This window comes from Ostrea edulis, chromosome 5 (genome assembly GCF_947568905.1).
Source record: "Ostrea edulis chromosome 5, xbOstEdul1.1, whole genome shotgun sequence".
Classification (NCBI taxonomy): Eukaryota; Metazoa; Mollusca; class Bivalvia; order Ostreida; family Ostreidae; genus Ostrea; species Ostrea edulis.
In genome coordinates, this window is record NC_079168.1 from 56,002,014 (window position 1) to 56,146,192 (window position 144,179).

General features: G+C 35.3%; 3 protein-coding genes, 6 non-coding genes and 1 pseudogene across 9 annotated transcripts; 5 read left to right on the top strand and 5 right to left on the bottom strand.

Annotated features, from left to right (window-relative positions):
* Nucleotides 1-1,620: 1,620 nt before the first annotated feature.
* LOC125650941 (kelch-like protein 14) lies at nt 1,621-14,547 on the bottom strand. The gene is made up of 5 exons (XM_048879515.2): nt 14,038-14,547; nt 11,358-11,544; nt 4,740-4,855; nt 3,152-3,310; nt 1,621-1,915 (listed from the first exon to the last, which is right to left on the bottom strand). Exons 1-5 carry the CDS (start codon nt 14,429-14,431, stop codon nt 1,692-1,694), a joined length of 1,080 nt encoding a protein of 359 aa, XP_048735472.2. The 5' UTR covers nt 14,432-14,547; the 3' UTR covers nt 1,621-1,691.
* A 21,605-nt stretch (nt 14,548-36,152) lies between these two features.
* LOC125651007 (dual specificity protein phosphatase 10-like) lies at nt 36,153-51,036 on the top strand. The gene is made up of 4 exons (XM_048879608.2): nt 36,153-46,209; nt 47,952-48,107; nt 48,219-48,404; nt 49,453-51,036. The coding sequence occupies exons 1-4, from the start codon at nt 45,618-45,620 to the stop codon at nt 49,716-49,718; spliced, it is 1,200 nt and encodes a 399-aa protein (XP_048735565.1). The 5' UTR covers nt 36,153-45,617; the 3' UTR covers nt 49,719-51,036.
* Nucleotides 51,037-75,670: 24,634 nt separating this feature from the next.
* On the bottom strand, nt 75,671-75,743 carry Trnak-uuu (transfer RNA lysine (anticodon UUU)). Its single transcript has one exon. It is a non-coding gene; the product is annotated as a tRNA-Lys (tRNA).
* A 19,302-nt stretch (nt 75,744-95,045) lies between these two features.
* Trnak-uuu (transfer RNA lysine (anticodon UUU)) lies at nt 95,046-95,118 on the bottom strand. Its single transcript has one exon. It is a non-coding gene; the product is annotated as a tRNA-Lys (tRNA).
* A 675-nt stretch (nt 95,119-95,793) lies between these two features.
* On the bottom strand, nt 95,794-97,793 carry LOC125652185 (uncharacterized). The gene is made up of 2 exons (XM_048881187.2): nt 97,623-97,793; nt 95,794-96,558 (listed from the first exon to the last, which is right to left on the bottom strand). Exons 1-2 carry the CDS (start codon nt 97,773-97,775, stop codon nt 96,091-96,093), a joined length of 621 nt encoding a protein of 206 aa, XP_048737144.2. The 5' UTR covers nt 97,776-97,793; the 3' UTR covers nt 95,794-96,090.
* Nucleotides 97,794-115,395: 17,602 nt separating this feature from the next.
* On the bottom strand, nt 115,396-115,468 carry Trnaa-agc (transfer RNA alanine (anticodon AGC)). Its single transcript has one exon. It is a non-coding gene; the product is annotated as a tRNA-Ala (tRNA).
* A 5,837-nt stretch (nt 115,469-121,305) lies between these two features.
* On the top strand, nt 121,306-121,378 carry Trnaa-agc (transfer RNA alanine (anticodon AGC)). Its single transcript has one exon. It is a non-coding gene; the product is annotated as a tRNA-Ala (tRNA).
* Nucleotides 121,379-123,316: 1,938 nt separating this feature from the next.
* Trnaa-agc (transfer RNA alanine (anticodon AGC)) lies at nt 123,317-123,389 on the top strand. Its single transcript has one exon. It is a non-coding gene; the product is annotated as a tRNA-Ala (tRNA).
* Nucleotides 123,390-123,904: 515 nt separating this feature from the next.
* LOC125651115 (uncharacterized) lies at nt 123,905-139,077 on the top strand (annotated as a pseudogene).
* On the top strand, nt 132,086-132,158 carry Trnaa-agc (transfer RNA alanine (anticodon AGC)). The gene has a single exon. It is a non-coding gene; the product is annotated as a tRNA-Ala (tRNA).
* Nucleotides 139,078-144,179: the final 5,102 nt, after the last annotated feature.

Below are 144,179 nucleotides of genomic sequence, written 5' to 3' on the forward strand. Positions count from 1 at the left end.
GTTACACAGTTAATTAGTGACCTGATACGGAAAAATACATGGTGTGAACAGAAAACTCGTATCGGGCCCGTTTTACAAAACAACTTACGACAAAGTCGCAAGTCTTAAATTGTATTACACAATTATTACTTTAAATGAATGAAGTAAAACTATCTCAGATCCCTTGTCTGCAGGTCTTATTACTATATTCTGGTCTGTCAGTACTTAGACCTCTGATAGCGTCTTCTTTGACTTGTCTAATTTATTCATCAAGCCATTTATCTCTTCCTTCCTCCGGTGTCCAATTCCTTTTCAATTTATTATTTTTGAAATTTTCATCCTTATTGAAAGAGGATTTATTCTCTGACTCTTTATAAAAAAATATATATATTCCCACATACGCATCCCACGTTACTATGTTTTTAAATCCGTTAACAACTGAGTAAAATCAATATTTTTCTTTGTGGGCACAAATTTCAAACCTTTTCCTAACAAACTTAATTGTTCAAATGTTAATTTCTTCGAAGACAGGTTGATTACTATTTTTTTTTCTTTTGGTATATTTCATTTTCTAATTCCTTGCCTTCAGGGGGTGAAATGTTCATATTGGTACATGTAGAATACAGTAGTTGTTGGCCCTCATTTTTGGACTGAGCAGAGTTACCGACACATGGCCTATCCGAAATTTTCAAGTAGTCAAAATGATTTGAAGGAAAATTTAAATACGTCGGGTGGGTATTTTTGCCATTGAGTGTGATCATTCAAACTAGTTTTAATAAAAATTTCCATATCAAAACGAAACGCTGTTGCTATCAATTCTGCCTCCGTGGCCCATGACTGAAAACTACCATCTAATAATTTTACATTGTCCAAGTGTTTTTGAAAATCGCCATTTATAATCTATATATATATATATATATATATATATATATATATATATATATATATGGAAATTCCATGGTTTCATAACTTTCATTGATTTCCAATTTCAATATGTGGCGTTTCCTACACTATATACGTACGTGACACGATGACGCACACACCCTCATTTCACCGACATATTTTCGATATACTGCTGTTATGTACCGCAAGAAGTAACTGTTTGAAGAAACATTGGCTCTTTTGATTTAATTTTAAGCATACTAAATAATAGTTTATGATATATGTATTGAAAAGGTGCAGGAGATATTTTATGAATTAGAAGGTAGAGGAACCAAATGTGTTAATTTCCAGGACACAACTTTATTTTTAAAGAAACGATAATGTTCCTAATACGTATTCCTCATTGAATTTTGCATTAAAAATACAGGGTGCAAAAGTCATCGTCTTCAAAATTCCATTAAGAAAAATATAGGCAAAATTTACAAAATCCTGCAATACGAACGTTCCCACGACTGTAACTTGTTATGATTTGAACATGAAATATGGCAAGTACATGTAGGATTATGAAATCGAAAAACTATAATCTCAATTCAAACATACATGTGTCAAATCCTGAATGGAGAAAATTATCCATTTCCTTAACTGCAATTCACAATCGACGGCCATTTTACATCTGTGCTTGTAATCCTATCATACCAAAGTTTGAACAATAAACATTTTGAAGTCATTCTCAAGGGGAGGAAAATGAATTAAACTATATTGATATTACATCTTTCGTTTATTTTGGTCTATAATCACAGAGATAAATACATGTGTTGTCTTAAATCGAATCACCACATGATCCATTTGTCAAACAGCAGAACATCATTAAAATTAATGTCTTTGTTTGTAATTGGCACCTTCAGTATCACGCAGTCGCAGTTGACATAGTTGTCACTTGGCGGAAGTGTGAACATCTCGCGAGATTTCCTTCTCTTGGTGTTGTAGCACTCTACAGAGAGCACGTCACAGTCCCGCTGGAAGCTCTTGCCACCAATCATGTATATATTATGACCTGTAACGATTGATTTGTTTTATGAATAAAACATTGTCATGTGCAAGCCTGATTCTAAAGTTTAATGCTTCTTGCTTATAAAGAAATGCACGTATATATCTACTTAGTCGTTGGTGATCGACCTGATATGTTGGAATTCCCATGGACACGAATTGTGTTCCTTTATTAGCTAATCTGTTTTGTATTCTTATGATGCAAAATTTATTCAAAAGCTTCTACATGAGAAGAAAAAATATCTTGCTTTGGTCTTAAACTCTACATTTAGATATATCCACAGCGTTTTATCTATTAACAATACTCACTTTCATTCATATATCGATTCGATACATCCCAGTAAATGTGAAATAAAAGACACAGAGTCTACCATATTTGCTTCATATTTGGATATTTTTTAAAACATGGACGTTAACGGTATATTTACAACTCAGTTTTATGACAAACGGGTTGACGATTTTTACCCATCGTCAACTTCCCATATTTATTTTATTAATATTTCATTTAAATATCACCTGCATATGATGTCTCGAAGCTGATTCATTACATGAGAGCATGATCTGCGTATGATACATTTTAAAACGGCGACAGGCTACTTACAAATAAGTTGGATATTACAGGGGTTTCAACAGTCTCTTTTAAAGTAATCATTTTCGCAAATTCCATGGTCGTTATATAACAATGATCTGATTTGTAAATACAACCTGTCTTTAGGTCGAATGTTGTCGAACGTATTTGATATCAATTGTTGGGCTTTACATTCTGATCTTGACTGTGGATTACTGCATTTAGCTGATCAAGATATAGGACTTACGGCGGATGTGCCCAGTCAACAGGGAATGCTTACTCATCCTAGGCATCATCTAGGTGACCCGAGCAAATTATGACGCAATGTTTCACTTTCTAAAGCCACTTAAAGATCCGACCACTGACTACATACATGTACTGTGTGCGAATATCAAAATATTTCTTGGAGTTTTCTTGTTTTGACCTTTTACTTTTGATGTTTCGTTTATACACGCAATTTCAAAATTTTGATATAGAGGAACACAGACCAGAACCCTTTTATACAATTAGTAGTTATGTAACGCTCATGACTATCGGTCTGTCACTGTGTAGATACGTAAGCTTTCTAACATTAGTAATGCAGAAAGCATGAATCATCAATAAATAATGAAAAGTCAGCTTCACTTTTGTAAATACCATTTGCGTCAGAGGAAATTACTAATACATGTTATTTACCCAATAAAACTGCTCCACCGTTTGCTCTTGGTTGGTTCATATTAGGATGATTCACATCCCAACATGCATCGCGCCGGAAGTCACCGCGACATTTAGTGTTGTAACTGCATATGGCCGCTTCGTCTTTTTCAGAAAATGTCTCCTGATCAAAACCCCTACCTTTTAAAGAAAAAGTAAAAGGATTACATTATTTTCATGTACTAGTTACATCTTTGATCTGTATGTTCAAAAGAAAATAGTTGATCAGAATTCAAATTTATAAAACTGGATAGGAGGCGTAGTGACGTGAGTGGCACGAAGAATTATGTAACTAATCTGTTGGGATAAACAACAGTCAGATAATGATATATATACACATGATGAAATATACACATAATTGTAATCAGATGGCCATACCCACAAAATATGCACGTATATACATGTACTACAGCATATTGACAAGGTTCTGATTAGATGTTTCTTGGAAGAGGTCATTAGTCTTTATACCGGCATCTTTTTCTTTTCATATACGTATTACGAAATCTCAAGACGAAATGGTATATTCATTGAATACAGTGGCATTACGTATTAAAAAAAATATTGGGGTACTTGGATCTATGTGTTACAACACTAATATGAATAGTAATTGAGATAGTCTATTTTATTTTTAACAGACATGTTGTATATTTTTGTAAAGAAACAGTTTCACGAAACTGTTATGAATACTATTATATCGTCATAACCAGTTTTTATGAAATTTTGATAACCATGTTTAAGGAAAATTGAAATTTTTTGAGGTTGATATATGATTCTGTTTATGTATTTCTCGCATCTTTAAAAGTGTGATGACCTATATATTTTATTTGATAATTTATTAGTTTTAACTCAAATAAATGGAAATAAATACACTTTTTAAACTTTTATCAGATAAAACTGCGAGTATGGAGTTACCTTAACCTTTTGAAGTTTCCCACTACTTACAAGTGGATGTAATGTTTTCACTTTCATGCACAATAAAAGTCAGATGGAAGGAGGGGGAGGGGAGGCTATGAAAATTGACATGACTAAACAAATGTTATGTGTGTATTTCAATTTCTGTTAGATAGTGTTTTTGATATGTCAGTTTTATATTGAAAGATATATTGATGAAAGATAGATGGCTGGAGGGAGTTGGCGCCTTATGTCCAGGGATGTGGGATGAAGAGAGTAAGTAAGATTTTATAATTTTATTTCATTTGATTTTTTTTTTAAATTTCGCCGTTAAGCAAATCATCACGTTTTCCATTGTAATTATTGACCTCACATACCCGGCAAACTAGACAGTGAAAATAATTTGTAAGGAGACCCTTCACATTATGTTGAGGGTTTCCAGCGGGTGGTTTATAATAAAAAATCATATATTGTGCAGGAGACCACGTGACACGGTGGTTCCAGATTCAGCAGTATCCATCAGCTATCAATATCCATAAATCTATTGTGATTTAACGGTTGATATTGTACCTAAACAAATATTGATTCTACTACCCTTTTCTAGTAGGTAATAGTGGCATTCAAGGGTTTTAAAATCATATTTCAATGAAAATCAACTGCTGTATTCTCCTATATTTACCTCCCATGATGTATATTTTCTTCCCCACTGGAACCATGGCGTGTTTTTCCCGTTCGTGGGGTAAAATGACACCAATGACTGGTTCCGTCCATTCGTTCATGATGGGATCGTACATCCTGTATAAAGAGAGGATTAACAACAGTGAAACCTGTTTATCCCGACAACCACGGGAGATAGATGATATGACGGAGTAGAGAGGTTGTCAGATTACACTATCAATATATAGTGTAAAGATGAGGGGGTGGGGGAATATTAGGGTTGGAATTCACAGCGAAATGGATGATACTGTAAATCCAAATGATTGTCCTGTTTGAATACAGTGAGTAGCCTTAATTTAACGATAATCGTTAGCGGGGTTTTTTCCGTCAGTACTGTTCTATAAATCCATGACCATACACTAATGGTGTAATATTTCCAAAACCATATATATTCTAATTTAAGTTTATATTGTAAAATGCGTTGTTCACAGTCTACTTCCACCATTATACCTAAGTAAGTTTACAGTGCATCAAAGACAACGAGATGTGGAATATTTGCTTCTTGTGGAGAATGCAGAATGTAGAACACAAAATATTCACATCAGTCCATTTCTGATACCGAGTTATTATGTATAGGTATAATGTTCGAGTATCTCTTCAGCCCTTAAAGGTAATGGAGCCGAGGACCCGAAATTCAATGTTTTATGGAATGGAAAGGTACGAGGATAATCTACCCCAGTTTCAATTTGAATATGATTTATTCATATTAAATAGATTTTTTAAAAATGAATTATACAGTGGCGGATCTGGAAAAATTTCAAGGGGGTGTTGGTATTCCGACCCAAGTTTGTACCTTTTCCCCCCAAAAAAGAGTGAACGGGACCCAAAAATGGCTAAAACTGACCTTTAAAAAAAAGAACGAAAAGGGGTGCAGCAATCGTAACCCTCCTCCTGTAGATCTGCCACTGTTATGAAAATACGATTAAATATCATATACATATAATATATGTAAACAGTGTAAAAATTATAATCGTAACCCTTCTCCTGTAGATCAGCCACTGTTATGAAAATACGATTCATATACATACAATATTAGTGTAGAGTTTTGTCATCTAAAACATTCTGTTGTTTGATTTTTCTAACAGTTGCCATCATCGTTCGTGGCTCAGTGGATAGAGTTTCTTACTTCCATTTCAAAGGTTAAAAGTTCCACAGTGACAGAGGGTTAATGGGGGTGGGGGGGGGGGGGGGGGGATTTACACGTGTACACGAAGGAGTGATAAATTGAACTCAACAGAACATGAAAATTATAAAGTATTTCTCCATTCCAGAGAAATAATGTATCGCTCAAACAAAATAATGACGTCACGGATGTAATTAAAATTTTAATTTTCAACACGGAATGTTCAAACTGATACCAAACACCCATCTAGAGATCTTCTTTTATCACATCCATTAGACACTCGTAACCTCACGCATTTCATCACTGTACTAAATTGTTTACCCAATTTGTTAGATACCATTGTTTTACTTTTTACTATTGAAATGTATAACATACAGGAGCCATTTGTAAGAGGTGCCGTCGCTTTATTACTACACCGTCGCGTTTGTATTGGGTGAGAGTTGTCGGACGTTTGTTGTTTTGTTCATTTAAAACTTCAAAGTTGGAATCAAAACACTGAACATCCCATCTGGTTTTTCAGTTTCTCTGAGCCACGCCTCTTTTTCCGGAACGATGATTTCTTGTGAAACAATAATCTGTTTCATGATTGTGAGTGACTCACGCCATAAAATGGAGTAAATCTGGAATCTGTAAACTGTTGGGTTTCACAGAAGCCCATTTTTCTCACACAGGAAGCTTAATATTAGTCAGCTGTTGGTGTATATTAATTAAAACTGCATAGAAGTCATGCTTTGAATGCCCATGGAGGAAATTATGTATGCCAGATTCTGTGAATTCAATAAATGTTCGGAAAAGATTGCTGTGAGCCATGACATTGTTATGTGTAAAAACACCACCAATTAGTATTTATTGCTGAAGTTGTACAGAGATTATTACATACTTTTGTGCATTAATTACTTACACATCTAAGCTATGTTTTGTATAATGTAATGCATCATTACAAAGTCATCTAATCGTAGACCAGTTTCCCTAAGATGAACAATGTATCAAAATATATGCATTGTTCGACTGAACAGAAAACTTCAGCAAATGTTTAATTCCATAGCACGTTGCTTACGTTGTGTATCTAATACACCACCCATGATGCACAAATATACTGCGTCTTAAAAACAAAATATATTTCATTTACATGCCAATATCTGATCTGACTGGTTTGGAAAAAAAAATCTTTGTTCAAAATATTCTCTATATATTGCAAAGAATACAACTTTACAGCTTGCAAAGAATGACGTATTTTTATGATAAATTCAAACATATATACATTCAAGCTTTCTTTGTTGAAAGATTCCGTTTACAGTTCATGTGTAACAGCCGATCGTGGAGTCCTCTTAATCTACACAACAAATTCATGCAAGTTTCTTACAATATTGCAGCATGAATCATTCTTGAAGGCTGGGGTAGTGACCCAGTTTAGGATCATGCCCCCAAAGAACAGCATGGTCAATAGTCTAATGCGTCCTCGCTTCAATTCCCACCGAATGGGCACAGGTCATTATAGCATCTTTTATCTCCCGGGCTTTCAAAATGCAGTTGACTCATCTTTTTCTTTCTTTATTAATTTTCAACCCTAATTTTACCGGTTTTTGCTATCGATCTTTCTAAAATGCTGATTTTAACACCTGCGTTTTATTGTGCTCGTGAATTAAAAATAAAACCCACATTTTTTCTGTGTATATATATATATATATATATATATATCATTCCGCAATTGACTGCATTCGCGGAAACGTTAGGTTCTCAGAATATAGTACTGAACTGTTCTTCACCGGGGGATTAAGGGGTAAAGTAGTGATTTGTAATAATGTCATTTATATCGATCTTTTATTGCCGTCGTTACGCACAAAAAAAGAGAGGCAAGTATTTTTTCTGTTGATGTGAGTCATATATATAGGACTGCACCATATGGGGGACCGAAACATGTTGAATATTAGATTTTAAAAAAATCAACTTAGTGAATATCATTTGGAGTTTTTGGACTCCTGATCTGCCTCTTCACAATGCCAGGGGTCGACTTCTTGTGTCCACTCTTTGTCACACCCTGATATTGTGAGGAGAATCTTCCTGTGCTTAGATTGTCATGGCCACTTAAAAACAACTAGACTGAAATATTTTACATATGTTGATATTTTTTTTAATATTACATTTGATATACATCATACGCCCTCCCAACACGATCATATATTAACCCATTCCCCTCTCAGAACCAACACAACTACCTATTCATTTATCCCTTTCCAAACTAACACGACCACATTAAGTTGACGTAAGTAATCAACACTGTCAATACTGTTACTTTAATAGAAGTACGTCGAAAATCCTTTCTAAATTCAAAATTCACTAACTAGGCTATACCACATCGCCTCTCTACTACGTATGATCGTCAGACAGGCAAATAATATGGAAGACACGTGGCGAAAATTAAGGTCACTGTGAGTCATACAGAAATTAAACATAAAAGGCAAACAAAAGCCAATAGTTTGCTGGTTATTGACCAAGGTGAAAACGGAGTTCCTCCTTCATTAATTACTAACATTTCCTAAGTAACGTATGCTTTTCATTCTTTCTGTCTAGCCGTTTGATTTCCAAGACACCGTCATCGTCTACATAGATAACTGAATCATCATATTGACTTCTTGAATTCTGAAGTACATTTCGGGGAATCTCTTTCATCATATGATTAGATCAAAACGCATTAAAAAGAAAAATAACCGAATCATAATTCATTTTTCATTATAAAAAATCGGATTTAATAATTCACGAAGTTGTATGGTTTCTATATAAGAATATGAGCAATTTCAATACGAATCTCGCATTAAAACTAATCTAAGTGCTTTACATTGAAAAACGTACCTTCGTTAACTATTGCAGAACAAGTCATTTTATCACTATGAGTTACATACATTTTTTCTACTTCCTAAAACCCTCATCTTAAATTTAGCTTTTGTTGCAAATCGTAACTCAGTTCCTAATTTTCAGAAAGTCATTTCCGTAAACTAGTATAAGATGTGTAAAAAATAAAAAAGAAGATCGGAACAGTGAAGTAAATCCGTGTAATGTACAGGGGATTTCAGATTTTCTTTCTTTCTCAGATTCCTTTCAGATCTCATCATAATTCTAATCAAAGGTGGAATTAATCTGTGTATACATACAATGTCTATTATGATAAGAAATGATTTAGTAGTTTGAATTTCCATAAATATACAAATCACTCAAGTAAACAATACGCTCGTTTTCAAATTCTGGATTCCATTTCCACAACTGACAGTATACAAGTGTTGAAACAGAGTGACCTTGGGTCAAATACGTATTTTCAAACTTAATGTGATGAATTTTTTTTTTTAGAGTTGAAAAATAAATGTTTCCGTTTGCCGTGAAATGTATGTGTTTGAGGGCGTTTATGACATATTCTTTTTAAAAGAATTGTGAAAATCATTTTGATACCAGATGCAATTACATGAATACTTCAGATGCATGGATACGATACTGAATTCTTCATGTGTATATTTACGAAATAAAATTCAATTCTGAAAATACATGAGGGTATGAATTCCGACGCTTGACGCCGGGGCACACTTCATGGAGCGCGTCAACGCTTCATGAAAAGTATGCCGGCGTAAAGCGTCGCAGTGATTTGAAAAATAAAATTTATTGTTTATATTTATTGTTGAAATTCCCAGCCGTTGAAATAGACGTACTATATTTATCAAGATTCATACGCGCATTATTCACAACAGCAGCGCATTCATGAGAAAATGGTTACCATCACAATTTTCAAAGAAATCAAAGGCAACATCTTTGAAAATGTAAATATTAAAATTTGGGAGTTTTAAATATAATCATTGATGCAAAGATCGACTGGTTCTTTTTTCGAAAGGTTACAACAATAATCCGTTATAACATTCCCTACAAGAATTAACGATGTTGTCCATTCTTGATCATAAAACATCCACATGGTTCCAGAAAATCTCGCGAAACAAATTGCATGGAGAGATATGACTCACCCCCGTCTTCAAGAAAAACGAAATAAATGAATCGCATTGTTTGCTTTCTTCGTTTTTCCAGCATCAGAATTAAAAATTTGGCAGACGACATTACGATACGCAGACGACAAGACTATTTTGTTTGCAACAATGGCACCACTCGGGCGAAAAAAGATGATTGTCATCTAACCATCTTGTTATCATCTAAAAAAAATTAAAATAACAAAAAATGAAAGACTGAGCAGTATTGAACATCATATATTGTAATATTTGATCATCATTTGTGATGAATGCGATTAGCACCATTTGCAGCATGAGTCATACTTATTGAATCTGCTATTGTACGATAATACAACCAATTAGGGATAAAACTCCTCACTTAAATAAAATTGATTGAAAAAAAGCATTGCTTTGCTGATTACTTTGATCCGACTCTAAACAGCAATCTTGTTGCTATCATACAGAATGGGAGTGGCTTTTTTGTCCCATCTCTAATAAGGTGGTATCAGATTCAATGGTCTCTTTCATTGAAAAATTAAGGATTCCCCCAGTAGATATGATATAAATTCGCTTCAATTCGCAGCTACTGTAATCAAAAAGTATTAAAAAATGGTGCGGTCTAGATCTACGTGACAAAACTTGTTATCTCAGAAAGTAATAATAATGCAACGATATCAGTGAATTATAATTGTGCTGCAGACACTTGTGACTTAGGAAAGAAAACGACAGTTTTATAACGACGTTTACAGAGAGAATATCCTGCATCTGTACGGCTATTATATTGATAGAACATCGTTTATTCCTCTAAAATCATTAGTCGATGAAATACACTGTATATGCATGTTATATTTCCCCCGGACCGCCTAATTACGGTTTTATGCATGTTTTCATTTTTCTTAAATTTTGGATTTTGGATTTCTTTTATCTGCTCTGCATTCCCAGAAGTAAATTACTAGCACTAGATTTTAATAAAGTTGACTTCATGACTCATTATCAGACTTTAAACGAACATAAACAAATCAGTCAATTGAAGACAAGGCAAAACTCGATACCGAGGGTGCTTCATCCTCTGGAACATTGATTTATTGTGTAAATGAACAACAGTCCCACACACAAAACACGTTAAGCGCTCTAAGTGTAGAGTCCTATTTCAATTGATTTATTTGTTATTTTGAAGTTTTGCTGTCGGGTTTCCTTAAAACAATATTTTTATGTCAAGGTGTATCGTTAGATATCTCACTAAAACAGATCTCGATGAGAGTGTTCTTCTTCTTTTTTCCCTCTCTTTTTTAAAGAAAAAAAATAAGTTTTTGCTGTGTCAAAACTTGTAAAGCTTATAAATCAATACAGTTTAAAATATAAATTTTGATTAGATGTGTAATTTCATTATGTCAATCAGACGAAATTGCCAAATGTTGGTTCGTGTAAGCTACTTATGAAATACATGAAATTAAACCTATATTTACAATATACCAACCAGAAGACGTTTGAACACTGATGTTTAAGGTTACTGATGCCACCGGAAACATAAAGATTCCCATTGTTTGCGCATGCGGCGTGGTCGGCACGAGGACGTGGAATGGGTTCCACCTCGATCCACTTGTCCTTAATTGGGTCATACTTCTCACAGCTGTCGGAGACTTTCCCACCATGCACCTCTCCCCCTAGAAAATCAAATAATAATTTATTAACCCAAGAGAGGATTACACACAACTATAATTCTTTGAATTCCCAATACAATGGTCAATGGTCTTCCTGTGCTGAAATATTTGACTCAGCTTTACAGTGAAAAACAAAAACAAAACAAAAAAACACTCCAACCCTATGCAACCTGAAATTACATTCCCTTGAATTATCATGAGATTACTAATCACATGTATGTATTGATTGATTGTATGTATATTGTTTAACATCCCTCTCACGAATGTTTCACTCATATTGAGACGTCACCATTGATGGTGAAGGACATTCAGGCCTATGCTCGGCGCTTACGGCCTTTGAGCAGGGAGGAATCTTTATCGTGCCACACCTGATGTGACACGGGGCCTCGGTCTCATCCAAAGGACAAGGAAGGGGTACTAATGACTTATTCTAACCCGGATCCCCACGAGATATGTCTGTACAGTAAAACATGCTTATAACGAATTCACTCTTAATGCGAAGTGATATTTATTCCCCTATTGAAGGGAATAGCGAAAAGTTTTATAGGATATAACGAATTTGGTTAAAACGAACTGTTTTTTCGCTAATCCCGTGGGGATCCGGGTTAGAATAGGTCCTCAGTACCCCCTTGCTTGTCGTAAGAGGCGACTAAATGAGACCGCAAAAACCGAAGTCCTGTTTCACAGCAGGTGTCATAAAATTACTATTTGTAAAGATATCAAAAACAAAAATATTAGAAATGTAAATATATTTCAATAAAATAAACGAATTCCACTTAGAAACCGTTTTCATTTTTCATCTATAATGATCAGAGTTATGACATATATAAAAACGGTTTCTAAGTGGGATTTTTGTATTTCATTGAATTAGAAACAAGTTGAATAATTTGTAGAAAAAATATAAGCTAAATGCCCAAGGCATAGACCATTAGAAACACACTGTCCACAAGCACCTTTGGCACCATATATATTCCCACATAGCAAAATGAAACGAAAGTAGCTTTCGCTGCAAAATCAGTTCCATAATGTTGAAAGTTTTATTAATGGAAATCAAGAGTCTGCTCGACGAACACTGAATACAACAAAAGAATGTGTAATTCTATAGCTTTGTGTCGCTGTATCTATATTATAAAGTCCAATTATTATCATTGACTATCCATTGTGTACTTAAGTATGCCTTAGGGGGGATGGTAATTAAGTAAATACGTGTTATACAGGCATTTATAAAACCTCACACTCTCGACAGGATTTAATTGTATAGACATAATAAACATGTCGTTATGGGTATTAATACACTAATCTCTTGTTGTATCTGGGGTTTCGTAATAATTTGTGGTAATATCTTTGAGTATATGAGGGTATACTCTAGGCTTAGAATAGCCACGGGTGTTTTACATGTAGCACTGTTTGATAAATTTACATGGATTGTCATTTGTTTTCCTGAAAACACAGGTCTTAATTCAATGATACATAAATACAATGTATAGTAAGCATATGTTCGTTTTAAAACTTTTAATTTTTAAGTCATCGTCATCGCAATGTTTACACGTGGGCTAACAATGTGTGTTTCAATCGTCTAGATCTCATAACTTAATTGTTGTAGCCAATATTGGACAAATTCATAACCCATAATAAGTATAGATAAAATTCACAAATTCTCTTTTTAGGGTGAACTTTTTAGATAACGGTAATTAAAATTAAAAAAATACTAGATCTAATAAATTCAGCTAATTAAAATATCCCAAACCACAAACATTCTTGAAATCATGATGCATCGACGACAGTGGGTTCTTCTGTAGAGTCTGTTATCACACGTGTGAACTTTTGGGGATTAGTGTGTTAATGTATTCCATATTTTGCTCAGTTTCGTTCCAGTACATATAATGACTAAGAACCATTATATGAAGGTAGAATCCTCAAGCTTTCTCGCAGACATTCTATGTACGTACAGAGAACGAAATCTGCTTTGAGATGGACAGACGCATTCTCAAAGTAAAAAAGAAAAGACCCCATTTTAGATGCAAGCGAAATAAAGAGACAAGACATGCGAACTTGAATTTTTAAATCCTCTCTGTTTCCGTCATAGTGTACATACTTGAATAGAATTCTAAAATCTGACAGGCTTCTGAAAGCGATATTGAAAATAGAATTCATATATCATATGAATAGTTCATGTCAATTGAATTTTTCTACATTGAAATTGAATGCGTGCAGAATATTATTCATTATTTTCATAACATTTCTATCATGAATACATCGTTTTGCTATGCCTTTGATTAATCATTTTAAATGACCTATTCTCTAGTCTATTTATTTTTGAAAGACTGGCTCTCTGGTCTATATATTTTAAACGACTTTCTCGAATCTATACTTTTATTTTCATGCAATGGAATAATGAATTATCACACACTGATTTTATATACCTGTTGATGTCCAAACTAATTTGTTGGGAAGAGTCTAATTAAATTGTAGGTAATTAAGTCTTTTCATGTATACCTGTAACGTAGATGCAGCCATTAAGGACATCGGCCGTGTGACGACATCTAGCGATGTTCATCCTAGCTCTTCCGGTCCACTTAGCACTTCCGGGATCGTAACGCCATGTTTCATCGCGATGTTCCCCTGTTTCCCAGTCCTTTCCGCCAATGATGTACAGATATCCGTCCAATTCCAATGCTTTAAAATGCACCAAGTTTCTTAATTTGCCAAATCGCATGACATTACATTTTGGAAACAGTCTATTGTTCATCCAGGGGTCGATCATAAAGTAGAAAACTTTGGAACTCCCAATGCTCTTGTTAAACATGAACACAAAATCGAAGGCCTTCATATCTATGTGAAAGTCATCCGAACCCTTTTGAAGTTTCTCCTGTAAATTAACTCCAGCCATTCTTATACTCTAAGTCCACATCAACTGAATAAAAATCTTAGCATTTTAGTCCACATGTCATAAAAGAAATTCAATAGAAAATGAATCTCAATTCCGACATTTTCACAAATACAGTCTCGTATGGTGCAAACGCATTATCCAAAAGAGTTTATTCCAGAACTTTAAAACAGCATTAATCTCTGTATAGAATTAATCTGTTCAATATGCCATTAATGAAATACATATTTCTTAAGCCTTTCGTTAATAACTGCATTTAATTTATTCATGTCTTGTAGTAGATTGCCGCAAAAATTAAATGTCTCTAATTTCTATTGAACAATAAAAGAAAAAGCATTATTAAGTGTGACTTTTAACAATTTCACCTGTACTTAACCTCTATTCATTACCAGTAACAAAGCATCAGATTGAAATTTATTGTAAAATGAGGGTCATTTTAAACGAAAGGAAAACACTTGTACATGAACATGTATGCACATTGTGTTGTCGCTCGCTGACTTGAATGCAAGTCATCAATATTTATATATTTTGTCTTCAGTAAGCTATCTCTTTTCAAACCCTAGCCACATTAAAACAACAATAGTCTTATAATAATAATGGGGATTTCTTTCAAATCACAAAATAATATTTTTTCTGTATTTAGGAATCCGAAGGAATATCTGATGTTTCTTTCCAAATCTTCGATGTGAAAAATTGTAAATTTTACAAAAATATCGTACCAAGAATATCACAAGGCGAAACCGAATTTCAATTCATTTAAAACTACCAAAGCTACAGAATGAAAATCTATGAAGAACAAATCTTAGAAAATGGAGTTTTCTCTACAAGATGGCGAGCAAGGGCTGTTAACTGTGATAAAGGTAGTGTTATACTCTCTGGATATTTAAACTGAACAATTTATTAAACTCCATATCGTCTTATGAAACATCCTTCAAAAAGGCAAACATTCTGATCCTTAACAAAGACAATTTGCAGATGTTTTTGAAATGAATGAACCGAACTCATATTCAGACTTGATGATAGAGAGTAATACTCTAAGCAAAATTGCTTAAACATTACTGGCGGTACCTGCCTTTCATATAACATCTAAATATAGGCTTAGCTGCCTTTGAAAATGATTGATTGATTAATCAAATATTGTTTAACGTCCCTCTCGTGAATCTTTCACTCATATGAAGACGACGTCATTGCTGGTGAAGGGTTGCAGAATTTAGGCCTATGCTCAGCGCTTATGGCCTTTGAGCAGGGAGGGATCTTTATCGTGCCAGACCTGTTGTGACATGGGACCTCGGTTTTTGCGGTCTCATCCGAAGGACCGCCCCATTTAGTCGCCTCTTACGACAAGCAAGGGGTACTGAGGACCTATTCTAACCGGATCCACACGGGACGTTTGACTATGACTCGCAAGTTTGTTTTGCTGATATTATACTGGTGTGCAATATGATAGTAAGTAAAGATCAAACCTAAGATGTAAACATAGGTAATGAGTGCTCCTTCGCCAAAGCTTATGGTCTTAAAAACGGAGCCTTTTTAACGTTGGCACGTTAAAGAACCCTCACAGCTTCGGTCCGGAGCTCTAAGTGTAGATATAAATTTAAGTTGTGGTACTTCACATACAGCTGGCGACGTCTCAACATGAGTGAAACATTCTCGACGGGACGTACTATAAAAAATCCATCAAATTGGAATTAATCAATATGACAACCAATGGTGTATGAAAAGGGGGTGGACGGCAGCCTCCCCTCCCCCGCCACACCTTTCGAATAATATCAGTTATATGATTTTCATTATAATTGAATTAAATAATGGCCCGTTTTATTATTATTATCGTATAGTTGTTTTTCTTGAAGTTATTCATATCTTTAAAAAAAATTTATTCCGCAACTACGACCACGAATTAGGTTTTCTTTCTACCTAACTTTAAAAAAAAATGTATCCGGATTTGCATTTCTGTCTGTGTTTTGAAAGTTTACGACATTTGTTCGGTCACCCAGTGCAAATATTACATACATGTTTTGAATGATACTAAATAGTCAATACTTTGGCCATCTCTGCAGCTTTGACAATATTTCACCGAAAGTTATGTCCCTTATCCGCCATCTTGAAATTTTGCTGGCCTTCATAATTTTCTGATCTGTAGTTTTGCTATTTTTGAAGTCATCTACTATATATAATGCTCCCGTGTGGGGTAACCCATAAACTTATATGGAAACTTAATAATTGCTATAATTGACAGTTGTAAGCTCTTACATTTGGTAGGGTAAAGCTATTTACCGATTGACCTATGACTGACCCCACAAAGGTTGATAATTTAAATTACTGTTTCATAAGAGTACACGTTATACAGGAGCATACCTGCTAGATTAAAAGTAGTTATGAATTGGTATAAAATCCAACTAATCAAGTGATTTAAAACCACCCCATCATTATTCCCTCCACATCCTCCCCAAGCAAAACAGTACCCCTCACCACCCCACCCAAAACGCTATATTTTTAAGAGAAAAAAATATTGAATACATTACGTAAGTTGATGATCGTCTCCTTTCGCATATATTTGCATGTTGTCAAAATACTACCATAATGATATAATTAATGAAATGAAGACCGTTCTTTACACATTGATTTACTCCATTTACCTGATCAAGATATTATGGAGCGCCAAATTAACATAAACTTAAATAATTGAAGATATCTTCAATTATTTAAAGATATCATCAATTCATTTGATGCGCAAAACAATTTAATTAAAGATCTCTTCAAATTATTAATGATATCTTCAATTCTGAATTATTGCGCGCATTAATTGAATTGATGATAGCATTAATTCTTCAACTGAATTGATGCTCTCTTTAATTGAATTAATGATCTCTTCAAATGAATTAATGATATCAACAATTGAATTGATGCGCGCTACAATTCAATTGAAGAGAGCAATAATTGATATAATGCGCGCATTAAATCAATTGATGAGAGCAATAATTGAATTGATGCGCGCATTAATTCATTTGATGAGAGCAATAATTGATTTAATGCGCGCATTAATTCAATTATTGCTCTCTTCAATTGAATTAATGATATCTTTAATTCATTTGAAGAGAGCAATAATTCTTTTAGAGAGAGCAACTATATATTTAAAGATATCTTAAAATCAACATATCCACAATTGAATTAATGATCTCTTTAATTGAATTGTTGCTCTCTTTAAAAGAATTGATGCACGCATTAATTCCTCATATAAAAGCATTGTAAATAATTAAAGATATCTTCAACTGAATTAAAGAGATCATCAAATTATTTATACCGAGCTCTAAATTAATTATTGCGAGCAATATTTCTACGAAATTGATGCTCTCATCAATTGAATTGAAGAGAGCAATAATTGAATTAATGCGCGCATCAAATCTATTATTGCTCTCTTCAATTCAATTGATGCTCTATAGATTTGATGCGCGCATTAATTCATTTGATGAGAGCAATTATTGATTTATTGCGCGCATTAATTCAATTAAAGAGAGCAATAATTGAATTGATGATATCTTCAAATAATTGAAGATATCTTCAATTATTTGAGTTTATGTTAATTTGGCGCTCCATAAGATATAGGGCTCATGGCGGGCGTGACCAGTCGACAGGGGATGCTTACTCCTCATTTTGGAACATGACTCCACTTTTGGTGTTGCCTGTCATATGAAACGATATTCTGAAGAAATTGAGTTATGTATGGGAGTTCATTAATCAAGGTAGGTATGATTGATTGTATCTTGTTTAACGTCTCTCTCGATAATTTTTCACTCATATGGAGACGTCCCCACGACCGACGCTTACGGCCATTGAGCAGTGAGGGTTCTTTAGCGTGCCACACCTACTGGGACAAGGGACATCCGTTTTTAAGGTCATCTCCGAGGACCCGTGACATTCATACCTGATGCCGATCGTTTGGCGATGGAACTGTCACTACCTGTTTTTATGAGTTAGGTCTGTCGCGGCCGGGATTCGAACCCCGGCCTTCCGCATGCGGGGCGAACGCTCTAACATCTACACCACCGCGGCGGTAAGGTTCATTGGAGAGGAAAAAAAAATCAAAATATACATGTATTGTTGTATATATCCATCATTTTTTAAAAATGTATATCAAACTTCCTCCTTAAAATCAGACGCTGTGCCAATCCAAAGACTGAAACAAATCAACGTAGTACTAACAAAAATATACCCATCAATGAATGTGAACTTTGAATAAATCTACACAAAATTATATTTTATTTTCATATTTGATCTACATTACATTGCTTTGATTGTGGTTTTACGCCGTTTTGGCAATATTTCAGCCATTTTACGCCGGTTAACTTATTGAAACATGTTTGGTTGTGAGTGCTCGAGTTTCCCTGACGGCCCCCAGTGAGCCTACTCTTTTTTTCGAAAATCAGGGAAACGATCTTTTGCGTGCCATTACAAACTCTATCAGTCAACATTATTCGTATGATTTCATTCACTCACGTCTCAAAAGTATGTAACTTTTATTTTCCTGTTATTAATTATAAAATGGTGTTAAATTAAAATTGTAAATAAACATTTCATTCTGAAGTTCAAAAAGGAATTCATGAAGTATCATTCAGAAATTATATAATCTATATTCCACATACTTATCGTGTTATTCAGTACAACAGATGGCATTCATGATGATACATCTGCTTCCTTTAGGGTACCCTACACCCATACATGAATATTTTAGCACAGTTTCATTTGTGGTTATTCGTATCAAAAGTGAAAAGGGATTACCATTACAGTTTTTAGACATATTTTATTACAATTAATCATAAATGATATGTACACAAGTTCATACGGCTTTTGATATTTTTAAGATAATCGTTAAACTTCAGTCTTTGATGGCTAGGGGCGGAGACATATATAAAGCATGTTATATATGTCTCTGCTAATGGTATTTATCCGTAAGCCCCTCTTCAAGATTATTCTCTAATGAAAAACCATTATTCGCTTAGCCGTGCATTATTCCTGACTGGTTCAAACTGATATGGCCATGGGCGGATCCAGGAATTAAAGTTAGGGGGGCGCAACTTCATGAGGATGTGGTTAGTCTGTGGCGCGCCTTATGGTAGAGGCCCAGAGGGCGAAGCCCCCGGAAGCTCCTGGATTTTATAGGGCTTGAAATATGTCTCCTATAGATTCATTTTTAATATTTTTTGTCATTTTCAATGAGATGAAATTGATAAAATTACACAAATTTGTATTTATTTTTTTTGAAATAGAATATAGGTTCTCCTTTCACTTCACTTGATTATTCTATCAACAATATCGTCATGTACTATTTTTTCCAGAATGTGTGCATTTTAACTTAAGTGGCAAAAGCTTCTCACCACCATCAAAGTAGTTCAATATTTTTCTTTTCGTCGTGATCGGAAATGCGCATATTGAAGTGACTGTAGAAAACTGCGATTCATGAAATAGAAAAAAAGAAAACGCATTTTTAAAATTGGCGGAAAATTATTGCTTTTTTATCATTTATTTTTTTTCCTAAACAGACAATGATTCACCTTAAATTTGAAAAAAAAAATTAGGGGGGGGGGGTCATGTACGAACCCTTTAAATCCACCACGGATGGCTATACTACAAAATCAAGCAGTTCGTCAAAAAACAAAGATTCGTCCATATCCATTAAATTAATGAGAATATTTTGTAAAACAAAAACATATATTGAGACTTCACAACCAGGAACGATAAACGGGTAACAAATTCATTCCATGTACGATTTTACAGCTTTATTTCTTATCAATGCAAATCATTATACAAATTGTTATACGCAATTTAACTTTCATTTATACCTATCTTTATGTTTAGACATCGTTTCATATAACCTAAAAAGGTTAAGTATTACAGTCAAGATGATTATGTTCTTCATCATCAGTCTGATAATCAAACTTTCATATGAATGATAACAACTAATGCATGAAACATGTGCAGACGCTTAAGCATTATGGGATAGGTACACAGGGTCAATATTACACTTTTTTCCACAATACAAAGATTGTCATCCCCCTGTTTTCAAAGGAAGGAGACATATTACTATGTCTAAACACCCTGTCTGTCTTAATATTTCATTTTAAAAGGATGTAGGATTGTTTTGATTAGTTGCATATAATGAATCTGATAACCAGCACGCAGAGTCTTCTGACCACGAATTCTCTAATAACAAGCACGCAGAGTCTTCTGACCACGAATTCTCTAATAACCAACACGCAGAGTCTTCTGACCACGAATTCTCTAATAACCAGCACGCAGTCTTCTGACCACGAATTCTCTAATAAACAGCACGCAGAGTCTTCTGACCACGAATTCTCTTACCTCTTCATCATAGTCACCAGGGGCCTTGGCAAAGTATGTGAAGGTCACAGTCTGCAAAGACTTCTTTTTGAAGATGGTGGCGCCCAGGGTAGGGCATAGAAAAGTTTCAAGATACATGTAGTACGTCACCTTTCATTGCTTATTTTGACTAATGTTCTCTTCTACAAGTGTTACCATTAGAGCTCGCTGCGCTTGCTATCAATGCATACATATTTTTTTTTTAAAAAATATTTTTTTCATGGGGCGGGAGTGTGACTACACAGGGGTTGAACTGTCTCTCTTTGGAGAAAAGAAAACGCATACAATCCTGTGAATACCGATATTTACTCTATAATTCCATATTCTCGTGATATAACAATGGGTTTGGAAGACAAACTAGTATGTTATTCTTTTCGTAAACACCAAGCTGTGACTACATCATTTATAGCTGTAAGGTAAATGCCCAGATTGAAACTGAATGTATGGCTCTCTGTAATTTCACACACAAACATTTGAAATAACTAAATCTGAGTTTCTTCAAATAAGAAATGCATGTGAAAACTGAGGACCAAGACATTTTTAAAAATACTCGTATTTGGACAAAAGTTCTTCAAATTGCCCAGTGCTCTGAAAATTGTAATTTAGTTATAACTTAAGAGTGTCATACATTTATTTGAAAATGGAAAAAATTAAATTTCCCGTCATTTTATGAATTGATACAACGCCGCAATAGATCAAGCCGATGCAATGAGTCAAGTGCTAATAACCACCCGGAAAACTGATGTTTAAAGTCTACCTACTATGCCTAGTATTTTTAAAAATCTGAAAATGTGTTCGTTGAAACTGTTGAACCTTTCAATTAAATTTCCAATTTGTAAGGGATCAAAGGTTTTGAAATATTGTAATGAAACTGAATATCGGCTTGATGAATTACATAGGAATGAATTGTTTTGATAGAAATGAAATAGAAAGATTTATGTTTTATCGCTAAATACTCCAAGTGGAAATCACATCTAAAATAGTGTGTTGCAAGTGTGCTTGCATTCCGGGGTTTTTTGCAGTCCTATACCTATAGGATATGGGGGACTGGGTGTGAGGAATTTTCAGGGTTTGTCTTTACAAACATAAAGTTTTGCATTTCCTGCAAGCTGCTATTTGCTTTAATTGACTTCAACGTGAGTGTAAAAAAAACCCTATAGAGCACTACGTATATCTTACAAAAGGCGATTAATATCAAGGAATAAAGGATTTTTGTCGTAATTACGAGATCATTATTTCGTTATTACGAGACAATGATATCGTAATTAAGAAAAATGATCGCATGATTGCCACATAAGAACTCGTAATTACCGTATTATTTCCTTTTAGAAACATTGATAATTTTCTTTAATTTGTGTCGTTCATTACATGTATCTCTTGCAGTTCAATGTTCTGGATGACATTTGCTTCTATTCGATAAAGATCAGTGGAATAAGAGATCAGGCGTTTTTCAGTTCAAGTTTGATACCGAGCCCAAACTACTCAGTACTGTGACTTACATGTGTGGTAGAGCCCAGAATTTTCTTGCAGGTTCAAAATGCATACGATTTATTTATATGGTAACATGAATTCTTTAGGTTTGTTTAATGGGAGATGAAGATTCCAAACACTGCAGAAAAAATACATATCCCGCGTTTTGCATGACCCCCTGCAATGTTTGCGACATATTACTTATAATTTTCAATATTTTCTGATATAAATACTTTCAAGTACGTATTTTAAAAAGATATAGATATTATTGTCTTGTAAGTTATTTTTAAAAACGTAACAGCTGAAAGTCACCTGACCTTGAATTGTCTTCATATTTGGTAATAATTTCCACATTTGGACAATGGTAAAGCAGGGGCGTCGGCAAAGAGGCGGCAGTGGCGGCGGTCGCCGCCCCAATAATTTTGTAACAACCAATAAATAAATAAATGTAACGGCGATATCTACTCGTTGGAGCGCCGAGTATAACGACGATCTGTGGTCAATGGAGCGACAAGTGTGAAATCTATTGTTTACCAGACGCAAAATGGGATTGATTGATTTAATATTGTTTAACGTCCCTCTCGAGAATATTTCACTCATATGGAGACGTCACCACTGCCGGTGAAGGGCTGCAAAATTTAGGCCTATGCTCGGCGCTTATGGCCTTTGAGCAGGGAGGGGACTTTATCGTGCCACACCTGCTGTGACACGGGACCTCGCTTTTGCGGTCTCATCCGAAAGACCGCCCCATTTAGTCGCCTCTTGCGACAGGCAAGGGGGTACTGAGGACCTATTCTAACCTGGATCCCCACGGGATCACAAAATGGGATGTGTACATATGTATCTATATTAGTGTATACCTGTACCTTGCGGGTGTAAACAATAAAAGGGGTTTCATTGCTGTAAGTGCGGGTTTGCTACAAATTGTTCATTGTCTGATTAATTGGTCAATCGATATTTGGAATCTTTAATGATTCTAGGTCATTCTAAGTCATTAAAATCATCGAAAAAATATTAGAATTTATGAGAATACATGTATAAATGAAAGGAAAATACTGAAAAATCAACGTATAAAACAACTTGCTGAGATTTTTTTTCAACCTTTGTCACACATATTCTTGCATTTAAATTATTAAAAAATGGAGGGATTAACAAGTATTAATAAACCTGTCTGTCTTAATTTCCTAAGCGTTGTTTCAGCAAGAAGAACCCAGAATTGCGTTTTTCAATTCCTCTTGGTATAAACGTTCCATCCGTATGGTTACATTATGACGAAGTATCAAACTATTACATTTTATCTACTCTAGGATAGATTAAAAGGAAACAAATCTTATGTATTACATGTATTGAAGTCGTCAGTTCAAATACATTAATTACACTAAACACGATATTTGCGAAAATGTTTTTTTCTCTTATTTTCACACAAAAGATCATGAACAATCTGAATATTGCGATGAAATGATTAAGAAGTCAATGATTTCAAAATGAAATTGTTATTAATATTGCTTAATCAAATGTCTAGTGTCTGCAAATTAAGAGTTTCTGTTCAAAAGTAATGAACATGCGCGTACATATTTTATGAAAAGGGTGCTATATAAATATGGTATTATTATTATCTTACAGGTGATTGGAATTTTGACTTAGTTTGTTACATGGTATTGGGGTCTGGCTTATAAGTATTATCAGGTAGTGTCTTTACGACATTGACAGAATAGGAAAAGAATATCAAGATTCAGATAGAAATCAAACATGTTAGTTAGACCCCCCCCCTTTCGAGCCAGTTCGCCTCCCCAATATCAAATACTTGCCGACGCCCCTGTAAAGGGAAATAATAGTCCAAGAAGGACAAACTCTAAACACATAAAATTAGCCATCATATAGTATAGATAAGCGTTATTTATCATACTTATTCAAATAAAAGGTGAAAATAAACAAGTAATCATATTTTCTAACAATTTCAACAATGTTGCGAAGTAGGTCGCCGTGTTTGTGGAATGCATATTCATACATGTATGTGGACAGACGGCACTAAAACCGAATCTAACTAGATTGAAACAAAATGTGTCCTAGTAGTTGCAAATGACAAGCAATGGATTTCAATAGAAGTGAAGCAAAATGCACATCGTGAATATGTAGAACAAGGCGACTCAGATCAGATATGTAGAACAAGGCGACTCAGATCAAATATGTAGAACAAGGCGACTCAGATCAGATATGTAGAACAAGGCGACTCAGATCAAATATGTAGAACAAGGCGACTCAGATCAGATATGTAGAACAAGGCGACTCAGATCAAATATGTAGAACAAGGTGACTCAGATCAACGTGAATATGTAGAACAAGGCGACTCAGATCAAATATGTAGTCGAGTGGCACTCTTTTATCTGACAAAATGTTTTCTCACTTTAAGGTACCGGTCAACCCAGAGTCGGGGAGCACTCGATACCGCCCAGAGGTTGTATTTTAAAATGGAATAAACTATACTATCATTCAATCAGGTCATCTGACCGAACTCAAAGATTGGTGTTTGTTGATGTTGTAATCGGACAAATATACTTAGCATATTTTATGTGTACATGTACAGTCACCATTTATCTGGATACTATTTCACAGTACAGATGTATTTTATTATCGATGGAGGACTGTGACGCGCATGTGAACTTTTGACTTGACATAAAACTTTACGAAATAAAGTTTTATCACAGATTGTAAATATATCAGCTTTGCCGTAGAAGCCAATCTCCCCATGCATTCATAATTTTTATACCCTATAACAGAGATTTATTTTTTTAATAAAGATTTATAGAAATATTTTTGTCTTCTTTTTTTCAAATTGGTTCAGACACAAACTACAATTAAAACTAAACGGGGTTCCCTTTCATTCTCCAGAAGGGCAAATATTGAGACATTTTTTCCCCTATCGTCCGTGGAATTCTTTTTTTCCCCTATTGTCTGTGTTATTCTTTATTCCCTATCGTCCGTGGAATTCTTTTTCCCCCTACCGTCCATGGAATTCTTTTTTCCCCTATCGTCCGTGGAATTTCCTCCACCCCTATTTTTCTCCTATCGTCTGTGGAATTCTTTTTTCCCTATCGTCCGTGGAATTCTTTTTCCCCCCTTTCGTCCGTGGAATTCTTTTTTCCCTACCGTCCGTGGAATTCTTTTTCCCCTTTCGTCCGTGGAATTCTTTTTTCCTATTGTCCGTGGAATTCTTTTTCCCTATCGTCCGTGGAATTCTTTTTTTCCCCTTTCGTGCGTGGAATTCTTTTTTCCTATCGTCCGTGGAATTCTTTTTTCCCTTTCGTCCGTGGAATTCTTTTTTCCTATTGTCCGTGGAATTCTTTTTCCCTATCGTCCGTGGAATTCTTTTTTCCCCCTTTCGTCCGTGGAATTCTTTTTTCCTATCGTCCGTGGAATTCTTTTTTCCCTTTCGTGCGTGGAATTCTCTTTTCCCTTTCGTCCGTGGAATTCTTTTTCCCTATCGTCCGTGGAATTCTTTTTTTCCCCTTTCGTCCGTGGAATTTTTTTTCCCTATCGTCCGTGGAATTCTTTTTCCCTATCGTTCGTGGAATTCTTTTTTCCCTAATTTTCCCCTATCGTCCGTGGAATTCTTTAAAAAAGTAAACACATTGAATGACCATTTACCTAAATGTAAGACCATACAGTCTTCTGCTGAACTAGGATATACAGATGTTTTCTAAAAAATTCGATTAAAGAGTCTGCAAATATTTAATATTTTAATTATTTCATTCCTTCTCTAAGCAATGATGTACATGCATGGTACTTCCTCGGTTGGCAGAATGACGATGTTGTTGATTCTATTCTCACTCTGCATCGTGTAAAATTTGTATATAGAAAACTGCGTACTAGCAGCCCCATACTTTTAGAATCTTTGTTGCAAGCCTATTCATCCAAATGGAGGAAGTTATTAGTGAAAATACATACAAGTATAATTTCGTGCATGAATTTGTTAACCCGATATTGGTTTGTTTTTTTCGTTTCTCGCATATGAAGTGAAAGAACGTGTCATCATTGTGATTCCTAGACCTGTGCGCTTAAAGCTAATGTTGCACTACAAGAATATTAGAAGACCACTTTCATTCTCAAGAGAAGCTTTTGAGAAAAATTATATTCATCATCAGGAAATTTTGTGTGTTGCTAATTCTCTGTTTTTATAGATTACATGTATTATTCATATTTAGCCATAAGCACTTCCCTTTTTATGTATAGCGTACCACGTACAAAATTACAATCCTGTCTTCCGGAATATGAATGAAATATTGTACAAGCATCGAGGCGACAAGGAAGGAAGTCTGCACTTCGCGTTGGAAACATGTGCACGTAATTCATCAAAGTTGCACATAATGTGTCTGTTTTCGACTGACTTTTCCTTGAAGTCGTTGTCATTGGCATATAATATTTAACCAAATGAAATTTATTTGACATTCAGATCTGAACATTACTCCGCATTCCCTTCTGAAGTCATTAACACTAAAACAAATTTATCATTGCTGTGCACAAGTAATGTCTTATATCATATTGAAGTCGAAAAATAAAATAAAATATGAACATCGTGCTTATCGACTCATTCATCAAAACCAAGAACACTGGAGACACATCGAATCAACGTTGTCAAGTAATAGAGGATGTCTTTTAAGTATCCACTTCAGTTCGGCACAAGGATGCCAGAATTAGATAACATTACCCTAGCATCTCTCCAGTAGCAATGACTCACTTCTACATCAGAAGAAGTACTCATTAAATGACGGATACCACCATCACGAAACATAAACCCTCACAGCGAGTCCGCTTCATGGTCCAATGAACTGACCAAGCGGTACGATTTTTATGATTCATGGTAATGATTAGACTGACCACAATGACCATAAATTCATAATGACATTTCAAGTGCTTCTTAGAAATTCACGGTCATACCAAGCATTAAGTTATAAGACCTGCTCTGATCATATTTCACGAATGTAATATTTATCATTTTACGTGTAAATGCATTAATTGGTAGATCGTATTGAATCGCGGCTCTTCATTTTCGGTGTATCTAAGTAAATGTAACACTTTCTTAATAAATAATTTTATTTTACATTCCCATCGCGAATTGTTGAAATATACCTGTAGACAGTTATCTGCACCTAGCTTGAATAAAACATGCGTGTAGATATAAAGCTCAAAGTAATAAAGAATTGAATTACATGTGTATGTCGTTTTCAAATTTTATTGATTCTCAAGCAAACATAAATGAAAATCTTTAGATATTCATTTAAATTATTTTGTTTACTAAAAAATTACATCGGGTCAAAGTGCATTTCCTACTTATTTGTTTCTTCAAATACATAATATTTTTGGTTATAATTAACTATTCACATTTTTCACCGATTGTACATAATCACCGATTTATTATCTTTACGAGAAAGGCCTTAAGGCATAATGTTTAACAAGAACAGTGAAATCTAATTTACAATAGATGATTCACAAAGAAAAACAGGATCGAAAGTATGTCAGATATGTCAAAGCAACAAACGGTGTTTATCTTGATTTTGCTACGAGTGACATAATCAAATTGATTTATATGAATTCGGGCCGATTTTTATGAAACACTTGATGTTCTCTCTCTCTCTCTCTCTCTCTCTCTCTCTCTCTCTCTCTCTCTCTCACTATCGTATAGTAAGACATTTTATGAAAAAATGAAGAGGAAAAAAAATCAGAATAAGATGTGATAAGAATTGAGGAGAACCTTTATACATACACGTATATTTTGAAATCTAATATCTATAAACGGATTGGTTTCATAGATTTGGTCGTCCACAAGGATTAATTATGCTAGGAGTATTTTTTCCCCTTTCCTTTTTATTTTTGTATCATTTATTTAAAACACCTTGCTAGTATAAAGAGCATATCAAAAATGAATGTATTGGTAATTTCTGATATATGCATGTATAATCAAATTGAATGTATTGCAGAATATGATTCGAATAAAAAAAAAATGAAACGGTGAAGCAATATTTATGAAATGCATCCATATATGTGCAATTTCATTAACTTACTATTGCAAATTCCAAACCATTTGTTCACAAAGTGTTTTGCCAAGCATTGTAAGGTCGTTAAACTTTGTCATGTCGCCACCCAAAAGAAATAAAACCGAGAGCATTACTAATGCTTTTGTATGTTAACGACATTTCACTACCATGATTCACTGCAATATATATATACTGGGTCTAAATTTTAGAAAATAATATTGAAATATTAGTTCCTTACTCATAAGATCGTGATATTCAGCCATAAGTATAAAATGTTTCTTGAATGAAATACCACTTGAATGTATCAAGCAAACTCTTCACGTCAATGATAAAATTTCGATGTTTCAATTTTTGCATTCATCATCCAAATATTCAATTCTCCCTAGTGAAATCTATATTTCATCTTCTGAATCAGGACGCCCCTGCCGAACGATCATTCATCAAAAATTATGTTGCTATCATGTATAAAACTACCTGTTCCGTACTCTTAACACATGTTGCTATCTAATCTCCACTTTTTTATTTATAAAATCGCTTTCTACATACAATTTCCCTCGCATGCAGCGATAAGACTGCTATTTTCTCCGTCAATCTGCGCGCGTCGACGTAAGCAAACGGCACGGCGCCCCAGCATGACCCGATGATAAGATATTCAAATATTGCATGTGCATTACACAGTACATTCTTATCGACTTTTAGTCTGTTGTATAGATTTTAAGAAAATTTTGTGAAAGAACTACAAAAGAATGCCGTAAAATTAATCAGTTACATAGCGCAACTTTCTTTTTGTCTTGTAAGGGCCACCTTTAAATAGAGATCTATTTCTGCTCTCTACCAAATCTGTGTAAGATAAAGCCCCCCCCCCCCCCCCCCCCCCCCCGTTATTTTAATTTCTTGAAGAACGAAGAATTCAAATATTCTCCAAATGGACTCTTGAAAATGGGCTTAATTGTAACGGAGAGAACTGAGAGACACACGTACCTAGAACATTTCGGATAAAATAAGCAAATAATAACTAGTAATCCTAATTGTTCGCGAACAATTAGAGGTCTTTCCACCTTTTCTGGATTTGTTTCTTGACCTTCAATCTTGATCCATTCTTCAGTAGGTCAAATGAGGCCAAAAAACTTTCAAGTCAATGTAAACTTGGAAAACTTTCAGGGGCCATAACTATTTAAAGGGGTTGGTGAATCTTTTCGCACTGAATAGATTGAAGAGTCTACTAAATCAGTACAAAACATTAATGATTAAGGTTTGGTATCTCCAGGGTTAACGGTTTCGAAGGACTAGTGATAACAAGTTTTATTTGTAAGATGGGCAATAATTTTTAAAGGAGCCCGGCTTAAGGGCCAAGAAAGATGTTTTAATTGGTTTTAAAAGAACATACTAATGATGCAATGAAAAATGATGTATGTTGAAAGACAAAAGAGATATAAAAAGAGCTAAATTCTCAATATTTGAAGTAACATTGACCTTTGACCTTTACCTAATATTCAGGGTCAGAGGTCAATGATCACATTGCAGTTGGTCCCATGTTTCTATGATTATCCGTTTAAAAGTTAACGATTAGCACAAACACATAAAAGGGCAATAACTCATATAAGGGGTCAGCGGATCCTTTCACACTGAATATGTTGAAGTTGTGCTTTGAGAAACCGAAGACATTGGTGAAGGTTTGGTGTCTCTATGGTCTATGGTTTCAAAGGGGTAGCGATAACAAGGTTAATACTGTAAAGGGCAGTAACTTTTAAAGGGGTCAATCTTAAGGTACAGGAATCAAATCTTTAAAATAGATTTAAAAGGACATACTAAAGATGCAATGATATGTAGTATATGTTGAAAGACAAAAGAGATATAAAAAGAGCTAAATTTCTCATATTTTGAATGACCTTGACCTTTGACCTTGACATAAATTAAAAGGTCAAAGGATGAAGATTCTAATGCAGTTGGTCCCATGTCTCTAGGATAAATGGTTTTAAATTTTTTCAATTATTTGTAAAAATCAAAAACTTTCAGGGGCAATAACTCATAAAAGGGGTCGAAGAATCATTTCGGAATGAATAGATTGAAGAGTCTCCTTGACTACTCGAAGAAATTGGTGAAGGTTTGGTATCTTTACGGTGTACGATTTCGGAGGAGTAGCGATAACAAGCTTTTATTGCAAAAGGGGCAATAACTCCTTGAGGGGTCAAAGTTCATATACGCAGGGTGAACTGCCAAAATCTTTTAAGGAGTACATTCTCATGGACTACAAATCTTTTCGATAAATCTTGAAACTCAAAATCACGGGGAGGAAAAATAATAATAATAATAATAAACAGAAGAATATCAATAGGTCTTTCCACAGAAAGGTGGAAAGACCTAACTAGTAATCCTAATTGTTCGCGAACAATTAGAGATCTTTCCACCTTTTCTGGATTTGTTTCTTGACCTTCAATCTTGATCCATTCTTCAGTAGGTCAAATGAGGCCAAAAAACTTTCAAGTCAATGTAAACTTGGAAAACTTTCAGGGGCCATAACTATTTAAAGGGGTTGGTGAATCTTTTCGCACTGAATAGATTGAAGAGTCTACTAAATCAGTACAAAACATTAATGATTAAGGTTTGGTATCTCCAGGGTTAACGGTTTCGAAGGACTAGTGATAACAAGCTTTATTTGTAAAATGGGCAATAATTTTTAAAGGAGCCCGGCTTAAGGGCCAAGAAAGATGTTTTAATCGGTTTTAAAAGAACATACTAATGATGCAATGAAAAATGATGTATGTTGAAAGACAAAAGAGATATAAAAAGAGCTAAATTCTCAATATTTGAAGTAACTTTGACCTTTGACCTTCACCTAATATTCAGGGTCAAAGGTCAATGATCACATTGCAGTTGGTCCCATGTTTCTATGATTATCCGTTTAAAAGTTAACGATTAGCACAAACACATAAAAGGGCAATAACTCATATAAGGGGTCAGCGGATCCTTTCACACTGAATATGTTGAAGTTGTGCTTTGAGAAACCGAAGACATTGGTGAAGGTTTGGTGTCTCTATGGTCTATGGTTTCAAAGGGGTAGCGATAACAAGGTTAATAATGTAAGGGGCAATAACTTTTAAAGGGGTCAGTCTTAGGGTACAGGTATCAAATCTTTAAAATGGATTTAAAAGGACATACTAAAGATTCAATTATATGTAGTATATGTTGAAAGACAAAAGAGATCTAAAAAGAGCTAAATTTCTCATATTTTGAATGACCTTGACCTTTGACCTTGACATAAATTAAAAGGTCAAAGAATGGAGATTCTAATGCAGTTGGTCCCATGTCTCTAGGATAAATGGTTTTAATTTTTTTTTAATTATTTGTAAAAATCAAAAACTTTCAGGGGCAATAACTCATAAAAGGGGTCGAAGAATATTTTCGCAATGAATACATTGAAGAGTCTCCTTGAATAGTTGAAGACATTGGTGAAGGTTTGGTGTCTCTACGGTCTATGGTTTCAGAGGAGTAGCGATAACAAGGTTAATACTGTAAGGGGCAATAACTTTTAAAGGGGTCAATCTTAGGGTACAGGAATTAAATCTTTAAAATAGATTTAAAACGACATACTAAAGATGCAATGATATGTAGTATATGTTGAAAGACAAAAGAGATATAAAAAGAGCTAAATTTCTCATATTTTGAATGACCTTGACCTTTGACCTTGACATAAATTAAAAGGTCAAAGGATGAAGATTCTAATGCAGTTGGTCCCATGTCTCTAGGATAAATGGTTTTAAATTTTTTCAATTATTTGTAAAAATTAAAAACTTTCAGGGGCAATAACTCATAAAAGGGGTCGAAGAATCTTTTTGCAATGAATAGATTGAAGAGTCTCCTTCACTAGTCGAAGACATTGGTGAAGGTTTGGTATCTTTACGGTGTACGGTTTCGGAGGAGTAGCGATAACAAGGTTAATACTCTAAGGGGCAATAACTTTTAAAAGGGTCAGTCTTAAGGTACAGAAATTAAATCTTTAAAATAGATTTAAAAGGACATACTAAAGATGCAATGATATGTAGTATATGTTGAAAGACAAAAGAGATATAAAAAGAGCTAAATTTCTCATATTTTGAATGACCTTGACCTTTGACCTTGATATAAATCAAAAGGTCAAAGGATGAAGATTCTAATGCAGTTAGTCCCATGTCTCTAGGATAAATGGTCTTAAATTTTTTCAATTATTTGTAAAAATCAAAAACTTTCAGGGGCAATAACTCATAAAAGGGGTCGAAGAATCATTTCGCAATGAATAGATTGAAGAGTCTCCTTGACTAGTCGAAGACATTAGTGAAGGTTTGGTATCTTTACGGTGTACGGTTTCGGAGGAGTAGCGATAACAAGCTTTTATTGCAAAAGGGGCAATAACTCCTTGAGGGGTCAAAGTTCATATACGCAGGGTGAACTGCCAAAATCTTTTAAGGAGTACATTCTTATGGACTATAAATCTTTTCGATAAATCTTGAAACTCAAAATCACGGGGAGGAAAAATAATAATAATAATAATAATAATAAACAGAAGAATATCAATAGGTCTTTCCACAGAAAGGTGGAAAGACCTAATAAAAGAGAAAGAAAGAAAATAGATCTCGTGCATGATAAAAAGGACCCCCCCCCCCAATTAAAAAAAACACCAACAACAACAAACAAACACAACAAAGCAATAACAAAAACCATCCTATACCTTTGAACCGGTGGTTTTTTTTTCCAGTTGAGTGTGCGAGCTAGAGCATGCGATCAACTTTTCTTTGGAGATCTCCATGTATACATTAAAGTATTTGTCCCTTTTTTTCTCAAGTGGATCCCAAAAACCAACAACCAGAATAAGCGTTACACAGAACTCGATAAAAAATCAAAATTACGTACCCCCCCCCCCCCCCACGAATAAATATTCACAGAAGCATCTTAAATTCTTAATACAGCTAATTAATTATATACACATGATTATATGTATGAGTATGATACACTTCACAATTTGTGTTTGAAATTAAGAGTTCTGGTTGAAATTAGTTTATCTAATGAACCCTTCCAATTCAAAACCTTTTCTGTGATTCATGGGTATTACATATATATGTTTGTATAGGGGATCTCTGAGAAAGTTGTAATTGAATGAGATTTTCCCGAACTATTTTCAACGCTTTTTCTAATCTTTCATTCACATAATATCAGATATAACCCTGGCTGCGCTCCAACCTGAATATAGCATCACTAAATTCGAATGGTGAATCATGCCGACAACATATAGAAAACGAAGGAGGAACTATTTCTCAGAATACAATCCTGTGTTATAATTCATTTTAATTACAGCAACGTTTCTATCTTGCAATAAATATATGTCCTTGTTTCTAAATTTATACAATTTACTATAAGTGTACTCTTTCAAAAAATGCATAATAGAATACATTCATACCAACATTCATTTAGATGCCTCACGTGCAAGGTACTAGTGTATTTGATCCGGACGTTTTGTGCTCTCAAGAGTGTAGTTGGTGTATTGCATGTGCAATTAACCTTTGTCTCCAACTTTGAGATTTGCACCAATATAATCTATACATCTGCGTAATCATATTCTGTTGTGTTCATTGTGCTAAATGTAATTTGTGTAAATGATATTTGTAGGGGTTTATTGCAATAGTAAGGACAATAGGTGAGTTACAAACGCACTACCATCACAGATCTTTACACCCCCCTTCTCAGATAATATGGAATACCGGTCGGTACTTAGTCTTAAGGTCTAAAGACGACTTCACTGAAGATCACACGCAAATGCTTAAAGTTTTAATATTTGGTATAGGCTATCGTGCATGCGTGTTTCGTTCAAATTGCAATGAGCTGAAGATACATATAGCTCAGTAATTAATATTCAGTGACGAATTTTCCCCTTAAAGTAAATTGTTTTACTTCTAAGAACAGGGAATATCCTATGAAACATACTGTAGGTACTTGTGGAGACCTTCGTCCTTGGTACATCCTTTTCCTGGTGCATATACTATGTACGTATAGAAAGTACAGCATATTTCTGACTAAGTACTCTAAATGCAAACAAAAGTGAAACGTCAATTTCTGTGATATAAATTTATACATAAGTAAATGAATAATATTGCACACGGAACTAGAAATGAAAAAATCCGATAACTCAGTTTTAAGTATGCGTTGTCGCTGTCAGGTTTTTGTTACAGAATTGTAACTCGTTTTCAGCTAACCAGTATGACTGGCATAGCTTGCGAGTGGCCGACACAAAATTGAATTTTCGTTTAAAACGGTTGCATGTAATAAATGTGTTTCTCTTGAGGTCTCATTGAAGAGTTGTTACTTTCCGGATTAATCCAAACTCCAGTATGACAGTACGATTGTGTTGAAAAAATGACTTCTCTAGAATGGCTGCCTTGGCACGTCAATGTATTTGGTTAGAATGTTGTTCTAGTAGTCTCACAAGAGTTCTGCGGTTTTTCCGAGTATGACTGTCATGCCTATGGTTGGATGCGACAAAATCAACTTAGTTGATTACAAAGACCTGCTTTAGTTCTTCAGCAGTAGTATTGTTACTACTAGTATGGCCGCTATGGCATTTGATTGACCGATACTTTTTTAAACAGTTGCATAGCAAGTCAGTGTTAATAGTAGAAGTGTAGCTGCTTTTGAACCAATCTAAATTAGACTATAACTACCATAGAGTCTGATTGACTGAAACAAAATAAAATTATTATCCAGACCTACCACATGTTAAGCTTCTATTCAATTAAAATACCATGAAGTTATTTAGTCCAGGCGAACGATTCAGGCTATAGAGTCAGGCTATAGAGAGCCTCTTAACAAATTTTCATAGACGTGCTTTAATTGTCAAAACTGTTTGTCATGAATTATGATTCATATGTATACCGTAAATGTAGTCATATTATCGAGTAAAACGTTACGTCTAAATTTGTACTTTTGACATTATATCATTTGGTTCACCATTACGCCTATACTAATTCTTCAAAAACATTAACGTTATTGCATGACAAATTCGGATTATGCGATAGATTTCGTAATCTATCAAGTTGGGAGACATTAAGCTTCTTTTTTTAAACACTTTTTCAGCATGATGACGTTGCAACGTTGCAAGCGAACACGCACGGAGAGAGAGAGAGAGAGAGAGAGAGAGAGAGAGATCTCCATTTAGGTTTGTAAACATCACGCCAACATCATTTGTATGTTATTGCTCAAAGCGTATGTAAGTTCCGCCAGAGCACGCCGCGTCGAACACTTCACAACAGTGCGGTTACTGCGGCGAACCACAAAATCGTTTTATGAATTTCATGCTTTGGTTACTTCGTGTCCCGCAGCCTCAGGCGCGACGTTTCCACGGGTGTATGATTCAGTCGGGGTGGGGTGCGTTTGATCGGCTGATGATGGTCTGATATGCATTATGTGCGTTTGAACTTGGATATGAATCTGTCGCGGATTACATAATCATCACATGTCTCGGAGAGTAGATAATTTGAATCATTTTCATAACATAAAGATGAAGAATATATATATATATATATATATATATATATATATATATATATATATATATATATATATATATATATATATATTAAAAGAAATAGAATAAACAGTACACAAAGTTAATAATTTAACTTTGTGTACTGTTTATTCTATTTCTTTTAATATTTTATACCGAACACTGTGATTTTTTAAAAACACAATTTGGAGATATATATATATATATATATATATATATATATATATATATATATCTTAAATTTCGCAATGATCGGTAAAAGTATAGTTAAAAGATTAAAAAAAAAAAAAGAAACACAAAGAGGTTCATGAAATGTTAAAGCTTCTTGTAATGAAATCTCACATTGATATTGAAAATCTATTTTCGAGATACCTAACACTGCTAAAATTCATGGAGCACCCTGCACCCCAGTAGTTAAGTTTCATACATTTATGGATACATTGTAAACTTCTTCCGAAATGACAAATGATTATAAATGAGGGGTCTCAAGGGAAGATATATCTTATTATACGTAAGAAAACAGTAGGTGATAGCTCCATGAGAGTAAAAGGTAGATCTTGTTTGATACATGTTCTATTTTTATACTTCTCACACTTGACACAAACTCTTCTCTCTGTTGATACACAGATATGTCATACTGCAATATGGAATTTCTGAAGGCGGAAGGTTGGTTTTCCATCCTGGTTATATGCTAATATTTCCAAACTGTTCTAACTTCCCGTTTGTTTTTACTTCCGTGTCATTTATCAAGGTCAATATTTGTTTCCTTATACATTTATTTTTAAAAAATTGTAATATCCAAGTAATACTATAATGAGTTAAAGTCCGAGTCAAAAAGAGATGTTGTTGTTTTCGTTGTTGTATGTTCCGGTACAGCGGTTGCATGTTCTGGTTCTGCGCATGTTCTGGTACGTCAAATTGCATATTCTGGTACATGTGTACGCCGATTCATACACATTTTGTATTTCTGATTCGTAAATTCATTCTGCCTTGAAAACATTATTATGTATGGAAGTACTTACAGGGGTGATTGAATAAGATACCCATGCCTTTTACCTTTAGAAATCGTATTGTATATTACATGCGATTTGGTCTACGTCTCTTGATTGACAGGTCTAAACAAAAGCTTTATCCATGTAACGCATCGGTATACAAAATAAAAATAATGTTGCTTATCATAGAGACTCGTCCTTCTATGATTGACCTTGAAGCAGAGGTATGTAAAGCATACAAAACATAGAAGTAACATAGATTTACTAAATATCAACCATTCAAATTAAACCTTTGGTCAGCAAACTCAAACAGCAGAATAGCATGTAGTTTGCTATTTAGTAATCCTCTGACAATGTGTTACAAGGTCAGATATTCACAAACTGTTTTGAAAATGATATCACATGATGTAAACCTTTTGAGATGATTTTGAGCTGATGATAATTTCGGATTACATCTTTGTTGTTGTGAGATTACTAGTATTAATACTATACAAATTTAGTGTTTAGGGATTACAACCAACACCAACAATGTATATTTTCATTCCTAGATAACTAACTTAGTAGATACCGAAATCAAGCCTTTAGATTTATCTAACGCTCTGCAAATTTAAGTAGCATTGTCATCATGCAGACTATAAAAGTCCAGAGTAAGCAGATCTGAAATGCACAAGACGTAAACAAATTACATCACATTAATTTGCCTAAACTAGTAAAACAAAACGAAAAATCCAGTCCCCGTGCGTCATGGTTTGTTTACAAACTTTTATGCTAAATCGATGACAAATTTTCTCGAGACGCGGCCTTGACCTTAGGTACGTGCAAGTTTTTGTTTACCTATGTCTATTTATAAAGCATGGAAACCTACAGGTGAAATATACACTGTTTTGAAGCTTCAAACTTGGGCTAAATAATTCTTTAAAAACGGAAGATTTTAAAATGAATATTTAGCATACAACTATTTTAGTTGTATTTTAAATAACAATTTGACAAAAGTTTATGTATCAAACATACAGGTAAGTAGTAAATAGTAAATACTTCAATGGCCGCTACGTGGATAGATCTGTAAGGGGATTACGGGGTTTTCAACTACCACCACCCCCCCCCCCTCTCCCGGGTTGAACATTTTAAACGAAAATGGTCATTTTGTGCCATTTGGGGTCTGCACCCCTAATATACATGTATATGGACAGAAAATTACCATCTTGGGTCGCACCCCCACTCCTAATTGAAACATTTCTAGATCCATCTCTGGTTTGTACATAAACAATGGTATTTAAGGAATGAATATATGAGTTTTCGTTGAATGGAGGCATACCACCATTTTAGATGATTTATTTTGCTCGCGTAAATACTTCAACAGATTAAGTCATCTTTTGAAAACTTTGATGTTACAGTGTATATTACAAGAACTTGGATACCTTGATTTACTATGTACAGTAAACATTTTGATAGCATAGTCAACTACAGTAAAAACCTTGATACTATACATGTAGTTACATGTAGGTACATGTATATAAGAAAACTTTGATTTACTACAGTATATATAGTAAACATTGCAATCCCCCCCTCAAATACCGGTATAATCCATTTTTAAATACCGGTATAATCCATTTTTAAAATACCGGTATGATCCATTTTAGGTCACCTAAGTAAACTCGGTGACCTATTGCAATTCGTCCGTCGTCGTCCGTCGTGCGTTAACACATTTTTAACTTCTTCTTGATAACTACCATCCCAATTCTTTTCAAATTTGGTATGAAGCATATTTGGGACAAGGTGGACATAAGTTGTAATTTTCAGGACTCGTGCACCCCTGGGGCCTTAGGATGGATCAAAAACTGCCAAAAATTGCCCAATTTTCAAAAATCTCCTTATCTACAACCACACATGTGTAAGAAAAACCAAATGCATCGTGATGTAGAGCAGGAAGGCCTCTACCAAAGAAACTCTAATTGATATTTAGAAAGAACAGGTACTCCTTTTCCAAAATTAATGAGGATCCCAGGGGTAGTGATTTTAGCAATCAGAGTCGGGCCAAAATTGTCAGTTATTAAATGTGGGGAAAATAGAACTGTTTTGACTTCTTGATAACTACTTTTTCAATTACTTTCAAATTTGATATGAAGCATCTTTGGGCCAAGCAGGACATAAATTGCACCCCTGGGGCCTTAAGGACGGAGCAAATACTGCCAAAAAATTGACCAATTTTCAAAACTCTTCTTCTCTACAACTACATATCTTTAAGAAAAACTAAATGCATAGCGATGTAGTATAGCGAAGGTTTCTACCAAAATTGTAAATTTCATGATGGTAGAGGTTCTGACTCCAGGGTGAGGCCAAACTTGGTATATATAGTGTATACATGTATGTGCAAAACATGTAAATGATATCTGCTTTAATGTTATTGATACTAAATTGAAACTAAATGGATATTTAGAAGGAGTAGGCAGTCCTTTACCGAAATTGTAAATTACATGATCCTAGGGGAAAGGGTTTGGTTTCAGGGTTGAGCCAATATTATCATAGTGATTATTGTCTTTATCATTTGAAGGACTTCTTTAATACAGTATGCATATTTAGGAAAAGGATGCACAAAAGATGGTGAATTTTGCAACCCCAGGGTTTTTACTTAAGGGTGGGTTCAAATTAGTGATATTGTTTACTGATAATGCATATATTATATTTTCATCAGTACGTGCACTTTTGAGGGTATTGGAGTTTTAAGGAGACATCTTATTGCGACAGTCGCTGAATATTAGAATTTACCTTAGATATTCAGAACAGGAATTTTTTCTAGATTTTTGGTCTTTGGGACTAGTGATAGTTTTAACTAGTACTCACTACTCAGGTGACCGATAAGACCTGTGGGCCGATATGTCCAAAATACTAAAATGTATACATGTACGTTTTATTTTGTCAGACCTCAGTATTTTCAGGAGACTTTACCGCTTGGGCCCCCGCATCATCACAAGTCGAGGTTTTGTGATTACTTACCCTTCACACAAACCCTTGACGAATGTAGCTATTTAGATTTCGGGCTCATGAATCCGCATTTCATTGGGTCCAAGTCGTACACTGGAACCAATCAAAATGCGGTTCTCATTCTAAACACGTGGTAGACGTAAACAATGATGGCTGTGAACAAAATATGGCAAGTTCTTCAATTTTTTCAACTTCTTGTCGCATATGCAATAATGATATGAACTTAAACAAATACCGCCGTTTTCTTTCTCTAGACAATTCAGATCAGCCATCTTTGTGCTCAGTCCGAATTTTTTTTTGAAAAGAGCCATTTCATTGGACAGTTTATTTTTAGCATATTACGCATTACAAAGCTTGAACCAGAAATTTAATTAGCTACATGGGGCCCCCTGTAAATTAAAAATTTACAATATGACAGTTTACTCTAATATGTTGTTTTATCAGCGATGGACCTCTTCAAGCCCAAACTGTTATGACAAGAGCGGGACTATTTAGATTTGGGCTCCTTTGTTATAAACAATTAAATTCGTACGAACAGTTTTCACCTCAAACCACAGGGACTTGCTCCCGTTAAGAAAAATTGTAAACAATACTTGTTATATTTTACAAGGGTGGACATGCGACTCTAGAATTGTAATCATTGCAACGTTAACAAAATCCATGTACACGTGTATCCAGGTAGTCAATTCCAATGAAACCAATGCCGATTTAGTAGGACTGTAATACAGACGTGTTCGAAATACTTCTATATATATACTGCATCAGCTTAATAAGCACATTGTTTATCCTTCTCTCGTTACTGACCCCTAAACAGCCTATCAATCGACTTTTAAATAATATAACATGTATCATTATATTAAATTGTTTCGGACATATCGACCATCAGATAACGTATTTTAAAATCTTACATTACACGATAGTTACTATTTAAAGGATATCTCTTCTATTTTTAAACGTTGTTTTTAAAGAACAAAAGATTAACAAGATTATCTCAGATTAAAAGATGGAAATGGATTACAAAGCTATTTTTGGTTTGAAAGACATTTTGATTAACTCTAAATCGTTTTATTACTAATCAAAGCTACAAGAAAACAAGTTACTTGTATATAGTTCAAGTGCACATTTAGACTTTTAAAAACTTTTTAAAAACCCGATATAAAGATCGACCGAATTGTTTTATGAGCAAATTGTCTCATTTTTTGGTGTGGTCATTCATGCACTTCAAGACTATGAGTACCATGTCAAGTGCACATGCTTATAAAGGTAAGCTCAGTTTGAGTTCATTTTGGTCTGTCATCCATAGACCTCTTTGATTAATATCAGGCCTTAGAATGATAAATATGTGCTTCTTTTTAAAAACAATATCTACAGTACCGGTATATGTATTTATAAAATAAGTTGTGACATTTCGGAGAGAGTATCACAGACTGTATCAGTTTCATGTAATATACATTGTACACCAATGTTCTAACTTGTCATTCAGTACCCTTATGTCATATTTCTAAGAGGACTTTACACTACAGTTTAATCCGAGATACCCCTGGCTCTGTTTCTTGCGCGATGCAGAGGCAACTGTAAGGTACTCGGTCATCTTTAAAAACATTTCAATATAAAGAACAATATCACAAAAGATACCAATCGTTTATATTGTTACGATTTGAAGATAGTGAGTGTAACCTACGGAACGGAGGTGCCAGATGACAACATTCAAACACCTCCAGTTCTTTCATCCCCTACAGATCTCTGACCAGTGACCATAGGCATTCGCACATTTTAGTAGGTCAACCCTTAGGGTATGGTATGTCTTTGGAACAAATTCAGCAAATCATTACTGGTCATATTAAGAACATGCATATGATATTTTATTATAATTAATGTGTGATGCTTCATTGTGGTTGTCTTGAGATCATTCAGGTCGGATGTAATTTTCCATAGTCATTTTTAGGAAGAACCAAGTGATAGCCCACACTTAATTCTCTTCAAAAATTTCATTGTGTAATACTAAAAACAACGGGATGACCGACTAGAAATTTCATTGTGTAATACTAAAAACAACGGGACGACCGACTAGAAATTTCATTGTGTAATACTAAAAACAACGGGATGACCGACTAGAATTTTCGTTGAGTGCATACTTTTAGACATTCATTTCATGATTCTTAAGTTTAAAGAATATTAAAGTTTGTAAATCAATGATACCAATTGAAAGATAGTGTTATGAATTGTACGGGTGGTCTAAGCAAAGTAAGGTGAACACATTTTGGAAAGACAGACACTACAGCGCTCGCCCCACGCACATTCAACGAATACGTTCTCTATAGACATGAGCATGAATCACAGGCCTAGTCTTTCCTGAAGAAGAGGTATCCAGTGAATACGAGTGAAAGGGCTAAACTGTACTTTTGATAGGGAATCCGCATAAAAATGATTCATCTATATTAAACGGTCAGAGTACATTTCAAGAAATGTGGGAAATTCATGAATAGTGTTTACACTTTGCTCAGACGTACAGCTGTATATGACAAATAAAGATGAATACAATAAGTGTTTGGGTGTTTATTTATATACTCACTGAACCGCAACGTTCTGGCCATGACTGGTCAAAGACCATTACGTAGCAATGACAAAACCATGCCCTGAACATGATTAACGCTATCTTAATTATTAATGAGCAACGACAATTGGATTCATCGATGACAACACATTTTTTTTCGCCTGTCAACAATGTTATTTCTATTGCTTGTCATTTCCCTGTCTTGAAAATACATGTACTTCTTCTACATGAATAATGTGTACTTTATAGTTTCTCCGACTGACATGGTCGATTAACACACCTGGGAAAGTTTGTGTTCTTCGTTTTGAGAATTTAGTTGTTTTAAAGATACTCATTTAATAAACATTTACCACTTATTAGAAAATTGAATTAAAAAGGCGCAACGATGTGGAATTTCATTAGACTCGATCAACTTTTCTGACCACTTGACCTCGCGCGGTTTGGTACAGTAAATTCACAAGTTACCGATCTACCAGTCAACTGGTATTCAGTTCCTGAATTTAACTGATTTTTTTCTCTCGTTTTTTTAAAATTTATTTTAAATTTTTTTTTAAACAGAAAACTATCTTTTTAATATATAGCTTATGAGTTTTATTTTCTACAAATCATCTTTGGAAAATAAATTATAACCGGTATATGCATGTTTAAATAACTCCAGCGTTCGAATGTACTCAAAATCGGTATTCAAACTGATAGTCCGCGCGTTATCGCAATCTTAACTTTAATATGACTGTAAAATAACTTAATATAATACGCGTTTTGTAGAAAAGTGTACATACGTTTCTGACTTGCTTACGATAGGTAATTACAGTGTACCACTAACTTATGATAGCAATATTTGCGTTCAAAGTTTGTACGATTCATATACCGAATATGCACATGTAATATAGGGGAGACTATTTTGAATCGATAGTACATGCATTAACATAATCTGTTTTTATCATTTTTTTTTTTTAAAAAATTACATGTGAGTGAGCAAAAAAGAGGACGACTGTAAAGTTCTTCTCAGCATGGAGATGGGATTGAGAAGATAGACATCGTCTCGAGTATTATTAAATGAATACTTGTAGTTATATTGATGTGTGTTAGTTTCATCAAATACCAAAAAGGAAAAAGAGGAAGTTTCTATTAGATCACTTTTCGGGGACACAAAAGTGGGGCTTATTCTCTTGTATATGAAACAAGTGGGTTTTCAGCCTAACTCGCTTTGTCATATTATGACATCACAATGTGCAGTTTTACTCCAAAATAATGCATCAATTATTGTGGTGATCGACTGGCGGGAACACATGATGTCATAACAAATTAATTATTCCTTCTCGTTTTGTCGAAGAAAACCAAGAATCGATGAGGTAATTTTTTGACAGAATTTTGATGGAAACGCTGCTAAATATAGAACAATGTGCTGAATTAATTGTTTTAGACATTTCGTAGCCTCGGGATGTGTTACAGATGGAAACCTCGTGCATCAACATGCAAGCATATGCATGCTGATATTTTCTGAAAGGTGAAAAAAATATATATACCATGCTTGACGCATCAATTTTATTTCAGTCTTCAAGTGATTTTAAATATTTCGTAATATGCAATAATTCTTTTGTTTGTTTTTTATGACAGAAATAAAAAGTTTTCTTATCACGTGTGCATGAGAATTCTAGTTTCAATATTTCTTTGTGACGAGATATTTTAATTATCACGAAGTCGATTTACCATATCTCGGGGAAATTTTACGTTTAATTACAGGGTCGACACAGCATTTTAATTACTAACGCTTATACCTTTTCAGTATAATAATGTTTGCATCTTTAATTCTAATCCCCCCCCCAAAAAAAATTGTCCGAGGTTATAACTCTTTCTTCATACTCCTTGGTCTACATTGTCCCTGACGAAGGTCATATGTGCGAATTGTTCTCTGTTGCGTTTATTAAAAGCAGCCAACTTATATGTATCGTTATTCATAACCGTTTTATTAAAAAATAAACGGGGTTTAATTAATAATTACTCACACACTATAAATGTCCGCAGATGAATATAAATCGCAATGTGTATTAGTAACTTAAATGATCAAATAAAACTCACCATATGTCAATCAAAGTTTGAATCAACATGCATCATCTACAGACATGGTATTTGTAAATTATTCACAATCCAATTGATTTATGTATCAGTTTATTAACTCTAAACTTGGAAATGTGAATGTCACCTATTACTTTAAAATATATATATACATGTATATATCAGAAGCATCGTCGTTGCATTGCCCAATTGTAATTTACGTGATATAAACTATTTAAGTCACAAGTTTAGGAGAGAGAGAAGATTAATCGATTTGAATTGCAAATTTGAACTGTATGTACAATCCACGTGAAGTCGCTGAATCACACGAGTCAACTCATCGCTTAGAACATAACCACTCAAATTTTCTAAACTTCAAATCTTTATAATTGAAACGTTAAAACAGGGCGTATAAATGGCATATACATGGACGTATTGTCCATGCTTCAACGTCGTTTTCTCCGTTACTGAATTGCGAAGTTCTTGAAGAAAATGAATATTGAGAGTTTAGTGGGTATTTTGTTTAAACAGCCATTTAAGGGAAAAGTCAGAATTTCGTTCTCTCCGATTGAAGAATTACTGCATGCTGTATATCTTGTCCTTGAAAACATCAGACAGATTAATACTGTTGAAAACATATACATGTAATTTATGTTCAAGTCCCCATGATTCCTTTTTCCTCAAAGTATTTCAAAATCTGTGCACATTCCTGAATGATTATCAATATTTGCTTATCAAACATTTGAAATACTACGCATCAGTTGTAAAGTATGGCAATTGACTTCAAGGATTACGAAAATTCGTTACAGATTGGATCAAATATCCTTAAAAACATTAATTATGAAGTATGGTTCTCTATAACTGTGTAGAAAACTTTCCAAGTGCACACCATTCAGTTAAAACTGAAATACCAGATGTGTTCCGAATGGCTTTTCATGAATCACCTTGGCTCATGTGACGTAGCCATGTATAAATACTCCGCTGTGTTTACATCGCGAGAATCATTACAAGCGTATACGCGATAAGGGAAACATCACTTGTTAGAGTGGAAAATTACTATTTACATACAACAACCTGTTGTGTGACTTTGCTCTTAACTAATGGATCGTAGACTTCATTAGGTATTTATTTGAAAAAAAAAAAAGTGTGAAATTTTGGATTTACTTTAATCCACCTTTACTCTGTTACCGAGACTTCAATGATTGTGGAATTGCCACCGGTGATGCCAGAATCGGGAGGAGCGGTAGATTTGCTACCCCCCTCAACTTTGACCACGGATATTCTACCGTGCCGGCGTCGGCTGGGACTGAGGTTGGACTTCGGGACAGATGACTATACTTGTGTTCCAAAGAGATGCAAACTAGAGTCCATGAATATCTCCTTTAGTGCTTTAAGCAAACTTAGTTCTACCAATAGTAATGTGAATGCTGTCTTTTCAGCAAGGACCATGCAAACTCAGGAACTCGCATCCAGGATGCACAAATCTCGCACCGTGCTTGTCCTAGATTGTCGACCATTTGTGTCTTACAACATTGCTCATATCCAAGGTGCTATCAATGTGAATTGTTCTGACAGGTTTAACAGAAGGCGACTACAGCAAGGAAAAGCCAGTATTGTGGACCTTGTGTCCTCTAAGGAGGGAAAAGACATGTTCAAGAAAAGGAGTTCAAAGGAGATAGTGATTTATGATGACCACACGAAGGATGCCCAGTCTCTCTGTCAAGATTCTTCAATGTATATGGTCTTATCGTCGCTACTACGAGAGGGCAAGGATGCTTATATCCTCAAAGGTTTGTGTCATTTCTGCAAAAATCTATCGTAACTTTGATCAAATTTCAAATAATTACACAAATTTCATAACATTCATGTACACACCTAACGAGATTAACGTCAAATCTGAGCATTCCTTTCAATATATTTTTAAACCTCTTAGGAGATTTCTTCGGTTTTCACTGGGGGAAATGAATCACACGAAACGCTATTAAAGTAGAGACGGGGTTAAGTTAAACGACAATGAGTAATGTTTAAAAACATTTTAAGTTTTGATAAAATGACGGTAAAACTTCCTTCTAAATTTTATCAACAAAAAAGTGTTCCGATTCAACAGGAAACAGTATACCGGTTTGTCTTCTGTTTACAGGACATTTTACAATAAAACTGTGTCGTGTGAATATAGCGCCATGGACATAACATTCAGGGCTAGTGACTCACAACCCTTATCCACAATAGCTACTTCTTTAGTCATCCACGCGGCTTAGCCTTGACAAAAAGGGGACCCATGTGAAATTTAAAAAACTTCAAACAAAGATTGGAATGCGAGTTGGTATGAAAGCTGTGATTGAATGACTCAAAACTTAGTCATTTGAAACGACCAACGCGAAGATATCGTTTTATCTATATATTAAAAAGACCTTTTAAACATTTTGAATTAGTCTGGTCATGTGGTTTGAAAAAAATGGGAAATAACCCAATACGGAATGGCAAGATCTTGGTGTATCATTAAAAAGAACATCACGAATTATTTAATGTTCTTTGAAATAATTTGGTAAACAAAGGAGTTGGTACATGTAATCCAAGAGGGGCTGCGGGAAAATCTACGACGATGAGTCACCCATAACACCAGTAGAGTGACAGCAGTGTTTAATTGATCCATAAAGAATTAACGATCAAGATAAACTATAGTTTAATACCCACGAGATTATTTTCTTACATAACATTACAACAAAGTTTGACCCATTTCAGATAAGACCCTAATTCCGCTATGCGTTTTAGTGCTTGCTTTGAACCTCTGGCTATGTGTGTGGAAGATGACTCATGTTGGAGAGAATTGATCGTGTGTACATACATATACATACGTTCTGGTCGATATTTAGCTCTGTTTGATGTACGTACAATAAAATACCTTCAAGTGTTTGCTCTTCACTATATAGCTAGAAATAAACATAGTAGTTAAGGGGTGATTTTCATCGAAATATCGAAAGTAAACTTGCAGCGCCACTGTTGACTTTATGCGTATGTTGGAGACGCGATAACGATTTATTACGTAAAGATAAAAACGTGCCTGCTTATGATAGGAATTAATTTATCTTTCTTCCAAGCATATGGTCTCGAGTTGTCCTTTAGTGTAAATGATGACTCATGACGTTATAAGCTCCTAATCAGAAAGGCGACAAAACCCACTAAAATTGATCAAGCATAGAAATGCAAACCCTAAATGAAACTGATGTAATTAATGCCTCAATCAGCTGTAAAATTCAACGTTGGGAGTTCACAAAATGGCAAGATGTTCGCAGTGAGCTGCTATCTTTTCAAACACCTTTTTTTCCGCAACCACAGGAATGTAGGCGCATAGAACTTCACACGTTATAATCACCATTAAACTTCTATGAATACCCCGGGGCCTCCGGTTGCTTGGATGGGGGCTTTAAGACTTTATTAATGTCAAGAAACGTAAAGATGGTACACGTACATAATCATGATATAATATATAGTAATAAATTTAATTTTAATGAATTGATTTTTTTTCCTGCAGGAGGAATTGAAGAATTCAGGAACGAACACGTGGACCTTTGTGATAGTAGTGTAAAATCTCAGGAAGCCCGACCCCTGTACAGTCCCACCACGCCCATCATTGAGCCTCAGATAGAGACCGCTACCGCCTCTCAAATTCTCCCTTTCCTCTACCTCGGTAAGATACACGGTGATCCTGCAACTTGCATCAAACGTGTCATGTTTCATGTTCTCTGCAAATATAGATATAGAATAAACTTGTTTTAATACATTTTTTTTTCGTATCCAGGCAATGAAAGAGATGCAGCCAATCTACAGCGATTACAGGATTTGAATATCACTTATGTTCTCAATACTACTTCTCATATACCCAAGTACTTTGAAAATCAGGGAATCCATTATAAAAGAATACCTGCTTCCGACAGTGGATGCCAAAATCTGAAGCAATATTTTGAAGAATCTGTTGCATTTATTGGTACGTATTAACAAATTTATATTTCAAAAAATTAAATGGGTACAAACTTGTCGGATCCGAATTGAGTATGCCTACGGGTTAAGATGAGTTTATTCAGAACTGCAGAGGTGTGACAAAACATCTGAATTTGTATTTTTAAATAGATCGAACTATTAATTATGTTTGAAATGACTCATATCTGACGCTCAATCCCGAGACCCTTTGTGTCATAAGTTGGTAAATCGCACCGTAGTTTCTTATTTTTCACGTCCGTTACCTTCTACATTTTCAATATCATTAATAAATTACCGGCGTTATTTGTCTAACAATGCCGAAAAGTTTCGCCAATTTTTATAAAATTGGGAGAATATCATTAGCATACAAAGAAAACAAAAATCAAACGTCACATGCTAATGAAGAAGAGCTTTGTCAGATTATCACCTGGCTAAGGTATTATTATCGATAGTTCGATACTGTCGGCCTATCGCGCACCTTGATTTGGAGATGAGTCACTTTGCAATATGTGGCAGGTTGTCAGCGTAATTAGGCGCTATTGAGGCGGTGTAAATCGAGTCACCACGGGAGAGGGGAAGCGTTGTCCCCTTGTGCCCGACAGATGGCTTGAAATTTTGGGCGGTCGCGGTAAACGTAGTCCCCAATATTAGAGATGGCATGAGTCACCCCAAAAATCTTAATGGATTTTCGCTTCGTTCGAAGCAATTTATGATAAAAGAAATGTTAATGAATGGGGCACAGAAAAAAAAAAAAACAGATTTAAAAAAAAGAGAGAAGTTCATGAACTTTACTAATGGCGAACTATCTTTCGCGCGAATTCTTGTGACCTTCGGCAACTCTTTAAAAGTTGATCTCAAACAAACCTGTTGCTTTAGTTATATCGAATCAATAACAGCTGTACATGTAATACCCCGCAGAGCAAAATTATGAGTCATATCCAATATCATATTATGGATAACACTTTATGCATACACTGTAAATACTATTTCCCGGGGAAAAATCGATGTATTATCATTGGATAAGAATTAACCATTGTTTTCTTTTAACTTTTTAGATGAGGCAAGACAAAATGGTGCTAATATTCTAGTCCATTGTCATGCAGGCGTTTCACGGTCTGCAACCATCACCATCGCGTACCTTCTCAAACATTCAAAACTGTCCATGATGGACATTTATCGGTTGGTGAAAGGAAAAAGGAGCATAATTTCTCCCAATTTTAACTTTATGGGTCAGTTGATGGAGTATGAACAAGCCTTAAACAGCGGAGTCTGTGAGCGCAGTGTGATACCTAACATTGTTCCGGAGGAAAATAGCGCGTGACGTAATTTTTCCACATCCGGAAACATCATCCGTTTTCTTAGAAACAAGAGTCGCTCGGAAGAGAACAGGAGACTATCTTTGGATATGATATGCTGACCAAGTACTTTCATTTGTGCAATAAGTATGGGCCAAACACAAGACAATACTCGAAGTTGAAACAAGAAACATTCCATCGTCTTTAATGAGAGTGAATGTGTCCTAATCATGAGAGCTATATAAAGAAATCCGTAATCAGAACTAAAATCTGAGAAAACGAAATGTTTGTCCAATGTTTCTCTCGTTGTCTCTAGTCATTTATTGTGTTTTTAAAATGTTATTTTGTATGTATTTAGTCACTAGGATTTTCTTTTCATATAACGTTGAGCGTGTGATTCATGCACGGCGAATCCGTAGAATGCAAAGCGAAGGGTTAATCTCTCGCCGTATACCTAAGCTAGTTGGATGAAGCCATCTGTTATTTAAATATACAATGCTAAAGGGAACAAAAGTTCATTAGAAGGAAATTATTCTTACTCTTTGGCAAGAATATTTTTAACCACGTCTGAAATATGCTGGACATGAAAAACATTCAAAATTGAAATCAAAACTCGAGTGAACACGACAATTTTTTCCATTGCGAAAATGCTACGAAAATTAACTCGATAGAAAAGAAAGGGAAATCATTGATAACTGATAATCACAAATACTTAGGACGTATGTATCATAATGATGACAAAACTACCTCAATGTATACTATAAGTTGAAGGCCAACTTTCCTTTTAGTATGCTTTCACCATAAATGCCTTGATTCATCCTATGCATCTACAACTGACAAACAACTTAAAAAGTTCTATGTTGCCGTTTATTTGTAAATATTCGTTTAAATTATTTAATCATTCCTGACGAACAGACGTTAATACAGTTTTATTAAGTTTGCCCCAAATCTAAATATACATATACTAGGACGTTCATTTTTATAATTAGATGTTAATTTTTCATCACGAAAACACTCTGACGTGAAATATATTTACATTCCATTCAAAAATGCCTTTACCTAGCTGTTGTGAATATTTACAGCACCAATTGAAAAATAAGGTTGTTATTAAATTTTGTTAAATGATAGTGCCTTTACATGACAAACTTTTTTCCCCATCGTGTATAAAGATTTTCAGTTGACTATGTTGAATTATTTTATTTTGATGTAGTGTTAATTGAAGGGAATAAGTAACTGTATATTTGTTGTCAAGTATAGTAACACACTGGGGCAAAGACTATCGAGTCGTGATTCGAAGATCAGACTGTTCTGTGAAGAAATTGAATAAAGAAAACTGAAACAAAACCTTTTTTTTCTTATTTACTCCAAAAGATTTTCTTTAAAGACGGATGGATATTGGACAAGTGTTAACGGAAACACGTGTGATGGCGGTTTGAAATCACCAGTACCAAAACAAGACGCACTGTTTCATGTCCGGACTGGGAGTGGCGTTGAGTCAACATTGCCTTCCTTTTCATATCCGCTTAAATCTAGACGATATTGTACATGATTCTAGTCTCACTCTCCCCAGACTCTCGCTTTCGAGACTTTACACGAGCGAGCTGCAAAGTCTCGAGAGCGAGAGTCTGGAGAAAGCGAGACTAACATGGTTCTTTATCTACGAAAAAGGAATCAATTACAAGGAAGTATAAAAATCAATCACTTTCAAAGGAATTGGTTCGATTGAACATCTACTAATGTTTTTGTGGGGAGAGGGGGGGGGTCTGCTTGTAATGACAACGATCTCCAAACAGCTGAATACATGTGGTAAAGAGAAGGGGGAAAATAAATAGAAGCGTGATAATGTATATATAAATAATGAGTGAGTGAATGAAGAGATGGGGAATATTTTTCTTAATAAAAGGCACATTGGCACTTCGTAGATGTTTAAGGCAGTGTTACTGGGACAATATTATAGTTGAGGGGTAAACAAATTTGGTAATTTCTTTTTATTTAAGTACCTTATAAGGCAAGAGTCATCGGAAAAATTATTCCCATCGGCTAAAGTTTGTCATAACTTTACCCACATTTTTGGGTCTTGATCTTTCCCCACAATGAGTCGACTTCTGTCTTGTGGTTTAACACAGGGGGTAGAATTTCTTACGCCTGAATGCCTGAGTCTGTTATGACATCATAACCACTAAATCGATTAGCGGTTGGACCTTTAAAATCCGGATTGTCTCAAAAATAGGATGAAAATACCGGTGTGGTATTCGAAGATTATATCGTTATTGTGTTAACAAAGACTGGTGAAAAATGCTAAATCTAAATCTCAGGGGCAGGTTAAGAGATTATCGTATACATATTGGCAAGTTATCATTGGTATTTCAATGCATCTTTAAAACTTTCCTCATGCAAAACAATACTGAGAACTTTTGGAACGAAATATTTGTTAAAACAAAGATCTCTCATCTGCCATAAATGACCTGATAATCGCATTAGTGCATAGAGGCTGATTCATCCACGTGCGGGTGCATTCTTTGTTGATGACCACAAACTCGGGATGAAGAAGAGAATTTGATTACTGACCACTGAAGCTGTATTAATATTAAAACACCAGTAATCGTGGACAGTCATATCTGATTAACTTGAAATGTTGCAATCTTTCAATAATTAAAGGGACAAATTCTATATCAAATGTTAAAATACTAAGTAGATTTATATCAATATCATGATTTGTTTTATGGGTGCTGACTACCACGTGTAAAGTGACTAAGGTCTGTAGAAGGAGAGATCAGTAGAAAAAATGTTCGTCCTTTATTAAATAACCCATAAAAACCTTTAGTGACAGTTCCAATATTAACTCATAGGTAATTTAAACATTACATATCAATTGAATCCTATCAACACAAATATTACACCGAGAGATCATTGATTACAATTATTTAAAGTAACCAACACACCGTTGATTCATAGTTCCAAACTTTTAAACTTCACGACAGCATATAACAAACACACGGTATTGGTTATTGGAAATTATTCATAGAAATCTGTGATTATTAAGCAGTATTTCTATTCTATTACTCAGATCCAACCCTTAGCATGATCATGACAATCACTCCCAACGTGACATCGCTTGAAAAGGGTCGTCATAGAAACGGGTGGGACAGTGCCCTTACATTTATTTGTCATCACGTGATTAACTTTTTAATGCCTTTCTGAAAACTATTAATCCACTCCCAAATACATTACCTTTCAAATCGTATACTGCTATCAAATGATGTAAATACATCTAAATACTAAAACTGTCTGTTGCTGCCCAGTCGAGTAAAACATGCATGAAAAGTGAAACTCTCTCTCTCTCTCTCTCTCTCTCTCTCTCTCTCTCTCTCTCTCTCTCTCTCTCCATATATATATACGTCATATAGAATAAATTTGATGAAACTCTGATGATGTGTACGTACATTATCAAACACTGCATGTAAAGATATTGAGAATGATATGCGCGTGATTTTATGCAAGGGTGGACCACTATGACCTTCAAAGATATGGGGTCATTGGAACAAACTGATAATACGAATGTTATCTTACTCCACGAGAACACATGTTCTACACTGAGATGGGCAATTACAGAGGCTCTAGCTTTGTTTGATACTAGAACATCTGATAAGTTCAAACATGTATGGGTACAGAGTACTGTAACTATGTACTGTAATTTTCTGACTACAGAGTACTGTAACTATGTACTGTAATTTTCTGACTACAGAGTACTGTAACAAATTGTCTCTCATGCACATGACGATGCATACTGAATGGATGTGTACATAATCAAATTTTAAGCTCTGTATAATTCCAAAATATACATGAATTTAATTTCAAAACCAAGAAATACTCAATAAAATTTGATATACTCATAGAAACACTGATTACATGCAAAACTGTGTGGCATGTACATATGTATTACTAGCTCTGTGTTAAAACACTACATATCTATCAAGATCCATACGCGGATTGTTCACAACTGCATCGCATTCATGAGGAAATGGCTATCATTACACACACACTATTATATATCTACACATAAAGCACCTAGTGTAGTAAAGGTAAATTATTTGATATCCTGCATGTACATGTGTTATAGTATCTAGTACACCAAAGCCAAATCATTGCATTGTTACGTTGAATGACGATGCGGGTATGAATTATAAGATATTGTATTTCCACAGGTCTATCCAGTATGTACGAAAAGTGCAGGCATTATTACAAACGTTTAATGAATTATTGATGTACTGAGTTGGGTTTGGTTGTTTCACAACGAATATGTATACCACCATGAACTACACCAGGCTTTTCATTCTAACATGTATTTGAAGACAATCGGAAAAACTGTAAGAATAGGAACATAAATTATATTGCCGTTCGAAAACACCCCCCCCCCCCCATGCAAAATCCTAATTTTTATACACGGTCCCAGATTGTACTCTTATTATCATGAATTACTCGTAATTGAATTTTCACCTTGTATTTAAACAGTCAAGAAGTTATATAAAATGAATATCAGCAATTAAATATTAAACTAAATATAAATGAATACAAATCTGATGATGGTACACACATGTATTCTTCCAAACAAAATGATGACTAACCGTCATTGATATTCAATCATGAATACAACACCCGCCATGTCAGAATAAATCTTACGATTTTCTTCTTCAAACTGAATATCGCCTAAATCTCGGTACGCAGTAGAAATAAGATTTGAAAAACAAATGTCTGACAGGTCTACATTTTATGAAAATGATATTTATAGGTTTATACATGTACAGTGTATCTGCAAGAATCTTTCCACAATTTATTTTTCTTGTTTAAATCACTTTTACTCGTGAAATGTTCCCCCTCCTCGCAAGGAAACAGGAAATGTTCCCTCTTTCTGCGTGTTGTTAGTCATTCATTCAGCTTCATTGACACACGTGTTTCTACCTTCGTCGTTTCAAACGCTTAAATGACTCACACTTAAATTCTCCTCCTCGATATTTCAAAGAAGACGTCTCTTTTAATAATTCACAAACATTTTGCTTTCGAGTTTTTGTATGTACTGTACATGAAGGAACCCTGGATAGTACATGATGTAAAATGAACTTTTTGTTTTTAATAAGTTTACCAATATTCCTACATGTATATAATATAGGATAATATCTTTGTATATACATATACACAACCTTTTGATAAACTCAATTTAAAGGTTATAATCATCCTTATCAGTAAGTGCGATGGTGTCTGTAATATGTGATGAGGAATTTTAAGTGAGGGACTGAGTATCATATAAACAGTGTCCCACTCCGTCATCATTCTTGAATATACAATCTAAAAAAAAAAAAAGAGAGAATAACTATAATTTCATAACTTTAAAATGAATATCAGTAATATGACTTCAAAAAAAAAATAAGGAAGTTTTGAAACTATAGATACCAAACGTCATCCTGCTCTACCTCTTTTAATCGCACAATGTGTTTGTCACGCCTCACCTTGTTTGTCGCCTGATATTAATTTAGTTGATGATGTCATTTGAATTAAATCGCGCAGTTGCGTTTATAATGTATGTGAACAAGCACATTCAACAAACAGAGGAATAATTGAAGGACTGATGGAAGATTAATACATTGATACTATAAGTCATGTCAGAATTTGATCTTGTTTATTAGATTATTTATGATGTAAAAGTTTCAATAAATATTTTTAAGTGACTTTGTGCAAAGGAGTGCTTCTCAGAATTGATAAAAAACAAATTTTACTCGTCGTTTATTTACTCATTTATTCCTGTAATGATATGCACAAAGTCATAATTTAGAATGTGTTTGTAAATGGATGTCAGGTCACTGTGGGTGGTAATGAATTTCCAAGAAAGTGAATAACGACACGTCTGGGTAAACCCTCCCCTACCCCCAATTTCAAAATAAAATCTGTGAGATGTTGTGTTTTCTTCTTCGTTTGAAATTGTCGATGTGTTTCATTTTGTTAGGATTTGCAGTCGATGCATTTCATTTTGTTAGGATTTGCAATACAATTCAAATCATTTACACTTTCAACAATTTTCAATTCATTATCGATGCTTATTACAACATATTAGGAATCAGGAATCAGTGATGGACGTATTGATATTATGCCTATTACGGTAAATCCCTGAGATATCCCTTGCGTGTTCACAGAACAAACACTGATCAAGCTGATTTTGCTAACGCAGGATGATTGATTGATTGATGGATTGAATATTGTTTAACGCCCCTCTCGGGAATCTTTCACTCATATGGAGACGTCACCACTGCCGGTGAAGGGCTGCAACATCAAAACTTAAAACATTAAAAAATATTATTTATTTAAAAAAAAATCAGGAGTTAGTCTGCTGTCCTCCCTAACATGTATATTTATTAAATATCCAAATCTCTTTGTGTGCATTATGCCCCAACCTCTATTTTGTGCTAATGAACATATATATGCATGTATTATTCATATATTTGTACCCTTGGAAATATTGTTTATAGAATTACAAATTCAAACTTATGTACCTCACGTGTCATTGTGAATGGTTTGAGCGAATTAATGAAATGAGCTGCAAAATTTAGGCCTATGCTCGGCACCTACGGCCTTTAATCAGTGAGGGAACTTTCTCGTGCCACACCTGCCTCGGTTTTTGCGGTCTCATCCGAAGGACCGCCCCATTTCTAAGTCGCCTCTTACGATAAGCAAGGGGTACTGAGGACCTATTCTAAACCGGAACCCCACGGGACTAGGATAATTGATGTCTGTGATATGAATTTAAAACAAAAGTCGGAAGAAGTAGATTTTAAAATTGGGGTAGAGACCAACTGTCATTGACTAGAAGGGGATGGGGGGAGGGGGGTAGAAATAAAAAATACTGCCGTTAGATTACTTCTATACAGCTAAAATATTCAGAGACAAAGAAAACGTAACGTTGAAGTTATATTAACTGAGATTACAATAACGATAGTTGTTAGAATAGGGATGGTTGTTTCAAAGATGATATTTTATTTATTAAAATAGTGATAATTGTTAGAATAGCGCTACTGATTACAACAGAGATAGTTGTTACAATAACGATAGTTGTAACAATAGAACTATTGTATTTATTACAATAGCTATATTTGTTATGATAGCAATAGTTACAGGTGAATACATTGATCATGGTAGGCAATTCTGATTTTATTTGGGGGGGGGGGGAAGCCCCACTTACTTTATTGTGTATTTTGATAAATATTCTTGGGTTGTATTTAGTTGTACATATTCGTAATGAATATAATACATTGTACTTACACCGAGAACAAATGCCTTCCTTTTACACCCAGCTATTCCCGGAAATCGACAACACTACAGAGTTTGTCAACAGTTTAATTTGTTTCTGTATCATGTAAAGCTTCCAGAGGAAATCATTCCGCTCCAGTGGTATCATTTCTATTCTGACCATGGAATGATAAAATCAGTCTCCTCAAACACGGTGCATGCATTACTCAAACTCACGAAGTCAAATTAGCTTATTGAATTCTGTCATCCGCTCATCTGTCTGCCATAAAAGGGATGACGAATTCAGTACTTCGGGGTTTTACCGGTCGTTCAACTTACTACGAGCATATTGTCCATTGTTATATAAGATGCAGTACTTGTAGCAATTACTAATAGGAACAAATGTTATGTTACATTTTAGATATTTAGTTTCCGATTCCATGACCTGACATTGCAAACTGCATATTCTCTGTTCAAGCAAACAGGATCAACATAGATCTGGATATGTGTACAATATTCCCATGTGAATTGTAGAAAAGTGTATTTGTGTTTTCTTTTATTTTTTTCTGGGTTTTTTTTTTAAAATAGGGGGTGGGGGTGGGTGGGGGTGGTAAATGATAAATTCTATACCCTTGATCCAGACTTATTGAAATCTTGTATCGTTTTCCAGTAGCCACCGTGGCCATTTCTTTCAGTAATGAAGTAATTGAAAACCGATGATTTATTCATGCTAACTAAAAAGGCCGTTTGATTCAACGTAAATTATGCCCTTTCAAGGAGCGTAGAATAACTTTTTGTTACCCTAATATGTTTCATTGAGATTTCCTGATGATATCAATTCTCGTAGGAGAGCATCACACGATCTTTCATCGAAAATGATGAGATATGAATTTAGCCAATGAAATACGACATTGAATCGATCGACCAATGAAATATTCCCTGCATGGAGTTTCTTTCCCCTGGGAGATGAAGTCGTTTTGATATGAATTTTTGTCAAATTCGTAGAAATTCATCTTGCTAAACCTACCAAAATGTTTTAGAGATTAAAACTAAACATTTTATTAATAGCATTATCCGATTCATCAACTTGGTAGAGCGGAAAAACCTAGATTTTCATACGTTTCATATGTTTAGATACGGACTATTTTCCTCACTTTTCGATTATGAGAAGATTGTAGAAAACCACAAGATTTCTCTCCACTGGATACCTCGTATGCAATTCCGAATGCGGTCAATTCAATAGGTCAATAATAGTCATCTAAATCAGCCGAAAGACAATCCCAAAGGAATTATTTAAAACACACTTTAGTGAGATCGATGTGATCAAATTGAATGCAATTTCGATATTTGATTAGATATTTCCGAATTGTGTATTCTGTTGCCTAATGATCTGACGTATATTTTTTTCACAAGTAGTACAGGTAATGGAATTACCCTGAAGTATTTTCAAAACTGAAATTTATTTCTTAATTCAACCCCTATTTCCGGACTCGTGCAAGTCCTAGCTGAGTTTGCTTGGCTCCACCCTACCATATCACTTGGATTTGACTGAGTACACTATATTGTCAGACAATTTATTGAATTAATTTAGTTACATAACTTCATTAAATACTCGATAAAACGTTATCCAGTTCATCATACAAACTATCAGAATCCCAAAACGATACCTAAAATTTGCTTCGCAATGATATTCGTGCCTGTAAATTTGGCGTTTCCCTGGGAAGTAACTGTTTGTTAGACGACCGGTTGACCTACATTATATGATCAAAGTTCATGTTTTCATAAGAGAAAGTCATAATTACATAGTACAGGTCATTCACCCCCTCGCCACGCTTTTTTTTTTTTTAATGTTTAGAATTCTATTGATGGACTATATTCGAAACATATCTCTGGAAACAAACTTTGTGGAATTTACCCATTTCTATATTAGTTGTAATTAAACATTACAAGCCATTGTTTACATTTCTGGCTTGCTTCTCTTACAAACATAGGGTCGATGGCTTCTGAGTATAAAAAGGGTTAGTCATCACCGATTCCTTGTGAACAGACAGACTGCCGTCAATTCGCACGCGTGAAGTGTTCGTGTAAGAATGTAACATTAGTTCTCATTACAAACGGCAATTATTTCGTTTTCTATCAAAACTTATTGCTGTTTTCATTAATTATGAAACACATGTCTTAGACCAAACTGCCGTGTGAACTTGTAGCTTTAATGCACTGGCTATTTCTTTCTCCATGCATGAGAGTCGAACAAAAATAGTTACATGTACTCTGAATGAAATACAAAAGACTTTTATGATATAAATTTGGATTGTTTGCTTAGATTAAGTGATTTAGATTTTGTAGATGTGCACCTCCTGTGGTGGATGAAGCAGGCATTACCAAATGATGTGAACACAGTACGGATCTTTTCTGGCGTACAGAATCATTCAAGGCTCTGAAATATCTAACTACTGATTTACTATGTAAACCGCTCTGTATTTCCAATATTCTGTTGTATTTTCACCCTTTATATGTAAGAGTTCCCAGCTATCATACTTACTCGTAATTTATTTAAGAACTAGTTCCCATTCTGTTTGTACTTTTTCTAAGTGCCTAAGCACTAGAGATTTATATACACGTGTTTGATAAATGAAAAAAGGATATGGAGATAAAAGTATTATTTAATGTTATCGACTCTTTTCAACACAGTTATAGTGTAAATCATTAACTTTGTGTGTTGTTAAGTATCCCCTAAAACAATAAAATTACAAACACATTAATATTAATACATGCAAGTTCATCAGCCTCAAATGTTGACAACATGATTCATCTTACTTTTAATAAGAATTCTATAAGTCACGTGGTCTCATTAAACTGTTCAAAAAGAGAGAAAAAAAAACACCTCAACAAACTTTTCACCACTTTATATCAATGATAGAGATGTACCGCAAAAAAGTATCAAGAGTTGGATTGATTTTTAGTCAACATATACATGTAGCCTTCTTTAAAAAGTTGACAACAAGAATATTGTGGAAGTGTGTACACTGTATACGCTCAGAACTTGAATGTCAAAGGTCAAGTGGAGTAGATCTATAGTATACCGTGGGGGAGGACGAAGGGGCTGAAAAAGAACTTATATATACACGATAAAGATCAAAGATTATAAACAAAAAACCTTTATATATAAGCATTTCAAAATCATACTATTTGTGGATTGAGTCAATATTTTCACTAATTTTTGAATTTTGATTTTATGTTAGAATTTGGGTAAAGGACCTTTTGCAGAAACGAGCTTAACTTTGTCGTCAGTGAAAACTTAAACATATACACAGTGAAATTTATGGTCCCTGTCCCAGGAGTTGTGTGATTTCAAGCCGGGATCAAACTCCCCTGCGGACAGTATCACTGTAACACGATCGCTCAGCCAGTATACGTGTATTTACATTAATTATTGATGAAATTGAATTTAAAAAAAAAACCACATTCTTGATTTCTTAAGGGGGATAACAATTGAATAATGCATGAATATTCTAGTTACAGAGTCATAAATTATACATGTAAATATTTACAGTACTTGCGCACATACAACTTCCTGCAACAGTGAAAACGCTAAGGTTCCATCTGTGTCAAACTCGTTTTCCTAGATAAAGGTACATCCATTGATTTTTTTCTTCAAAAAGCATTATGACTGAAAGTATGCACTTTCAATATCCATTTTAGCTGATATAATACATGAATATACTGTCAGGTAAAAAGAAGTTATGTTAATTTCCCTAAAGGTGTTGCGTGAAAGATCGATAAAATTAAGTTATTTAAATATAAATAAAACCAATTGGAACTTATGTCTTGATTCAAACATTTTTGAAAATAAATTTAAAAGAGGTAGGAAAGGGGTAAATTGAGTTGCAAGCCTTGTTATACATGTATATCACGAATCAGTCATCGTCGGAAACCTACGGTTGATTACGCTTCGTTCCTCCCGTTGGTTTATTCATTCGTTCTCATGAATAAATATTTTGAAATATCGTACAATCAAAGTAATCGAACTCTTCTGTTTTTAAAGGTAGCATTAACTGAACTTTGTTGTCCTAAGGATTGTATGCCGAAATTGGGCTGAAAGCGTCTTGTTGATTGGCCAAATTCGCTCAGGGTGTACTATGAGCGCCCAATCAAATTGCCTAATTAATTATTCATGAAAATGAGCGAGTAGGAATGAATGGACACACGGATGATGGAGAGAGGAACGAAGCGTAATCAACCGTGGGTTTCCGACGATGTGAAATAGTGGGATAAGAATTTTTTAAAAATGTGGATAAATTAGTGTTCTGTGGTAATGCCACATGTAGTTAAGCTTCATGTAACATACAAGAATACAAAAAGAGAAACCATAGATCGGAGAGAAATATTTATTCGTAGTTCGAATTTCCTCCATTGTGTACTTATGGGTTATAGTGCAATATCCTTGACTCAGGCGCCTATGACAAATACAAATCAAATGATCAATTCAGGGTAACACAAATCTATTAGTCTGGATCTGAGTTTAGTCTATACAAAAAGCTCACCTATAATCGTTCTAGGCTGAGTAAAGTTCAAAGCCTTTAGCAGGGGCGGATACAGGAATTGCGGTTACGGGGGGGGGGGGGGGGGGCACTTTATGAGGCAGGGGGTCTGGGGGCCGCCATGAGATATGTCTCCTATTTAGTCATCTGTACTATTTTCTATCATTTTTTATAAGGTGAAATTAATAAAATGACGCATATTTTAAGGGTTTTTGGAAAAAAATTGGGTTCTCCCAATAAAGTAATTCAAGAAATCAAAAGATTTTCATTTATTTCTCCGGGAGTGGAAGAAAGTATTGCTTCTTTAATCGTTTAGTACATTTTTCTAAACAAGATACCACGATTTACCTTAAATTTGAAAATTTTAGGGGGCGCGCTCACTGGCTGCGCCCCCTTAAATCCGCCACTGTTTAGTATACGGACATAGTGTAAACTTTTAAGAGACCTCTTGCAACGATGTACTAGCATGGTGCATGTATTGTTTATGCGTCTTGATAAGCTGTATATGATATTTCACTTGTAATGGAATATATCCGGTCTTAATTACTTTCGGGCTAACTCCCTACTTGATATACAATATTTCACAAGACACTTATTTCTGGCAACAATAAAACATGTCACTGATGCATGTTACATTTATTTGAATTATAAAATAGTGAGATGTTTTGTTGCAGTAGGTGTTACATGTTGAAGAATCAGACCGGTTCACAGAAACAATTTGAGCATGAAACAGGGGTGAACAATTTCTGGATTTCATTTTTAATGGGTAATTAATAGACTACTAGTATATAATGAGACACGAGTGTACATTACCATGATGAAGATAAATTTTATAAAAGATTTGGTTTGTTTTCCTATAAGAATGGCAAGTGTCAACGTTGAACAAGAATGTGAAATATTGTTGTATGACATGCTTTTCCCCTGTCGCACATTTGCTTCCGTCGAGCAACGCAGAATGAATGATTATTGTTCTAGGAATAACATTGACCACAACTGGGATAGTTCCACTTGATTGATTGTTTGAATATTAATTGTTTAACGTCCCTCTTGAGAATATTTCACTCATATGGAGACGTCACCACTGCCGGTGAAGGGCTGCAAATTTGAGGCCTATCTCGACGCTTATGGCCATTGAGCAGGGAAGGATATTTATCGTGCCACACCTGCTGTGACACGGGACCTCGGTTTTTGTGGTCTCGTCCGAAGGACCACCCCATTCAGTCGCCTCATACGACAAGCAAGGGGGTACTGAGGACCTTTTCTAACCCGGATCCCCACGGGATTAGTTCCACTTGACTATGCATAATTTCTTTTAATGTCTTTTATATAAAGAATGGATATGCATTTAATCTATATTTACACATAATTATAAAGAAGATATGAAAAAGTATTGAAAATGCGAAATAAGGATAAAAGTGTGGCGTGAGGCGGCTTGGAACCATGGCCAAACATTTTTTTTTTTTAAATTAAATAAATAAAAATGAAATAAAAAATCGCAGCATATATTCTGATAGCAGTGCAGCTGATTGAGCTATTCTACACACAAGTAATACCCGTGTAAATATGAACTAGGTTCCCGTAATGTTAACCTTTTGTCGGTTTTGCATGAATTTTGACCTCAAGGCAAGGGTGTCCCGACAAACTACTATTGTAAATTGTTCTTAAGATTGTAACGAATCAAAATATCAACAGCAAAATATCTTAGGGACAGGCCTGCCTTGAAGGCCTTCATAGCCAAACTTTATGTCAAAATCGGTGATATAATGAGGAAAATGCTGTTTAGGCAAACCTCGAAGGTTAATTTCAACATTGTAGATAATATATATCATAGGTTCGAAATGAAAATATGGAAAAAAAAACACCCAAAAAAAAAACAAACAACAAAAACAAACCAAAACATATATACATGTGTATATATATGTACACCCCTCCTCCAAAATTAAATAACTAAAGAAACTTGATATAACAATGTGACTTCTTCCGAAAAATGGTCCTCCTTTAGAGGTCTAGCCTTTTGTTACCCTGAATTGATCTTTATGAAAGGTGAAGATAACGAAAAGTGATCAATCTCATTTATAAATCTCATAAGCAATGCAAAATAGATAGTTGGGCAAACACGGACCCCTGGACATTTAGAGATCCTTCATGCTCCCGTATTTTGATATAACAACGGAAGCGTAAAGGGTCTAAATTAATACTTATAGCTGAGTTCATATTCGCCTAAATAATGATTTATAACTGCTAGGCAACGACTTGAACTGCGGGGATAAAATAGCTCAAATCAAAATCGAAATTCACCATCTTTCGTCGTTAAACGTATGGATCATGTCAAAGAGGAAATAAATAATGATTCCATATTTGATTTAATACTGATTATTTGACGCTATGTACAAATAATATAACTTAATTGACCCAGATATACGTCTAATTCTGAGTGGTCAAGTTAGGAAACATTCGTGGTACAACTTGTCTAAATCCTTTACAGGAAGTCAGTAGTACCACAAGTTTACAAACATCACTAATTCCTGCTGAAAATTTCCGCCAATCTTGCACATTGCACAGACCAATATCTTGAAAATCTTGAGGAGTATCTTGATAAAATCCAACATCATTAGGCCACTGATAAAATGTGTTGTGTTTCCGCTAACCCGACCGACCCTAAATTATAGCCCCGACCCTAGAATTTTTTTTCGATACTTAAAAAAAAAAATCGCTATTTTCCCGGAAAAAACATATTCCCGGTTCTTGGTTTTCGTTTTAGTTAGACATTGAGATGAAGTCATTCAAACGCTTTAATGATATACAAAATTGCATGGTATTGTATCAAGCGTTTAAACAACATTGATAATGTTTCTAACTAACAGCATGGATGATGGTTGACCCAGTGGCTAGTACCTCCATGCGAGCTTACGCAACGATGATTTAACAATTGAAGTTAACAGACGGTCGAGAGACTCTGCCAAGTGTCATGTTTTCATAGAAGACTTTCTTTTGTTAAAATTGCCAACTCCTATGTTGTTTTTAGACGGTGGCTATTTATAGCCATGTACTGTCTTGTGCTATCATTTCAACGGGCATTAGACGGGGACCCTAGTTTTATATGGAGGTCATGATGCAGAGTGACCGACATGAATGTCCAGTCTGTCAAATTTGTATGCACATCCTTGGTTTCTGCTGCAGTTCTAACTGAAAACACTATGAAAAAGGCCGCAAATAAAGCAGTGAGCGCATTCGAGTTGTTGATGGCTGGTGAGAGCCGAGAGGAAAAAAAGATGTGCAGATTGTTTTTAAAATAAAAATTTATGTCCGGTAAAAAGTTTTAGCTGGAAGAGAGTTGGATCCCATTAGGATAAGTGGGATCTGCCCAGACTGTCTTCCTACCCTTGTTCCATTTAGATTGTGAAAATACATTCAGAAATGTATTAATAAACTTAAAATATGTTAATGATGTTGATATTTTGGTGATGATTTAATATATTTTTTCTAAACCATCACATTATTTTCCTGTCAAACATATCCAATAGAAGTATTCCTATGACAACCAATCTAAATGTAGAAACAATATATCTGGTACTTGTAGAGCATAGTGTTTTATGCTAGATATGTTTCATTGAAAAATATAGTTTCTTATAAAACATCTGGAAATAATCCTCAGCCAATAACGGGTGAAATGTTATGATTGAAAGTTTACTTGCAATGCAATTTAAGCAAAATTTTATTTTGAAAGTATAAAATTCAATAGAACATTTAACTTGTGCAGTAATTAGGGCTATACGGACCATGGATATCGGCCTGGATAGCTCAGTGGTTAGAGCACCTGACTAGAAATGCAGGGGTCCAGCCAAAGATTTTCTCCTTCCCATACTACATTTGGTGCCGTTGACCACCCCTAATGGTGCAGGTTGGTCTGTCAGGGGCGAAAAGAAACTGGGTTGATATTGAAAGACAATTATAAAATTATAATTGATCTTAGGGAGGGAGGAATGTAGTAATTAGGGCTATACGGACTGGATATCGGCTTGGATAGCTCAGTGGTTAGAGCACCTGCCTAGTAATGCAGGGGTCCCGGGTTCGATTCCCGGTACATCCAAAGATGTTCTCCTCCTTCCTATACTACACTTGTTAGAGTTTACAATGTTTCTGCATACTTTGAAAAAATAAAATTTAAAAAAAAAATAAAATTTATTTCCTACCTACCTACCCTATTTTTTTCTGGAACGTTAGCGGAAACTCAACAATTTTTATCGTTGGCCTTAGCCAACATGCCCCAGTTAGATCTACCAGGAGATGCATATCAAACATATCCCTTTCTAGAGGCTGAGAGAGACCACGGAACCGTGCTGTGAATTCCATCCAGACACGTCCACTGCCGTAGTCAATGTGGCAGCACAATCGATCCGGAGATAGAGGCAGATAGCCTAAGTCAAACACAGGGTGGGTATAATTTTGATATTCCGGAAATTATTGTTCACTCGACCCTGGAACCAGTCAAATTTACCTCTCTGCAAGTAGAGCAGATATTGCTCTACTTGCAAAGGGGTAAACATAGCACAGCCACTGCAAACGCCCAGTACCTCTAAGCGGACATAAAACACAACTCAAACTCCACACCTAAGAGTCCTTTCTACTGCAATCACCAACCCAGGAAAGACATACCAATATCCACTCCGAACATAAAACAATGAAATGTGGGAGGGAAAATTCATCGATCTAGACATACTACCTAGATCTGCTAGAGAATTGTCTAATGACATTGTTTCGTGGGGGTGGGGGCTTCAGATTAGGGATGGGAAAATGTGCTTGGTGAAGCAGAAACACAGCATATTTCTTAACTTTGAAAAGTGGATTTCGGCCTTCCTTATCTTCATTATGCTAGAAATATACAGGACAAGGTACAGTGTAGCAGGAACTACAGTGTACTAAAGTACATGCGAGACATCCGCCTCGAGATCATCAGGGTGGTTTAAGTACGACGAACAATTTCTTTTGAGGAAAGCCTATGAACCTCATTCCTCATGGAGGCATATTCACCGTGAACTTTGGTTACTGTACATAACTAATGTCTCTCAACTGACAACACAACTCAAAATCTACACCCAGGAGTCCCTTCCACAGCAAACCAAGGAAAAAACATTCCAATATCCACTTCATTTTGCTATTATCTTAATCTAGATAAAAAAAATGTCATTTCTCCACAATTTGCAGGTTCAGACACTCTTGCAACTTGTGCAGTGGGCATCACCCAGCAGTCAAATGTAGAAGACAACAGTTCAACCAATAACATTCCAGTCAAACATACCTCCAACCTGTACACTCTGGGCAATCAAGGTCACGTGGCTTCAAATCTTGTTAGAAACGTATAAAGAATACTTGATCAATGGTTTCAAATATGGTTTCAAATTACACTACATGGGTCTTAGAAGGCCCTGCCAGAGCCAACGATTTACTAAGTGTGTGCAAGCACCCAGCAATTGTCCATCAAAAAATCCTCAAAGAATTATCTCTCAATTGAATGTTCTAATTCAAACAATTTCATCTTGATGTGTTCAGTTTAATGCATATCACCGGCTGATAGAAGTTATCTGCATAACGAGTATTCAATATACATAATGAAGATAACGAACATTGATCTATCTCATGAATATCATTAAGAATACTAAAATTGAGTTCAAGACAAACATGTGCACAGACCTATGAAAACCAGAGATCGTATCAGGTGCGTAAGAAGAGTAAGCATTCCCTGTTGAGCGGTTACTGGACGTACGACATAATAAGAGCTGGTATCCCGGAAATTGCCGATTTGAAAGCGACTGCGATATATTCACTTCAGAAAGATTCGATATATTCCAACCCACACCTGCCATACGGAAATCACTTATACGGATAGAGTATCCTTATGATCAGGCTATTGTTTAATTAACCTATAAACACCTACATACTTACGAAATAAGTGAATATAGATGTGATAATAAATGATGCAACTGTATGTCAAGACGCGTTCGATTTCTTATGGAGTGGCACGTAATACCCGTGAACGGATGTTCTATAGACGTTCTATTTCCAACACAAACCAGATAGCTCTTATGTACGGAAGCCAGTTGATGCCAGGTGAGGAAAATATTTTATCTTGCGATCTCAGGACCGTCACATAGATTTATATGGCGGCCGCATATAAATATCTGGCGGACGTCAGAAAATTTTTCGGCGGCAGCCAGATTTTCTCGCCTGGCACCAACCGCCTTCCGTACTTGCATTACGAGAATTAAAATGTAGCCATAGAAATCATTTCGTGATTTTTGCTTTACAACTTTTCTTTGCTAGAAACGATCTTCAAAACTTTAGTATAAAAACGTGTTAATAATTTTAGTCGATGAATGATACAGTGAGCGGGACCTTCCTTTCTTGTAGCTGGGGATTATAACACATTCCAACGATTTTCTTTTTCCACTTGTCGGAAAGGCCCGAAAAGTTGCGATTAGTACCACGCATGATTTTGAAGATGAATTTGAGCAAGTTCGCGATTCTTTATCGGCCGCATCGCTGTGTTTTCTTCACAACACTTGTATTCTTCCTCACTGCGTTCGTCCGAATATGAAACAATTATAATCTAAGTATAAAAATGACAAATAACTCGTTTGTTAGGAATGTTACTTGCTATAATTTTTAATTCTAGCTATGTGAATATGTGCACCATAGCATATAGATATCATGATAGTTGCATTATGTGATAGAGAACAACCTTTAATCAGCTTTTTCAACAGTTATAAATCGTTATTTATCCTTTTATGTCTTAAGAATACGTGTATACTCGTAGGTTATAGCAAGACTCGATAATCGAACGTATATGTATATATGTAATAGAAGGTCAGGTGATGATAAAACGTATATGTATATATGTAATAGAAGGTCAGGTGATGATAGAACGTATATGTATATATGTAATAGAAGGTCAGGTGATGATAGAATGTATATGTATATATGTAATAGAAGGTCAGGTGATGATAGAAATGCAACGCATTTAATTTTATTGAAATACCGAAAGATGGCAGTCAAAAGCGCGTTGTTCATCGAAGGAATTTTTGACCGGATCTTAATCATGATAAGAAAAATTCAACTGAACACAAACAGCTATTATTACTATCATTATTATATTTCCATGAGATAGTACAAAAACATTTTTTTGCGAGTGACACGAAATCCAGTCTATTTGATAATATTATATGCATCTTACCGAAGCTTTTTATCGGCTGCCAAGTTGGCGTAATCTTTTAGTTTTTATTATAAAAAAAACCCATCTTACCCATATACCTTTGATCTATTGTGTAAGGATGTGTCAGTTGATACTAATGAAATGATGATTGATTTTATTAAGGAACAATGTATTTTCATAATATTGAAACATTTTGTTGGATATCTCTTTAACTGTTCTTCCAACAATGTCATCATATTTCATCTGAGTATTTATGCATTTAAAGATCAACTTAAGTTTCATAATTATCACGCTGTAAATATGACCGAGGATTCACCTGATTCGTGTGCTATTTTCCCCCAGAACTGGGAGCTAACCACACGTTAATAGCGCAAAACAACAGACAATCGAGGTCTTGTAGAATGTTTACAACCCAAGTTCGTTCGTTGACCTTTATCAGAAACCAGACCTTCAGGATACACGATTAATGAATTTTTTTAATATCTTATCTTGCCTCTTTCTATTGATAAAGCAATTTGTTTACTCTAATATTTTGTTTCTTTCGCAGATCAAACACTGGAAATGACACAAATTTGGATGTGCTATGGATTTTTTTTAATATTATACTGCAATATCTTCAGTACAGCACATGATTAGAAAATACAATGTTCAAACTGCTGTTCCGCATCAGGAGAGAGCAAATCAGATTCCTATACCCCATAAGAAGTAGATCTTTGTTTAAGGGATTCGCAAACCCTTTTTAATAGGCGCTTGAGCGTTTCTTATTTCTGAAACTGTCAGTTTGAAAGTTCATCAATTATTTAAATTTTATCTGTACCAATGGCAAACGGAGCTCGTTGCAGTTAATATTAGCGTGTTTCACGGTTCTCCCCAAAGAACTAAAATGGTGCATCGGTAGAGCGAAAATCACGCAAAATGTGCGAAGAAAATCATTATTCTTTGTTCTTATTCATAATTTACTCACACTGCTATCAGATTGTCTTGCCATTACGAACACGTAGCTTTGTCGAAATTGTTAATAAATTAATTTCATACCATGACTAACAAAGGTATTTGATAGCGTGACTAATGACAAGAATTTTCATTCCAATGAGTCTAAAGGTTAGAAAGTTACCACCTCGGACCGAAAGAGTTTTATCATGCAGTTGATTAACACTACATCTTTTCGCTGCAAAAAATAATTAATGAAACAAATATTAAAACAACAAAGAGGAAAATTTTAATGAAATTTCTTTGAGAGCATCCGGCTACAAAGTGACAACACCATCAATGAATGCATTTTCATTGGTATCGATGGAATGGAAGCAAAACAACATTTTGAACAATGATAACAAACGATCGGAATGCAGCGATCTTCTTGACCAAACCTGGACTTTCTCTGTTGGTGCAGAGGGATCATGACGTCCAGCGGCAACACAAGGAAGTCTGACCCCGATACTACCAGAGCAGACGACCACCGTAAACAAATTCCTCCATCATGCAATCATCCGCGAGGATTAGACTCACCACAACATGATGGTCAATATTTGTATCCTTGCAGAAATGTAGATCTCAAAATAACTCGACCCCGGGAAGCAATGATTTTCGTGTGAAGTTGATAGTAACGTGTGTTCTACATTTGAGCAAGAAACGGCATGCACGTTTGTTTACCCGGAAAATTCGCCCATGGTGATTTGTTTTACTTTCTATCTATCTTTGTTTGTTATTAAATTCAATACACAATTTGTCATGACTCAGTACAGATTGGGGCCACATTCTCAACTAATGAGATTACACACGATATTCGTCAGCAAATACTTTTTTCAAACATCTTCCTTTAACCACGTGCTTCTGTCACACGTTTCTGAACTGATGCATGTATTTTTAAATAATTATATTCCTTTCTCGAACATCAGTCCCTTTCCATAATACATATATTGAAATTAGCTATAAGAAACAAATATGTTGAATTTTTTATTGTTGAAAAAATGGAAGTTATTTGAGCAATTTAAGATACAACAGAATAAAATTTTATAAATTTATGACGCTAAATGTATAAATATTGTAAAGTACACAATTTAGTAAATTACATGCAAAGACTGTCATTATATGACTGTCCTATACCTTTAAACCTTGGCCTTCCTTTTGTATAAGGATCATGTAGCCAGTATATTGTAACACTTTTTTTCATACTGTTCTGTCCTCTTTTCTTCTTTCTGTATTTGTGAATGCTTGTTGTATGGATATTGTTTTGCCTACAAAAAAACAATACCCCACTGGTTAGGTGGGAATGTAGGGGTTTGTAAAATCCTAACCAAATAAATCACACACACACACACACACACACACACACACACACACACACACACACACACACACACCTATATATATATATATATATACACACACAAGAAAATATGCAGTGGAAAATTTTCAAAATGTGGATTGTGACCGAAAATGGGGCGGGTTGGGTGTTGCACAAATGACACAAAATAACTTTTCTTATAACATTCCTACTAAAAGGGAATGCAAATCCCGTAACCCCTTTATATATCCGCCACTGCGGTTTAGTACATATATTATTCTACTTTGTATCTTGGAAATAATCGATTGAATTTCATGATATTTTGATCTAAGAGCGAGATCGGTAGGGATATTTTGAGGAATCGGAACGTAAATGAAAACACGGTATCGTCCGGTTTGTTTAGCGATCCACGGCCAAATTTTTGCTCTGAATGGAAACGCAAAACATTCATGGTCAGCTGCCAAGATACACGATCCCTTGGTTGGGATATTCAATAAAGATAAGAGTTTACGATGTAAATAAAAACTGAATGAAAGAAATCTACATCTATGAATGAAAGCAATATGTTAGTAAACAAGACTGTAAAAGCTGTCGAATTGTACGCGGTTTTGAATGAGGGAAACGCGTTTATATATAGTCGTTTGCAAGGAGGATATCTAGAATATTCAGATCTTTTGCATTGGTTTATTTATACTATACAAAAGATTTAAATGATGAGAAATGCAAATAAATTTGACATGATGTGCATTAAAAAATGAAAAATACTATGCATAAAGTGTCAGTGGTCTAATTTTTGTTTTCTACATCTATCTAAATACTAAACTTCCTGTAATTATAACAACTGGTAAATTCAAACATTTGAACACTTTTAAGAAAATATTATGTGTAATGGAAGCATTGCGTTTGAGCAGATTTTGGGGATCTGCTTGCTCAAATGAAAGAAAGGGACCCCCCCCCCCCCAGTGATTTTCATTTTTTAATGAGATAATTGTATTTTGAACTGTTTAAAAGCAACTTAGCACGTACGAATGACTTTGGTGAAACTTAATGAAATCATTTACATGTACTATGCTGTGAATGATTGGGGGGGGGGGGGGTGTTATGTATGAAAATCTTGGGACGTCATTTTCCACCGTACGGTGAGGAAATGGACATTGCTGACATTTATGCGTGGACCCAAGGTTCTTATCTATTGGATGGATTTAATGCATTATCACGTCTTCAAATTTGTCTTCTGGAGAGAGAGAGAGAGAGAGAGAGAGCAAGGGAGGGAGAGAGTTACCTCCTCTTGTCTGTCAACACGATTCCGGCCAGTTTTCAATAGTTGATAGATAAATGTAGATGTATATGGCTGGTTAGGCGATTGGCAGTGTATCTTTACTATACAAGGAAAACTTTATCAATATACGACTTCACATTACCTCAAAGACTGGATGGGTATGGTGGTTCATGACGTAACCGCATGCATAATAGTTTGTTGGGGGTCTCCACGTTAATCAACTTAGGCATTACCGGCGGGGGAGGGAAGACGTCACTGCACACAGAGTATGTGTATAAAGCGCAATTCTATTTTCATCCGGTTTTCGTGTTTCTCATATATAAAACATCTTCTACTCGTTGGATGTGCTTTGTATGCAGGTTTGACGATGTTCCAATGTTATTATTTTCCCCGGCGACGTACCTACTCTGTAGCTGTCTCTTACGTCATTCATTTGTCGGTACAGCTGCTGAGTAGAACTGGTTCGAAAAAGTGGGCACAAGAAATTTGTACATCATTTGTTAACTATTCCATATGTTGTTACTTTCTGTTGTTTTGTGACTAACCTAATTGAACAGTGATTACTATAGCGAAAGACTCGTCCTACCCAAATCTTTCTTATATCAATTTTTACAGGGACACTCCCCTGTGGAACTCTTCCCCCACGAATGGGTTGCTTACTACAGGTATACATTATGTACTTTCACAGTGCATATTTGCATTGTAATCCATACGAATTAAAAATCTTTTTATCCGCCCACTATTTGTCATCATGTTGCGACAAATATATGTATTAGTTTTTACTGTTCACAATTTATGAAAATTAGAACAGGACACGAGACTTTCACCTGAAGAAAGGAGCATCATCATACACCTTTATCCGATCTGACACCCTAAGGTAAAGAGCATCACCATACACCTTTATCCGATCTGACACCACAAGGTAAACCATCACTACATGTAAATGCATTCGAGAGAGTAAAATGAGAGTCATATTTGAAAAATTAAAAGAATCCCCTTATTCTCAAATGCAAACTCGTACAAAACTTTTATTCTATTCCAATCAATGTGGGGGAAGTATAAATAATTAAATTAGAGGGGAAAATGAAATCACGATCTAGATAAAAACCATAATTATGTTAATATGGTGCCTAAAAGAAGTAAAGATAAATGAAAACTGAAACACAAGTATTGAACTTCGATTAATCCTTAATTTACAACGCACCCCAGACTGCCATGAAAAGTACTTAACTGACACCGTATTTTCTATTTGCGGGCCACACAACTCATCTAAAAAAATGTTCATCAATGATAGCGTTGATCATACATTACTCTACACATTTGTATATACCCTAATCCATGATAATTATTTTAACAGTGATAAAGATGAACTTAAATACTTTTGTTCAAATCCTTTCACCTTATTGCACCGGAAACTATTTTTCGGATTTCTTTAAAAATGATCCGCTTTTCGAGTTTGACAGAAAGTCTCCACATTGATGCAGATTTTTGTCCTAAAAATCGATCGATATATGATTGTAAAATAATATTAGATACTTTATGATAATCATTGATCATGTTGCCCACATGGCCAAAGGAAAAAGAGAGAGAGAGAGAGAGAGAAAAAAAGAGTCTAAAACACATCAACCAAATAAAAATAAAATACACACACACACACACACACACACACACACACACACACACACACGAGGATTGTCCCAAAAAGTCGTAGACAATGTTGATAATTTTCAAAATACGCATCAGATCCAAAAGATTTTTTTACATGAGAGAACAAATTTTAGTTATTATACAAAGATAAGTAGGTGACGACGTCAACGGCATTCTTGGCGCACGAGAAATAATAAAATATTATGTGGGCCGTGATTCGAACCCTTCTCAAACAAAACACAAGACGGAAAGCACATCAGATCACCAGAATGTTAGCGGGACACTAGCGTTTAAATGACACAAGAAATTTGTGAAGGGAATAACATCAGAACCGAAGATGGGAAGGCTATAAAAAAAGAAGGAAATAGCGACCGCGAAATCCTGAAGGTAAATAACGTCATGTAATGGATGAAGATGAGGTTTGTGCACCGACAGTTATGAACATATGTTTTTTGGGTTTTTTTTTTTTTATCTGCGTATAACTTTATTATGAAAAAAGATATTATTATGAAGCTTTATTGAAAAAATACAAAATGATGGTTTTAAATAACAAAACCAAATTAATATTTTTTTCTAATGAATAAATGAGTTATTAACATTGTCTACGACTCTTTGAGACAACCCTCGTATGTGCATGTATGAAAGGAAATCAATTGAGCAAGCCGAAGTAAACTAATTGATGGCGATTCCATTGATCTAGACCAATGACGTTATGATTCATACTGACAGAAATATGCATAAAAATCATTTCAATCCGATCGCTTGGTTTGCCTCCCAGTTGACTTTTTACCATTCATTGACATCACATGATGATAATGAAATGTTATTGGGATGAAATATATTACATCCCATCATGAAATCAAAGAACACACATAAGTTAAAATGGTTTAATGAACGCAGCAAAAGATTTGAGGGAGAGAGGGAAAGAGAGAGATGATCATTTATTCAAATGTTGCATCTTTTTGCTGCTGTGTGATTGGTTAGATTGCGTGAGTCATGAAGACTTCACGAATTAGTCACATATTTTAATCGACGCAGTGACTGCGACATAAAGGCTGATGCCAAATCTATAGAAAATGAAATTGAAATTTTGGGAGTTTGAATAATGACTATGCATGCACTAGTATACACATATCAGGCATTGTGCAAGATTGGCTTGAGAGTATTATCGTAATTGTTATTTATATATACAACATAATGAGATAATTCATATAAAGATGGTATACATGCATCATATGCATTTCATTCAAGTTTCAGGAAAATGCAACATATCGCAATCAGTATTCCACTTAAATATCGTTGATGTCTTAGGAAAAATTAATCGATTTTAAATAATGATGTACATAAATGTAGATTTGATGTTTCCCTGTAACAAAACAATAAGAATGTCACGAGTAATTTTATTTATTTCTTAAGCAGAACTGAATTTCTAAATGCTGAAAATGGGAAATTTATTGCAAAAGAAACAAAATTTGACCAAATGCAAATTGCATCACATGCTTTTGAAAAACAAAATCGAAAATGAAACAAAAATTGAAGTCAGCAAACTGTGAGAGACGGGTCAGTTTATCGTCTGATTCATTCTTTTGTCTTGTCATGTTGTCAAAGCTCTTAATCAAATTTCCCTCAATTTCTTTGTTTCTAATTGTTAATTCCACTGTCTTGGCTCGAGGTCAAAGAGACAGAATGAGGAAAATGACATGATTTATTTCACAATGAGTGATAAAAATGGAAAAAATATTCGCCCACGTAGGGACTCGAACCCTAGACCCTCAGATTAAAAGTCTGATGCTCTACCGACTGAGCTACGCGGGCTTATACTTGTACTTATTGTTTTTCAAATCCGGCGGTTGACGAAGTCTTTTTAAAATCCGCCGCTGTGGTCCTTGATATGTAGGTCATGCTGTGATACGTATCCAGACATGTCAGCCATGTGTATAGCTTTTAATGAATAACTTCAAATGAATTCGGGATCATGTATTTCTCTCGATTATAAAAATTATGAAATTTTCGATTCTTAAAATTATCAAGCTAAAAATCCTGTTTCAAGTGTGCGCTTTACACAGTTAAGCTGTACACGCACAAGTACTTTTAAGCTGGAGGCATCGATCGATAGAATGATAACATTATCTCGAATAACTGATATCCAGTTTGAAACTTGTACAATGATTTATTAAATTTCAGATTTCATGTACACGTATCAAAAGTTTACATTAGAAAAAAAAATTTAAAATCCATGTTTGAAAAATTCATGAGGGTATTATAAACTGCGACCTTTCACGCCGCCAGTATACTTCATGAAGCGTGTTTTAGCGCTCCATGAAAGGTACACCGACGGGAAGCGTTGCAGGCCATACCCTCATGTATTGTCAAAAATGAAATTTATTTTTTAAATTTACATTCTAATTTCACCTCTATCGGAATTCACAGCCGTTACAACAGATTTATCAAGATCCATACGTGCATTGTTCACAGCATGAGGAAATGGCTATCACATGTATTGCTATTTGTATAAATATACCAAACGGCAGAAAACATGGGAAAAGTAAACATAAACAGATGAATGAGTTACATTAGCATTAGTAGACCTATGTCATGCTTAACAACACTGAAGCTATCGTGTGATTGATTTTATAGAATCTATCAGTTGAAATCTCTATAGATATCAATAACAATTGTAATATAGATACAAAGTTTTAAAAGTGATTTTTAAACATTTGCATGTACATCTATGATAAGCATAATGTACAGAGGTTTTTAAATGGGAGTGTGATGTTAGATGCCATGGAACTTTTGCCGTCCAGAACGGAGGTTGCAGTCTCCTATAGATGGTACAAAATAGTTGCGTTTTTGATACAACTTTCCAACTGAAGGTTTTTATGCATTTCCAGTATCACCCTTCTATATATCCTCTGAAGTATTCGTACAAACATATCATATAGTTGCATGTCGGTAATATAAGAATTTCCGAGAATTTCACATTTTTGATATCAAGAAGTAACAACATCATGGACGAATGACGAAAATCCTAAATGAAAACAAACATTAAATATTACAGCAATTTTCATTCACATACATTTTACGTGTATGTTTAGAGTAGGCATGTCAACAAAAAATTACCAGTGTTAGATAAGGTGTGGAATATATGCATGTACCTACTTAAATTTTTAAAATCTATTCTAGCTTCTTGAAAAGTATGCTGGCAAGCACCGTTGCAATTACATCCGATGAATTTAAGTTTGAAAATTAAGTTTATTTCTTATATTTACATTCTATTTTCATTTCTTTCGGAATTCCCAGCCGTTAAAATAGATGTACTATATTTATCGAGATTCATACGCACATTGTTCACGACTGCAGCGCATTCATGAGGAAATGGCTATCATTACGATTTGTAAAGATATCAAAGGCATACGCTTTGGAAATCAGAATCGGAAATGTAAATATCTAAAGGGCGATCACTCTAACATTGAAAATAGTTTGGGACAGTGAATTAACATATATGTAGATGCCAACCGAGACAACTGCCTCGAATTTGAAAGGCTTTATCATAAACTTTACGAAAATATTTTTATTTTTCTAAACAGTCGTCTGTTTCCTTCTGCACATCAATAAATGTTAAAATCGTCTGAAGTCGCAAAGCTGCAATTCTTTAAACCACTACATATAATAGATTTTAGAGATACATGCAATGTTACATTTCTCTGTGAAGTTTGGGTACCACGGGATGTTAAGAAAAATAGTAACCACATCTCTTTTAGAAATTAATGAACTTTCGCCAAAAAAAAAATCATAATAATTTGACCCCCCCCCCAAAAAAAAAACCACACCCCATAACGACAACACCCAAGAAGCATTCACATGATAAACGCTGGTGAACGGGCTTCAGGTGTAGCACGTTAAAAAATTCCTCCCTGCTCAAAGACCGTAAGTGCCGGAGCATAGCCAAAATTTTGCAGCCCTTCATCGGCAATGGTGACGTCTCCATATAAGTGAAAAATTCTTGAGAGGGATGTTAAACATTACTGAGCTTCCATACTTCGTTAGTTCGTAAACAATGATATCGTTGGTTAGATTTTTATCAATAAATTGATTTAGAATAAAATTTAATATATTTCTAAATATAGATGAATGAATTCAAAGTGACCCCCTCCCCCAAGTGAAACAGCATAATAGAAGCGTGCATATAAAAAAAAAATAGCAACAATACTTCCATACTGGAAATGAATGTTATCGATGTTAAGCTTCAGTTTATATAGCGCGGATGTTGGAAAGGAACAGCAGGATTTCATCAATGGGAGTTGAGATCGTGCATGGTGTAATGGTGGACATAGAGGCAGTGCAAGTCATGGGTAATCAAGGTGGGTTGTCTTCTAGGAGGGTGTGTAAAATTAGACACACACGAACTGTAATCAAGGTGGGTTGTCTTCTAGGAGGGTGTGTAAGATTGGACACACACGAACTGTAATCAAGGTGGGTTGTCTTCTAGGAGGGTGTGTAAGATTGGACACACACGAACTGTAATCAAGGTGGGTTGTCTTCTAGGAGGGTGTGTAAGATTAGACACACACGAACTGTAATCAAGGTGGGTTGTCTTCTAGGAGGGTGTGTAAGATTGGACACACACGAACTGTAATCAAGGTGGGTTGTCTTCTAGGAGGGTGTGTAAGATTAGACACACACGAACTAACAGAGGGATTGTGTTCACTAGAAAGATTTCTATGATGATTTGTGCACAACGATGACAGTGTCGGGCTTCGAAATCAGCGCCAGCGTCAATAGATTTGCTGTCGCGCGCAGTCAATGAGGTTTGTAGATGTTGATGTTGGCGGATTTGGAGATTTGAACCACCTAAAGCAGAAGCTGAGAAGGTAAAGACATCGTTTATATATGAATAAGCTGCATCTCTTTACCAGTTTTCCCCCTACAAGCAAACACAACCATTTAACTGGACATGCACATGTATTTCACCTTCAGGTTTAGAATACATCCATTTACCACTAGGGTCCTTTAAAATTCTACTCCTCCTTGGAAAATGTTCTGTTGTGTTTCCTGCCTATTCCAGACCATCATCGGGATCGGGATACGCAACTTGTGACGATAGTCCAGACAGCCCCTGAAACACTGATAAAAAAGCTTGTCTGTATGCAAAATAAATCAGATGTTTTACTCATATTATGATATGTGTTTTTATTTCTCTTTGAGATGATATTTCATTGCGTGCAGTGGCGTAGCTAGCCAAATTTTGATGTGTACGCTAATTAGGCAGGGAGTAGAGGAGCTGCCTTGAGACCTATAGTGGATTCAGAGCAAACATGCCAAGAAATTCTTAGCAAAATCTCCGGTATAGAAAAACCGTTATAAATCAGTGACCGCAATTAAGAGATAAGCGACGGCTACTATTAATCAGCATGTAATATGGCCCCATTGAAGCCAACGAATTCAGACTGGACGGGGTATCTTGGCATGGTCATAATTTTTGTGTATTCAACTAAAACACTCAAATAACCCCATACCGGCTTATTTGGTCAGTTTTGAAAATTATTTTTGCACATTAATGGCAAAAATTACAAATTGTGACCCCCCCCCTTGCACTTCATCACATATTTTGAATGAATCGTTAGAGAACGTTGTAATTTATCACATGTTTAAATTGATGCCAATAACGCGCGCGCTAATGCCGAATAATGCTGTTGGAAATGCTCATTGTTACCCGTCTCGTCTCACCGTAAAACAACATCCTACGCAGAATTTTCGAAAGTTTTTACCCGCAAACAAGACTACACTCAAATCCACATGTTTTTCACATGTGTGTAAACAGCCTGAGTGCACCTCAGGAAGTAGCCTCAGCTACCAACATCAAATAGTTCCTTTGTTTTCAACTGATTATTTCCGAAAATTACACAAAATTTCCTAATCAGGGGTACAAAAATTAAGAGAAAAGAAGAAGAGGAAATGAGAAGTGTGATACCTTTACACATTAGACGATCGATCCCGATCCCGGCATATTTTATAGAATATTGAATATACCTTTCTGTCTGCAGAATGTGTATTGATACAGTAGTTCATATTTTTAAAATTATTTTTACTAACCCCCCCCCTCCAAATTTTCCGTTCCAAACTCGGCTATATCGTACTCGTTTACCATGCCAAGAAATTCTTAGCAAAATCTCCGGTATAGAGAAACCGTTATAAATCAGTGACCGCAATTAAGAGATAAGCGACGGCTACTATTAATCAGCATGTAATATGGTCCTATTGAAGCCAACGAATTCAGACTGGACGGGATTTCTTGGCATGTTCCTGATTGGGATCCTGGAGCGAAGTCCCGGAAGCAACTGGGTTCTGAGGATTCCAAAGAACAAGGTTTTAACTCTATAACGCATGCGTTTTAAGACTGTATATGTTTTATTATAATTGTGCTACAAATTTAGTAATTAAATCACGACCATGATAGTAAACAAAGAACTATGCACGCTAACTCTGGATTCCCGCCTAAATTTTCAACTCGTATATTTTAAAAAGCTTTGCGATTTTGCTAATGATATATGATGTAAACATATGTATCCCCCTGCAAAATGTATTCTGTGTCATTCTCTAGTTCTGTCTTACAAATATTTTCAGTTGGTTCCTATGGTGAAATACGCGATTTTAACCCATATCATAGAGTTATCGCTCTTTTTTGTCAAATAAATCAACTTTTATGAAAACTCATATAAATATCTATATTGACATAAAAAATCATTTAGAAATGATAACTTAAAAATTGACCAGAAGGTAGGCGGCGAAACAATACAATCGTTCGCAGTTCTTTAAAAATATCCGAGGAAAATCGGGTCTAAGTACGTTTGAAGTCAAGTATTTCGAACAGGGGTTGTCGAAACTTTCTCTTTTGTATTGCTGATAGGAGTTATGAGATTGATCACTGTTCGTTATCTTCGCCTCTCATTTAAGAGACTGGTTTTTTCTGTTTCCGACCATAAATACTTGAGATAATGCTAAATGCAATATCGTTAAGATATAATTATATATATATACCCTATGATATTACCGAAAAATGATATGTACGTCCAGGCGTGGAAGGCAGCTACGACATTGGTGTCATTCTCTCACCAGAGAGCGCGTTACGCAAGCTTCATTTACACCTCTGTCAAAGCTTGGAATCAAGTGACAATATAATCACATGATATAAACAACCATTCTTGTTTTCTTTCCCTTTAAAAGTTTTAGCAACAGGTGATACATCAGGCTCTTTTCATAGCCCACTGGCACTTTGATAAGTACATATTTACCATTTAGCTGTTTTTCTCTTATTTTGCAAGTTTTATCGTATTTTTTACAGCCTTTCTTACTTTTAATTTCATGTTTACATTTAAATCTCCACCACATGAATGTCCTACATTTATACGTATATTACAAAGTAGTTCCAAATTTTGGATCAGAAAACAGTGATTTTAAACAATTCACATTAAGGTAGCTATTGATAGCTAGCCCCAAAAAAACCGCTCATTGAATTTTTTTCAATTTTATTTATTATAACATTTTGACTTTATCCTAAAACATATCAAAAAATCAACAAAAGTAATCAGGTTAATTTTCGAGGAAAGCGAGATTGAAATCCCCTCTTTTGCAGCCCCAAAAGGCAAAAAATGCCAAAATTGAGCAAATTAACACAAAAGCCAATAAAATTTTTATTGACACCAGAAATATTGTTTGTCATATATAGTTATGTAAATTAAACACAAACAGATAAAAAATCAGCATGGATTAGAAATTCAAAATGCATCTAAGGAAAACATTGGCATGATTCGACTTGGCAATTGACCAAATTTACCCTAAATATGGCGTTTCTCAAATACTATCAGGCATACATTTTCTGACAACAACAAAATTCTGCTCATAAAATTCCTGATTTTATTTCATTTTTACAATAAGTCAAGTAGTATCTAAAATATTGAATAGAAAAAAATATACCAAATGAGGTTTAATCTGAAACTATGTCAGATTTTGTAACCCTACCCCCTCCCTTCTAGAAATGAAGTTTGAGAGATACAGTCAGCAGAGATAAACTATTGACCTTAAATGATTAAGCATTCCCAAATTACCATATTGAGCATTCAAACTCACAATACTAGAAGTTTCTATGAGCCATTAAAGAATGATATATAGTGTGTGCTATTGCAGTTGACCTTTCCGCACTCACAATGATTGCCTAAATATTTAGTTATTTTTCATACAATTTCTTGTAATAACTGGACCAAACCTATTACCTATACATATTTTTTGATAGAAATTTATATCACTATACAGTATAATACACCAAATATGTTTAAATAACCATTTCATATTTCAATAAATAATTAATATCAATGGAAAGAGACCCATGGACTGCCCATGGATCACTACATGTAAGTACATCTGAGTCATCTTGCCCTCACAGATAGGTGTTTCTCACATAATCACCAGTGTGATATTGACTTTACCCATGTGAGATTTTTCTATATCATATACCTAGTAGTGTATCAGCCCTGATACACCTATCTTGGCTAGGGTGAGACAGCTGCAAGTAGGTAGGGCTGTCTCGCCCTAAGGGCCGAGATATCTCTGTCTCGGCCCGTTGTCAAGGGGCTGTCTCGCCCTCAAATTTCAAATGGCTATTTCTTCTTTAATCTTTTGAAACCTAACATAATTACATTAAAAACTGATGTTAGACAATTTTTTTCAAATATAATACTTACTTCCACGACAAAATTTAAATTTAAGCAGAAAAATTAAATAAAAACGTTTTCAAAAACAGCGCTAAATTGTAGCGAGTGTCTAAGCAAAGGGGGGTAACCCAAGTAACAATTGTTTATTTAGAACATAGACATATAACAGTTATATGTCTCTGTTTAGAACAATAACACGTTTAACTTCATTTCAAAACAATCAACGTTCTAGGCAACAGATAACAGTAGGAGGATTATGGAGGGTGATACTGAAGCATTTTCAGAAATCCCCGGTCCTAATGGAGATAAAATGTTAATTTATAGCAATTTTGATGTAGAAAACTGTTTTAAAACGATTTCTGAAATCTAAAATCCCGAGGAATTGACAATAAAACGAGAAAAGCAGAACCAATATCTTCCGACGTTTTTCAGCGACTTATAGATGCTAAACAGATGGGAAGCGGTAAAAAAAAACTTACTTCAGTATAAGGTAACATTCCCTAAGCAAATAAATAGCAGCATCAGATCTGTAAACATTCCCGTTCATACGATGACGCCACGTAAACAAAGTTCTACAACTCTTACAAATTATATGAAATAATGAAAACGGGCGAGAAGGGTAAATCCGAAAAAAGAAATAAAAATAATTCACTTATTTCCAATTTTAGTATTCATTAGCAAGCCCCTAGGAGCTGCTTAATAGTATATACATGTACATGAACAGCACAGCGATAGATATGACGAGTTTCTCAGCCAAGCAGTTCAGTTAATTGAAACGTCCAGATTTTAGACCACATGAGGGGATGTCCATGATTAATCATCCAATTATTGTGACCAGCAATGGAATAAAGCTACAAAACCCAGACTTTAGCATGTTTCACAATGCCAATAGTACTGGAAACATAACCATTAAAGTAAACTCACTGAAGGAATGAAATAGTCAAATATCGTTGTACAGTACACCATGTATTTATGTTTGGGTCAATACCCCCCCCCCCCCCCCCCCATTTAAAAAAAAAATGTTTATCAACTTGTGTTTTAGGTATATGATATAAACAATATCACACTCTAATGTTGATCTCGGACCTGGGATTGCCCCTCGAGTGATCTCGGGGCCAATCCCAGGTCCGAGATCAACATTAGAGTGTGATATTCTATATGTCTCACACTGCTGCGACGTCATTTGATTGTGACGTCATATATTTTCTATGATTTACGTTACACGGTGAAGATTTACGTTACACGGTGAAGTAAAAATATTTTGCATTGTTATCTTTGAATTTTAATTTATATAGCTTTCTGGCGGACAACCTTGGGTTTTTTAGTTTACACTTACAGTGTAAACCATTTTCGGGTATGCTCTTTCTGCCTATCTAATTAGTTTTTGCATCAAAGTTCAAATGAGGATTTTGATAATTTAGAATTTTCTCAAAGCTCCTAAATTTATACACTAAACTGTAGGTAAAATGTGAGAAAAATAATCCTTCATTATTTACTCGTGTGGGATAGGGAAATTCCACCTCTGGAACAAGATTCGCTGTCTAGGACTCGGCAAAGCCTCGTCCTAGACTGCGAATCTTGTCCCCTCGGTGGAATTTCCCTATCCCACACTCGTACTAATGAAGGATTCTATTAGTCTTTCATAAGTTTAAGATTTCTAATCGTAGTTTCACATGGAACCAAAAACTCACTATTGGATAACTGAGAATGCATGTACATGTATATTGCATTAACTAACTGAAGTTTTCCCCAGGTGAAGGTCTATGTTCACTGTATGTATAAGGGGGGGGGGGGTCAATTAGTTCCATTATGAAACTTTTCTAAAAATTTGATATACATTAATGTATCAATGATGTATGTTTCAACTAAATTTTGAATTACAAGGAAAATTCAAACACATTGATTGAAGTTATAAAATTGATATTCTATCACGTGCACATTCTTTACTAATATATCTAAGAAAGAATAATCAACATTGAAATTTCCTTTACATCTATGCAATATTATTGTCTTTCAAAAGGCATGTACATGTAATATACGAGTACATGTACTTGTTTTCCCTTAAATTCACAATTTAGTTTAAAGTATGTTGTACAACATCCACTGCTCTGAGCTCATATAAGTGAATTAATGTTTTTCATCCAGTCCCAAATTTTGCAGTAGTTCTTTAATCTTCGGAACTTGATCAAACATTTTTAAATTTGTGGAGTTGTGGGGGTCCAGGGGATATGTCATCATCACTGTAAATGGAGTACCTGTTCAAAATATAGATAAATATATTTAAATATAGCAAAAAAGATGAATATCTGATATACTCAGAATTGTCTTTACAAATGTTTATCAAAATAAAATATAGTACCTCTCTTGCTGTTATACTTGTTGACTTGAAATCCACTTCAACCTGCACTGGTCCTATCTAACCTCCCTCTGTCTTCAGGCTGATGCCTAGAAAAAAGATCATCATAATTGATATTTGCAGTTAGGTCTATATTATACCAATGAGTAATTAGACTGCGTCAGACAATGTGAATTTTAAAACTGTGTCTCAACACATATATTCAGTTAAGATTTAAATACTGATGTTTCAAAATTATAAATTGCAATATGAGATGACATGTATAATATATGTTTTCATAAACTGCCATAGACTTATCACATCTGTTTTATTTACAAAATGTGGGTCAGGAGAAGGACATACGTGTAGTATACATATCTTACTTATACATACAGTGCATACATTTGCCTATGAGAGGGCATATGCAGACTTGTAATTAATTTACATTATTTAAAAAGGTTTTGCCAACCTACATGTTTGTGTGAAACACGAAACCTCAGGTTTGATATATTTCTTAGGTCACTGAAATTTCAAAGTAATAGTATATGTATACTATAGTCTAGGGAATTATTATTCAACACATGCCCCCGGCCCCCCTCCCCTTCCACTTTTTATCCGGTTCCCTCATACCAGAGTTCTTGAAATTTCTTTTGAAGTGTCAGACATTTGGTCTGACACTGTTAGAAATAGTGTCAGCCCAAACAAAATTTTGTCAGTCCAGATAAAAATGCATTGCTTTTGAGGTTTTCATATATTTTATTTAAAATCAACTACATGTGTAATTGTATTCAATCTCCATCTCAGCTATAAGTTTATAAATCATCTTTTCATACCCTTTCTCATCTTCCTTATACTCTGAATGAATCTTCCTCACTTTCACTATCCGAGTGACTTTCTTGCTCTATTTCTCTCTCACCCTCCACTTCTCTCTCATCCTCCATTTTTCTCTCTATCCTGTATATTCCTCTCAACTTCTTTCTCATCTTCCTCTGCAATCGTTGTAACTACTTTTTCTCTCACTTAAGCACGAGTGTAGTTGGTCTTTTCGTCAGTTTCGAGCAGATTGTGTCATCAAGCAGTTGGTAAAAACGCTGCAAACAAATGCCATTGTCTCCCAGATTGCCAGGCGGAGATACAATCGGTTTCTCTTCTCCTCGTAGTTCCTCACAACTGATTCCTCACCTTTACGTTTCAATGTGTTGCCAGATTTAGCATTGGTTTGAAAATTTATGAGCTACATGGCCGCCATTTTTCCCGGTAAAAAACGGACTTCGATCCCGATCTTATATCGGCCATCAGGACCGACAATTAAGTAACTCGTGTCGGACATTTACTACTTTTATCGGATAATCCGACATTACCGACACTTTTCAAGAACTCTGTCATACCCCTAGATAGTAGGTCTGTACAGATATTTGTTTTTCATTACTTTTATACATGTAGTTCAAGGTATGTTATTTTCGTAACGGTTATTTTCATAACGATATTTTCTTAATAAAAGAGTTGCGAGAGCCCATGTTTACAAATGTGGTATACATTTACATGACATCCGTTCGTTTACAATCACATGCACAGGTGTGAGTTATATTTTATGCACACATGGAATACATATATACTTACAAAATAATACATCTACTGTATGTCGTGTGTTTAAACTTACAGATGTTATTATAAATCGCGTTGTGAAATAGCAGAGGAAATGTGAGTTGAACTTTTGAATACAAATTTATGGCATTTTTTTCACTCACCAAACGAAACTATGATTTCGTTGTCCAAGTTGAATGCATCCACCAACTTCCTCTTCTTGCAAGGAACTTTGTTTAGCCTCTCAATGACTGTATATACAGTATTTAATCTCGCAGCATGCAGCACTCGGACATTACGATGCATCAATCAACAACTTTGTTTACGTAGCGCATCTATGTACATGGATTGGTGGTTGGTTTAACATTTCGATTAGCAAAAAGTTTCACACAGATGAAACATTTGATCTACCATTATTACAGACATTGACGTATACTTATGTGGTATGTGCATATTTTCTGTAGGCGAGTCAGTCACAGCAACAAAACACTTTCGGAACCCCTTTTTGTTTTTCGACTATTCTATGACGGAGTAAGGAATTCCGGAAAATGAATTCACGTGAAAATACACAATTTTTACTGATCACGTGGTTGCTATCCGTCGCTACCTTAAGCATCAATCTAATTGCACCAAAAGCATTTCATAATATGACTAGATATTTAGTCCAAAACATAAATGTTGGATATTAGAAACTTTTAGAAGATTTCTGTAAAATGCCGTTGACAAAGGTGTAGTGCGAGTAGCGCACGAAACTCTGGGTAGAGAATGCACTGGCGTAAGCAGGAAAGAAAGTGAAAATACAATAATGTACCCATATACTCTGAATTGAGTGTATAATCTACTCTGATCACGTGACTCAATCTTGAATGTCAGTTTCGTTAGCATTGTCATATAAAGCAAGACATTTGCAAAAATGAATGTGCTAAATCATAAGACACAACCTTCTTAAAATAATGATCTATGAATTATTCAATCTTTGTCGAAATCCATGACTCAGTAAGCAACTAATCGCCTATGACACATGTATGTTTCCAACTGCCATAAAGTTTTCGATAACTTTTACATGACAATTATATCAATTATATTTATTAGGAGAAAAACTGGTACGTTGTAGAGGTGTTTCTGATTCTTTTGAGAGAATCAGTAAAATATGTTCAAATGATCCGTATGTTAATCTTTCGTACAGTATACCAAGCAATTCTTCTAGTTCAACTCTACCCAATTTTCAACTTCAGTACCATTACTTACTATAACATATATACCTTTCGTGATTCTATTTGAAATCAGATACGTTTGAAAAAAGAAGAAGGAGAATCTGGGGATTTTTCCTTGTACCTCTCGTATTCAAAGCATTTTCAAGAGTAACTTTCCTTTACGAAACATAAAAAAATGGAGAATCCGGGTGTCGATCCCGGTACCTCTCACATGCTAAGCGAGCGCTCTACCATTTGAGCTAATTCCCCTGTTGAGTGAAATAATACTGAAAAGAATAACGGTATATTATAATGACGAACTAAAAATATTTCTAATTAAGATGACATGTCATCAAGTATGTTCAAACAGGAAGCACAGCCAAAAACGTTTCCGTAAAAAGAAATATTTACCTGTAATTTATATAATTAGTTATTGCACTTAAATTAACAAGTAGTTCACGATACCGAAGCACAAAACAGTTTACATATAATGAAACGCTAAAAAATAATCAAAATAATATATTCAGAATTGCATAGTTTTTCAATATCATTTATAGAAAGAATGACTTTAAAAAAAAAAAAATTACACAGGTGCTACATGTTTTACACAAGTGCTCTCTCTCTCTCTCTCTCTCTCTCTCTCTCTCTCTCTCTCTCAGTCACTTTATATATTTGAAATATCTAAACATGGCATTATTGTGTCGCAATTACATTTCTTTCTATTGTAGATTAGTCAATATCACACGTAAGTATTCATTATATAGTGACATGTGCATCATTACAAGTTCATATATATAATGAACTATATACGTTTGGATATACATACACTGTACAATTTGTACCCTATAAGTCACTGTATACATTTGAAATATCTCTACATGCAGTGGGATATCTCGGTAAGGATAATGAATGGATATGAATTATATTTTTGATTTACATTCAGATGCATTTTGTTACTTATAGATATATGGGTTGTTTTTTTTATAGATAGGCTGAATTAACAAATCTGGCTGTTTGTAAAGGATAATCATTAACCAATTTAACACACAAATGTTCATTACTGAGAAACTGTTCTGTATTAAACATATAAAAAAAAAATTGTCTCAGGTTTTTATTTAAAGAACAATCATACGGCTATTTTAAGCTTAAATTGGTGAATATTAGTATGATTAGCAATTCATATATGTATGTACTTGTTTCCCCAACATGCTGCATCCACACGCAGTTTGCAGTCTCTGTAACCTGTAGTTAATGTTGTAAACTTTCTTTCTTTTTTGAATTTCCTTCTTTATAAAATGTCTTACTGTTATGCCCTCTGGGCCTAAAATTGGAATAAACTTATCTTATCTTATCTATACATGCTGGGTGTTAAATACAGGATCTTGCGATAGATTTTTACACCCAACAAGTGTCAAGATTCATCAGTAACTCCTTTATGATATACATGTAGCTAGAGCTGTAGTTTGATAATTCATCCATTTCTGGTCAAGTTTAGAAAACGAAGCTTGTTGGTACAGTATTTATGTTAATGAGTTCCACCGGGTGCAGGATTGACTAGTTTACACCTCATCGTTTACCTGATCAAGATATAGGGCCCATGGCGGGTGTGACCGGTCGACGAATATGAATTTGCTTGACGCATGCACTGTATGTTTTCTGAAAGGAAAACCACCTGAATTTGTGGATATTTTCATTGAAAATGGCATTTTTGCAATTTTATGCCAACTTCTAGCTCTCGCCATATGACACAAATCATTTGCTGACCAAACTGAGCGGATTTTGGGTTTGCTAATCTATTCCTTATTTAAATGCCAGGGTTTGAGCTCCAAGTGAAATCATCGATATTTTGGGCCAAATTACTTTAGAAACTGTACGTACTTCTTTTAGAGTGGATCGTAATAGATCTTTGACTAAGGAAGATGGCATGACCTTGACTTTTGTATTTTGAGATATCCTAGGACGAGGTTGACAGGTAATATAGAATCTCTGTATATCTATATGTACAGTTTATTTATTGTGTGTACAGGATTACTTTCGATTTTTGAAAGAAACGAGTAAATTCACAAAAATAATGATACAGAAGTCTGATTCGGATGCCTCATGTACCGGTACCTATACAAAAATTCTTCCATCATGCAATCATCTGCGAGTGAAACACACAACCCTTACACTGATCATCACGTGATAGACAGTGTTAATTCTGCATATACACAAACATGTGTCTCAGAATAGATCGACCCTGGGATGCCGAGATTCTCGTCTCAGTCTGTTTGGATGTCTGTTCTATTTTCGTGCGTTTAGAATGTTTACCTTGATAATATTTACCTTAATGATTTCTCTAACCTAACACACATTCAAACTACATCGTTATCATCATTAAGGTGTTCAATGTATAACGAATGGCGACTCAACAATTTTGAATTTTTTGAATGATGAATGTTTATTGTTAAATAATGATTAAATTGAAGTAGATTAAATACACATGACTGATAAATGATTAGAAGTCAATAATTTTGCCCTTGAAATTTTCAAAGAATTATCAACCCTTGGTAAAAATGAGAAAAATCTAATTTTCTATTCAAGTTATTTTCTATTTTCTTACAGAGAAAGTTTATGCAAGTTCTTGCCAAGAGATTTGTATGAAATTATGATTTTAAAAAAACCATATTTTGAGAAAACATACTCTTGTCATAGACTTCAATGTAAAAATTAAGGTGAAATAAATCAAGCAGTAATCAAAATTTTGTAAATTCCTACGGTGGTTTATATTTGTTTAATAAACTCTTCAAAATAACACCATGATTGCAAAAACTCACACCAGCCATTTATTAGCTATGAAATATGATCGTTATACATTGAATACTTTAGCATTAAATGAAAATATGTCAGAATTTTTTTTAATTATAGATAATTAAAACGTCGGGTGCCTGTGATATATAGATAGATAGATAGATACATGTAGATATATAGATAAAAATGAAGAATTGTATATACCACATCGCTTTTTTTTTTTTTTTTTTTTTACCTTTTTGACGCAATTATATACTATTCATATTAATCTATTCAACAATCAAGGGTCCTCAGGAGGCATATACAATTTTAACAATTAAACATTATAACTACATGATACCATCTACATGTACAGGGTATGTCATAAGTTAAGGATTTCTATATTTACATTGGTCTGGACTTGACTCATAACAATACCGATTTAAAATGCACTGTACAACAAGGATGTTATATGGGAAGTAAAGTGAAACAATATTATACAATGTTATCCCGAACACAGAGGGTACCAAGGGACGGTGTCTGTGTCTGTGCAGAACATAGCTTTCTTTGGAATAAGGGGATTCCCCATCCATTCAGAGCAAAAAGGCAGGGGTGGGGGGTGGGATTGCCATTGCACATACGATTATGTGCGCGAACTTGTCAAGACATAACAACATAAATCCCCCCATTTTTCTCTATCTCCTTGTTGAACTTGATGAAATTAGATTAAGGTTTACTAATTTTTTTCATATAAAGAGAGTGTTTCACCGAAGCGGGAATGTTCCCTAATCACTCTTATTGCGTATTTGCCATTTAAATACCTGTTGGATTACCCAGTACTAATGACAAGCCTAATACATTTTATGTGTCAATACATTATACATGTAGTCTAAACATAATTTTTGAAATCGTGCAATTTTTCTTCTTCTGAGTATCAGATACAATGTATACGGTTACATGCCTGTGGGGATCCGGGTTAGAATAGGTCCCCGGTACCCCTTGCTTGTCGTAGAAGGCGACTTAATGGAGTGGTCCTTCGGATGAGACCGCAAAAACCGAGGTCCCTTGTCAGAGCAGGTATGGTACGATAAAGATCGTTCCCTGCTCAAAGGGCATAAGCGTCGAGCATAGGCCTAAATTTTGCAGCCCTTCACCAGCAGTGGTGACGTCTCCATATGAGTGAAATATTCTCGAGAGGGACGTTAAACAATATTCAATCAATCTTATAATCGTATATATTATTTTCTACAATCAGCAGTTGACAACTGTACATAACTCTGACCGAAAAAAAATATGGGAAGTTCAATACGCATTAATAAAATTCAACATAATTCGAAGTACATGCACATGAAAATATCAATTCACCATTATAGCAATCTGCTTCTGGAATACATATCATCTTATCCACTCAAACTGTTTAACGGTTTTGCTTTATGAATTTCACAACGGTTTTTCGTAAAAGGCACCATGCCTTTGTCAACACCTTTCACTCAGAAAAACATACAAGTTCACGTTAGCAACCTTGACTATTAAAACACATGTATTGTATGTTGTATTCGGCGTATTTGTTGCGAGTCCTATTCACAAACTAAACAGTGTCCAGTTTGGAATCTTATTTCATACTCGGCACATTGTAATAAACAGAGATTTGACACAAAACATTTATAAAAACTAGAAGTATGTTTCAATTTAGAAAAAATATCTTGATGGAAAACGTGTGTTCGTGAGGGATTCGAACCGGGTCGTTTTAAAAAACGAAAACATCGTTATGTATAAGAGTCGATGACCTCAACCACTGAACCACGCTGTAGACTTAGACTACATATCATTAAGAAAAATTAACGTACAGGTGAAGTTGAAAATAATATCAGTGAAGTCGTTTCGATTTTTTGAAATTTACAACAACAAAAAATTGCCCCTGTGAAACAAAATTTCAAAGCAACAGTTTTATAATGGAAAACGTGAAGAACATGTATGTTCATGCTAAATTTATTTTGTTTCACGGAGGCAGTTTTTCTGAAATTCGGGGATATCCCTCTATTTTAACGCTAAAAATCACATAAATCGCTTATTGCTTGATTTAAACTCGAATTAATTTGGCTAATTTTTGTCAATACACCTCTTTTAAACTTATTTTCAAAAATGTTTGAACCAGGACATTAGTTCCAGTTGGTTTTATCTTATATTCGAATACCTTGATTTTACGATCTTCCATGCAACACATTTAGGGAAATTAACATGAGACGTGCAACACTTTCAAATAAAAAAATAAATAAATCAGAAAATGGGAGTTATCATGATGCACAAGTCACACATCTTTCAATATGCATGCACATCATTTCCATTTGTTCTGTAAAAAATATACAGCATTAAAACATTAAATCATTAAAACAATAAAATACATAACAAATATGCATTTTTCTTTTGCATGGCATTTACACCTGATTTGTACAAAAGGACGTCAAATGCTCACTAAATTAAAACTCTGAAATATTATCGTTGATTGTACCGGAAATAGTCTATTAATAAAATATTTCATATAACGTTTTTGAATTGATTTGCAATATACAATTTCATTTTTCTGGATAAGAAATCTCTCGCTCTCTTCGTCAATTACAATTCATCATAAATATTGACCAATGTTATGATTATGAATATAAAACATTTCTTGATAGAAAATTACTACTATACAAAAATACACCAATTAAGTGAGAAAAAGTGAACAAAATGATCGTGCTTTTACTTGGTTTAAATCAATAACTTTATGATTCATACTAAGTGGTAGGAATATCAATGACATTAATCTCTGATCAGATCTCCTTTTTTTCTCCCAGTTGATAATTTTCCATCATCAAAAGAAAAAGCTGAATGGTGGAAGTTCAAGGAGTGAGTGTTCTATTTTAGTACTTTCTTTTTAATGCCATTTCAATAATTCAGACAATAATTGCAATACAAGTGTAGGGAGAGAGAGAGAGAGAGAGAGAGAGAGAGAGAGAGAGAGAGAGAGAGGGAGAGATGTGATCTTAAAGCAATGTGTGTGGAAAAAATACATCGGTTATTGGTAATTAAGATATTGTATAACAGAAATGTGAAACAGAAAATTTCGGAGTTTACATCCATGAATTACGGTGGCTGGTTTAGGACAGGTGGAAGAATTTGTTTTCAAAATTCGTTCCCATGAAATAAAATTCGTCCCCACGAAATAAATTACGTTCCCACGAAATAAAATTTGTTCCCACGAAATAAAATTCATTCCTACGAAATAAAATTCCTTTCCACGAAATTAATTTCTCTTTAGCTAAAGTTCACCAGTTGGAGCCCTAGTATCATAGACCAATATTTTGTGTGCATGCATTAAAGAATCTTGAAATAATTGAAATAAGTTTTTCTTATTTCCAACAGTTTTCTCTATCATAACAAATTGAAGCTTTAGTTTAATTTAAACCTCTCCATTGTCTAAAATTGGAGTCCTTGAAAGTGCATGGAAGGTTTAGGGTGTTGGGGGTGAGATCAAATGTTCAATGTCTGACAAAAAACTAAATTTACATAGTTTTCACCCAGGGACAGTAGCTGGTTTAGGACAGGTGGAAGAGATTCTTTTAAAAAATTGTTCTCACGAAATAAATTTCGTTCCCACGAAAATTTGTTCCCACGAATTTTTTTCAAAATTAAGATCACGTTAACTTTCATTAGCTATAGATAAATCGATACATTAACAAAACTCATTATTGATATAAACTTATCTAACACACATTATAATATGTCTTGCAATCCACAATAAATCTGTAGCAAGTTTAGTAACTAAGTTAGTTCATATATTGCATGTATATATGTATTTGTAACTGTTCCTTTAGTTTGGTTTACAATGAACATCTGTTGTCATTTGGGAACATTAAGGGGCTAGATCAAAAGATCGATGTCGAATAAAAATTCTAAAATCTAAATTCAAATACTTAGGAGGAGGGGGTTAAACAGTTCCGTAAGTTTCTGTCATCTGACATCGATTACACTTTTGTGGATAAAGACAAGTGACTGTTAAAAACCACACAATGGCATTCTAATGAACATATAATGGTCTATAATATTGGGGGCGCGCCCGGTGAACTTTAGCTACTGTAAAGCCCCTGTATTGTCTACCTAAAAAGTAATGGATTTTAAAACAGAGAAATATATATATCATAGAATATGGGAACTCTCTGCTAATAAGAGAAGAAAAGTACATGATCACAAACTGCATATACTAAGGATTAATTTACTGGTATAGAGGTGATATGTCCTACGACGCTTCCAAGGTTAATTAATATAAGCCTATAATGAAGCAAAGTAAAGATTCAGTCTTTGCTTTTTATTTGGACTAGTGATTATTTGTTATGGGCTTATTCACAAGCTCAGTAGTCCTTTGACACGTGAATATTGAGAATACCTTATTTCGTGGGAACGAACACCGTAATAAATAAAGCTCCAGTTTGGTAAAAGTACTTAGTTGCTATAAAACATGTAAATAAAAAAAAAAAATGAAAAAAATAGACGCCCACGTAGGGACTCGAACCCTAGACCCTCAGATTAAAAGTCTGATGCTCTACCGACTGAGCTACGCGGGCTATGAATATATACTGATGTAAATTTTGTGTTGATCGAATCATTAAAAGGCAAAATCGTTTAACCTATTTGGAAACGCGACGAGTCCAAGGGGGCGGATCCTAAATGGTTTGCCTGGGCTGGGGTATGCAATGACTTTGACCTACATTTACGATAATTGGCAAAGGGCCATTGAACATTATAAGATACAGTCGTTAGTTACGAATAGGGCTACGGTTCTGCGATGTTGTCAATATAATCGGACGTCGTTTTAAAATCTAACTACATGGTTGCCTAGCAAATTCCGAAGGAAGTCTTCCATTAAGCGACATTAAATTGTCTGAGATTTCTAGCAACTGTCTTGCAGAGAGTCTACATTGTCTTGGTCCTTGTTTTAAATACCATATGATGCGCTTCACAACACCCAAACAAACAAGATGCATGTAGTCCAGACAGAAGCCAGAAACACATGGAATATTGTGATCTGTTAGGGGAGAGCGACCTTTTTGGTGATCATGATACAACATGTTGAAATCTTCATTGTTGCGTAGAGGAAAACTAGTAGCAGAGTAAAAGATAATTCGATTATTCTGGTAGAATCTTGGAATAGTGCAGCGTTCACATGAATTATATCCTGTGTGACCTTTGATACACTTTAGAAATGATCTTACTGGTGCATCACAAACAAAACACAATAATGACACGCGAAATGTTTTATCATCAAATGTAATTCCATTTTCTTTCAATGAATCTATTTCTTCTAGAAAATCACACAAGAAATCTGTAACACATGTTGGCTTAGTTTTCCCATAAAAAAGAGCCACAAGAAATGGTTCAAACTTGCTGAAAGAGCATAGGATTGGCCAGAATTGAGTTCCTGAAGATTTAAACAATGGAACTCCATCTATGTTAAGAGTAAGTTGAATTATATCACAGTTTCTTCTAAAAGTTGGATTGTGGACTAAAATTTTGAGAATTCCAGTTTCAACACCAAACTATCTGTACTGACCCCCACATTTTTCTAATGCCTGTACAGTTCGTGGTGTTTTCAACAGTGTGCGGGCATCCTTTGGTAGTGGTAATCCTTGTTCTCTGAGGAGGACGAGTTGCTTGTTTAAATTTGCACGGGTACATCGACTTTCAGTTGCCCAACTGGCGAGTTCTGCAGAAAATGGTTGACATTCTTCCGCAATCTCCTCCTCCTCGGAGTAATCTGAGTCAGTCTCTAAATCGGACAAAACTTTATCCAAATATTCATAATCAGTGTCATCAGAATCAGAGCTAGGAAGATTGTTTAAATCTTCCCTATTTGCTATAGGAGGTTCATTTGTTGAAGCAGGATCACAACGTTCCTGTGCTAAATCATCATCACTGCTACTACTCCATGCCAGTGAATTAACATGGGCCCTATATTCTGCCTCCAACGTTTGAGATAAGACATGCTCACATCTAATGCTCAGGGACTGCAAAGATTAGTGATAACTTAAAGTTAAAATAAGGTTTTAAACACAAAACTATTAGTAATAAATATAAACTAATGTAAATCAAAATAAATTTATTAATAAAAGAGCATTGGGGGTTTGAATTAAACCTTTATGTGATGGCGGACTTAAAAAAATAATTAGCACTAAAATTTATAGACTTTTCATTTCCTCTGTGACCTGTTTGGTATTATGAGTCCGCGAGAACACTTTACTTTTATGTTAAACACATTGGTTAGGTGGGGTTTTGTTGTTGTTCTTTGTTTTTCTTGGGGGGGGGGGGGGGGTTCCAGTGTGCGTCAGGGTGTTTAATTGACCGTGTGTCAGAGCTAGGTTTGGTTTTTTTAGAGGGTTTGATTGCCCGTGTGTCAGGGTGTTTAATTGACCGTGTGTAAATAAAAGTGCTCACTATTGTAAAATTTTGTAATTAAAAGATTTATATAGCACCCTATCAACATTAGTTCTCTAAAGCGCTTTACAAATTGTGAGAGAAAAGATAATATAAAATCGATGTGCACATACATGTGAATAAAATATTCATAGTGTCAGAATTAAAATGCATAAATATTACTATTAATAGTGTACGTGCATCGGTAAGGTGTTCACTTCATATAAGCTACAATTCAATAAGCTATAGAGTGAGTAAAATTAAGCGATATATATATATATATATATTACAAACGAGGACAAGAGTGATGTACATATACGTTTTAGTTTATTATTATTTTTTATTTGATATACCAAACTTGTATATTGTTTAAACTTACTAAGGATGATTTCGTTCTACTCAAAAATTCAGAGTTATCTTAAACAATCAATATAACCCTATGCATATCATGCTAATGTTGCATACTTTGTGTATTAGTAAATGATGTACATTTGATGTTATATTATTTCAAAATTAATGTTCTTAGAATTTGAATTCCTTTTGTTTACAAATCAAATTATACACAAGTCTTACAATTGCTAAATATACAGAATGAATCATTGACATATCGATGCTGGCATTTATAAGATATTAATATTAACTACAAAACTATACTCACATTACACGACTGTTCACCAGCTCTCAGACTTTGTGTTGCAAGAATGGCTTGGGTTTTCCAAAACTTTGACCTACACAGCATATCAAATCCCGAAAAAATTGCATAACTAGGATCGGCTGTACGAGCCTTGGCCATAGCATCCAGCTGTGTCATTCCGCATTAACTCTCGGTAAACACATATTTCATGAAAGGGGGATCCTTAATTAGAATTCCCAGGGCAGAGCATGCATACCCACAAGCAAATGAAATGAATTCATTTCTTCAACATATTGTTGAGTTAAAAATACACTTTTATTATTTTTTTGGTATGTTTTAAAACTGACATAGGATATGATTACCGGTATACGGTAGATGTCGTAATTTTTCTCTCTGTAGCATGGCTTTCTGCATGCATGCTGCACAATTTACATGGGTTTGGGCAAATGCGATTACTTTTAACTTTTCTTTCGCAGTAAACGACCAACTGAAAATAAGCAATTGAAATAGGCCGACTATTGTCTGGCGTTCTCTGTTGAGTATAAAGATGAACCAAAATTCTTATCGTAGTCGTGGTTTGATGTTTTGAACATATTTTATTGTACATACATGATATACAAAAGGATCAGAAACAAGTTCAAATAACTTACTCCTTAAAAATATAACAATATATTATTGTAGAAAATTAATGTACAAAAAATTTAAATTGAACATCAATTGAATCTTTTGGTTTCATGAATAAACGACTGAACATAAGAAAAAATACACTTGTTTAACTCAGAAGATAAAGTATTATTACCCCAAAGTAGAAGGTGGACATCGATAATAACTAGATCATTTAACCTCAGCAAGCTATCCATTAATTTATATCTAGCATTTGAATATTTACTGCAAATAAAGAAGAAATGATAAGCGTCTTCTTTCATACCACAAGAACATAACGGAGAATCAACAATATTGCGTCTATATAGACCGTAATTCAAAATACATGTGTGTCTAAGTTTGGTATGAATTATATTCAGAAAACGAGTACCATAGGAATCAAAGTACTTAAAGTACTCGTGGGAGTTGAACATTGTGGAAATTCAGTTAGAAAAGATAGTACTGGAAGGGTAGGGGGATAAATGACTGAATATTATTATGATTTTAGATACAAATCAACTGTTGTTGTTTTTCAAAGCGTTACAACAGCAAACATGGATAATGGAAGGTCCATGGGCCACAACGCTCCTCGAGTAACTGAAGTCGTGTTGTTGTTTTCTAGAATTTCACCCCTTTATATTCTCATGAAAAATGTGACCACATATTATGGCCCAAACATTCAAATCAATATGGTTATCAATGCCTTGCAGTTATGAAGAAGTTTTTCCCCTGTATATATACATTCAAGTTTAATCCTACTTATAGCTAATTCTAAGGATTCATTACTTGAAAAGGTAGTCCAATATGCTAAACTGTCACCTGAGTATACTACAGTCCTGTAGAGGATCAATGGAATGGTAAATAATTTTATAATAACTCAAAATAAATGAAATGCAAAAAAAAAAAAAATTGTCGGGCATCGGAAATGCACAAGCCGAGTTGCGCAAGGAATGGGCATAGAGGGAACCGGCAGAAAAGTTTTCAAGAATTATCAAGCAGGGAGCAAAATTTTGCGTACATAAATTTCAGCCGACTTAAATCCTTTGTGACCTTGACCTTTAACCCTTGACCAAAATCAATAGGCTTCTTTGTCTCATCAAGGGCGATAATCCATCTAAGTTTAATTGAGATCCTATAATTTGTTAAAAAATTATAGTGCAGAAAACAAAATTTTCTCCAAATTTCAGTCTATTTATAGCCACTGTGACTTTGACCTTGTGACCCCGGAATCGATAGGCTTCTTGTCTTACTTAATCGATCTAAGTTTGATTGAGATCCTATAATTCGTTCAAGAGCTATGGTGCGGAAAACAAAATTTTCTCCAAATTTCAGTCTATTTATAGCCAGTGACCTTGACCTTTGACCTAGTGACCCCAGAATTGATAGGCTTCCTCATCTTACTGAGGGTGACAATCCATCTAAGTTTGAATGAGATCCTATAATTTGCTCAAGAGCTATGGTGCGGAAATGAAATGTTGATGCGTGCCCGCCCAAAGGCACTTCATCAGATCATAAGCCGAGTTCGACTTATCGCAACTCCGCTAAAAATGAAACACTAGTCAAATAATGTTATTTATTGCCAAGGTATTTGGGATATTATACTGTGGCTCAAACAGGGGGTGAATGAACCTGACAGTATGGAAAGCATATAGTGGAATCAGACTTGTGATGCTGGAAATATATAGTGATTAATAAACTATACATGTACAAGATCCATAACTATTTTTTTTTCAGTTTGTGAGGGAGAATCCTCATGTCTCTTTCATCTGTAGACAAATAAACAATGTGTTTTGACCAGAACAATTTCCAATCCTTTTTGCAGCATAAATTCAACATTGTGGCAACTGGGTTAAACTTTGATAGTGAAGTAATACATGGCAGCACCTTATCCCATGCTCTTAAAATTTCTGTTTGACACACACTCATGACATCCACTCAAACATTACAGAGTGCAGCAAAATCCCATTGTAATAGGGGATTCAAAATGGATAACTGGTACAAAATATGGTACATACTATTCAAAAAGGATAATGAATTTGACATATTGATGTCTTGGAAAAGGAAATTCTGACATCGGGGCTCTAAGCGTTTTCAAACATTGTCATTTGATAAAAGTGTTCTACATTTTTAAAAATAGAGATTAATATGTCTTTACATACATAGGTGAGAAAGTTTCCATTATTGCTAGCCGAGACATACCATGTATGCGCGAAAAATTCATAAACAAATATCACACTACTCACGTAGAAAATGTGGACCTTACCGTCATCAAGCGCAGCGAAACACGCCATTTCGAGATTATAGTCGACGAAAGCTCGGTAACAGTAATGAATAAGGTACACTCATTTTGTATCTATTTTGTGACTTTCTTTATTAAAAGGAACAGTTCTCTAATGTGTAACGTGCAATTACTACGTAATTCAATAACTTGAAGCATGAAGCAGTTTCACTTTGCCACCGGATATAAGAAATTTTATTTCGTATTCCGATCCCAATCGAAAGTTGTTGACTGGGAATGGCGTGTTTTAATGCAATCTACATATAACATCAAGCATTTTTTATATCACATTAAAACAAACAAACAAATATATACACATACACAATGTTGTAGAGTTATTTCTTGTAAATTTTCTGAGGTTTCGCACCATATTCGATATTTCGCGCCACGGTGTCAATAGGGCTTGTGTGCAGTTGTCGTTCGTTTCCCTATCAATGTTTATAGGTGACGCTGCGCTACAGAGGACAATTTTCAACCTTATCTTTTATTTTTCTATGTCTATCAGTATCAATTTGATCGAAATCTTGTATTCAAATTGATTTGAATACAATATCATTGCATTTATTTACATGTCAATTATCAAAATTAGATTAATTCAGAAAAGTTACATGGATTATTTAATGGCGGATGTTTATAAAAGTTTATGTTGATTTACCTAGGAGTAAATCAGCTGACACAGAACCCCCGCTGACGACCACTATACAAATCAATACAAATTACTGCGCAGAAAAGTGCGTGATGACCCAGGGAGATTGAACATAGTTCAACTCCCAAAAATATGCCGGTGGTTTGGGATTGTTGATATTTTTGGAGCTAACACTCTTACGAAATTGCTTAACTGAAGTAGCTTGTCTTGATTCTATATCAAGTGAATTCCATTTTGATAAAGCATCAGGTACAAATGATTTCTTATAAAGTTCAAGTCGGCATTTTGGTATTTTATAATTGTCTCCATAATGGAGATTGTACTTGAATGTATTATTTATTTTTCTTGGGATCGTTTCTTGTAGATACTCAGGAACATCATTATTATGAACTCTGAACATGGTAACTAATTTAGCGGTTGTTCGTCTAAAAGACAGAGGCTCTAAGCCAGTTTCTAAATATAAAGAATCTCTAGATGCTAATATAGGAAGGCCAGTAATTATTCGCGCTGCACATAGTTGGACTTTTTCTAACAAATCACTATCATATGCATTACAACCATCCCAAACCACTGAGGCATATTCTAAAGCTGGTCTAATAAAAGTAGTGTACATTTTTAATAGAGTGTTTCTTCCTAGAGTAAATTTTAGCTTTTTAAGAAGTCCTAAATTTTTGTAAGCCTTACTTGTTATTGTATTTATATAATGCGACCAACCCAAATCACGTGAAATGAACAACCCTAAATGTTTGTCCACTGGCACATATTCCAACTGACAATTTTGAAAAAATAATTTAGGAGGATCAATATCCTTATTCAATGTAAAAAAATACAGCTTTTGTTTTAGAGGGGTTAAATTTTAACAACCATTGTTTATAACACGAAGATCATGATTCAACGTAAATTCAATTTCATGTACGTTCTTAGATGCATATTGAATGGAGTTATCATCAGCAAATAATCTACAAAAAGACAGCATATTTTCAGCAATATCATTAACATAAATTAAAAACAATAGTGGTCCAAGAACAGAGCCTTGGGGTACCCCTGCATTTACACTTGCATTTGAAGACAAATGGTCTTTATACATAATTTTTTGGCTGCGACAAGAAAGATAATCAGAAAACCATTCAAGAATATTACCTTTGATCCCATAGGTTTGTAATTTAAATAGAAGACCTTTGTGCCAAACTCTATCAAAAGCTTTAGATAGATCACAGAAGACCATGCAACAAGAATTACTATCATCTATGCTTTTTGCAATGCTGTGATAAGTTTCTAATAGTTGAAAAACTGTAGAATGACCTGGTAAAAAACCAGCTTGGTATTTGTAGAATAAGTTGTTTTTATGAAAAAAATTATATACATGTTTAAAAATTATTCTTTCCATAACTTTGCTAACACAGCTTAAAAGGGACACGGGTCTATAATTACTAGGCAAAGAGGGATCATCTTATTTGAAAAGAGGTAGAACATGTGACTCTTTCCAGAAGGTAGGAAAAGATTTTTCGCGCAGATATTTATTGAAAAGCATACATAGTGGTTTAGAAATGACATGTGTTGTTGACTTTAGCATCCTATGACTTATACAATCGGGCCCAATAGCCTTGTTGACAGGAAGATTGGATATTATATCTATGACCTCTTGTTCTTCAATAAAAATATCAGTAAGACTGTCATTGCCTAAGTAATTTGAATTGGGCAAAATGTGATTTGTGTCGTCAATATTTGATATTGAGGAAAAATATTTATTTAATACTTCTGCCTTTTCTCTATCTGAAAAAGCTACCATATTGATACCGTCATCGGAAATATATTGGATGGGCGGAATTTCATTGCCGGCTTTAACCTGGAACACGCTTTTAATAAGTTTCCAGTATAATTTGTTGTTATTTTTTTAGTAGTCATTCAAATGTGTTTCAATGTTATCATAGTAATTTAAAATAGCGTGCTTTTTCATGTTATTAACTTTATTTCGAACTTTCCTGTAATCTTCCCAATGTTCTTCCTTTTTTGACTTTAAAGCTTTGTTACCTAATCGGTCTCTAGTCCGTATTGTTTTTCTTAATAAAGAATCGAACCACGGTTTATCATTCGGTCGAATCGTAGTCGTAATCTACGTGAAATAAAATATCCGGAAAGTTATGGTTTAAAATAAAATATTACAACTCTAATTTGAATAGGCTTTTGCCTATTTTAGACGACCAGACAAAATCAATTAATTACTATATCACACGCAATTTCATAATTTCCACAACGTTGAAGAACTGACGTCGGGATATCGTCGTTTTCCCACATCAGACTGACCACAACCAATTATCAACGTCATAACGACGTCAATAGCCGACATTGATTAGACGTAGCAATTTGACGTCCATCCGACGTTGGAATTTAGTCATCTGACGTCGCGACCTAAGTTCAACCGAAATCCGACGTCGATTTGACGTCACGTGTTTGCTGGCTAGTTTGTCAATATAGTCCAGATACTATAAACTTTTTCTTTTTTCATCCTGGCAAACGAAATTTTCCTTTACAAATTATCGTAGGTACGAATGTTTGACGTTTCGATCCAAGAATATATTGGGTCGAAACGTCTCACCTAATTATTTTATTTTTTTGTTTATTGATAACTGTGAATACAAAGAGCAGCGTGCGGGATAACTGCGACCAAACGTGACAAAATTGGCGCTAATTGGTGGAATCGAAAGCGAAGCTTTTAAAACATAATTAAGAGGCAGTGTTTGGCGTGGAGACAATAATGATGATATTAATGTATACACATCAAAATACATATCAAAGTCGCCCCAAACAACCTTCGTTACACCCTTACAAGTTAGAGTTGTTGACGATTTAAGATGTCTGGTAAGTTGAATTCATATTATTGTACTAAACACTGATTTTCACATAAGCGTGAGATTTCCTCATAAAAAATAGGCTAAAACCGTCAGACGAAAAGAAACACAATTGATCATCGAAATGTGGTCGAAATGTCTTTAGGGTCGAAACGTCCTAGTTATATTAAAAAAATAAGTGGGACGCTTCGACCCAAAAAACGTCCTAGGTCGAAATGTCTTTGAGGTCGAAACGTCACGTTACCGTAGAGACTAGGTAGTCATTTTACCAGTTGAAGCCGATGGGTTCCGAATAGCAAAGCGGGTCCTGCACAAACCGACCCTGTTAAAAATATCCGGTCAGAATATCGTCTATTGATCCAATTGATGATTATCAAATTGAATGTCACCCAGTTAAACGTGTTTCTACAGTAAAATTTGTAGGAAAAATGAAAATTTATCAAGTAAGGAAAAGACAGTGAACAAATATTTTATTCATTTCATAAAACAGAAACACTCCATTGCATCATTTTTCATCTTTTATTTCTAAAGCTAAAGTTGAGAGAAAAAAACAAAACAAAAACATAACATCCTTTGATAACAGAGTTCTGCTTTATCAGTGTCATGAATGCATTTTTGAAATAACAAAAAATATGTCTCTATTTTAAAGTCTTTTTCAAATGCAAAGAATCGCATAAATGATTGTGTCATTTCATGGTAACAATTGTTCACAAAAGTTTTGCAGTGCTGAAATTTCAATAAGAAAATAATATGAAAATTTAATGTCAATATACAAGTATTTGTCAATGAATTACTTTTTATTAAAACAAACATGTAAAAATTATGTTTCTTGAAATTCATCTGTGCAGAAATGACAGACAAAATTTTAAAAATTTGATTCTAAATCTTGCTCGACTGAGTATCCTAATGGAATACAGTCATGGTGCAACCATCTACGACAGTGATCACATTCCGCCCAGGTTGTTCCCAGCTGAAGTAAATTCTCTTTTTCGAAGCTACCAAAGCATACTGGGCAGGTTGTTTCACAAGATGCTTGAACTGTTTTTACATTCCTGGTGGTCTTTGCAATTCTTGCTGAGGTTCTTGATTTTGATTGTCTCTGATGAGTTATCTTACATGTAACGGAAGAAATTGCTTTTAAAAATTCTCTTTTTCTTTAAATAGCGTATCTTTACTGTCTTTTCTTTTTCAGCTTTTTTTTCTTGCTACATTTAGTTGTTGCAGAGCCATTTGCCTTATAGCATCTGCTGATGTCAAACTGTATGGCAAGGAACTTAAAAGTTTCTTAGGTTTTGGTTTTCCACTAGTGTTTGTTACTTTTGGTAATCTGGTTACTTCTACTAGTGCATGTGACAATGCACTTGATCCAGGTTTGTCTGGAGCAGATGTCACAGTATTAGATGAAGGAAAGTCACTGCTTAAATCTTTGTGTTCTTCATCTGTATGTAAACCTGCACATGCTAACAAATCCAATCCTGAGGTTGTTTGATTTGTCAAACGTAGAGTGCAAGACTGGGCTTTTTCTTTCAGTTTCTTGTACACTGTAAAGCCAGGGGATAGCCCTTCAACATCCCATCCTTGTTCGAGTCGCCGTTCATACCTTAGTCTGGATGGTGTACTTATAGTATTACGATATACATGTAGATGAAAAGCCTCAGTACCTGCTGCTGACTCCTCCTTTTCATTTGCTTGGATTACAGGTTCCTCTCTTTCTAAAACATCTTCTCTGTCAGTGAAAGTATGGGATGGCGTCAATCTGTCATTTGAAATAGCAGATCTTTTCACAGGATAAATTCCAGAACTTTTGAAAGCTCCAATTACAATGCTTGGTTTATAAAATACAACATATGTTTCATGCAACTTTGAGGCAAAGTTCCTTTTGTCAATAGGCTTCCCAGGATTTGCTCTGGTGTTTTTGCACACTGTACTGTACCATTCTCTTTAGTGGACCAAAAACTCCCTTGTCGAATGGTTGCATAAGATGGGTTGCATTAGGTACAAGTCTGTAAATTTCAATACCTCTACTACTTGCTTTTGTAATTATGTCCATGTTAATATGTGAACTTACACTATCAATCAGTAGAAGAACTGGTCTGTCATTTTTGTCCACATTGGCATGGAAATGATCTATGAATTGGGATAAAGCAGTGCAGTCCATCCATCCTTTTGGCGTGTAATAAAGGGCCGAACCTCTTGTAGCTCCTAATAAAGGATCAAATGCAGTAGGTTTGGGATCAGGATATACAAAAAATTGTGGTAAAATAACTTCTTCTGCACTGGCACAATACATCACAGTCATCCGTTGCTTTGTTGACCCTTCTGATAAGTGTGGAATGTCCTCATTATATCTCTATCTTCTTGGTCCTACAATCACACCAGCTTTATTTCCCATTGTGAAACCAGTTTTATCTGCATTATATATTCTGTGTGGCTTATCCAACATGTTCCTCTCTGACAGAAATGCATTGTACTTTTCAAACCAATCGTCTACACTTTCTTTGGTGACTTTAGAGCGAGATGCTTAAGAAGTGTTTCTTTCCTTTTCTCTAATTTATCCATGTGCCTGGCCATGAATTCATAGTACCAAGAATAGCTTGGCCTGCTATCCTGAAAAAGGATTTTTTCGTTTGTCTTTTTTCAAGAAATCCTGAATCAGGTCTAGTAGACCATGGGCCAGTAACACATTACCTCCCCTCTCCTCTAGGGATTTTGTCGTAAGAGGCGACTAAATGGGGCGGTCCTTCGGATGAGACCGCAAAAACCGAGATCCCGTGTCACAGCAGGTGTGGCACGATAAAGATCCCTCCCTGCTCAATGGCCATAACCGCCGAGTATAGGCCTAAATTTTGCAGCCGGCAGTGGTGACGTCTCCATATGAGTGAAATATTTTCGAAAGGGAAGTTAAACAACATTCAATCAATCGGATATCTACATTGTGCTTACCCCCCCCCCCGCCCCCCACCCCCGCTTTTCCAACTTTTAAAACTTTGTATCAGTCAAGCCGAAAGCCTACATCAAAGGGGAGGCGAATTTTATTTATATGTGGTAATTTTCACAGGGGCCTAAGATACCATTTTTAATTATTTTAAGTGAAAGAGTTCAGTTATACAATCCGTTTCGTTTCGTTTCGCACTTTACAGGTACCCGTGAAAAATTACTAGAAAAATCTTTTGTAAGAATTTTGATAGCATTAAAGGGGCATGGACACGATTTGAGCTGAGATTTTTAAAATTCTATTTTTCCATTTTTATTGTTTACAATGCTTAACAAAAGTTTTTGTAATGGTCAACAAAATTTGAATATCGATTGTTGAGTTACAAGTGAGATACAGCATTCACAATTCTTTGTATGTAAACAAGGCTCGTAACATGTTTTTGTTTGTAAACAAATAGATTACTTAAATAGAAAATAGCGTGTTTAAAACAAATTGAGATGTACCAAATACAACGGGGACCATCGTGACCATGGTGAAAAGATTCAGTAACGCTGGGGTTCCAGATTGTTGAAGCGATCAGTCTATTTGACACCGCTTTTCTCCTTGAAAATTTATACCAATAACAGGTCATTTTGAGCAATGATGTTACATGTAGTTAATTCAAGGACAGAACTTTAACCCCAACCCCCCGCTACAGAATTTAACATATATATCCATATTTCCGAATCGAACCTCTCTGAGCTGAGTGTCTTGAAATATTGTTCAAGGTTCTTTCAACACTTTAATTCCATGCCTTTTGTAAAATCGTTGTTAATCAACCGAGTATTTATTGTAATAGAGCTATATCTCTTGGTCAATTAATTATCGTGGAATAGAGAGATTGGGTGTGTGTTTGAAGTAACAGGTGCAAGGCGCTGGTCGCCTAGCCTTTTCCCAGGGGTGTCGTGTGAGTTAGTTAGAGAGGAGAGCGAATGTCAGGGGTTTCTGAGTTAATTGGTTTGAATGCTTTCTGTCTCTGTTGAATGATCGAAGTTTGAGAGATGAAAGTAAGAGTTGATAAATTTATGTATTTTGCTTGAGAAAAGATCTTGTGTGAGTGGACTAAATTAGGAGGTACCTCGTGAGAAAGAAGAGATCGAGTTTAACAGTGAAGGTGAAAGCATGTGATTTTTGGATTGTAAATTTCATATACTTGTGAACGCGTCCTTGTATATATGTAGATTTGTAAATAAATTTGTAAATAGTACTACAGGCTTATTGACGTTATGAAACCAGTGCCGTCACAGGGAGGACCTTGGTGACATTTTATGGTGGTAGCGGTGGGATGATCTGATATGATATAATGAAGACCTGCTTATTGTGTCAATAACGTCAAACATGCCGCGGAAACCAAATCGACATGCACAGGAAAATTCGGACATTGAATTTACTAATTTCACACCGGGAATTCCTAAAGAAACTGTGCTTGTGAAACCAACATCTTTCTATGGTAACCTTGATGAGGACATTGATAGCTGGCTCAAAAACTTTGAGAGAATTTCTAGAGCTAATGGATGGGGAGATAATAGAAAGTTGCAAACACTACCTGCCTTTCTGAGGGACCGTGCTGCGGAATATTTCGATGCACTTCCTGAAGAAGTGAAGGAAGACTATACATCCATATGTGATGCCCTCAAAGAGAGATTTCTTCCAAAAGAACTGCAGTCTATGTATTATACCAATCTATTCGGCTGCAGACAGAAAGAACATCAAAGCATTGACGATTATGCGTCGGAAATCACGAAGCTATCAGCAAGAGCCTACATCGAAATGCCGAAAAGACAAAGAGAAACTCTAACAAAAGAACACTTTGTTCAGGGACTTAGATCTGGCATTAAGAGATTTGTACTGATGTCAAATCTTAAAACATTCGAGGAAACCTTTCAGACATGCAAAGAGAGAAGAATGCCATGAAACTCTCTCCGGACCAAATACTTTGAGGAGCATGACAGCTGCTTGTGAAGTGAACAGAACCTCAAACCTTGAAAAGTCGGTGGCAGATCTTACCGAGCAAGTGAGTGTTATGGTTACCAGCCTGAAACGCCTAACATCAACAAAAAGTGGCAATTATTCCTCACAAACGAGCAGAGGAGGAGTACGCCGTCGAGGGAACGGACGAGGTAGAGGTGCCAACCGGAAACCTGATAGGAATCTTCGAACAACGGATGGTCGACCAATATGTAACTACTGTATGAAAGTTGGCCACATTGAATATGCTTGTGCAGAAAAGAAAAATGCGGGAAACTAAAGTCTGCTTCTTTGGAAGGAGGCAAAGGAACAGGAGCGACGAGAGGAAAACCTCCCTTAGCCAGTAACGAGGACGATATTACGGAACAACGCAAACCTGGAAATTCTTGTGTCGCCAAGGATGTGCCAGCGAGTGTGTGGAAAAATGAGTCTTGTGCCGCCAAGTCTCTAAGTGTTCCGTTATGTCAATTAAAATCTCAATTTTGTGTCGCCAAAATTAGAGGATTTGTAAATGTAAAATGTGTCGCAATGTTAGTGGACACCGGGTCAAGTGTGACCATAGTTAATGATACCGTTGCTAGGGGATGTGAGCTGTCGCCAGCCGGAGCTGTTACTATGTCGTCAGCAACAGGTGACTGCGTTCAAATTCTTGGAAAATGTAACTTGGATTTTGAAATTGGTCATGAAACTAAGCTAAATTTGATGTTTATGTCGCAAAAAGTTTCCCATATGAATGCATTTTAGGTCTTGATATTTTGAAAAACTTTACTTGTTTTATTGATGTTGCAAATGAATATGTGCATTTGAACAATGAATTTATATCATTTGTAACGGAAGCAAGTAAGAACAGTGAGGTTGTAGACGAAGCGAGTCAGTACGAAGGGTTGAATGGCATTGATGTATGTGAGTATGGTGGATCTGAATGTTATCTGAGGTCACTTACAAACAATGATACAAAAACGCAGACCTCCCATGTTAACAAGATAAAGCCCTATGTGGACCCTAGTGACCGCCCAGACCATGGTTCCGATCTAGACTTAGATGAAGAACGTGTACATGACCCGATTCAGGATAATGCCCTATTGTCAAAGTTTTGGATGTCATGCGATCTCGTAACAAATCACATCGTCTAGAGAAACACTATTTTGTACAATATGAAAATGGCAATACACAATGGGTGAACGAGAGAGATATCAAAGACTTTAGCATTGTGCAAGACTTTCTTCAATCTAAATAGATTGTGACCGTGTAACGTTGTAATTATTTGCATGTGAACTTTATGAGTACATTGTACATAAAAAAAATCGAATAAACTGAAGAAAAAAAATCAAGATAGCAAAATGAAAAAAAAAAGAAAGAAGAAAATGAAATGACCTGATCATAATACACTTGTATGTATATATAGACACACGATATTTTAAAAAAAAAATTGTGTATCAATTTGATTTCATTGTGATTTGAAATAACTATATGATGCTGATTGGTAATGTGCTTACGTTGCACTAAATTGACTCTTTCAAATCTCCACGACATTGTATGTATACCTACATGTAGTATATGTGAGCTACAATCTTGTTGGTGTGTCGGGACGTCACACTTAGAAGGGGAGGTATGTAATAGAGCTATATTTCTTGGTCAATTAATTATCGTGGAATAGAGAGATTGGGTGTGTGTTTGAAGTAACAGGTGCAAGGTGCTGGTCGCCTAGCCTTTTCCCAGGGGTGTCGTGTGAGTTAGTTAGAGAGGAGAGCGAATGTCAGGGGTTTCTGAGTTAATTGGTTTGAATGTTTTCTGTCTCTGTTGAATGATCGAAGTTTGAGAGATGAAAGTAAGAGTTGATAAATTTATGTACATGTATTTTGCTTGAGAAAAGATCTTGTGTGAGTGGACTAAATTAGGAGGTACCTCGTGAGAAAGAAGAGATCGAGTTTAACAGTGAAGGTGAAAGCATGTGATTTTTGGATTGTGAATCTCATATACTTGTGAACGCGTCCTTGTATATATGTAGATTTGTAAATAAAGTTGTAAATAGTACTACAGGCTTATTGACGTTATGAAACCAGTGCCGTCACAGGGAGGACCTTTGTGACATTACTTTCGTTAGTCTTTCCCTTTGTTTTCGCCGTATTGAAAAATTAGTTGTGTCATTGAGAACTTTTCCCTCAAATATAGCACACAGACTCAAGGAGGGGGATACCCTATTTGTTTTTACAACGATCATTTTCAGTTATTTTCTTATCTACTTTACACTGTTTGACTGCCCCCTCCCCCATTTTTGATAGTAATTGTGTCTGTTTTATCAATGTTATAGATGTATTCTAAAAACGAAATGCAGAACGAAATTGTGATTTTGGGGGATGTACATCTATGCATGTATTCATCTCACAATTTTACAGCGTAAGCGTTTGTGTTCACTTCAGTGATGTAGTGTTTACACATATATACATGTACAAACCCATCATGTATAGTATTAGAGGCAAGCACTGAATTATGGATAGTAAACTTCACTTAGTGCGCATGCATGCATGCATATAAGAATTAATTATTACCCAAATCCTTGTAGCATGCTTATGTTCAATATTTTATTTTTCTAAATTAACAGAAATTGTATATAGAAATAATATTTCAGTGTAACGGCGGTTGACGTGCTAGTTAATCGCGCATACATATGTACCAAATTACATAATTCTAACTATTCCTTTTTATTGTAATCATTTCAGATTAATTTACAATTATTGCATGACAAATTACTGAAAATCACAAGATGAATGGAAACATTTTGAAGATTTCATTATGGACTTCTCTTTTAAAATATTATGATAATATATTCCTGTTGGTTTAAAACAGAAAAGTTATGAAGATCACGGAGGAAATATAGACTAATCCTGATTAAGTCGCAAGTTTAGTTTGGCCATTTTAATTTACCTAAGTATAATGTCTCAGGAAAAATATCTAATTCGTTTAATGCTGCGTTCGCTTCAACTGTCATACCCCTGTCATATCAATTATATATATATATATTTTTCATCAAAACTTCTTATAATGTAAATTAGATTATATCGATGTTATGACGCTGCGTTTTTAACGTCATTTTGACGTTACCAAAATTGACACCAATTCAGCGTGCGCGACGTCTATGTTATTATAGGATTAAACATTCTTTTTGAAGAATTTATCGATGTGTAATCTCCGGACATTTTACTCACAAACTGAATAAAAGTGCGAAGCACTTTTATTTTAAGTTTGTGAGTAAAATGTCCGGAGTTTACACATCGATAAATTCTTCAAAAAGAATGTTTGATTCTTATAATTCCAATTCATTCACTTTATTAACAATTGCAAAAATTTGAATAGTTTCCCCGCACTATGTTATTTGTTTTCAGGCGTGTATGAATACATCGCGTTTTTGGATTTATTGATGTATAAACTCTTGTTCAGTTTTATTTTTGTCCAATCAAAACAATTGTAATAAATAACATTGGAATTATTAAAAATTATTTTTATAGATACTTTAATGAATATTGTGTAGATACAGAATTCTTTGTTCAAAACGCTATATATGCATGTAGTATACTACATGTTTACAATTTACATGCATAACTGATCTACACATAAGGAGTTTTGTCGTGTTTATTTATAGGCCTATAATTCCAATGTTATTTGTTTCTTCATGAGCCCAATTTTAAAACTTCAGAACGTCTTTTTCACTATTCCGCTGACTACTGTTGTGACGTAATTTTTAATTACTAATACGTATTATAAATCTACTATGACGTCATATGGTATAAAAAAAAAAAATTAACAATGAGCGTCATATTTGTTTTAAAAAATGTAAAGAAGAAAATCATATTATCAGTATTTTAAAAGATTTTTGTCGTATTCAAAAACAATTCCTTCCACATGTATTACTCAGTAGATCTATACCTATGCAGAGCACAGATTTACGTCTGACATTATCTAATGACATGCTGTTTGTAGATTTCTACATGTTTTTAGTGATTATTATCATTTTGCTTAGTTTTTCGTACAAAACTGACATTAATATATTATATAGCTGGCCATGGGTATGATGCATGTGACCCAAATTTGCCATTACGCATGCGTGTACATTTAATGCGAATTAGCTTCGCTTGGCGTTCACATGGAGCTAATGCGAAGTAAATTTAATTCGCATTAAATCGCGACGTCAATTTTAATTCAAAGTAAACTAATGCGCATTAAAATCTCCGTGTGAATCTAATTTATTTCGCGCACCCTTTAATGGAGATGCATACGAGTTTAATGCGCATTAGTTTACTTCGCATTAAATATTACCGCCGTATGAACGCTATTTAATTCGAATTAATTTAATGCGCATTATTTTACTTCGCATCAAATTTGATGCGAAGTAAAATTTAATGCGCATCCGTGTGAACGAGGCATTATTTGACCCCCCCCCCCTTGTTTGCCACAAATATACTTATATATATAAATATATATATTAGTGCGAGGTAACGAATCAGTAACCCTTGACTTGTGAAGATGGGACATAAGAGTAAAATGCAATAGATATCAACAACTTCATGTTGGGCCATCGTTTTATCCCCAATGTGAACTATCGACCAACTGTTAACTCTTGACCAACGTTGGCAAAAGGTAGTCATTCTATCAGACCCGACCTCCCGGCCCTCGCATGAGAAACCCTCATGGGTCTAGATCTGAACCAATGATTATCAAAAGTAGCAATAGTGAAATAATTGGAATCTATTATGAAGACTAATACTAATCTTTGTGATATGCTAGTGTTTAAAGGAAGTGAACATGAAAAAAATATTTGTTGCATAATAAACTTAAAAGACTTCCTGAAACTGAATAGTGTGGCCTAAATCTAATTTGCTTGTTTCTATTAAGAGATTTGATCAATTGAACACTCTAAGTTAAAGGTTTATGGAGGTCATCCATTACTTCCCAGTATGCATCTGTGCTCTGACGTAGATGAGACACATTGCTGTTGACTGGGCCACTGTTATACAGCAGAAAAAGTTTATGGATTCATATTACAATTGATGGATAAGGTTTTGGAGCAAAAAGAATTGAAATCAAATCTAATTACAATGCATTAAGAAAAAGAAGAAAACACTCCCACAAAATATTTCCAGCTCCTCCAACTTCTGAACTTACTCAGTACACTGTATGTTTCAAGTTTCCATATCAATTAATTTCATTAGATTTGAAATATTAAGGTGACCGTGTCATAAAAGTATTGCAATATAGGCATGTAACTTATATACTTTATAACAATTTATGTACATGGACCACAGATAAATTTTGGAGATTCAATTTACAATTATATTCTTTATTGACATTAAAAAATACTTATTTACTAATATTTAAAATCTGTATCAGAGTCTGATGTTTTTTAAAGAAATCCTACATAATTGCAGTGCTCTTTAGGAAATGCTCCCTACATTTATGTCACAACAATTAAATGAGGGTAAAACTACTCTGATTTCCCCCCCAAGAGGCTGACTGCGTTTGACCTAGTTGATAAACTGTCTGTAGGCCATAAATCTTGATAGCATGTTTGCAACAGAATTGTTACTGTATTCTATCACATGTGTTGGAAATGTTTACACACAAATGCCATGTTGTGTTAAGATTTTAATTAAGACATGTGAATACAGAAGGTATTTTTCATTTTCGTGTTTTTCTTACTTGTTTAATAATTGGTTATCCAGGTCCTCTGAGACCCCTCTCTGGATACGTATTAAATCCATGGATAAATGTAAGCTGTATCAATTATAACAGGACTTCGACACACAGTGTTAAAATATGGGTGTAGAGAACTGCACTCTAGGTGTATATTTATGCAATCTAGCTGACACAGAATATTCAAACTCATGACAACAAAGACACCCCTTGAATGTACATAGTTACATTGTACAATTTCCACAAGCACATCAATCAAGGAAAATTCCTCTCTCATTAAAATCAACTGCTGGTGAAGAAGCATTATTCTGAGAAACAATTTCTTCCTTTGTAACATCAGGTTCAACCTGATATCCCATATCTAATTCACTCTCTGCTGATGACATTTTAACGTTGATGCTTACAATGTGCCAAAAATACACACAATGTGTCCTACTGATGTCAGCATCAGTGCTGCCCTCTAGTGGATGCTAAGAGATAACCCAGCAGGGAGGTAACATTTTTTTCAATATGGCAGCTCCCAAGGATTGAAAAGATTAGTAAATCTTTATAAAATATAGAAAGCTACATCTTAGTGATTTTCAGAATTCATTATATACATCAAAATGACAAATTTAAACCCTTTGTCAGTTTCATGTTCACTTCCTTTAATTACAAGAATGAACACAAAACACACATTTAAAATAACAGTTTGATGATGCATTGTGAAAAATTATATTTTTAGCAATGGAAGATAAGGTAGAAAAAAAATCTGGAGAATCCGGGTATCGATCCCGGTACCTCTCACATGCTAAGCGAGCGCTCTACCACTTGAGCTAATTCCCCTTGTTATCAACAATCGTTTAAAGACCATGGAGGCGCGTTCACACCCGTGGATAACGCACATGTTACGTGAAGTATGACTGATACTGTTATGCGAGCGATCCTCCCAAAAAGCATGGAAAGTCATTTTTATGGTTAGAAATTATATTCTTGTTATTAGAATAAATGCATGAATCGTTCAATGTAGGCCTAAAATATGAATATAGTTAGATCTATATGTATATTTCATAATATGAATTAAAAAAGAAACAAGTTTTGCCGACTAACTATAGCCTAGATGTCTTTGAATATAATGTTCAAACAATTGCCATGCAAAGCGATGGATGGCAGATAATAACTTACAATGTTTACATGTGGGTAGTTGATATGTTCATCTATAGCACAGGGACTAAGCCCGTTTTGAGCCCAAACCGCAGTCTGTAATACCATAAGGAAATAAGTAGCGTATATTTCATGTGAAATTTTAATTGATGAGTCCGAAATCTTCCACACGAGTCTGAATTTCGCTGCTGTCATAGCGAATCCACCCGATGACCTGGACCGGTAAATGTCCTAGTTAAAATAAACACGTGAAATCGAGAGAATGATGACGTATATCTCTGATATTTGAAGAACCCGTGGCTTGAAATTTCGTATGCAAGTAGTTCAAACATCAATCTATTCAAGGAGACCGGCAAATTATGCATATCACACCTAGTTTCTGATTTTTTAGGCATTTGAAGCGAGTGGGTAATTTTTTTTTTTATCAGAGTTAGACCCCTTTCTATATTGTTCGGGCTCAAAACGGGCTTAGCCCCTGTGATCTATAGTATGTATATATCCCCCAAAACTTCAAGTTTCAATAAAAAACAAAACACTGATATACTTGAGCAGATAGAACAAGACATAATAAACAAATATGGAAACTTAGGTGATATAATATTAACAGGTGATCTTAATGCAAGAACAGGTATGGAGTTAGACTATATAAAAGGGGACTCTGCCTCACACATTCCAGTTAATTACGATGCCTATGATGTGGATGTAGCAGTTGGGGAAAGACACGTAGAGATAAGACTTTAGATAGTAGAGGAAAAGAATTATTAGAATTATGTATTGCAAACAAGCTTAGAATAGCCAACGGTAGAACATTTGGTAATATATAGGAAATTTACATGTCATAATTATGCTGGTTCCAGTGTGGTAGACTACTTTATTGTATCTGAACAGTTGTTAGAAGATGTCTTGTATGTACATGTATCTGATTTTTTACCTTTATCTGACTGCCATTGTAAAATCTCAATGAAACTTTTATCATCATTTGAAAGGGAGTATACATGTGACAACATGCAGGAGATGCCCAAACGATACAATTGGGATAGTTTATCTGTAGGAAACTTTCAGAATTTTTTCATGCATCCAACCGTCCAGAATGATATAAAGCTTTATTTAAACACACCGATATAGTATAATGAACAAAGTATAAACAAGGCCACCAACGACGTTCATAAAATCCTAAACAAAGTAGCTAAACTATCTTTACAAAGAAAAACACAACCAATAAAAAATGGTTTGATTCCGACCTTACAAAAAAGAGAAAATACTTATTTGAGAAAGCAACATTACTTTCAAGATTTCCCAATAACCCTTACTTACGAGGTTCCTTTTTCAAATTAAATAAGGAATATGCCAAGCTGCGGAAACGTAAAAAGCGAGAATTCAGGCAGGGTATTCTAGATAAACTAGATCAAATGAATGAAACTAATCCTAAAGAATATTGGAAATTAGTCAAATCGCTTCGTGAAAATGAAGGGAAAAAAGACAATTTAGAGAAGAGTATTGATGGGGATACATGGTTTGACTATTTTACTTCTCTTTCTAAATTACCAGATCATTACAAGGACAGAGTTAAGACTATAGAAGCCGGAATTAATAAACTAAAAAACAGCCAGACCTGTAAGTCTTTTAGCAAATTGGATTTCAAGATATCTTTGTCTGAAATTCAAAAGGCCACATCTACTTTAAAGTAGGGTAAAAGTCCTGGTTTGGACAACATCTCAAATGAAATGATAAAAGCAGCTCAAATATATATAAATCCTTGTATCTCAAAATTATTCAATATGGTCTTAACATCAGGAATCTATCCAGAAAAATGGTTAGAAGGTTATACAACACCCATCTTTAAATCGGATAATCCAAAGCTCTCCCAAAACTATAAAGGAATAACTATAATAACTAACAGCATAGAGAAACTTTTTAATATCATTTTAAACGGCAGGCTTGATACATTCTTAACTGAAAACAAAATAATACACGAGAGTCAAATAGGATTTTCAAAAAAATCCAGGACATCAGACCATTTATTTGTAGTTAGATGTTTAATTGACAACTACATTAACACTGGCAATAAACGACTCTATGCATGTTTTGTAGACTTTCACAAGGCATTGATACCGTCATTCATGAAGGAATTAAACTAAAACTCCTACAATTAAATATCAATGGTTTATTCTACAACATATTATGTAGTATGTATAGGCACAACAATATTTTCATAAAAGTAGGGAACAAGTTAACCCTTCCATATACACCAGAGATAGGAGTCCGACAAGGTGATGTCTTAAGCCCAAATATTTTCAAAATATTTTTGAACGATTTTTCTAAATTACTGGATGAAGAAACCATTGGCTCTGTCAATCTTTCTGGAAAGAAAATAACCTCTCTTCTATATGCGGACGATCTTGTACTGCTTTCAGAAAACCAGAATGGATTACAAAACAAACTAAACTTACTTGAAAAATATTGCAACGATTGGTGCTTAGAAATTAATACCAATAAGACAAAAGTAGTCATTTTTAATAAAAGCGGACACCTAATTAAAGAAAATTTTGTGTTCGGTAACATATGTATTGAATGTACTAACAAATATAAATATCTAGGAGTAATATTATCCTCCTGTGGTTCATTCAAGGAAGCAAAAATTGATCTATACAATAAAGCTCTTAAGGCCTCATTCAAACTTTATAAAGACATCAAATCTATCGATCCACCAATTAAAACATTTTTGCATCTTTTTGACCATATGGTAAAACCCATCGCCTTGTATGGCTGCGAGATATGGGGAACACTTTCAGCACGGATGCTGGAAAAAGACAGAAATTTATATGATATCTTTAAAAATTGGGAGGTAGAAAACCTGAATATTAAGTTTTGTAAACATCTACTGGGTGCCGGTAAAAGTACTAATATTGCAATAATCTCTGAATTGGGTAGATATCCTATGTTCTGCTCTATAATTCAAAGTATTTTACTATATTGGCATAGACTTGAGAATTGCCCAGAATCATCCCGGTTATACAGTGCTTATACAGAGAATATCAATCTGAATTCATATAATATAAATTGTTGGTACAAAAACATTAGTTATTTTAAGGAAAAAATGGGCATTTTGGTATATACCCAATTGTAAAAATCTCAAATTCTCATTTTTCAAAAAACAAATGAAGAATCAGGTACGGAAACAATTTTTACTTTACTGGTCAAAACGACGTGAAGAGGGTCAGAAATCAGGAAAACTCACAACATATTTTTCGTATAAAGAAAACTTTACTATGGAAAGTTATATATTTTTAGAATCCCTAGAATTAAGAAAAACTCTATGTAGATTTCGAATTTGTGCACATAACCTTCGAATTGAAAGAGGAAGATATGAATTTACAAAAACCAATTCTGGCCAGAAGATTTCTTTAGAAAGAAACAAAAGAATTGTGTAGAAGATGAATTTCATTTCCTTACTGATTGTCCATTCTATGTTGAAGAGAGAAATATGTTTTTTAATGGTATATACAAGCTCAACAAAATTTTTATCTATCTAACAAATAAGGACAAATTTACTTGGTTGATGATTAATGAAGACAAACCAGTAATTGTCAAATTGAGTGAATATTTAGTGCAAACTTTCAGAAAAAGAAGTGATGCTTTAAAACTGCAAAAATCATTATAGTTTATTATTCATATGTTGGTATAATACTGATACTGTCCATTTACTTGTGTATACACATGATTAGCAATTCATATATGTATGTTTCCCCAACATGCTGCATCCACATGCAGTTTGCAGTCTATGTAACCTGAAGTTAATGTTGTAAACTTTCTTTCTTTTTTGAATTTCCTTCTTTATAAACAGTCTTACTGTTATGCCCTCTGGACCCAAAATTGGAATAAACTTATCTTATCTTGTACATTGCCTCGGTTGCCAGGGGAGGAGTGAAAAAGTTGAAAATGGAGAAAGTATACATGATAGAGAAGATGCAGATTAGAAAGCTATGTGGGTAGTGTGTTTACATATTTTTCTAGCTTAAATCTCTAAAATAAAAAAAATTAAAAAAAATTGAATAATTTGCGGTTTCTGAGGAATGGTTTAATTAATGTACACTTTAATTTGTGAATAAACAGTAGGAAAGGTCTACATAGCGTCATCTATACTCGTGTGTTTTTACTTGTTAATCGATTAGTTTCAACATTCATCATATTCAGTTTTAAACTGACTGGTTCACGTTTTTTGACAAAAATATTTTTCATTTTTTATGTTAAGCATTGAAAATTATAACTCATTTAATGTTGGCAGCCAAAATTTTGACCTTCTGAATGCACCTTAACTCTGTGTTATATAAACAAAGACTCGATTCTTTTTCTTTTTTTTTTTTTGCTTACAGACAAACCAGTGAAATGTAAATTTTGTAATTTAACTTTTAGATGATATATTTTACCTAAAGAATACTTGAAATGTGGTAGATATAATAGACTTAGATCGAGATCCATTTCTTTTGAAAACTTCGTAAACAATACATAATACACTTTCTAAAAATGAGCTTCTGTGATAATGTATAACCTTAATTTTTTGGTGAAACCTTTTAAACACATTAGGCAGTAGATTTTGATCATTAAAAGTGAAAAACAAAATTTGGGTGAAAATCATGAATCAGTTCCTTTAAAGGGGGATGGTGAAAACTATGTGAATTTAGTTTTTTGTCAGACATTGAACTTTTGATCTTGCCCCTAATACCTTTTCTACTGTTTATTCACAAATGAAAGAGTACATTAAATCTATTAAATGTTCATTAAAATGTAATATTATTATGTAGTTTTTAATAGTCGCTTGTCTTTTTCCACTAAAGTGTAATCGATGTCAGAGGACAAAAACTAACGGGATATTTTATACCCCTCCCCCTATCTTCATGTGCATGTATTTGAATTTATATCCGACATCGATCTTTTGATCTCGCCCCTAAAGTAACTCTTCTTTCTATAAAATTATTCTGCATACCATATGTAAATAACAATTTCATGTATTTGGATATTTGTGTACGTGCTGCGGTCTATTGATTCTTTACTACCCCCAAACAATTACCAGCGTCCAAAATGAAATTAAAGGTTTCCGTAATTGATCATTATATTGCTAATTACACTCCACCACGTTTGAATTCCAAAATGAAGTGTTCAGACGATTTAGTTTTTCAAAAATTTGTTTCAAACGACAGGTTTAAGTACATTTTCATTTACATTATATAATAGGTTTACCTGTTAAAATATGCATATAAAAACTGAGCACGTGCAAAGCTTCTCTGCTGAGGTGCAGACAATGAGGAGTAATGATTAAGAAAATTAAAAAAAAATCAGGAAGGATTGTCAAAAGGAGCGACCTTTTCCGTTCAACATGCGGTCTAGACACTAATTTATTTTAATAATAAGTGATATTGCCACTAATTACACGGAAGAGAGAAGCACAACTTACCTGGAGAATATTTAATATTATTACTTATCAAAATTATTATTTGTTATCATTTAACTATTATATAATAGGGGAATTAGCTCAAGTGGTAGAGCGCTCGCTTAGCATGTGAGAGGTACCGGGATCGATACCCGGATTCTCCAGGGTTTTATTTTTACATAAATAAATAATTAAAATAATTTACCGTAGGCTATAGCATTTTATCTATGTCACGATTAGCTGCAGAATTGTAGCTCTCTTAAAAAATATTGGAAACTACAGATCCACCCTTCTAAAAAACTTTCAATTTACATAAAAATGCGCCAAAAAAATGCGCACAATTGAGGCCGTATGTCGTTGTAATCTTGCATCGCCGTCTCATAGATTTAATATAAAAAATTCTCAACATATTTTCCTACTACACTTGTGTCCAAACATACCTTCAAATATTCATTAAAGCCCTATGCAAGCTGAAACGTCATAGATTCGAATGATTCCGCAGTTGACGTAGCCATGCTAGGCATCTGGAGTCAATTTGAACCCTGTTGCTATTGGTATATATTCATAGTATTCAATACGATTGATGTATTCGATCTTCATTTATTATAAACACAAATCATTAATAGAAATTGAAAAATATATTTTTTCTAAAGGTAACATAAGCTCTTAAGTATTGAAAATGCTACAAAAGCCTAGTCTGGTCTCTTACAATCCACTTCAATAGTGAAGTGTAAAATCAGAATTGAACGCTGTGAATTTAGTTCAATATTCAAACTTATTTGAATAATTATTATTTCACCGAACTGGGATGATTTCATTCAAAACATTTGTGAGGATATTAGTTCACACAGACAATAGAGTATGAGTACGGAAATGAATCTTGGTTCCAATTGACTGGCTACCTAATATCACTACGTCAACAATTAACAAAATCCTTTTGAAGCTGAGTTTTCTGGTCGTATTGTGCTTTAATGAATATTTGAGAATATGTTAAGAATTTTTTGATATTAGATTTATAAGACGGCGATGCAAGAATACAGCGATATAAGGTTTTTTTTAAAAAGGGGGTGGATCTTTAGCTCTCTGATCTGTCCCAATATTTTTTCAGAGAGCTACACTTCTGCAGCTAATCGTGATACATTGTGAATCTTTATACTCATGCAGTGCAACATTGCAAGTCAATACAGACATACAATGTACATGTAAATTGCCTTTGAAATATGAATCAGCATACCATCGTATTGTGCAATATTCAATCCGCTGTACAACAAAACGGCCCTCTATCCATGGTATCTAGTATCAAAGACTATCACATTCAATCCCATGTCTCGTAAGTTTACGCAAAGAACCAGTTAGTGACACTATAGACTTGGGCTTGAAAACGGACATGCTTTATTTTCGAAATAGCATTCAGAGTCCCATATTGTATCCAAAACACTAGCTTCTGAAACATCTCAGCACTCTCTCTTAGTGTTTCACAACCAGAGTAACCCAGGGAAGATTACCGTAAAGTATAAATGCTGAAATACTGATAAATTGCTATCAGAATTCATCCAACTTGGATAATCAAATAAATTTTCAAACCTGCTCATCAATAAGTCCTAAACACTCAATTCCGCGTAACAGGAACTCTCGTTCAAAAGCACATTGTAGCTGCAGAACTGCACATTGTAGCTCTCTAAAAAAAAGTATTAGAACAGATCAGAGAGCTCCAGATCCACCCCTTATAACAACCTTCGATTTACGGCGCACAAGAAATGCGCAAGGTTGAGGCCTTATATCGCTGTATTCTTGCATTGCCGCCTCATAAATCTAATATAAAAACCTTCTAACATACATGCATTTTATTACCATACTTGTGTCCAAACATACCATCAAATATTCATTAAAACCCCATACAACCCGAACATTCACAGCTTGTTGACGAACTCATGTTAGGTAGCCACTTTTTAAAGAAATGCGGTTTTTCTTGAAGGAAAGAAAGGTCCAGGAAATACTTAGTTTTGATAAATGCCTAATCATACAGAAAAAGGATGTGAAATTGACTATTAATGCATTATTAACCATTGCAACTACAAAGTGTTTCTACTCTCCGTTCAGTAGGGGAATTAGCTCAAGTGGTAGAGCGCTCGCTTAGCATGTGAGAGGTACCGGGATCGATACCCGGATTCTCCAATATAATTTTTAAATCTTCTATATGCTATGGAGTAATTAATCCAATAAAGGTATCCAATCCATTCAAGCATTTATTTTCACAAAATAGTATAAAGAACAAGTGAAGATAACGAACACTGTTCAGTTTCACAAAGAATACACAATTAAGAGCAGGAAAAACACAGACCTCTGGACACACTAGCGGTGGGATCAGATACCAAGGATGTTTACGTGTACAACAGGCAATGTTGCTATATGTAATAATTTCATTACATGGTACATATAATTATTTGTTCTGTTTTGTCAAACTCGTTTCGATTCAGGCTTTAGAATGTATCTTAAAAGTAATCTAACCAAAGTAGATTGTGCAAAAATATAGGAAGTTTGAGATATGTGCGCAGTCTTCGAAATTAAGCGGTAGCCCGATGGCCGGGGCTAGTAAAATCGGGATCGGGGTACCTAATATTAAGGTCGCGCATGCCCGGTGGGCCAGTAACGCGTGAATAACAAGTTGTTTAGGAACACTCCAAATAGGAATGATTCCCTTTTTAAAATACAAAGAGGGTGTGATTCCGGGCAAGAAAGCTGTCAAACGACCGTCTTTATCACAAGAGGGGAAGGTCGGTACTAAGAAAAGGTATGAGGCTGAAAAACGACAAAGGAAATTCCAAAGTACATGGCAAGAAAATCGGCCATGGCTGGATTTTGTGGATGGACTTATGTTTTGCACTTGGTGCAAAATAGAAAACGTTCCGAACTGCAAATTTGTTACCCGATCCGATCATTTTCGTGTAGATTCGGTAAGGGAACATGAAAACAGTAGGTGGCACAAACACTACGCTCCGAAATATAAAGCACAAACTGCAGCAACAGACTCTGAGGACTTAACGCTACAGAATGACAGTGAGACAGTTAGGTGTTTGAAGCAATTGTACAAGGCAGATTATAATCGCCTTTTTATCAAGTTCAGAAATGCGCATGCTATAGCTAAGCACCATAAAAGTCTTCAGAGATTACAAGTTTTTGTGCATGCTTGATAAAGCGAAATGACTGGATGTTGGTAACAATTATCTTAACGACAAAGCTGCCGCAATGTTTATTGGTAGTATAGCATCTGTCACAAGAAATCTGGGGTGTGAGAAGCTGCGTGAAGCTAATTTCTTCAGTCTGACCTGTGATGGTGCCACCGATTTTACCGGTGAAGAATTGGAGAATGTATATGTGCTGGTATGTAGCAAGGGGAAGGTGGAAGATCTTTTCTTTTCCATTGGAAGTCCATATTCAACTACGGCGAGGGACATACATGCTCATATTCAGAAAACGTTCACGGATTTCGATCTATCTGATGAATTTCGAGGAAAGTTGATTGGATTTTGTTCTGATGGTGCTTCAAACATACAAGGTTAGTTTAAAGATTTTCTACTTTGTAATGCATATTTACATGATTAATTTTATGTACAGAACCTTGTTAAAAAGAGTTCAAATACTCGAAAACAATCCATTCTAATATATAATACATGTTACAAGTCTGGACTGTCCACCCTCTTGAAAGAAAGTAGGCCGTACCTAGTTGTTACACATCATTTGTCACATCGGTTAGAGTTGACCTTTAGGGACGCCATCAAGATTTCTAGTCCAAAACTCTACGAAAAGACTATGACATTAATTGGTCTGTATTACTTGTACAGAAGAAGCCCAACTCAGAAGAAAGCTTCCACTCCCTAGAACAGACTATAATACTACCAACACGAGTTGGGGGGGGGGGGGGGGGGGGGGGGGGGGACCAGGTGGCTGCCCCACTCACAGAGAACCATTAATGCATTTGTGAAAGGTTGTGAACATATCAAAGTATTTTAAATTTTCTTAAGGCTAAGCAACCTTAAATTACTTATCCCCCCAAAAAACTTGCCTGCACTATCAAATATACATGTCATCGTTCATAAGAAAAAATAATTTTATATACATTTTAATTTAGGTTACTGCGCTATACGTCAACAACTAGAAAATGCGTCTCACAAAAATGCGAAAACTGATGATTGATGGCCACGTGATTGCATTTATTCTAACACTGAAGGTATTAATTTTGCTTTTAGAAAATGCATCAATATCATTATCTAGATATTGATAAGGTGATATAAACAGTACTTTAACATATAAATCTCCCATTTTTCTTTTTAAAACAGGAACTGATTGGTCACTTGACGAAGCTGTCACTTTATCTGCAGAAGCCAGGAATTTCCCTTGCAGAAACTTTTACAAGAGTTGCTGCCACATCTACCGAATCTTTCACTCATATGGAGACGTCGCCATTGTCGGTGATCTCATTTGTTTGCCTCAAACTGAACATTGATTGTATATTGTTTAACGGCCCACTTGAGAATCTTTCACTAATATGGAGACGTCACCATTGTCGGTGAAGGGCTGCAAAATTTACGCCTATGCTCGGCGCTTATGGCCTTTGAACAGGGATGTATCTTCATCGTGCCACACCGGCTGTGACACGGGACCTCGGTTTTTGCGGTCTCATCCGAAGGACCGCCCCATTTAATCGACCCCTACGACAAGCAAGAGGTACTGAGGACGTATTCTAACCCGGATCCCCACGGGAATCAAAGATTAGACCAAATGGTCATCATAGAATGATAATTGGAAACAAATAGTATCAATAATAAATCTACTCCGTTTACCTGATCAGATTATAAGGCTCACGGCGGGTGTGACCGGTCGACAAGGGATGCTTACTCCTCCTAAATACTTGATCCCACCTCTGGTGTGTCCAGAGGTCCGTGTTTGCCCAACTATCTATTTTGTATTGCTTATAGGAATTATGAGATTCATCACTGTTCGTTATCTTCACCTTTCATATACATGTATATATATTAAGAATGAGATGATAATTCCTAAACTACATAAAAACCCTTACAATCAAATATACATTGCTGGATCCAGTATTCTACCAAGCCCCTATCTTTGCTCCTCACTAAAATATTAACAGCTGAGGAGAAACTTCAAACGTTCTGTGCGACAACATATGCCAAAGTGGGTTAAATCTAATTTCTGTGGAAACAAGGGGGTATTTATATTCGGTCTTTCCTATCCCTCTTGTTTCTGTCCAAGCCTTCATAAAGTGTGTGGGAAATCAGTCGCGCTTCAGTTTCAATTTATTTCAGCTTTCATTTGATGTGAATCGTTCAAAAACTTACATAAATCATTTCATAAATGATTTTTCTGCAAGAAAATACAATTGAAACCATTCAATTCCACACTAAAGCAAGGATAATGGTCGTCATTTCAAACACTACATCATTTCGCTTTCTCTGATTTAATTGTCTAGCATTATTGCATTGGCAGCGCTGATGAATTATATTTTAGAAACTACAAATAATCCCCAAACTTCTCAGCTGAAAACTGCTACAAAGTTGTCGGTATTGAATCCAAAATCACAATCGTTTATTATAATTAGGAATCGTCTTAATTGCAAAGATTTCTTCCTGACGTTTATGATATACTAGTATATTTCTAATGATGTTGTCTTTTCACTGATGTAATTGAATTTAATGTGATTTTTCTGTTTTCTAACAAAACGAACGACTGAGACTAATTTACACGAACATTTCTGTGTTGAAGTGTTTGAGCAAGTGGTAGGGGATCTGACCGAATGTTATATATAATTCAAACCAGAATTCATTGCGTCACCTGATAGGCTATATAATTCTTAAAAATTATCTGTATAAAGAAAAATATGGGTCAGTTTGTAACCCCTCCTCACGGACATCTGCACTCACCATAGTAAATTGCCGCAAGGGTTGGCTTGTACTCTGCGTTAAAAGCACGATTGTATCCCGCTTAGAAATGGTTGTATCCTTTTGATGAATGGCCATAGTGGAATTGATTGTGAGGAATGGTCGTGTAAAATGTTGAAAAAGGAGTACGTTTTGATGTTGATTTTGGAAAAGTTGTTTGATATCAAAACTGAAAATTCTATGGAAAGCATTTGATTTACACTACTTCTGGTATATTTTAGTCTGTCGCCTCACTATACGTCAGAAGTTTCTTTCTTCCCAGCAGTCAATATCTTTCTGAGGAGTAGATATAGGGGCTTTGTAGAACATTTACTGGATACTCTAAGTTATATTTAAAGGTTTCGAAATCCAGTAAAGCATTTGGAATCTGCCTCAAAGTTTTAAAAATAAAAGTGTTTATTTCGTTACTGCCTTGACATGGACAACCGACACAAACTTGACCAGAAAAACCTTTAAAAAGGAGTAAAATTTGTTTCTAAATACCATCCAGTCAAATTCCATTTGGCGTGCTGTCATGGCCATTTAATGATACATTGGAGACAGTACAAATATAACAATGTGTGCGCCGATGATGATATTACATGTAATATGGCAGCATAAGATAAATAAATATAGCTATTAAGCAATAGATATTCCATCTTAATCCAAGGGAGCCTGGAAAAAACAGTACCCACGGAGACAGCATTCTATGCAAAATTATGCCAAATGGGTCATTGGACAGAATCGCATGACTCACCTGCCACAAAAAAGAAAAAGAAAATTGAGGCGGCAATTTTGCTGCCCAAAATAACAATCCAAGACGCATCAATTGTACCGAAATTTGGTACCAATTTTACCACTCAACTATCAAAATTGCAGAAAGGCGAAAATCGCACCCTATGAAACAGCACATTAAAAGATTGATTGTATCTTGTTTACGTCCCTTTTGAGATTTTTTCACTCATATGGAGACCAATACCGGTGAAGGGCTTCAAATTTAGACCTATGCTCGTCGTTTACGGCCATTGAGCAGTGAGGGTTCTTTAACGTGCCACACCAACTGTCGCAAGGGACCTCAGTTTTTAAGGTCATCTCCGAGGACTCGTGACATTCATACCCGATGCCGAGCGTGTCACTACCTGTTTTAACGGATTAGATTTGTTGTGGCCGGGATTCGAACTCCGACCTTCCGCAATTCAACCAATTGCCTTTGATTTTCTCAGCTCCCCTCTTTATGAACGCCAAATATCTTAACAATGGGATTGCTTTTGTTGGATGTCTGACGAAATAAACTGATGCAAAAATTGCAAACGCATCTAGCTATTGGAACAGATTTGAGATTTTCTGCTTAGGTTTGACCTTAAACACATGTTGAAGTTGGGTCATGAAAAAAGAGGGTACCGAAATTACAAAACTGATTATTGCAAATTTTGTTTTTAATATTTTGAGGCAAACGTACTGCTAGTAGTGAAACTGTACTGATAAATGGATTAGGCAAATCATTCGGAGGTTCAAAATGAACCGTATCTTGATTATTTAGAGCTGGACCATTTCCACGGGTTGCTCGGGAATTACATTTAAAGGTGTTGCAGTAGCTGCCCTCTGCATTTGAGCCACAATCGGTTGTTCAGGTTGCACGAATTCTAAAGATGCAGATGTCGAGTGCTCCAAGATAGCGTTTCTGGCTCCATACGAGGTTGAGTGGCTGCGGTTACTCGCTGATTTTACGGCCTGGGTGGAGAATTTGCTATCCGTCTCCCGGCATATGGACTCTTTGACTTCGATGCCCTGGATGCGCGAAGCATGCTTGAATTTCACTGATAATCAATCGATTTAACATTAATTAAAAATATGAATTTAGAGTCTGCTCTGTTCGAATGACGAAATGAAAAGGAGAAAACTATGACATGCGCGTAGAAATGAAAATAGGAATTTCGCAATTATTAACATCAAATCTAAATATAGGCGTAACTTGGGTTCGAATATTACCGAGGCAGGGGGTCTGGGGGGCACAGCCCCCAGAAGCTATCGACATTTTAACAACGTAAAAGGTGGTTTTTTTTTTTTACCGAGGCAGCTGCCTCGGTTGCCTCAATGGAAGCTACGCCACTGCTAAATCGTCACCATTTTGTCTGGAATTTAGCTGCAATAATGTTGACCTCTCCGATTGTGTGGGGGGGGGGGGGGGGGGGGGGCTACAAGGCCTTAGGATCTCCACAATGGTGCGAATGCGGGAGTGATCCACTCCTGCAACATTTTCAATCATTCTAAACATTTGCTGACTTTCTTTACGTAAATAAAATGATATTCTATGTTTCGTAGTCAATATATAAATTTACAACCTGCAACTTACGATTTGTGAGGCTCTATTCTACCGTTTTCAGCAATTTCGATATATTCAAATTTCTGGATTCATGTTTGTGCGATCCCGTGGGGATCCGGGTTAGAATAGGTCCTCAGTACCACTTGCTTGTCGTAAGAGGCAACTAAATGGGGCGGTCCTTCGGATGAGACCGCAAAAACCGAGGTCCCGTGTCACAGCAGGTGTGGCACGATGAAGATCCCACCCTGCTTAATTCCCATAAGCGCCGAGCATAGGCCTAAATTTTGCAGCCCTTCACCTGCAGTGGTGACGTTTCCATATGAGTGAAATATTCTCGAGAGGTACGTTAAACAACATTCAATCAATCAATCATATTTGCGCGCCATGTTTGATGTACTGAAGTTTCAACTTTCGATTGTCAAGTTATTTGCATATGCCATATAAGGTAGTATTTACATCAATGGACAAGTACGGAGGAGAAAGCTATTTCGTCGGTATTAAAGAGTGTAAATTCTTTCTGCAACCATATGATTTTTCTTTCTTTGTCGGAGTGGCTCGAGTAACTAGATCTACATTTTCGCGCAGATTGTCAATGTTTACATGCCAAGAAATCCCGTCCGATCTGAATTCGTTGGCTTCAATAGGACCATATTACATGCTGATTAATAGTAGCCGTCGCTTATCTCTTAATTGCGGTCACTGATTTATAACGGTTTTTCTATACCGGAGATTTTGCTAAGAATTTCTTGGCATGGTAAACGAGTACGGTATAGCCGAGTTTGGAACGGGAAATTTGAAAGGGTGGGGTGGGGGGGGGGTAGTAAAAATAATTTAAAAAATATGAACTAATGTATCAATACACATTCTGCAGACAGAAAGGTATATTCAATATTCTACAAAATATGTCGGCATCGGGATCGATCGTCTAATGTGTAAAGGTATCACACCGGTAATTGTCCAATCAAAATGAACTTAGTCAATGGTAGTTCCATATATTTAAAAGAATGATTTTTTCCCCCTGCGCGATTCTTCTCATTTCCTCTTCTTCTTTTCTCTTAATTTTTGTACCCCTGATTAGGAAATTTTGTGTAATTTTCGGAAATAATCAGTTGTATACAAAGGAACTATTTGATGTTGGTAGCTGAGGCTACTTCCTGAGGTGCACCCAGGCTGTTTACACACATGTGAAAAGTGTAGTCTTGTTTGCGGGTACAAACTTTCGAAAATTCTGCGTAGGATGTTGTTTTTGCGGTGTCGGCAGACGAGAGGGTAACAATGAGCATTTCCAACGGCGTTATTCGGCATTAACGCGTTATTGGCATCAATTTAAACATGTGATAAATTACAACGTTCTCTAACGATTCATTCAAAATATGTGATTTTTGCCATTAATGTGCAAAAATAATTTTCAAAACTGACAAAATAAGCCGGTATGGGGTTATTTGAGTGTTTTAGTTGAATACACAAAAATCATGACCGCATGCCAAGAAATCCCGTCCGGTCTGCATTCGTTGGCTTCAATAGGGCCATATTACATGCTGATTAATAATAGTAGCCGTCGCTTATCTCTTAATTGCAGTCACTGATTTATAACGGTTTTTCTATACCGGAGATTTTGCTAAGAATTTCTTGGCATGGATTTTTCAGTAGATCTACCTACGAGATCTCGCGATAACAAGCATGGCGGAGCAGACGTACATGATGTTTATATTAGACATGCCCAAGCACAAAGTTGGTACTCGTTTTGGCGTAAACAACATTTGGGACTAATACACGGAGCTTATTATCGGTAATTCACAAAATTATTTTGCACCATTACGGAGATCCTATGGAATTGTAGCCCTATCCCGAAAACGTCAGAATAAAAAAAAAATTGGATTATTATTGCAGCTATCTGGAATTATATGCTATGAGACATTGATATATTAGAATATTGAAACCAAATAATCCTACGTTTACAGGAACGTGCCAGTTTTCTTGGGAAAAGGAGTATATGCTCTTACATGTATGTTGTAATTTCAATAGACAGATAGCACGATTTTATCAGCAATCGTATGCTATTATAGATTGAAAATCTGAGAAAATTAGAAACATATTATCTTGCATACTACATGTATGATACTCATATAAGAAACAATTGATAATGTATTACATCCAATGTACGTGCTAGTGCGTGCATGTGAAAACTCGTCTTCAAACAACTTTACCAGTATCCATAGAAACGCTTGAAAATAAAATGAGGGGTTTCCTTGATTGATCATTATCTTTAAACAATTACACATTTCCCCCACAACCATTTGAATATCAAAATGAAATGTTCAGACGATTTAGGTTTTTATTCGACAGCTTGAATTCCATTAACATTTGTATTGTGCAATAGGTTTACCTGTTGAAATATGCATATAAAAACTAAGCACGTGCAAAGCTTCTCTGCTGAGGTGCAGACAATGAGGAGAAATGATTCAGAAAATCATAAACAAAATCGAAAAGGATGATTAAAAGAAGTGAGCTTTTCCTTTCAACATACACGGAAAATGACTTACCTGGAGAATGTGTTGGTAACCATTATTACTTATCAAAATGATTATTTGCTATGATAACATTTCCAAACAGGGGAATTAGCTCAAGTGGTAGAGCGCTCGCTTAGCATGTGAGAGGTACCGGGATCGATACCCGGATTCTCCAAGGGATTTCTTTTACACTAATATACAATTATATATATGCTAGGTATAAACTGATATTTCATTGAGAAAGAACTTTTTAAATGCATGTTTGAATTGTTGCGCACATGAATTGAATGAACGATATCTTTAATTCAGTTAAATGAATTTAAGAACAATTTTTTAATAATTGCCTGCTAATGTTATATTTATTGATATAATATACAGTAAATAAAACTTAATTACTATGAAGTCACTTGGAACTCCAAATTAAATGTTTCTTATGTAACATAAATGATCTCTCTCCGTATTGAAAATTAGATAATGATTACTAGTATGCGAATGCAGTTGTAACCCGTCAAGCCGAATAGTTGACCAAAGACAAAAGAATGGTTGTTCATAATATCAAATTCAGTTTTGCGAATCGTAAGGACAAAATCATGAATACAGGTCGTTTTTTCTTGTCAAACGCAATAATCGAAAACATAATGTACTTTATGAATGACAAACAGAAAAACCGCTATATTGTAAACAGTAGCCTGATTTCTTGGACGTTGTCAAGTAGTGTACAACCTAATTTCGGTAGAATGTGTTAACTTTAAAGTTATAAGGCGCGAACTTCCCAGAAAAGTCCCGCACCATTCGATATCAGACATATTGGACAGTTTTTGACTTATTACTTACTTTCAATATCAGTATCACCACAAAGCATGTTCAACCAAAATAAAAACTTTTCTGTGTTTATGCATGTATTTGTGCATATCAGTAACTGTACTTTTATAATCACGAGAAAAATTACGAACATTGAAAATATCAGATGAATATCGTAATTAAATTTGTTTATCGATCTGTCAGGTCGTTCGTCTCGGGAAGGGGGGGGGGGTGTCCTTCGTTGAATAAGATGTATAACTCGTTTACCTGATCGGGATATGGGGCTCACGGCGGGTGTGACCGGTCGACAGGGGATGCTTACTCCTCCTAGACACCTGATCCCACCTCTGGTGTGTCCAGGGGTCCGTGTTTGCCCAACTATCTATTTTGTATTGCTTGTAGGAGTTATGAGATTGATCACTGTTCGTTGTCTTCACCTTGCATGTATATAAGTAATATAATTATAAACCTTCATAAAATGATAAATATGTGCCTAGTCAAAACTATTATAAGTATAACTAACATTGAACACCTACACGAGTTGTGTTTATTATGACCTGACCTTTTTGGTTGTAATTCATCATCAATTGGCAATATTGAAGATGGCCGCTAACTATAAAAGTCGGAGCTTTCTGTATATTTACAATCTATTACTGATTTCTTTGTGTAGTTTGAGTTCGATTGTTGTGTTTGTAAATAAAGTGCAGGGTGCGCAAAGTTTTTGATATTGAAATTTGTTTGGAAAATTATCAATTTTCTCCTGAAATTCTGTACATTTTCTACTGTAATTCTCTTTTAATACTAAACGTGTACATTTGGTGGTATATAAGGAGAGCTAAAACCATATTCTACTGAATGATAGCCACATTATAAGTTGCTATGCATAGTGGGCACCAAAAAAAAAAAAAAGAAAAAAAAAGCATACTTAGTCGAGATTTCCTGTGTCAATTGCATGACGGCAGCCACCTTGGATTCAAAATGGCCGCCAATGTCGAAATCGAAGTGGCTAACGTTCTTTTTGCTAAAAGTGATATCTATAGAGTATTTGTGCAAAGTTATTATTCTGTCATAATCTGACTTTGATGTATAACCCCTAGTCACATCTTTCAGACCCCCCCCCCTTCAAAAAAAGCAAAAAAAAAAAAAAAAAAAAAAAAAAACCAAAAAAAATACCCCATGCCACCTAACGAAATACAAATTTATTAAACCATGGAATTAATATTTCACACAGGAAAAGGTTCTGGTACGAACGCAAGCCCTTGTTGGGATTTGCTATGAAAAAATATCTATGTATTTTTTAAAAATTGCAAAATATATTTGTAAGCATATGCTTACAGTGTTTTAATGTACATGTAGCTACGCCACTGTTATATTTGCTAAGTGCATCATTAGAAAGTTATTGACTTTGGTACTGTTTAGATTGTCACCACTTCATTCATGATTAGAAACTGGTCGAAAAGGAATAGTGGAATAATTTATCAGGCAGAGAAACCGAAGATTATTTCCATGTTGTCTCTTTAACTTAATCGGATATGTAGCAAGAGGTAGAAGAGGGGGAAGGGGGCTACCAAAATGTACGATCTTCTCCTATGCGGACTCCAAATATGGCTTGGAATTATGATTCAGATTGTTTCAATTGGGAAAATACCAATGTAATGAAAGATTTGTTATATAAGAAATAATTATCGTATCTGAATGGGTGTAAATTAAATACACACGTATCTGCTAAAATATTGAACAATACCTGCAAGATTATTTCAAATTGTTTCAATTGCGAAATGTTGATAGATTTGTTATATAAGAAATAATTATCATATCTTGATGGGTGTAAATTAAATACACATGTATCTAAAACATTGAACAATATCTGCAAGATAATTTCATAAGAATTGCTTCAATCTCTGAATGGACTGATTCCTTCTTGATTTATGCTGCCATCTACTTAAAAAGGTTTCCGTAGCATGTACAAGGCATTTTGAAGTATATCAGTTCAATACGATTGGGGGCATCACGCGCTTCTACTCTGGGGTGGAGGGATTATGATGTTCAGTTTCGGCTTAGGCGTTAAAAACCGTTTTGGTCAGTTGGGAAAATATTGATGCGGAATTGTGGTTGATTTATATGGGTCAGTCCGCTGTAGTTGAACAGAAGCATACTTCTAGTCTTCATCAGCACAAGCGTTGTTGTGATTTCAATTTGAAGGGTTCTTGTCTTAAAAAAGACTGTAGATTTTCTCATGATTGTCTTAAATGTGACAAAAATCACCCATCCATCAATTGTTGCAGCAATCAAACCAGCCATAATATGCCCAAAGGACTTGCTCACAATGCCAGTCGTAATCCCAATGCGACCCAAACACGTTTTCCAAGGTCATTTCGGCAATACTTGCCTATGTCTGTGGGAGTTAGGTTATACACCAATCAATGTTAAAGTGTTAAATATTTTGTTGCAAGATTATCCAGACAAAACTGTAGCAGATCAACTTTCACATGGATTTACATTTGGTTTTTCTTTGAACTATATGGGTCCTCGCGATCCAGTATCTTGTAAAAATATGGTTTCAGCATTAGAGCATTAAGATCAATTGCTAGCTAAAATCAACAATGAAATGGATTTAGGTCGCATAATTGGCCCATTTGATGCCCCACCATTTCAAAACTTCCATTGTAGCCCAGTAGGTGTTTTGCCTAAGAAACAAGGTGGTTGGAGGCTAATCACCAATTTATCTGCCCCACGGGGAAAGAGTATTAATGAATTCATTAACCCTGAAATATGTGCTGTCAGTTATTCATCTTTTGATCAAGCTGTCAACATGATTCAAAAACTGGGTCCAAAGGCTCAAATAGGGAATATGGATATTTCAAACGCATTCAGGTTATTGCCAATTAGGCCTGAGGATTTTAGTTTTCTTGGAATTAAATTTCTGGATAAATACTATGTGGACAAATGTTTGCCAGTGGGTTGCGCTATATCATGTGCTTTATTTGAGAAATTTTCCAGTTTTGTACATTGGGTATTAGAATCTCGCACCAACTTGAAAAATTTGTTCATTATTTAGATGATTTCTTATTTGCTGGAGCCCATGGTACAAACAATTGTACAATTCTAATGGATACCTTTCAACAAATTAGCAGCTATTTAGGTGTTCCGTTGTCAGACGAAAAAACAGAGGGTCCAACTACACATATAGTGTTCGTGGGTTTAGGTATAGACTCGGTTAATCAGTCAATCTTTATACCAATTGACAAAGTGGAAGCTTTGCAGAAGGAAATACGCGAAATTCAAGGCAAATCCAAAATCACATTAAAGCAGCTTCAGTCATTAGCAGGCTCACTATCATTCATAACAAAGGCGTTACCAGCAGGTAGGGCATTTACATGTCGCTTGTATGGGTTAATGTCCGGTATCTCTAGATTACATCACTATAAACGGCTTTCCAAAGAAATACGCAGTGACCTCCAGATGTGGTTAAAATTTCTTGATGAATTTAATGGTATTACAAAATTTCCGGATGTAGAATGGGAATCTGACGAAAATTTACAATTTTATTCAGACAGCTCAGGAACAGTAGGATGCGGTGTAGTTTTCGGTACTTCTTGGGCATGTCTCAGTTGGCCACAGGAGTGGAATGTAGATATTAGAAGGGATATAACATTTTTAGAGTTTGTCCCTATTGTGTTAGGATTTCACTTGTGGTCAAACATTACAAAATAGGAAATTGATTTTACATGTTGACAACTTGGCATTAGTTCAAATCTTAAATAAAAAAAACAAACATCCAAGAATAAACGGGTAATGATTTTGATGAGAGATTTAGTATTGTTGTCTTTAAAGTCCAATATCCAGTTTCAAGCAGTTCATGTACCAGGTTGTAAAAATGAGATAGCAGATGCAATTTCTCGTTTTCAGTGGACGAGACTCAGGCAGTTAGCACCTTGGGCAGATTGCCATCCCTTTCAAGTACCTACTCACTTTTGGAACCTTTTAAAGGGCATGTAAATCACTTAATTGAGTCTAGTCTCTCCAGCAACACAAAAGTTACTTATGACAAAGCCATTGATGCTTTTAATGACTTTAGATTACAGTTTAATTTGCCACTGTCTTGGACTCCTGCAATAGATAACGTAGTAAAATTTCTAGCTTTTCTATCGTCAAAAAATCTGGCACATTTAACAGCTAAAGTGTACTTGTCCGCCCTTAGTCATAACCTACAAGTGCATGGCTTAGACAATCCAGATAGGTCTTTCATTATACGAAAGATGTTAGCAGGTTTCAAAAGAATTAAACCTGCAAAAGACATCAGAAGCCCTGCAACTTATCAGATTTTACTAACAATTTTGGACATTTTACCTACAGTAACGCAATCAAAATATGAGAATGTGCTATTCGGTTCTGCATATGCAACTGCATTTTTCGGTCTTTTTAGAATTAGTGAGCTAGCAGCAACATCTAATAACAGTCCCAAACATATACTGCACCTTTCTGACCTACTACTGAATAAAGACGCAATCACATTTAACTTGCGTTTTTCTAAAACGGATCAGTGTGGGAATGGTTTAGTGATTACAATCAGCAAATCGATTGAATCAACAGCATGCTTTGACTTGTTGGAAGAATTTTTGCATTTTAGATTGATGGTCCTTTATTCTGTCATATCAATGGTTCCCCGTTGTCAGCATGTAAGGTGACGATAACGAACAGTGATCAATCTCATAACTCCTATAAGCAATGCAAAACAGACAGTTGGGCAAACACAGACCCCTGTACATACCAGAGGTGGGATCAGGTGCCTAGGAGGAGTAAACATCCCCTGTTGACCGGTCACACCCGCCGTGAGCCCTATATCCTGATCAGGTAAACGGAGTTATCCGCAGTCAAAATCAGTGTGCCAAGAACGGCTTAACAATCGGTATGAAACATGTCAAACAGCATTTGACCCAATGCGAGGTTGTACTGACGAAGTAGATCAGTTCTCGAATGTATTGCACAAAGCATTAAGATTTCTAGGTATTGAAACCAAAACATTCAAAACACATTCGTTTAGAATAGGGGCTGCTACTCACATGTATTTGTCAGGCATACCTGAACAGAAAATTCAGAGAAGGGGTAGATGGCTCTCCAATGGATATAAAAATTACCTCAGACCTGAGCTGGCTACATTTTAGATGCAAATAATGATATCACAATAGTGAGTCTTGACGCATAAGTTGTCAACCAGTTGAAAAGCATTGAAATAAATCTAAATGTTTTTCAAATTGCATGTACGCATTGTTAAGTGTGTTGTGTATTGTTCATAAATCTTGCAGATTCAATATGGATTGTGGGATCATCACTTATTAAAAGCCCAGAACAATTTACATTGAATTCACCTGAGTTTGGCAAAGACCTTGCTTTACCTGGCATATCAGTGTCGTGGAGGGGAATATCGGGATTGAGTTTTGACAATTTTCAGAAGGTTATTTTTGACATGTACTCCACAAATCCACATCCAAGGTTTCTGGTTATACATGTAGGGGGTAATGACATTGGCAAACATAATAATCCATTATGTAGACAACAAAAGTTCATGAAAAATGTAATCAACAGGTTGAGTTTGGCTATGCCGTTGACTTGCATTGAATGGTCACATATATCACCGAGAGTTTATTGGCGTCATGCCATATCAAATATTGCCGCAGAGAAATCTAGGTATAGGAGTAATAGTTCTATTGCTAGTTTTGTTTTAAAGAAAGGTGGCGCTTCCATTAAACATCAGGATATAAGTGTGGAGCAAAGTAAACTATTTCTTAGTGATGGAGTTCACTTACCTCCCTTGGGCAATCATGTTTTTGTGTCAACTATGCAGGCTGCTCTAAGGCAGTTTAGTCGAGGTAATAGTTTACTTTATCCAATGTGGTGATATATGGATATGAATGGGAACTGTTGTGGCTTCATGACTGATGATTATGCATTTATTTGTTGATTACTAATTGTGAATATATGCTAATTTTTACGCTAATGGTCAAAATTCAGCCGCTGTGTTGGCGGTAGGATTTCATGCGTGAAATCCAATTGGCGCAATTTTGACAGAAAACCATTTTCTGAGGGAAACTGTTGTCTCCAGGTCCCCCAGCTCTCATATGGTTTGTTGAATATTTGTGAATGCTATGCTGCCAAAAGCTTACAGGTGGTAAGATCGGCGCATAGGGTATGAACATGCGAGTGGCATGTTAACGGTGAATGTTGTTTCAAATAAAAAGCCATGACAATGCTTTTGAGTATTTTTTTTTTTTTTTTAGGTCAGAGATGGTTAAAATAAGTAACTACCCATTACGCTGAAATCTGTAGACATCAGCTTTATTCACGTGTATTGATTAATTTTAGTTTTAGGAATTTCGAAATAATCAAATTTATCCCTTTAAGATCAATACAGTTATTGAGCGCCAGTTAGTGTATATCCAACACAGCAACAAACACTCAGTTGTAAACGCAGCACATTTATTTAACCGGAAACGTAAGATGAATAGAAAAGTGACTAAAACATAGAACCATACCGGTTACATAATGCTAACCCGGAATGCAAGTAATTAACATACTGGTGTCACCATTTTTTCCTTTTTCTCTTAAAAAATTACTATTGAATACACATGCAATATCTAGAGAGAATACATCAACAAAATGCAAAAAGGAGTTCCATCAAGCACACGATATAGATCACACAATGACAAATTAATATGGAAAGAATTAACACAAGAGGGGATTATTATGCCCCTAACACAAATCACACGGTTCAATCACATACATAGTCGGATAACCACTTCGGTGGATGACGAACACGGGTAGGTCTAGCCGGATGAAATACCGCATCATTGTGGGTGGGTGGTAAATCAGAGTCACTGTCTGGTTGTGATATCTCAGAAACTAGCGGTTCTGTTGGTTTATCAGCAAGCAGTGAAGGTTGAAGTGGAAATGGTGGATCTGAGAGAATAGTAGGTATTGGTGGTGGGGACGGATATGTAGGATTGGTTAATTTGTTTTCCAAATTCATTAATTCATGAGGCGGTTCATCACACTCATCATCAGAGGGTAGTTTGTTGGAAATGTGGTCTTGACTGACTTCCTCTGCTGGTACAAAGTAGTAATCACTGTCTTTAACACGATAAGCTGTTCGTCGAAGCTGGGAGCCACTGAACTTGCTAATGTGTCGCCATTCGCCATCACATGATACCACAATATATCTGTCTCTGGTTCTTGATTTATTACGGTCATAATATAAGTATACCAAGTCACCAACTTTGCTGTGACATCCAGGGGCACTGCTCTTTCCAGGTTGTTTAGAGGCCTGACTGTGTGGGTGATTATCAAGCTTAATGTCATGTTGTTGCGAAATAAGCTCGTAATCATCAACGGGAATCTGTTCATGTGAGAACTGGTCACGATGGGTCCACATCTCTTTGGCCGAGATTCCTCTACTTCTTATACGTGTATTCAGTCGAGAGGTAATCAGACACAAAGATAATGGAGTAACTGTGCGACATAGTGGATCATGTCGCAAGATTTCTGCTTCTAGTTCCTGTATTGCTCTTTCTGCTACCGGGTTTTAATTTATATTTTTTACGCGTCCCACTTCAATGGATATGCGATACTTGGCTAGGAGTTTATCGTTGATTAATGCAGTAAATCCAGGGGCAGGGTCTGTCCGGATTACAGCGAATGGGCCATCTAATGGTAGTAGCTCTGAACACAAGATGAGTAGTCCTTTTCGAAGTGTTTCATGACGCTCATTTTCAATGAGTAATGTCCGTGTATAGGAAGTTATGTACTCACGCAGGACCAGTATAAGTTGGCGTTCACATTTAAGGACATCAACTGCAAACAGATAGCCGACTCTGTCAGGTGGTTGGCTTGAAGTGTGTTCTGGTTGAAATTTAGGTGTACTCTTCAATGCAGTACACTGATGACACTTGTCTGCGGTGTTGTAAATAGCTTTGTCCATGTCAAGTGCAAAGAAGAAACGATTTACCACCTTTCTTAGTTGATTGGAAGATGGATGGTCCAATGAAATGTGTAGAGAAGTAAGGAGTCCCTCCAGGACACTGCGAGGAACGATAATACATTCCTGTGTTGGGTGGAATGGGACATTACGTTTCACCACCAATAACCCATCCTTGGCAATGACTGCATGCTGTAAATAACGCTTGACATCCCGAACATTTGTGAGCTTTTTTGACGGTCTTGTGCCTTGCAGGAGATGGTCATGTGTACGTCTGAGATCTGGACAGTCCTGTTGGATGGCAAGCCATGAAGTTCTGGTAGTAAATGGCATTTTGGCTCTCCCCTTTGCTATGTCCTCAGTAGTTACTCGTTGAACAACAGACTGGGCAATAGTGTTGACAAAGGAGCAGATTTGGCAAGAGGGATTATCACATGCAGGAACATTTCGACTACTGAAATCTGTAGGTAATATAGCTGCACCTGATACATGGCGCAAAGATACTTGAAACCTGCTCACCGTTGACAGGAATGTTGACACACGTGGGCTAGCGGAAAATTCGCCACGGCACATTTTCTCGAGGCCTGCACACATGGTTTGCTGTCAGTGAAAACACATGCATTTAAGGAAGACTGCACGATGTATGGGCTGAAATGTTTTACAGCTGCTGAAATTGAGAGTGCTTCCACTTCACAGGGCAGCCATGTAAGTTGATTAGCACGAAGTTTAGCACTGAAAAATCCAGAGAGGCAAAGTTTGTCGTTGCGGTTTATGTAAAGTGTAGCCCCAAGTCCTCCACTTCGAAGAGCACCATCAGTAACTATCCACAACTGGTCCGTAGCTTGTGGGAGAGTAATAGTCTGATTGGATGAGAGACTTTTCTGGGCTTTTTTAAAATGACTATGGAGGTCGTCAGTCCATTGAATTTTGTCTTTGGAGTCTTTGCCAGAAGTGGCAGCATCTAAAGGAGATATAATCTGTGAGCATCCTTTTAAGACACTTCCTAGAACTTTGAAAGCACCAATGAATGACCTCAAGCCGGTGACAGGAGATAGGGGTTGACAGTTGGCTAGTGCAGCAATGCGATGAGGGCTTGCACGAAGGGTACCTTCACGCCATATCCATCCCAAGAGTGTGGCTTCCCTTGGTGCAATCATAGTTTTTGATGCAGACAAGTTAAGGCCATTTCTCTGTAGAGCTTGAAGTGTCCTTGTGAAGTTATTAAGAAGGTCTTCAGGAGTAGATCCACCACAGTACAAATCCTCGGCTAACTTAGCGACTACACCCTCCTGAACCAAGTCACCCAAAACTCTACAGGTTAGCTCCTCTAAAATGGTCTCCGAGCCAGGCATACCCATCGCTGAACGGGCATAAACTTTGACGCCACGAAAGGGGGTTACCACTCCACAGTACTTCATGGATTCTTTTGCGAGTGGAATTTGGTAAAATGCCTGTGTAAGGTCTGTTATGGCAATATAACTCCACTGAGCAATTTGTCGGAGAGTCGAATCTACATCAGGCATAAGAGATGGCTGCGGCTTGCTGTATCTCCCAACATCTGCAAATGCTGTAACTAATCTAAAGCCTCCAGATGGCTTTTTGACCAGAAATGATGGATTTACATACTCGACATTGACTTTCACAATCTCTGGTTTAGTAAAAACACCACATGCCTGCAACTCATCAAACTTGTCCTGAAGTATTGAAAGAAGTTGTTTATTGTACTGAGGTAAGCGCCCCTTTCTTTGAGGAGGTTTAACTGGCCCCATATTGACAACAGCTTTAAGTGGACCACTGGCACCATTGTAGCCTTTAAAATCTGGGTTAAACACCTCACTGTATGCATCAAGAGTCTTCTTGAACTGTGATTTAATCGCAGGAGAAAGAGTATTGTCGGGGTCAAGGTTGACTGCAGCGGAGTGTGTGGTTGTTTTACTGTATTTAGTGTTGGGTTTCGGGATTGGTCTAGTGTCTCCATCATCTGGAGAGACGTTAGGAGAGAAAGTGGGTCTCACTAGGCACAAGTGTTGGTTTCGTTTAATTGTACAAGGTTCATTTGACAAGTTAGCAATCCGTACTTTTCCTGCCACGCTGTCTATAAATGAAGGAGGGGGCCAATTTGTTGTAGAATTTTGGCATACTGTGGGTTCAAGTGAAAATGTGTTGTACTCATCAGGACTTGTCATGTCGTCGGGAAGCTTGACCTCAATGTACTCTCCTGGCCACAGAGTTGTGGTGTGGGGTACAGGAGCTCGAAGTACTTGTGTGAGCCGAATGGAGTGGTGTCCTTCCTGAGCTTTAGTTCCATACCGGAATATACACTTGTCACCAATTCTGATTTCTTGTCGGGCGGGTCTGACTATAATGTCATTTTCCTCCATAAATGGAATTCCAGCCAAAATGGGAGTGTCCAGGTTGTCAACAACTAGCCCTTCGAATGTTAACTCTTGTCCATCATGATTAAAAGTTAGTCAAGTCTCACCAGATACATGGAGTGGTGATAATCCATCTGCCTGATGGGCATATTGTGATGAAGGGGTGATAGATGCTTGTAAATTGTGGGCAACGTCCGATCGAATCATGTTACCAGTTGCGCCACTGTCTATGATTATACGAACAGAATGGTGTGTTAGAAATGCATCAATGTACGGAGATTGACGTATTTGCACCCTGCTAACGGAGGCATCCTGACTGACTGAAATCTCATCTTCATCGCTGTAATGGTTACCGTCTGTACCCATTATCTGCCTTGCCTTTGCAAAGTATCTTTTGTCACTTTGGGGTAAGTACGAACACTTGCTAAGATAGTGATTGTATGGACGCCCAGAAGCCTTACACAATGGGCAGGATTTCTGGACTTGTGGTGATGAGTTTTTTTTCATTGAAGAAAACTGTGCGCATAGCTCTGGCATCCTCTGTGTTACGTAGTTCTTCCAGCAGTGAATCAAGGGCTTGGGAGATTTCAGGCTTCAATGTAGCCAGTGTACGCGATCTTAGTTCGGTCCCATACCGTTGTTTCACTAATCTTGGGAGCTCAGGATGGATTAGGGTAAACCAGGTAAGTACGATAAAGTTCTCCATTGTAGGGGTAAGTTCCTCATCCTCTTCGATTTCTTGGCCATTGTGTGTAATACCCAGTTCTGTTTTCAGGAGGTTATCTTCAGTAAATGCCATTAGTCGCTGAAACAAGTCCTCAGGTCGTTCGTTAGGCTGTAATCGAATGTTTACAAAGTCAAGGAAATGTGCACCCGTTGACTGAAATCCATAATGTAAGCGAATGATCTGCCATATGTCCCTAAGTGTCGTAGAATTGTTAACAATAGTGTTCCTTGCTATAATAGGTGTATAATTTGCGATTTGACCGAGCATGAGTTCGAGGATTCTGACTTTCTGTGCGCGGGTCTTTCTATTGGCCTCGGGAAC

Excerpts from the sequence above, each read along its gene's own strand:
- LOC125650941 (XM_048879515.2), bottom strand. The coding sequence starts at position 14,431 with ATGGCTGGAGTTAATTTACAGGAGAAACTTCAAAAGGGTTCGGATGAC. Across the intron at positions 3,311-4,739 it reads GAAAATATACATCATGGGAG|GTAGGGGTTTTGATCAGGAG; the intron begins GTAAATATAGGA and ends TTTCTTTAAAAG. Across the intron at positions 1,916-3,151 it reads CGGTGGAGCAGTTTTATTGG|GTCATAATATATACATGATT; the intron begins GTAAATAACATG and ends CAATCGTTACAG.
- LOC125651007 (XM_048879608.2), top strand. The coding sequence starts at position 45,618 with ATGATTGTGGAATTGCCACCGGTGATGCCAGAATCGGGAGGAGCGGTA. Across the intron at positions 46,210-47,951 it reads GGATGCTTATATCCTCAAAG|GAGGAATTGAAGAATTCAGG; the intron begins GTTTGTGTCATT and ends TTTTTCCTGCAG. Across the intron at positions 48,108-48,218 it reads TCTCCCTTTCCTCTACCTCG|GCAATGAAAGAGATGCAGCC; the intron begins GTAAGATACACG and ends TTTCGTATCCAG.
- LOC125652185 (XM_048881187.2), bottom strand. The coding sequence starts at position 97,775 with ATGACACAGCTGGATGCTATGGCCAAGGCTCGTACAGCCGATCCTAGT. Across the intron at positions 96,559-97,622 it reads CTGGTGAACAGTCGTGTAAT|TCCCTGAGCATTAGATGTGA; the intron begins GTGAGTATAGTT and ends TAATCTTTGCAG.